Below are 144,179 nucleotides of genomic sequence, written 5' to 3'. Positions count from 1 at the left end.
CCCAAGTATTTATGAAGCTCAGTTGGCCCATAGGTCTTTATTTCCTTCTGTCTCCTCCATTCTAGAAACTTTTCGACAGCACTTTCATCACCGTCATCAAATCTCTTTCGTTTTGGGATTCGATCAGAAGTGGGTTTTTCTTTTTCTGCAAATTTGGATTCATAACCTTTGTAGAGGTCATGTAACCTAGCTTCAATAGCTTTTGTATCCATATTCAACAATAGCATGCTCAAGTATTCAGAAATGTCTTTAACTAAGAAATCTAGACCCTGTCCGTTGAATCTAGGGTCCATTGCTGCAGCTAAACAGTAACTGGGTAACATGGACTCGCAGTAACTTTTGAATTTCGACTCCATTATTTCATAAACTGCTGTAAATTCTGGAATTGAATGACCTCTGTGTTTATCAAAACACTTGCTAATATATCTCAAAATAAAAAGACCACCAGAAGATGTGGGCAAATAAACCTTCGAATTTGAGAGTGCCACGGAGCGAAATACTTTCAGAAAGTTCATAAAAAGAAAACATTCCAATCACTTTCACATAAAAGATTGCTACCATCATGTTTGCCATTGTAAAATTCACTAATTGCAGCATTGTAGTTGACACAAGATGCTAACATGAGAAAAGTAGAGTTCCAATGATCCTTGAAATCAGGTTTCAGCTCTCTATATTTCAGACCTCGAGACTCACATAAAGCAGAAAATTCTTGTTGCCTAGCAGAAGAGGAAGCAATGTAAAGAATAGCACCCCTAATTTTCTCTATATGAGCTTCCATCAATTTCAAGCCTTCTTGCACCATTGAATTGACCATATGGCATAAACATCTCATATAAGAAAATTGACCTCCACAAGGAGGTTGCAAAGTGTTTTTAAACATGTCAATGATGGCTTCACTCCCAGTAACATCATCAAAAGTAATGTTGAAGACCTTATCATCAATCATATATTCCCTAAATATATCCATTATGCTCTGAAATATAACAGTATCACTATGAGGATATTCGAGCATACGAAAAGCAATGATTCTCCTTTGCAACATCCAAGCAGAGTCAATATAATGTGCAGTAACACAAATGAAACCAAGTTGTTCATCGGCACTACTCCAGAAATTAGTACTGAAAGAAAACGTACCATTGAAACCAGAAAGCTCGGATACCAGTGCTCTTTTCATATCATTGAAGTAGTTCAGAGAATCACTTTTGATAGTGCGCAGGCAAAGACTAGAATACTCAGACTGAACATATTCTTGAATAAACTTTTCAAATCTAGCATGTTGAGCAGAAGAATAAACTTGCCCACTTGAAGAAATGTACTTGGCCAAACCTTGTCTCATTTTCTGCTGAGAGTATTGAAAAGTTGGCATATAAGAACTTCCAATACGACTCTCTTGGCCAACACTTTCATTATCAGACTCATTCATTTCAACATCATCCACGCTGTTTCTGATTTCAGTATCATCCATATTCTCAAGCAAAAATGAAACCTCACAAAGCTTCGAAGAGAGAGCGATAAACTTGTAGTTAATGAACATAGGGAAAATCCCAGTTTTTGGGATTATGATCAAGTCGTTTGGGCATGGGACTATGGGTTCCTCTTTCAAGTTTCTACCAGAAAAAGAAGACATTACGAATTAAAAATCTTTTTTTTTTTCAGAGTTTACTTGGATGGTGGTTGAATTTGCCCAAGTGATAGAGGGTTCCCCATTTTTTAGCTTATATTCGACGAGTAGCCTTTCATTTGACGCCATGTTTAGCAACCTGAGTTGTCTTGCTAAAGTACTTCGTGGGTACTAAACCTTCAAAGTAATTATGTTATCTAAATGGAGCTATGGATGCTAAACCATAGCATCCATAGCTCCAAAAGTACGCTAAATAATCGACAGCACAAATTTAAGAACGAAACAGTATAGGAGCAACCAGACACGACGGAACCGTTATATCCATTTACATTTGGAGCCTTAAAGGCTTAAACTAACAGCAGAGAAGAAAAGCAAACACTCTCCAGTCTCCATCATCTGAAAATAACAAGATGTAAGAGCAATGTACCCTAAACCCGAATTCTGCGATTCCCCTCCAGACACAAGGCAAAGCAAAGATTTAAGCAACTCAAAAACCTTCATTGCCCGAAGGAACCTTGATTTTGTAAGAAGCATTATATCAGAGAGTTCCCCTGCAAGGATATTTGAAAAACGCCTTAGACCTTCTTGAAGAATGAAAGAATATTTCCTTGCTTAGGATCCTTGTTTACTGCTTTCTTGCCTCCTGCTTTGGCAGTTTGATTTTTCGGCCCAGTGTTCGCCACTGACTTCTGAGCTGCGGCAGGCCTGGATTAATAAAACCAACATTTAGAGTTCAGTCACCAGGCAAAAGCTCCAACTTCAGCTAGAAAAATTTAATCAAATGAAGCTTTTGGGAATAAAAAAAAAATAACGAACAACACATCAAATAAACCAAACAAATGCCTTGGTTACTATTTACACTACTAGAAGTACACAAAAGCTAGACTCATATTGATTAGCTTCTGAACTACATGTTTGTCTAAGTCTGTCGTGGGTAACATAAAATTTCAATATTCTATCAGTTTAAGGCCTCTCTCAATTGTGCCAACGATCTTGACTACATTTGTTTCAACCCATAAATGCAGAATTGGTATAGTTAAATATGATGTGACATCTTTTGGCTTAATGTTTCACTTAAATCCTATGGACTCATATTTGTATGACATTAAGAGGAATAGAAAGTAAAAACGAAAAAACACAAATGATCTTTTGCTACAATCATCTTAGATCAAGAACTGAATGGATAAAATAATAGCAAAGATATAAATTAACCTGTTCGTAACACTGGTAACTGTATTATCAGCTTTCTTTGTTGTACTGCTGTCAGCTTTCATTGTTGCACTGCTGTCAGCTTTCTTTGCTTCTGTCTCCTTGCCCTCCCATATTACCTCAGTTACTGTATAAATTACGTTGGAACAACAAATGAAAAATAAAATTTAGATGGACATGTGATTTCTTCTACAACAAAAAAAAAAATTATTAGCTCACCTTGCTACAACATATTTATTCAGGATAAATTTCAGAAATATAAATCACATATGATATATTGACATTAAACAGTTGCAGTAAGAAAAGAAACTAGAACCAGCCGTATCAGAGATATGACTGGGAATGTTTATAGAACAGATTGCTTGTAAGCAGTTACTAATGAGTCCATCTTAATTTATTATATTTTGTTGAATAACCGCAAGCCATTTGCAGCAGAGAATATATGCTAAGATGCAAACTGACATTCTACAAGCAGGACTCTATGAAAACTGACGCATAGAAAGCAGAGAATACCTTCTCTTCCACGTTCATCAATCCGTGTCTTCAAAATTTTTCTTCTTTGAGGAGATCTTGATGCACCGTTGGTCAGTTTATCCATTTTGTTCACACCTTTTTCAGGCACAGAGTTACGTTTTTTCTCAGTTAGGATAATCCCAGCATCTATCTGTGTTTTAGCAGCAGTGGCCAGCTTATCCATTTTGTTCACATCTTTTTCAGGAACAGATCTGTCTGTTTTCTCTGTCAGGATAATCCCAGAATTACTTTCCTTGCTGACAACAGTAGAATCTTCTCTGCAAGGTGGGTCAGATTTTCCGTCAACTGATATCTCTTCCTTGACCTCTGGTTTATCTTCTACCTGCTCGTCAAAGTTCAAATTGGTTTTAAGTGCAACCAAAGTTTTGCTACTTTCTTTGAGCTCTTGACATGATTTTCCTTTTGGATACTCTGGGGATGCTAAATTGACTGCATCTTCACATTCGTCTTCATCGGAGAAATCAAAGACAACCCTCCGTTTCCTAGTGACTTCAGAACCGGAAGCTCTCTTAAAATTAACATCTTGATCATCATCGTCGCTGATGACACCAGCTTCTGCTTCTCTAGCACAAATTTGAGCCTCTGCACTTGCTCCTGAAGAAGGAAGGATATAAAGAAGTAACTTAGCTAGTGCTACAAATCGTGAGCATCTTACAAAAGAATAATAGAGAGAGAGAGAGAGAGAGAGAGAGAGAGAGAGAGAAGCTTCTATCAATGTTAAAGAAGATAAAAGAATGAAATATTAAAACTTGGTAAACTAGTGAAACCTACCAGTATGCGTAGGAATCAAATTACTATTTTCGGCTGTAGAATTTGACTTGGATTTCACAGATGCACGACCCCACAAATTTGCCAATGAACCTCCAGAAGCAGAAGAGCTTTTATCACTCTGGACCTTCTTTTTGTTAGCAGGAAGAGGAGCAACTTTCTCTTTGTCTGCAGGATGTTTGTTAGGCTGATGAGTAACTCCTATGCCATTGCTTTCACTTTTGACATCTTTTACCACATTGGGAGCCGGCAAACCAACTTTCGGACTAGATTGTTCTCCTTTATTCTGTTGCTGTTTTAAAATCACACTATCTTGATGAGCTAAATTAATTTTTGATGGCTCTGAAGCTAATTTGGTCTTCAGTTGTGGACCTGCAGTGCTCAATGGTGTTCCCTCTACATTACGCAAAACAAAGGAATTGAGAATGCCGCAGAACCTGGAGAAGCATAGCAAATAGTTATCACATGTATAATTGCATAGGTGCATAATTTTTATATACTATACTAAATTTAAGCAAGAGTATATATTACTACAAATTAGCATAACAGAGGGACTGAGTCATCCAGCAAAATATAAAATCTTTAAAGTTTTGTAGAATATATAAACCAAAGCACCTATAAACCTAAAATGATTATATGGGAATATTCTTAATAAACCTAAAATCAATAAAATAACTTTAAAAACTTACTGTGAAAAATCAAATCATTAAATTAATAAATTCTCTTCTTCTTGCTTTGCTTTAAGGGAAAAAAGGTTCCTTTGAATAAAATGTCAAACTATCAAGTCATCTGATACTTCTGAGCAGAAAAGGCATCCATTAATTAATATTCACCAAAATGAAAGCACAATAAAGGTTACATGGTAAGAATATAAATTTTCTCAAGCAAAGCGGAACCAAAAAGATAGTCGCTGCTGTACTGTATTCTGAATGAGATTGCCTGTTTATTTATGTAGAAGCTATACAACTTCCCAAACTTTCAATTTTCAGAAAGACAAGCATACCATGTATCTACAGGAGTATTCTTTCTTATTTTCAGGAGACTTTATATGGGAGTAAATAAAAAAGGTACCTGTTATCTCTCAAGCAATTTTCAACTGTTGGAGCCTGCGTATGGAGCTCCTCTGCTTGTACAAATTCTGCATTCCAAATTGTAGCTGGATCCTTTGGAATGCAAGGTTGCACACTGTAAACCCCAACGGAGCAGTTGCCATCAAATTCTTCTTTTGCTTCTGCAAAAGGAAAAACAAGATCCATTATATCTGTTCTTTCCTGATGTTTAAAGATGACAAAGACCAACAAAAAGGCTCGAACTATCACTCAGGTTTCAGTAAATCAATCGTTCAGAAAAAGTGAAATATCATTGGTACATACCCGTGAAAAATTTCAAGATATAAGAGCAACAACAATGAAGCAAAGAATTTCCAAAAGAGCTCTAGTCAAAACTTATAAATGTATATGTGCCTAAGTCTGTGTGCACCTACAGAGTTCACAGAAATCTACAAACCATCCTACTTTGAAACGTAATTCACAAAATCATTGGTCCCTCCCACAACATATTCAATCGCAACTCAAGAAGAGCGGAGTTGATTCAAAAGATAAACGCTACCTGCAAGTTCAGGCCCCGAAACGAGCCTTACATGGTAGCTCACAGGATTGTTCTTCAACTGGCCAGACAAAGTATATACCACTTCCAAACTGTTTCCATGGTTTTCCACAAACTCCTGGAGCAACCTGCATATAACAGCTTTCAATCACTTGTAAGTTGTAAAAATACAAAACGAAATCCAGAAGCCCTTGGAGACAGTTCCTACCTCTTTGCATCATTGGACGACACCAAGTAATTCCGACTCAGCCATTTGTACGAAACCTATAACACACCAACATCCAAAGTAGCTACCTTTAGACAATACCATAAATTTGTTTATAGTTAAGAACATCTTAGCTCAAATTCCAATGCCAAATTTTCTTTTTCATTGACTAATTTGAGCATTTACCCAACTGACAATCAGCAACACTAGTTCATACCACACCAAAAAAAAATAAAAACATAAAAAAAATCTTTGAAATTGCTAAGGGGAAGTTCATACAATCTAGCAAACACAACACAAATATAGCAACTTTATAACAAGAAATCAGAGTATGTAATCCAAATACGGAGAAATTGACCAAAACCCTAGTAATTAATACAAAATCAAAGACAGCGAAGCTTAATTCAAACTGCAAATTTGATGGGTCATGCCAAAATTACAGTAAATTAAGAGAAGAATCACAGAACTGCGAAAAAAAATAAGAAGAAAATTAAGAGATTGAGGGAGGGAGGACGGGTACCACTTGAAGCTGATCGGAGACGAGGGTTTCGATGTCCTGGAGTATGCCCTGGGTTTCGATTTGGGCCATTTTTTACAAATTGGGTTTCTGATTCTCTTCTCGGGGAAAATAAATAAAATAAAATACAGGGTCTTCTTCACTCACTTTTCCCTCCCAAAGCCCGCTTCTTTTCCCGCCATATATTCTCTGCCGAAGTGCCAAGGGCCTTTGATGGAGGCACTGCTTTTATACGGTTCTCATTTGGCACGTGCTTGAATAGATAGGCACGTGCCGGTTGTGGGACCCTTGCTAAAGGATTCAAATGAATTCTCGTGCCTATTGTGATGACGATTTTTATACCAGATTCTATCACTCGTATTCACTAGTCGAGGGGCAGAGATGACTGGTTCGCATTTTTCCTTCCTGAGTCTGAGCCATGACCCAGTTGGTATGTCCACGTTAGTTTTAACCAATTTATGGCCTAGTGCTAGCCTTATTGGTATACTAATGAGTTTAGCTCCGTTTTTTGTTATTAAACTAAAGAATGTATGTTTAGGCCTGATGATTTAACTTTGAGTTAGAAGTAGGTATTCACGACTTTTTCCTTCTACTGGAATGAAATTGCTAATTGTGATAAAAAAGAAAATGATGAGGTGATACTTAGGTTGTCAAAGTCGTTGATGTTAACAAACGTAATGTTCTAGTCGAGGACAGCCAATCCATTTTCTAATGCAAAGGCATAAACTTGCATCTGTTTTGAGATTGACTTAGTATGTTCATGGCGTAAAATGTTCAACCATCTCTGAAGATGCTCCGGCATACTCAAATTGTGCTACGCAAATTTGTGATTTTCCGTAAGATCATGAGATAATGGGTGGCTTATGACTTCTAAGCATTGCGCTACTTGAACCATTACAAGCCATTTGACCATGCACATAAGAATTTTGTGAAGAGCAAGCCGCTGATAGGTAAGAGTCGCTGGACCCAATTGAGCTTCAAGTGTAATAATGTTCGAGTGTACAATAATCAGAGCAAATGACTAATGAGAGGTCTACTGCCTTATAAATACAAATGTTTGGAGTTGAAATGCTCATTACATATTTTCACTTTCATCGTCCATTATTACAAATTTGCACGTACACTTCGATTTACAAATGTGCGAGTGAAGGTTGTTTAAAGATGTAAACTTCATCGTATCCCTTCCTACAATCAGAAAGCATATGAAAAATTAGAAGTTAGTAAACTCAAATAAAGAAAATAGTAATGCAGTTTCAAGGGCACTTTTGGCTTACCCTGCCTTCCCACAAAATGTTGGACTGTAATTGTAGATGAGATTGTCGAGGACATCCTGAATAGGTGGCCTGTTTAATGACTTCCTTGCCTCGCTGCATCAAAAATTCAATTGCAATGAGTTTTGGCTTTTCTATCATTCTGGTTGGATAAACCAGGTAACTGTTGTTTCGGTAAGATACTGAATCTAACTTATGTTTGGAATCCCACGAGTTTTTCAGCTCTACGTGTATTCTGAAATTTGATACCTTGAAAAATGAAAAAACTAATAATGCATTTGTACAGTTCTAAACCTAAATTTCAACATCGTCCGATAATTGTTGCATGGCCTCTTCCTTCCTAAAGAGAGTTGTACACTACATATTGAGGTTTAACATAGAAATTTAATCAAAGGAGAACATAAGAAGGATACAGCATAAGCCCTGACCTGATAAAAAAGTTTGCTATGTGCTGAGTCACGTGAATGGCATCTTCTGAGTGTGGAATCATCGGTAACCCCCATTCAAAAGCATTTTTCTGCATCATATATGAAATTAACAGATGTATTGGAAACGCTCCAATATGTAAATAACCAAAATATATGAGACAAGAACAGAGGGAGAAGAATACAAAGACTAGTCAGTAGTCTATTCATTTTCTTAATCTACTATTCTTCACTTAATCTGCAGGGTTCATCCAATTATTTATGTTACAATGCAAAGCTTTACTGGCTTTATGGAAATAGTTATTTGAACAAATTCTAAGAATACAAATGTAGCCATATTGCAATTGTTTGAAGTGGGAAAGAAAAATGTTATTTTGTGTTAAATTCCACAATAACACATGTTAGATATCCGTGAAGACACTAATAGATATAAGAACCTCAACATGTTTCCACTTGTAAACAGTGTTTTGTTGTGCTATTGCTGCTATGGCAGACTTAAATAAATTAATAGTCACATACAATCAAAAGACATAACAACATTATAATAATACCTCCGGATGCCATTGGAAGGCAGTCACAGGATAGTGGTATGCATGTACTGTGGAGACATAGACCTGGTATTAATGCTACAAGAATTAGAATTCTTCACGGGAAAAAGGAAATTTTGGAATTGATTTTGGAAAACATGTAACAAGATCCACTACCTTATCATCTTTATCAGTACTGGTTGTCAAGATCTTAAAAAAACTTGATAGATCTTGGCTCTCTTCCAACGTCTCTGGTGAGATACCATACTGTTGCATTGAATCATTGTAAACTCGGGTTACTTTAGAAAACCAATAGTTTGCTTTGTAATCATAATCATATAGATTAAAGCAGGACCAAAACCAAAATGCATAGTTCAGAGAAGCAGAAGCGACAAAAATCCTTGTCTCAAGTCTCAACAACATTCAGCAATGTCATGATATAAGAATCAAATTATTCTCATCAAGCTTTGTCAGATGATAGGCCACAGCTCATCATCATAATGAAACAATCTAAACTTTCTCAGACTATTAATAATTCATTATTTAGAAGAACAAATGAACAAAAAAGCCAATGATATATGTTTTAAAGTGGGTTACCCATCTGAACCCAAAAAAAAAAGTGGGTTACGCGTGAAAAAAGAGATAAACAATGCTAAGATTTAACCAGATAATTTATTTTCAGGTGATTATTCAGGACTGTGCTTATAGGCATAGATAATAAAGTTCATTATAACTCACATGGTGGTTTTGCATGACAATACAATCTGTGCTCAACTTTCTAAGCAAATCAGGCGGAAATCTGCAAAACAATCATTCGGAGGTCACAAAAATTAAATCAGCCGGGGTATTCGGTAACCACAGAAGTTTCTACATCAAAATAAGTTTATAAAAATAAGACCATACAACTCTAGATATCAACCATCCTCCCAGTCATGATGAGAATAAATGTCATAACCACTAAACAGAGATAACAAATGGAAATTCACTTGTTCCACCACGAATTCAAGGTAGCTTTTAGAGGCCCAGCAAACAATTAACATGCTGCTTGTACAGCTGTAAAAATCAAAACTATAGTGTTTCGTTTACGCACATGCTCATAGATTTCACAGTTTGTTTCGATAATGGATCATGGATCATGTTAAGGGTGATCAATGCACACTGTTTGAAGAAAAACGTGAAAGACTGACTTAAATATTATTAATAAAAATTTTGTTTAATGAGAGGTAGAGGCCTTGTAAAGCGCAAGTACATACAGCATGAATGGCAAAACCATATTACGAGGTATATACCTTTGAAACACAGTTCCCTCAATATTTGTCTCGGTAAATTGTAAAGTTGATGCCATATCTGCAGCACTGAATGACTCCAGAATTTTCTTGTTCTGTTATGAAGAAAGAAAGAAAGAAAATGGTCATGCATGAAACTGAGACAATTCTATAAAAGGCATTGTTGAGACATATATATAGATAAGAAATACAAAAGTTAAAATTAACACTACATCTAACTGAACTAAGGTGATTCAGATTGACAACGAACAATTGTTCCACAATTTCAACTGTGAATGCAAAGTAGTACATTCAACTTCTTCTAACTCGTGAAAAGGGTGTTTTGTTTTTTGAAGTCTCAAGTTGTATCAACCTAAGAAACCAAAGAAGGCCTTTCACTAGGGTGGGAATAGCACACATGCAGTAAATAGTTGAGATTGTTTCATCATGCATAAGGTGTTACCCAAGAACCAGAAATCCTAGTTTACTTCTCTCAACAATTGAATCATTTAAAGCATCATTGGAAATAATAAAATTGACTGCATTGAATCTGATCATCGAAAGTGATTAGTAGGCATATATTGTACTAAAAAAGGCCAAAAACAAAATGCAATTTGAACTGCAAGAGACTGAATAGTTACAGTGAATTATGAACTGGATGATTTACCTTGCTGATGATCATTGTTAGAAGTTCGAAACCCAAGCAGATGGCATATAATGGAAAATGGTCACCAGCATCATTCTTCTTTAAAATCATCTGCAGACAACAATAAGAGAATAGCTGATATAAGTACTTAAGTTGATACACTGCTTTTGAATAGTGGACATAGATAAATCACTAAGAAAAGCAGTGGAACTATCCTACAGGAAATTTTGTGAAGGGAAGCCTTGAAACTTTTGATGCTAGCTGACCATGACAACAATGCCACGGTTGCAATACATACTCAAACTATCAACATCCCATGTCTCTTCTACCATTCACTTCCAAGCCCCATTTAGCTCTTCGGTCTAACCTGCATAATCAGAATTTTCTTTTGCCTAGTGTAGGCTGTGGTACATAGAAATTATGTTTGATGCTGATGATTTTGGACAGTTACATGATACTAAGCTTAATATCATGTCCATGCATTATGAGCATCACGATATTTATGCTGTGATGACTCATATTAGTCCATTTTGCTACTGGCACCTTGAATGGAAATGGCAGCAGGGTTTAATGCTGGGACCAGCGTGAGCTACTACAAGTGCATTGGGATATTCAAAATGTTTTGCATTGACCAGCATTTCATGCAGAAAGTATGGAATTCTTTGCAAAGAATGTACAGTACCTTAAATATTTTCTCAGCAACTCCATAGTACCGCCCACTTTTAGCCCAGCCTCCAGTGAAAAGCACGCCATTGACCAGATTGAGCTTCTGCAGTGCAGCTGGATATAGTAAGCACATGACCAAACTACCACAGTTCACATTATTCCTCATCCTAAGCAAACGATAGCAAAACTAACATATATACAAATCGAAACAGAGTACATAAAGCACACCATTTGCTGGGCACAAAAGAAAGAGACACAAAACTGAAGTCCACAATGATCAACTTAACTTTTGGTTGAAAGGTAAATCTTTCTTTAGTAGTTCTGTTTTCCATAAAGTGAAAAGTAATAAATAAACAAATAAAAGTGGAATTCTTTAACTAGATAAGAGCATGAACAACTGAACAAAGCAGATTTTGATCTAATAACCAAAAAGCTGAGCTAAAAAACAGAGAATCAACTTCTTCTTCTTCATATAGCTCAAACCGATCACAATCATAGCCACACACTATTCAATTATGAACTTTGATCAAAGCAAAGGAACTATAATCACAAACCAAATTGCAGAAGTGATTGATTACCTGGAAGAGAACATCAGAAGGCTCGTTGTAGATGAGCGGAATAACGCGAGCACCGGCGGATTCAACGAACTTGACGTAGGAGGCGGCGATGTAGGAAGTACCGGTAGCATTACTGAGCCGACCGGAGGCGCCGTCGCCGGGATGGCTGAGAATACCGATCACCGGGCGGTAATTGAGCTTGGGGTCGAGCGCCGTACACCTCTGCGACGAGTCGGAGCCAGCGAGTTGACTCGGGAGCAGAATCGTCGGCGTGGACTGCGCCTTGGCGGAGGTGAGCTCCTTGGAGAGGGAAATCAGGAAGGGGATCCAGAGATAGTTCCACATTTCCGAGCAGCGCGAGGAGGAGGAGGAGGAGGCGGGAACGGCGTCGTTTGGGGCGTCGGAGGAGGTGGACTCGGCGGAGTTGGGAGGAGGGATAGAGGTGGGATTAGCGAGAAAGGGGGAGGGCATTTTGGGGAAGAGGGAAGCGAGTTTGGGTTGGCATGGAGGGAGATGAATTCGATGAAAGAAAGAGAGAAATGGGGGAGATTGTTTATAAGCGAAGGTGTGACTTGTGAGAGCTCAAAGCCTGGAGGAGTGGAGCAGTCTCTCAGTACGGCAATTTGAACGTGGAGTCAAAATTAGTCGGATTAGTATAATTTTAATTTTATTACTCGTGGGATAAATGGCTCTCGCCGTAAACGTGCGACAAAATAGTAGAGAGGTTTTTTTTTTTTTTGTCTGGCCAATAATTGAGAGTTTGAGAGACCCGGGACTAAAATAAAGTATGGAAAGATAAAAGGAAAAACGTAATCTTGAGAAACTTTAGCTTTCAACAAAAGATGAGGTGAAATAACTAATTTCTCTCGGACTTTAATAATTTGTACTACTTAGGGGGAGTTATGTTGTTTTGAGATTAAGGCTTTGTTTGGTTCACGGAAGGTAAATCAATTCTCATGTCTTTTTTATGAGGATGGGAAATTAAAATTCTTATCAGGTTTCCTCTCCTATGTTTAGTAAAATAGGAAAAGTATTCAAGAAAGACCATTTGATTTTCCCTCTAGTGTTTGGTTGGTACACGAAAGGAAAGCAAAAACATGTCATTTAAGATTGCAAGGAGGTCGAGAATAACTTATTTGATATTATTTACCAAAAATTAAAATATCATATTTAATATAAATGATTAAATACCAAAATGATGCATTGGCAATTGGTAGCTTAAATCAAAATGTACATTCCAACAATCGTAAGCATGGTCTACGAAATTCATAATATGATGTCCTGGAAGTTCATTTCTTATACATTTTTAAAAATCCAGTGAACTACATAGTAACTTCCCATTTTGGTGTTTGGTTCACAAAAAATAAAATAAAATTCATTTCTCTTTCTCATGAGATGTGAAATTAAATTTTTTTATGAGTTTTCGTTACTGGGCAAGTAAGAAAATTCAAAACACAGAATAGGAATAGGAAAGTACAGTCTCTTTTCTTGTCCTAATTTGATTAGTAATTACTTTACCCTTATTTTTTAAGAGCATAACATATGTATATATACTAAAAACCTAATCCCACAATTTACAAACCCAACTTCTGTACTCTCTTGCTCTCTTTCACGCACAGAAAACCGTCTATTTGGAAGCTTTATGTACAACCTCGTGCACCCTGTGATTTCCGGTATGATTACGATTTTTACATCAGGATTCCGGAGGAAGATGATCTGGAATTTTGTTGGTCTTTTCGGCTTCTTTCGAGGAAAAGAAGGTTAGTTTTTTGAGTGTTTAGTATTCTCTCATCTCATGTTAACGCTCCAAGCCCTAAGCGATAACCTAACTCCCCAATTTTGTTTTAGGGGAAAGATTATCAGCAATTTCTGTGAGCCTACTTTTGTGAATATAAGGTTTTGGGAGTTCGTCATTACAATCACAGTTTTTTTTTTTTTTTTTTTAACAGTGGAACCGCAAACAGGCAGCGACGATGTAAAACCAAAACTTGTGTTTTGTTTGATCTGTAAAGGGAATGGCGACCACGAAACTATAAATTGTCCGGACAAATCAGAGGGATATGTAACCCTTTGTAGGATTTGTGATGACGGTCCATGTGAAAATGAGGATGATCCAGACCACATGGAAGAACATTATGAATATCTCATGCGTTGTAACTGTTGTGGAGCTATCGGTAAACACTGGGAAGATACCTGCTCTATGAATTCCAGCGACAACGATTGCGACTTTGATCCTCCTTCTTGTCTCCAATAAGGCCAATACCACCTTAGCTAGCTCCTCTTGGATTATTTATTTAGTTTAGATCTACCAAATTCGTAAATCAATTGTACGACGTTGGCTTCAATTTCAAATCTGCTATTAGCTTGTGGTTTATTTGTTTGTTTGATAAAGATCGACAGTCATGATGAAATTCAAACACTATCTAGATGTGTAGCTCGATAGATATTCAGTGTTTGTGTGTGTGTCATTTTAATCTTCATTACAATAGGGAAGAAAACAGTTACATGATCGATAGAAGCTAGTTGTACCGTTATAAATGTTAATATAGAATCATACCCGTCCACCAAAATCACATGGCCATTATATACAAAAACATAAACAGGCAGTGCCAATAATTCATTATCTTAGTCTGTTATCTGTACAAGTGTATTATCATATGTTTATTGTTTTATACATCAAACCGTACAACAGACACTGATACCTGGATCAAAGCTGTGGTAGATATGAAAATTTTGTTCTCTGTCATGGTCAGGTTCCAATCGATCCGTAGGTAAAAGCCAAGAAGATGGCAGAAGATATCATACTGGATTTTTCCAAGAACTCAAACATGGCAGTCATGAGCTTACAGTATAGTTGAATCGTGGGTTTTTATACCTCAGCTTTAAATGGTTTGTTATGTTCAGCTGCTTAATCGGAAGCAGTATAGAGCATGCTGAGAATTCAACTGAGAATTTAATGTCCTGATAGTTCATTCAGGAAAAAGGTCATGTCCAGAGTAGTACCTTTAATATATAATACCCTTATAGCAAGTGATTTTCCAAGCCAAAATCAGTAGCAAAGACAAGTAAATCTTTGGGCATAGGTTGGGGGTGGGTGGGGGTGGGTGTGTTGAGAGAATGGGATAGAAGGCGAAGAGGAAGACAGAGAACCGTGGTGAGGGTTTTCGATTTGGGCATCATGGTGGGGTGATCTGGCCTAGGTTTTCGAAGTAAAAGAGCATAGAGAAAAGAGGCAGCAAGATCAGGTTCTCCATATCCGAAGCGATGCATGTTAATCTCCAATCTAAAAGAAACCCTAAAAAGTGAAATCCGATACCCAATTTGGTATGCAGATGAGGGAGAGATAACAGAGAAATTTACCCACTGCAATTGCGGGAGGATAGGCTTTTTATTCGACATCAACTGGTGTTTTGGCCATGTGGGTAAGGATGAAGAGGGAGATTTCGCGAGGGAGACAGCTCGCCGTTTGTGTTGGGCGTCTAAGAGGAGAGAGTTTTGTTTTCAATGGGAACTTTTATTTCCTTTCACACAAAAAAAGTGGGAAGTTTAAGTTTTGGCAAAAAATTTGAGTGGGCAGAGGTGTAAATGCCTCATCCCATTTACGGCGCGCAACTAATGCACGCAGTAAATACATTATCCTCATTTACGACGCTCAACTAATGCACGCCGTAAATATCTCTACATAATACTACATTAACGGCATGCTATCAATGCAAGCCATAAATAACTCAAGATAGCATCTCATTTACGGCGCACTTTTAAAGCACACCGTAAATAGATTTATGTTACACTACATTTACGGCATGCTTTAAATGCACGCCGTAAATGACTAATTTTTACGGCACACATATATGCACGCCGTAAATTTTAGGCAGTAAAAGCTCATATTTCTTGTAGTGGCATATATGTTCCCACCATCACTAACATATAGGATCAGATCCTAAGGGAAGATTAAGAGAGGCTGCTCATCCTAAGCTACACGAGCGGGGCAGAATATCGATCTGGAGCTTGTTTTGATGCAGCTCGAGGAATTATTTCTGGACTGAAGGTACTCTCCTAGTCTTTATATTGTAGAAGTGAATTCCTTTATTCAAGTTTTCTAGGTCAGAGGAATAGCTTATGCGACACCTGATGGCACTTGCGTGAGGGACTATATTGATGTCACTGACCTGGTTGATGCTCATGTAAAAGCTCTTGCCAACGCACAACCAAGTAAAGTTGGCATCTACAACGTGGGAACTGGAAAAGGTTGGGAAATCCACCTTCTTTCTTAAATTTCATTTTTCTCCTTTCCTTGAATTTTCCCTTCCGCCTCTCACTAATCATAATTTTTTAAATCACTTTGATAACAGGTAATTCAGTGAAGGAGTTTGTGGAAGCATGTAAGAAGGCGCAGGGGCTGATATAAAGGTTGAATATCTAGGTCGAAGGCCAGGGGATTATGCTTAAGTTTATAGTGATCCTTCCAATATAAGGGAAGAGTTAACCTGGACAGCTCAGCACACAGATCTTCAACAGAGCCTACAGATTGCATGGATATGGCAACAACAAAAAAAAAAAAAAAAAAAAATTTGAACGCGCGGTTATGGTTCTTTAAATATTATGGCTTGAGAAAATGTCAAAGATATTGAAGTGGAAAGAAATATGGGTTAGTGATATTGCTCCATTGAGTTGAACATGCACATCTTTTACTTGGAGTCTTGTAGAAGTGCAATGGGGACAACTAGAAAATCTCTCTCTTTGTTCATATCTGACACGATTAGGCCTGTGTGTATTTCTATTTCTCTACTTTGTTCATGCCCAAAAAGAAAGTGAGAGGCTAGGCGGCGCTAGGGTTCCTAGTGCTTTGCACAAACAGCGACTTTGCTTCGCGCTCGACCTTGCACTCATGTTGCACGGCAACGTTCTAGTCTGGAATTGCAGGGGTGTTGTGTGCAACGAGACTCAACGCGCCCTTATCGATCTTGTTCAGTTGAAAAAGCCAAATTTGATCTTTTTGGCTGAAACCCTAGCCCAGCCATCACATATTGCATCTCTTGCAAACAAGCTTGGGTTCGTGGGGCACATATGCGTCCCTCATGAGGAGGGATCACAGGGACTTGCGCTGCTTTGTGACGCGCTGTAAAGCAGCACGCAATTTAACCCTTTAAAATGTCATCGTTAGTATATGGTAAATAGGGATCGTTCTATCCGGGGATTGAGGGTACACATGTAATTGTGTAAACAAATAAAGAAATTAAACAATAAGAAGTATTATTTACAAAAATAAAACAAAGAAAATAAATATATACAAGTAAACACAAATAAGGGGGTTTTATGATTGTAAGATTGAAAATTAAAATAAATAAAATAAAGAAAATGTAAAAACACATATACAAGGGTGGAACGTAAGGAACAAAGATCAAAACTACATCCATATGCAAGAAATCCGGTCACAATTCTAATAGTTGGTTATCTATGAGACGAGAATATATCAACCAAGAAACAAAGATCAAAGCAACCAATGTCCCTTATTTTACTTCCCTTTACACAATTGATCAAGCAAAGCACCTAACCAATATATTTTGAAAACAGGTTTCACACAATCAAAGCAACCATGCAAACTCAAGTTTCAAATCATTAAGAGCAAGTGAAAGTTTAGTCAATAATTGTATTAATCCTAGTACACAAAGCATGTCTATTCAATAACACAAATCAATTGATTTCAACTTTTGTCCAAAGCCTTTACTACTTATTCAAATTAGGGTCACAAAGCATGAACCTAATCACTAGCTCCAATTATATGCAATCATTCTAAGTTGCGCACCAAAGAACAAAAACATATAAAAGTTTTCCATAAAACAAAATCAATTTATCAATCTCATATAAGTAACATATAAATCAACATATATATAGAAATCACAACTTTATTTCAAAACATATAAACGGGCTTTAAACTTTGCCCTTATCATTATTTGTTAACTAGAATTCATAGTTCTACAAATCGAAGCAAAGAAAACCAAATGAGGTTACAAGGAAAAAGATTGAAATACACCGTGAATGGAGTGGATGATGGAGAGCTTGAGACATTGATCTTGAATCTTGAAAGCAAGGCTTCATTATCACGGCACAAGGTGGAACGATGGCTGCTAGGATTACTCACGGCTTCTTCTTCTTCTCCTCTTTGCTTGAAAATGCAGAACTAGAAGACTAGAGAATGAAAAGGAAAATGGAGAGAAGATGGAGAGACAAAGAAGATGAAATGGGTGAAGGAAGAGATGTGTCTATTTATTCTCACAAAAGAGGGTATTTATAGGAATACATTGTAGTGTGAATGTAATGGTAAGAAGTCCATTATAGTGGCTTCAATGATCATAGCTGCAGCTCCTCATGGTTGCTGAAATTATGAGAGCTGCCATGCTTGTTGCTTCCCCATATACTTTATGCCACACAAGTCTTCATACCTATATTTACACACTCAAGTACTTATCTATACACTCAAGTACCTATTACAAGATATAGATATTTATACTATAATATATTTATACTATAACAGTCTAAATGTTCTTTCCAAATGGTACTCAAGTTTGAAAACAAACTAAGATAGATGATGAAGAAACAAAATTGAGTTAGAACTCCTTTGACACAAAACAGATTTCCGGCAGACTTGACCTCAGTGCACTAAAACGGTCATAAGTTCTTCTATAAAATAGATATCGACGAGCTGTAAAAATTTCTGGAAACTAGACATCCGTAGCTTTCCAACCATATAAAGATCATAATTTTCTGAGCTCTGAACAATTTTTGACACTCCGTTGAAATTGACTGATCTGCACTGGCAGTTTTCCGAATCTGTAATGGATTTGATTTTTAAAGCACAATTTGTGTTCAATTCGGTAATGATCTTCTTGAGACTTCTTAGATGCTTCCACATGTCTTCCACAGGTCTCCTAGTATGAGTAGATTTCCATTTTACCTGTAAAAACACTAACTAAGTTAAATTGATCAAGATAAAGGAAATAACTTAGCAAAATATAGGGTTTAAACATTATAAACGTCATATTTTATGCTCCTATCACTTTGGAACAGTGAAATTCATGCTGATCTTAGAACAAAATCTCCTCATCATATTGATGTGGAGATTAAAGACCTCGGTAACCCGGAAAAGTATCGTTTCACAGGCGTGTATGGCTTTGCAGCCAGAGGTGAATGTGGCAGGACTTGGGATTTACTTCGTGCCCTAGCTGCAGAAGATTGTCACCTGCCTTGGCTCATGGCAGGTGACTTCAATGAAATCATGTGCCAAGAAGACAAATCCGGGGGAACCCCTCTTGCAGCTGCTCCAATGGCTGCGTTCCGGCAAGCGATGATAGATTGTGGCCTTGTGGACGTGGGTTTCCTGGGCAGTAGGTTTACTTGGTCCAACAAGTTTACTAAGGAAAGGCTTGACAGAAGCTTTCAGTCAGTTTCCCTCCGAACCATGTTTCCTTATAGCAGAACGGTGATACTTCCACCTAATGACTCAGACCATTGCCCCATTGTGGTGGAACTGAGAACTGATAAGAACAGGTTCAGAAAGCCTTGTCGACGATTCCGATTTGAAGAGATGTGGCACCGGAATGAACAATGTTCTGTCATTATTCAAAAGAATTGGGCAATCCCTACAATAGGTAATATGCTACAACAAGTGGGTCGTAAGATTTTGGCCACTGGAAAACAACTTATGCAATGGCACTGTACTGATTTTGAGCAGAAAAAGGTGGAATTGAGGGAAATCCAAGAGAAATTGGCAGATATCATGCGGTAGCCTTTTGCACTGGAACAATATGAGGAGCAACGTCTCCTCCATGTAAGACATAGTCAATTGCTTTCCCAGCAAGAAAAGTATTGGCGACAACGATCTAGGGCTGTATGGTTGAAGGATGGTGAAAGAAATTCAGCCTTCTTTCATCGAAAAGCTACCAACAAAAGAAGTAGAAATTGCATCACGGGACTTGTAAATGAGGCTGGAGTTTGGCTGAATGAACCTACTGTAGTTCAGGGCATGTTGGTTGATCATTACAAAACTATTTTTACAACTGAGGGGACAGATGATAGCGCCCTCTCTACCATTTTTCATGCAACTCCAATGAAGGTGTTACCTCACATGAATGATGACTTGCTCCTGCCCTATACAGATGAAGAAATCAAATATACTTTATTTCAAATGCATCCCTCTAAAAGCCCGGGGCCTGATGGTATGTCTCCTTTCTTCTATCAAAAATATTGGCATATAGTTGGATTTGATGTTTGTGTTGCAATTCACAACTTTCTAGAAAAGGGAGAGATATGGGCAGCCTCCAACTTCACTCATCTCTACCTTATTCTGAAAGTCAAAAACCCTACAGTTGCCTCTCATTTTAGACCTATTGCGCTCTATAATGTTCTTTACAAAATAAGCTCCAAAGTCATTGCCAACAGGTTAAAGAAGTGGTTACCTGAGATTATTTCTCCCTTACAAAGTGCTTATGTCCCAGTACGATTGATATCAGACAATACATTGGTAGCAACTGAGGCTGCACACTTTATGTATAAACTTCGGACTCAAAAGGAGGGCTTCTTTTCTCTCAAGTTAGACATTTCAAAAGCATATGACCGCCTAGAATGGTCCTTCTTGCGAATTATGCTAACCAAGTTAGGTTTTGATGTGAGGTGGATCAATACAATTATGAAATGTGTGGAGTCTATTACCTATGCTATCCTTGTCAATGGTAAGCAAACTGAGATCATTACACCGACTCGGGGGATTAGGCCAGGTGATCCACTCTCACCATACTTATTCATCCTATGCGCTGAAGGGCTTTCGGCTCTTCTTTCTCAGGCAGTAGAAGTAGGTGCTATTCAAGGTTTGAAGATGGGTCCTGAAGCTCCTACGCTGCATCAATTGTTCTTTGCCGATGATAGTTTCCTTTTTGGAGCTGCAAATATTCACGAATGTCAGACTATTCGAGGAATTCTCAATGTTTATGAAAAAGCCTCAGGACAAAAGATTAATTTTCAGAAAAGTAGTGTGGTTTTTAGCAGAAATGTGCCTGTTGATATGCAATTTATTTTGGCATCTATTCTTGAAGTGCAGAGAGTTGAAGAGCATGATAGATACCTGGGTCTACCCTTGCGTGTAGGCAAATACAAGGTCGAAAAGTTTCAGTACATCAAAGAGAAGTTGACCAAGAAGCTGGTGAACTGGAAGTCAAAGATTCTAAGCAGTGCAGGTAAGGAAATACTTATAAAAGTTGTTGCCCAAACCATGCCTCAATATGCTATGAATTGTTACTTATTACCTAAAGGTCTATGTGATGACATTCACAAACTTTGTGCCTCATTCTTCTGGGGTGACACTAATGACAAGAAAAAGATTCACTGGAGGAGTTGGGAAAGGCTATGCCTAACCAAAAAAGGAGGAATGGGCTTCAAAAATTTATATGCCTACAATCTTGCCATGTTAGCAAAACAGGGCTGGAGGATTATTTCAAATCCCGAATCTCTTATTGCTAGACTGTATAAGGCAAAATATTTTCCAAATTGTTCGTTTTGGGATGCAGAATTGGGAGATGCTCCTTCTTTCTCTTGGAGGAGTATCCTTGAAGGGAGACCGGTACTCAACGCAGGGGTTAAATGGAGAGTTGGGGATGGAATGAATATAAATGTGTGGCAGGACGATTGGATTCCTAACTATCCTCAATATCAAGTTCGAAGACCTACAAACTGCCATGTTGAAAAAGTAGCAGATTTAATTAACTCCAATGAGAGGTCTTGGATCACTGCCTCGGTGAGTACCCTCTTTCCTCCTGAGATTGTTGAACACATTTTATCTATCCCTCTTGGTAGACGTCCTGTAAGGGACAGATTGTATTGGAAACCAGAACGGAGGGGTCTTTTCACAGTTAAGACAGCCTATTGGGTGGCCAGGGAGCATGTATTGGGGGATGTGTTGGCATCTACATCAACTGGGGATCCGTTTTTTGAGCTATGGAAAAGACTTTGGAAAACCAAGGTTCCTGGAAAAGTCCAAATATGTGTTTGGAGGGCATGTCACAACTTGTTACCTACCAGAGACCGACTTCTCACAAAGGGCTATGAAGGAGACTCAAGATGCTTGTTATGTATGCATTCAGTTGAAGACACTGCTCATCTTTTTTGTAAGTGTCCAGTTGCTGTTAAATTCTTTTCTACTCCTCCATTTCATCTGCAGAATTCCTTTCTACCTAATGTTGTCTTCAAGGAATGGATGTTAGAAAGAGCATTAAACCTACAAACTGAGGTGTTTGAGAGGCTTTTGATGGGTATATGGTCGCTCTGGCAGAACAGGAATGGTATGTTATGGGAGAATCAGTCAAAACCAGCTGCTGATCTTTTTCTAAGTTCTATGACTTGGCTGGATGAATTTAGGAAAGCTCATGCATCTTCTAAGGTCAAACGGTCACAGGTCATAGAAAGATGGCAACCTGCACATGGTTCGACAGTTAAGATTAATGTGGATGGAGCTTTTCTGCCATCATTTAATCATGGGGGCCTTAGAGGCATAGTTTGTGACTCAAAGGGCCAATTTATTGCTGCCTTAGCTCACTCTGTGCCGCATGTTTCTTCAGCTAAACATACAGAGCTGCTAGCTATAAGAGAAGGCTTGGATCTTCTTCGACAATTGAATATTGATAAAGCCATAGTTGAGACGGATTGTCTAGCTGCAGTACAAGATATCTCATGCACTGAAGCTGCACTCACAGACTTAGGTAGCATTATAGATGATATTCTGATGATATTACATAGCATGCCAGATGTGCAAATCAAGTATGCTCCTCGAAGCTGTAACAAGGTGGCTCATCGTCTTGCTAGCATTGGATTTGAGTCACCTCAAAATGAGACTTGGCTCTCCCATACTCCTAGTTGTATTGCTGATGTACTACTCCATGAGAGTAACCATTTGAACCATTAATAAAATGCTTACAGTTTCTTTCAAAAAAAGAAAGTGAGAGGTTGCACTACTAGAATTCTGTTCATTTACATCAGTCCAGAACCGATGTAAAACTAAATTCTAACCGATCTCTTTGTGGCTGATGTAAAAGATATAGACATCAGTATAAGCGAGTTTTTAACCGATGTCCCAGACAACATCCAACATCGATTCTGAAACACAAATCGATGTATAATCGTTATAATCATCATAATCTTATATGTTAACTATATTTAATTCTTCATATTTTCACATTTTATGCTTAATAAAGTATATCTCAAACAATACCTAAGTGAACATTTAAATCGATTACAATTTCAGAAATGATGTCTAATACTCTTGTAGACATCAGTCTCCAAAAACATTTGTTTGTTCGTGTCCATTTTTACGTGCATCTTGCAGCCTTATTCTCCTGAGAATGATGTATGTGCCTTTAGGCAACATCGGTTAATCTATTAAGAATGATGTTTTATGTTACTAGGAAAATCGCTTTTTGTTGGTTGAAACGATGTCTAGTAGTTTTGTAGACATCATTTCTATTTTTCAAAACCGATGTCCTGTATTTCATGGAAAATCAGTTTACTTTATAATAGCTGATTTGTACGTTGACAGTAGATAACGGTTTGGTGTTTAGATATCGATGTGCATTGGTTTTGTGTACATCGATTTTGGGGTCACATTTCGATATGTTGATAATCATGAGACATTGATTTTTATTTTGATACTGATTACTAATGACAAGAAACTTTTTACTGAGATCATGAAGCTGCAAGTTTAAAGTTTTAGCTACTTGGTTGTGCACACTAACACATCCAGAAAACAAATTAAGTTTTCATAAAATTGCTCCTTTGCACAAAAACATCACAATTCTCACTTTTTGCAGAATTTTTATCGTCATGAGAAGATGAAATGAGATGTTCTCCCAGGCTTTCATCGTCTTCCCCACCTTGATGCAATTGGTCAGCAGCTAAGTACGTCTTCACTCCTACGAGTGGATTTCCATTTGTGTGGAAAACGCTGCATGTTGAAGTCCCTTTTGCCATCATGGTTAAAATCCCTGTCGTCCCGTCTTTCTTTGCCCTCTCTCCTCTCCTTTTCTTTTTCACCATGCCTCCTTTGCCCTTCTATTTTTATGCACAACTAAGCTTTGAATAACTGAAACGATGAATTTCAATGTTACTTACAAAGCAAAGATGAATTTTACGTACAAAGCAGTCCATTTTAATCTTGCAGAGTGGACAAAACTCAATTTTAAACAAAAGCATCATAAAATATAAATCCTACAGCTTCTTATCAATTAGTTATGGCTTCTCTCTTTATTGCAAAAACAAGCAGTTTACCTGCTTTTCTTTTAAGAGAACATATCTTCCAATCCTGAGAAAAGAGAAGACGAAACAAAGTTACAACAAATCAAAGAAAAAAATCAGAGAGAGAGAGAGAGAGAGAGAGAGAGAGAGAGAGATATCACAAAGAATATCAAATACTCAGATGGAAGAGATACCTTCTTGGATCTAATTCTGCTAATTGCTTTCTCAAGTTTGGTCTCCACACCCTTGATCTCCTTGATAGACATATTGCTAAACCCTCAGCCATATAACCCCTGGATATTAACAGTATGTCAATATATATCTACCAAGGTGAAATTATTTTGTTATATATATAGGGTTGACCTAGTCTCTCTGAGGTTACTTGTTACTGTTTTGCAAAGTGGTTATCTGGGCAAGCAGTTTGGCAGCTTCTTGCTGATAGTACTGAGATTTATGAACATACACAAACTAATGGGTTTAGAAACATCTCACTGAGAGCCAAAATGAAGATTCATTCAATTTTGGCATACCAAAGAATGCACACCTTATATGTTCTGTATACTCTTCTTGTTTTCTCTTCTTGACAGCTCTTGCCTCCTGTAGTCGAATGAACATACAAAATTAGAAACAAAATGACATGCAATTATAAGATCGGGCAACATGTTACAAATTATTCTGTTTTCTTTCTAAGGGAGGGTCGTAGAAAGAAATGTGTAACTATTGCCACTCTAAGAAAACCAAACACATGCTTTTATAATGTAAGATAGTTGAAGTTCATCATTGGACATGAACCAAAATACTCACCGTGAAAAGGTAGAGGCATCAGAATGTTTCAGTGCAGGCCTCTTCTCAGTCACCTCCTTGTGTGAACCATCCGAACTTCTTAAAGATAGTTCCAATCCAAAGTGCTTCATACCATCATCTTTTCTGTTAGAACTTCCAACGTTGCAGTTGGGCCAATTGTCAAAGGTGCAAAGCAAGTCCTTGGCCCCAACTGACTGTTCAACCTCATATGGAAGCTGTGAGTTCCACTAGCAGTTTTAGCTTTTTCTTCACAAATTTCTGCTTGGATACCTTCATCTTGAACCATTGTTTTAGCAGAAACATTTTCCTCTCTCAGTCTTGAGGCAACTAAGTTAAGGGCTTCATCCAAAGGTATAATATCTGACCCAAATGTACTTGAATTCTCTGTAACCAGTAACTGTTAGATAGGCCTTGCTAAAATTACTAGGGTAAAAACAAAAACTCCAAAGAAATAATCAAGGGGGAAGCAAGACATATCGCATACCTTTAGTTTCACTCTCATGCACAACAGATTCATTGTCCAATCTATCACAATCTTCAAGCATTTCAATATCTGTATTGCTCAAATTAGAAGCACTGCCATACTTTAGCTGCGATATATCCTGCATATTTTGAATGCATGCACTTTCAGCTTCCAAGTAAGGAGTTATACAGGAGTTCTGCACAAGAGGTAGCAAAACATGCAATCTGCATATGAGACTCCACAAAGCTAATCTATTCTAGAAGGAGGAATATATCTCGAGCTATAAGCAACCTCATGAACATGTGCTGGCTTCATATATCTAACAACCTATTTTTTCTTTCTTTCTTAACTGTTATGAAATAAAATTGATAACTTAAAATGGGGAATGACCTTTGATACTGGTGATTCAGAATTGACTTTAAATCATTGATTGTTTTTTCTTGATGTAGCATATCGAATCTCAGAAACTAGCCGAAGTTAACAATATACTGCATCATTCTCAATATACACCTATAACATCCTTCATGTCAGAAGTACAACTAATACCCTTGACTAAAAGCAAGATCACTCTATCATAAATAGACTTACTTGGGCATCACTTGTCAAGACAGAACACAAGAAACACTAATTAGTTAAAGACTATACAACCATCAAAGTCAAACAAATACAGAGAATGAATCAAAAAGTTACTTAAAGAGCAGAGCGAAAAAATCTAACTTATAGTGTGCCTTCTCCACACATGTTGCCACAATTAGAAACAAAACTCCAGCCATACAATCATTAACAGTGCAAAACTCCAGCCTACTTCAGTTAAATGAAATGTTTATCATCTGCACTATTTTGCAATTCTTTTGTTCTGAACCAATTTTGTTTTATTTAAACTATAGATTGACAGTAGCTACTACTTATATGTTGTTCACATACATATACACCAGCTTAACATCAGTTTCAGATAGCAACACTGTCGCCTGAAGGCATTTGCTCTCTCAGCTATGGCGGCCTGTTTCAACACACAAAATCAACAGCGTCAGCTACTATATTCTATGACAAATAAAGATTAAACCTTTTGTGGACAATAAATACAGATTCCGAGAAGGCCAAAATGGGTTGGAGTGGGGGTGAATTATACAATTAATCCATATCGTGAATTGAACATTCCCACATGTATAAAACTATCAAAATTATAACTATAAATCTAATGTTATATACAATGGTAGCAAGTCAAAGACATACTCACCTTAATAGATTGAACAACCCGAACATAATCTTTCGGGGGTTGACATCGATGGCTGGAGAAAGATTTGAGAGGTTTTACTGTTGAATGATGCGGGAGAAACTCAAACTAAGAGAAGAGGAAGCGGTGGGTTCCAAGTCTTGGTGCAAACTAACCTGTATAGGTGAAACAGAACATCTAGTCTTGGTGCAAACAGAACTTCACCATGGTCACTTACTTCTTTTCGCTTTTCGTTTTGCCTCTCTTCACTCTAGATCTGGGCATCAAATGGCATCTCGGTTGTGCCCCATCTTCGATTTCGAGTTCAGTAGTCAGAAATTATAGTTGGAGAAACCGCAATCAGGGTCGGGGTCAAACCGATTCAACCTCTTTCAATCACAGATTATAGTTGTCATCAGAAGATGGGGTAGGAGACGGAGAAAGCAGGAGGAAGTTGGGGTCAAGGTTGGAGGAGGTAGATGAAGGAGGCGAGGAGGTAGATTAAGGTAACAAGAGCGGCGAGTTCGAGTGAGGAGAGAGGTGCTCGAGTTTGGGAGGAGCTCGAGACTAAGCTTAGGGTTTCTGTTTCAGTTTTTGGGGCTCTATTTTTTTCTAAGTGTGAAAATTTTAAGTTTTAGTCCCCACGTCCTTGAATTCATTAAAACACTTAGCGTGTCCACGAAAATGAGGTTCCCACAAATTTTCAAACAAAACTTTTAACACCGGTCATTTTAAGAACCGATGTTAATGGTATACATTTAAATCGGTATTTTTCTAAAACGATGTTAACTTACTTTTTTACATCATGTGCAAGTCTGACCGATTTAAATGACGTGATGTAAATGAATAGATTTCTAGTAGTGTTGTGTAGACGATTTGAACAGAGAGTAATTTTTATTATAAAAAAGATATAATTAATGAGTATGTAATAACATGTGTAAAGTATAAACATAAATGGCCATGAGGTAGTGATGTCGTCCAATTTCAATGTATTTTACATTTCATTCACCAATCATGTTAATTTTATAAAATTTGGCTAGAAGTAGACTCTTCTTTTATTCTGGATTTTATTAAGTCTCCTTTGTTGGTCCCCTGGCAACTTCGTATTATTAGATGGCTCAATTGCTTGTACTAGATTTTTCAAATGATTTTTCGTGTATCACATATTTTTCGCAAATGTAATAAGGTAGCTAATGTTTTGGCAAATTTATGGTACGACTTCTCCTAACATGGTATGGTGGGATGCTCCTCCATTTTTTTTTATCGCATTGTCAGAGTGACCAATTGGGTATTCCTCAATTTCGGTTATGATTGCTTATTTCTTTTTGTTACTTTTGTAGGAAGGTTTAGTTTTGTTCTCCTCCTAAGTTGCTACTTTTCTTCTTATTTTTTAATAAATTCAAATAAGGGGAAGGCCCCTTATTTGCTTCAGCTAAATTTTTTTTTAAAGTTATTTATTTATGTATTTTTTGTTCCATTATTTTCATGGAAAGAAATGTTGCAAGGAGGTTATTTTCATATAGGCCTCCGAATTGTCAATGCACTACAACCAAATTAAAGTTGCATAAAATAAATTAAAAAAAAAAAAAACAACTAAATTGCAGTAGTAAACTGACGAAACTTGGTCAACACACCACACAATAATAAAAATGAAACAGAAAAATACATTTTTGGACCCAAGTATGGAGGGTGCAATTTTTTATAAGATCAAACTTTTGGTACGAGATTTTGAAGCAATTACATGGAGGAAGATCTAGATGAAATGAAACCAAACTGCTCACACAATAGCGAGGATGACACTCTTTTGTTTGGGACGAGTTATTGGAAGGAGACTAAACCCACATTAGCTATGTCGGTGATACTCTTTTTTGCCACATCATAAAAAAAGCTTGAGACTGTAATTGAACATTATTAATGAAGTTCTTTCATTCAATAAAAAATAAAAATAAACAAACGAGTTGAAATCATTCAACATTTTGTAAGGCAGTTCTGACTGGAATTGGCCAAGACCAATGAGTTGAAGTAATTCCACAGTTCAAATGAGATCTCGATCATTACGTTTGTTAAGGAGCTAAGTAAGCCATGCACTTTCTCCCAAAACCTGAGTTGCAATTCATTGCTCTCACCCAACAGTCTTTAACATTCATTGCTTTTTCAACCAACACCGTAATTCATTGCTCTTCACCAAACTCTATGATTTCACTTTCTGTTCCTTATTATGATAGTGGAGAACAGAACACACTCTCACTAGCTAGCTAGATTAATTTGGGTACTGTGGTTTTCACACTCATTGCTGTTGTTCTTGCTGATTTGGGTACGTACTGTGGTAGGGATTATAAATAAACCAGCAAATAAAGGTGATCATCTCCAACTCCAGGAGGTAGCTAGAGAGAAAAAAGAGCTAGCTCTAAGTCAGTGAAGACCATATTAGCAACAAGAAAATGAAAGTTGTAGTAGTAACAAGTCCAGGTGGTCCGGATGTTCTCAAAGAAATCGAGGTGCCTGAACCAGAACTAAAGGACGATGGAGTCCTGATAAAGGTGGCTGCCACTGCCCTGAATGAGCCTGACCTTACTGCGAGGACGAGGTCTTTGCCGCCGATGCAAAGGGAGTACCTAGGTCTGGAATGTGCAGGAACGATCGTGAAAGTCGGGAAAGACGTCCAGCGATGGAAAGTCGGCCAAGAGGTGATTTTCAATTCAGATATTGTTTGTCTTGAGGTTTGTTTGCTTGCAGAGCCACAGAGGAAATGGTGTAAGAAAAACAGTTCTAGTCGTAAATAAGAAAAAATATTTTATTATTATTATTTTTTTTCCCTGTTGTGGTAATTGTAAGACAAATTTTGATTAGCTAACCATGAGTTCATTTAACCTCCCAGGAGGTGGTAATGGGCTTTAGTAAAACGCTACATATTAGGAATTAATATATGCTCTAGTTCATCAGACATTTAATTTGCTTAAGCTCTCTGCTTATCAATGCTGTGTGATTAGTGTACAATCTGATCTATCAAGTTAAACATGTTATTGGGACTACTACTACGTCATAAATTGCTCATTACACAATTTCGCAATTTTTAACACCTACATTTAAGTATCAACTTTATCCTGATATTACACCAATACACCTTTGATTTTCTGTTGGCTGGGATTGTTTATACATGTGTCTGCATTGTTGCTACTATCTGCTAGCTATCCCCTCTATACCCAATGTCCAGTTTTTAAATCATTCGCGTTCTTTAGGCTGTGAAAATCAGGGCAATTTTTATTAATTTATTTCTTTTGTTCAAATGAATTTCCTCAAATGGATACGTATAGGGAAGTAGATGATCAATTTAATGAGAACATTGATCGAGTTTATAAGCAAAAGAAAGGCGAAAGAGTTATTAAAATGGATAGTGTAAGAAAGGTCTTCGACATGATGCCAGATCGAGATATTGTGTCCTGGAATACGGTGATTGCCGGGATGTATGAACAGGCTTTAGCAAGGGTGAGAGATGGGGAATGCCAACTTGAAGCCTGATTCTTTTACTTTGTCTAGTGTTCTTCTGGTTTTTGCAGAATATGTAGATGTTATTAAAGGGAAAGGAGATTCATGTGTATGCCGTAAGACATGGATTTGATGCAGATGTGCTGATTGGCAGTAGCTTGATTGACATGTATGCAAACTCTACCCATACGGACGACTCTCTGAAAGTGTTCAACCTGCTACGTCGGCGTGATTCCATTTCATGGAACTTGATTATTGGAGGGTATGTGCAGAATGGTATGTTTGATGGCTAAAACTAAGCCAACAGATGTCTCCTTTTCAAGTATCATTCCAGCTTTTGCCCACTTGACCACTCTACATCTGGGGAAGCAGCTCCATGGATACATAATTTGGCGCGGATTTGAGGATAATATCTATGTAGCAAGCTCACTAGTGAACATGTATGCCAAATGTGGTAACATTACGATGGCAAGGTAGATTTTTGACAAATTGGAGCAACATGATATGGTGTCATGGACAGCCATGACTGTGGGATATGCATTGCAGGGTCATGCCCGTGAAACCATTTCCTTATTTGAGCTGACGAAAGGAGAGGCACTTGTTTGAGCCCAAAAGCAATTTTGGCAAAATCGTTTAGTGGGTTCGAGCCAGCGGGCCGATACCTGCGGCCCAAAAATAAGGCTATGCGGGTTTGGTTTATAGTTTCGCTCATCCCTTGTTTCGTAAGGAGACGAAATCTTATTGGAATCGAGTAGTAGAGACTAAACAGGAAACTTCAATTAAGAATCCTTCCAGGGTAAGGAGCAGTCGAAAACCCTAGGATATAAATACAGGGTTAAGCGGCGAGATAAAGGACCTCTCTCGAATCAATCAATCCCAGCGATTACAAAGCCTCCCCGGAGCAAACCTTCAACCTTGTTGAAACCCGGTGATCACCCGCCAGTCCTAGTCTCCTCGCGAGCCGACTGTCAGCCACACCAGATCAACCCGGCGACCGTACTTTCAGTTCCAGTCTCCTCGCGAGCCGACTGCTAGCACAACCGCCACTGTTACTTCCAGCGAAGCAAGGGTAACGCACTCGCAACCCAGCAAAGCTAAAGTCACGCTTTAGCAAACCCGTGCTTCTCTCAACTTCCTAGTGATTGCTCTGCTTAGTCTACAACACTAAGTATCGATTCGGTGAACGCGAAGAAACCACAACCAAAGTCCTTATCCGTAAGGCGAAAGTCCTTTCCCGAAAGGCAAGAAAAGAACCCTGTGACGAGGTTGGTGCTCTCCTCGTCCACAGCGCTTGAAGAAGAAGTCAGGTCACGGGACTACCCCAACGACTGCACCCGGCGGTGCTGGCACGCCTGCGCAACCACTCGCTCAAAAGAGACTGTTTGCAGCCAACTGGTTTTGGAGCCAAACATTTTGGCACGCCCAGTGGGACAACAATAGTGTTTCTTTGTGAACGCAACCATTGGGAAGTCTAGCGATAACCCCTACCAAAAGGGCTACGCTAACTGCTCAAAGCATAAGACCTCCAGTTACAGACCGCATTCTCGTGCGGACTGTCTGTTGTGAATTTGGCTCGTTGATATGCCTAAATTGATTAGGATTCAAGGCAAAACCAGATGGGTAAGTGAAGATTAGTGCGCACAGGAATTCTTCTAGTATCCTAATGGGTTTTGGAATAGGAAGAGTTATTCCTATTGATTTAGACCTGGAAAGTAAGTTCTATTCTAGTTAGGAATAGGAAAACTAGCTATCTTTCCTTGTTCTAATAGTTTTAGGAATCCTAATGTGATATGTTTGTAACCAGCACCTATAATCTATAAATAGGGCTGCAGGGAGCTCATATAATGTGTCCTCAGATCAGATCAGAGAAGAGATCAAAGAGAGATCTCAGAGAGTTCTCAGTTAACATACAAACACAGGGGCAGGGAGAGCCAAGGGTGATAGAGAGATCTATCAAAGAGGTTGGGGATTAGCATAGGGATTTCAATAAGTACTTGTAATCAAGTTGTTATTCTCCATAGTGCTAGTGATTCTCAAGAGAGATCACACAGAGGACGTAGGCAAAGTTTTTTGTTGAACCTCTATAAAATTCTGTGTTCGTGTGCTGTGGTTTTCTGCTGTGATATTTTGCATCATCATCCTATTATTGTTTGCACAGTCATAAGCCTATAAAGAGAAACAAGGTTCTGGGTAAAAGGTGCATATTTACTACAAAGTGGTATCAGAGCTTAGGCTCAAGGTGTTTCTAAGATGGCAGATGACAAGGCAGATGCAGGCAGCAATGTGATGCCCATTATGTTGAATGGGAATGATAACTTCACATTATGGCAGAGGAAGATGAAAAGTGTCTTGATTCTACAAGGTCTGTACGAGGCTATTCTCGGGATAGAGAATAAGGCAGCTAATATGGCAGACAAGGTTTGGCAGAAGATGGACAAGAAGGCAAGGAGCTTTATAGAGCTACATCTTGCTGATCATGTATTGGTTCATGTATTGGCTAGTGCCGGTGGGAATATGAACAGCAAGGAGACCTGGGATTATCTCGAGAAGGTTTATGCGGGTAAGGTTCATATTGGTGAGAATATGGACAGCAGGAAGACATTGGACAATGTCAAAGAGGTTGACGCGGATAAACTCTTCTTGAAAGACGAACTCTATAGTCTTCGGATGGAAGAAGGTGGGGATCTCCAGGATCATCTGAATAAATTTCAGATTTGTGTTGCCAATTTATCAAAGGTGGATGTGAGGTATAAAGATAAGGAGAAAGCACTTATGCTGCTAAGATCTTTACCAGCTTCATTTGAGCACTTCATCACCAGACTTGTTTCCGGTAAGGATTCTCTCAAATACGATGAGATTACCGAAGCTATTCAATCTTATTTTAAGATGAGTAGGGAGACCAAAAGCTCTCAAGGAGGCCTTCATGTCAAGGGCAAGGAGACAGGTCAGTTGACGAGTAAGAAGGATAAATCTGGTAACAAGGGTACATCAAAATCCAAGGAAAAATACAAGAAAGGCTACTTCAAATGTGGTGCTGCCGACCACTTGAAAAGAAACTGCAAAGAAGGGAAGGTGAAAGCAGAGGTGATGGCAAGGAGTTCAAACACAGCCAATGTAGTCATCAAACAAGATAAAGATGACGGTGAGCTCCTTGTGGTAGCAGCCAGCTCCAATGCTTTCAGAAATTGGATTTTGGATACCGGTTGTACATTCCACATGTGTGCAATTCGAGAATGGTTCGACACATATGAGGAGAGTAGCAGCGGAGAGGTTTTTAGGGGAGATGACTCACCGTGTAGGATCCTAGGTATTGGATCAGTGAAAATCAGAATGCATGATGGAGTTGTTAGAACGCTGGAGAATGTCAGATATATTCCTAAGTTAAGGAAGAACTTGATATCTTTGGGTACTTTGGACAAGGCCGGATATAGGTATCGCTCTGAAGAGGGAAGACTCAAAGTTCTCAAGGGATCACTTGTTGTGATGAAGGGCGACATTCAACCTAACAACTTATACAAGCTTCAAAGGACTGCAATAATAGGTGGAGTTGTAATCTCTGCTGAGGTAAAAGACAAGACTGAGCTATGGCATCATTGCCTTGGGCACATGAGTCAAAGAGGAATGCAGGAACTCCACAAGAAACGTAAGCTAGAAGGTATCAGTGTTTGCAAACTGAACTTCTGCAAGGATTGTATTCTTGGGAAGCAGAAGGTGGCATTCAAGTTAGCAAATTGTGAGAACAAAAGCAAATGATTGCTGGATTATATTCACTTAGATGTATGGGGCCCGGCACCAGTAAGGTCTATGGGAGGCTTCCAGTACTTTGTTACTTTTCTAGATGATTTTTCGAGGAAGATTTGGGTCTACTTTATGAGGGAGAAATCCGAGGTTTTCACCAAGTTTAAGGAGTGGAAAACAGAAGTAGAAAATCTAACAGGCAGAAAAATCAAGTATTTGAGAAGTAACGGTGGCAGTGACTATAGAGTGAAAAGATTCTTACAATTTTGCAAGGATGAAGGAATCACAAGACACTTCACCGTGAAGGAGAATCTCCAACAAAATGGAGCTGCTAGAAGGATGAATAAAACTCTCTTGGAGAGAGAAAGAAGCATGCGGTTGCATGCAGGATTACCGGACACGTTTTGGGCAGATGCAGTTAACCATGCGTGTTACTTGGTTAATCGGTCACCATCAAAAGTCTTGGACTTCAAGTGTGCAGAGGAGGTATGGTCTGGAGAACCAGTTGACTATTCTAACTTAAGGGTGTTTGGTTGCAGCGCTTATGCTCATATTTCCAACAATGAGCAAACCAAACTCAGGCCAAAGTCACGCAAGTGCATATTTCTCGGTGTTGAGAAAGGAGTAAAAGGCTACAAGTTATGGGATATTGTAAGCAAGAAAAGGGTTCTAAGCAGACATGTCATTTTTGATGAGGAGACAATGCCGTTCAATGAAGTCAAGACAAGTGAGGTGAAAAAGAAGACTGATGTTGTAGAGAAAGCAACCGAAGTTCCTCTAACCAAAGGGATCATGGAAGAAACTCCAGCTCAGGTGGAGCAAATTGAGCAAGTGGAGCATGATAAAGGGGTTATCGAGGAAGAAGTCTTAGAGCAACAACAACAGTCATTAATACAAGCTCAGGTGGAGCAATTAGCACTGCGAACCTACGACTCAGTTCGTCAGTCACTTGGGCAGGAGTTCCAGAGAAGCATAGCATTGGACAAGTATGCTCTAAGTTTGAGTCCAGGAGATCCAACCATGTATCAGGAAGCTATAGCAAATGATGTATGGGAAAGTTGGATAGGAGCTATGTTAGAACAGATGAAGAAGTCCATGCAGAAGGACTTGGTTCAGGAGTCGGTTCCTAAGCCCAAAGAAAGAAATCAGGTTGGCTGTAAGTGGGTTTATAGGAAAAAGGAAGGAATGCATGATGAGGAAGCCATGAGATTCAAAGCTCGGGTATTGGCCAAGGAGTATTCGCAGAAAGTAAAGGTCGATTATGACCAAATCTCACCAGTGGATAGCTGCGTTTATCATCATGTGTTCAAGGATAGTATGGTTTTACTATTGCTACTTTATTTAGGTGACGTGTTGACTACATGTCAGGATATGTCTAGAATTCCAAAGTTAAAGACACAACTAGGGAAGGAATTTGACATAAAGGATCTAGAAGCTGCACGGCAGATCCTAGGAGTGAAGATAAGGAGGGACAGAGAAGCGGGAAAAATATGGCTGTTTTATGAACCCGTGTCTACTCCACCAGTAGCACACTTCCAGTTGAGTGTGCAGAGATCATCTACGAAGGAGTTAGATGAGATGATGAATGTGTCTTATGCAAGAGTAGTGGAATGTCTTATTTACGCTAGAATCTGCACAAGACCAGGTTTAGCTCAAGCATTGAGCATTGTGTCAAAGTATATGGTGAATCCGGGCAGACGGCACTGGCAAGCAGTGAAGTGGATTTTGTTTTACTTGAGAGACACGAAGGAGCATGAATCTGTGTTTGAAAGACAACAAGAACAAGCATGCATTGCTGGTCCTAAGGGTTCAGATTTGGCAGGAGACATAGACAAGACAAGACTTGCAACAAGTTATGTTTTTACTTGTGGTGAAGGTTTAGTGAGTTGTAGAGCAACCAAAGAATCAGCTACGACGTTGTCTACCACTGAAGTAGATTGCATGGCACTAACAGAAGCTTCCGCAAAGGCATTATGGCTTAATGGATTAATGAGTGAGTTTGGAATTCAACAAGAAGCTGTGATGAAGAATGGGGTCATCAATTTGACAAGGAATCAAGTGTTTCAAGCAGAGACGAAACACGATGATGTTCGTGGTTATCACAACGAAGGTTGGGTCAACTCAAGGAAGATAACAAATGAGAAAGTTCATTCAAGGGAGAATGTCTCAGATTGTTTGACTAGGACCATTGCCATGGAGGAGTTCAAGTGTTACTTGAACTTGCTCATTCTTACAGCATGTTGAGATTGAGGTGGAGCACCTCCTCACTTGAGGTGTGTTGAGGCAAGAAGAGTCTTGCCAAGGTGAAGGTTCTTGAAGGTTTCAGGATTACTTCAAGAAGTACAAGATATCCTGGAGGTTGCAGCAATCAGATTTTGGTATCAACTCACCAAGGTGGAGATTGTTGTGAATTTGGCTCGTTGATATGCCTAAATTGATTAGGATTCAAGGCAAAACCAGATGGGTAAGTGAAGATTAGTGCGCACAGGAATTCTTCTAGTATCCTAATGGGTTTTGGAATAGGAAGAGTTATTCCTATTGATTTAGACCTGAAAAGTAAGTTCTATTCTAGTTAGGAATAGGAAAACTAGCTCTCTTTCCTTGTTCTAATAGTTTTAGGAATCCTAATGTGATATGTTTGTAACCAGCACCTATAATCTATAAATAGGGCTGCAGGGAGCTCATATAATGTGTCCTCAGATCAGATCAGAGAAGAGATCAAAGAGAGATCTCAGAGAGTTCTCAGTTAACATACAAACACAGGGGCAGGGAGAGCCAAGGGTGATAGAGAGATCTAGCAAAGAGGTTGGGGATTAGCATAGGGATTTCAATAAGTACTTGTAATCAAGTTGTTATTCTCCATAGTGCTAGTGATTCTCAAGAGAGATCACATAGAGGACGTAGGCAAAGTTTTTTGTCGAACCTCTATAAAATTCTGTGTTCGTGTGATGTGGTTTTCTGCTGTGATATTTTGCATCATCATCCTATTATTGTTTGCACAGTCATAAGCCTATAAAGAGAAACAAGGTTATGGGTAAAAGGTGCATATTTACTACACTGTCGTGGTCTCTCTGAAGAACAAGTGACGCAACGGTTCTCTCTTCAGCCCCAATCACCCGTTATGTCAACTGCACAAGAGGAGAATCGCTCGACCGCGACTGAAGGTCAGAGCGTCAATGTTAATCAGGCCAGTGAGCCTGTTATTCCCGCCACTGTCAACACTGCAGTGGAAGGTGAAGAAGAAGAGGCTTTTGTTTCGAAGCCTATCCCGGAAGGAGCGATCATTGAGGAAACACTTGCGATCCTCATGGAGAATGTCGACAATCATCGCAAGAAGATGGACGCTGATTTTGCCAGAGAAACCGCAAAATCAGAAAAGCTCCTCCGCGAAATTGAGCAGCGTATGACTCTACACACGGAGAATACCCGGCAGCAGATTACACAAACAGAGAGTGCCTTGAAGGCGCAAGCTGTAACCATCGCTGCCGAACAGGATCAGCGTCATAGGACAATTTTGAACGCTATAGCGGAGCATACCAAGCAAACCGCGTCGAATATGGCAGATCTTCGCAAGGATGGGGCCAACTTGGCAACGGAGGTGGCTATGCAGAGAGCCGAATTAAACCAGGCGAAAGATGTAATGAACAAGGCCTTAGGGGATCCTAACGCTATCCTTGGCTCTCTTGGCTAGCCATCCGGTTCAGGCAAGTACGTGCCACCAAATCAGCGCGAGAAGGCCAACCAAAATGCTGGTTCTTCCTCAGCTACTGTTGCTACTGCTCCATCGAGGAACAAAGAACAAGCCTTGGTTATTAATGGCAGCAAAGAAAAGACTGCTTCATCAAGCGGACAGGCCACCAAGAAACACCAAGTCTCGAAGGGTGCAGGAACTGCGTCAGAACCTGTGACTTTCGTCCAGTACGATAGCGACGGAGCAGAAATGGTATATCAAGAATTGCCGGGAAGTTATTATGCGCTCGACCAGACTGGCGCCCCGATCAAAATAACCGCTCTGTCGAAGGAAGAGGTTACCCCTGCAGTAACTCTCCAGCAACAAGCTACTACCCGCATTGTGCATGTCGGGGAAGGATCAACAATGGTAAACCAGGCAACCCATGGACAAACTGCTCACCGAGCTGCGGTGATGCCTCCTCCGCCTCCAGGCCCAGAGTATGTGAGACGTGATGAGGTAGAGGAGATGATCAGATTGGCAAACCCTAGAGCCCAACCGGATGGGGTTTATGAGGGACCTTTCCCGCTACACATCATGCTCGCACCTTTCCCTCGAGGTTACAAGAATATCATCTTTTCTACTTTTTCAGGGGAGGACACGGAAGATGCGGCAACACACCTGGCCAGATTTAGGGTGCAATGTGGCCAATACCAGAATGATGATGTCCTCAAATGTAGGATCTTTGGCACTTCGCTGTCCGGCGCTGCCTTCAGATGGTTTTCCAAACTCAGACCAGGGACAGTGGCGGATTGGCAGGCAATGAAGCTACTTTTCCGTGAGACATTTGGAAATATTGAACCTGAAGTAGACCTGGCCTCTCTCACTCAGATGGCCCAACAGCCTACAGAATCGGCGGTCGCTTATCTTCAGCGCTTTCAAATCCAGAAGGCCAAACTAAATGTCATCCTGCCCGAGAAGGAGTTGGTCAAGTTGGCGGTCAAAGGTTTGGAGCCCCGACAGAGAAAGAAGCAGCATGGCAGCATGATTCAGTCGATGGGAGAACTCATCACGGAGGTGGGTAGTTTTGAGCATCTCCTCAGAGAAACAGATGCAAGGAAGAATGCTTCCAGAGGGACGTACGTGCCCGGTAAACACCGTACTGTAGCATCCCTGAGCTACCAGCCAACCACTTACGACCCTTATTACCATCACAACACTGGAGAAGTGGTCCAGGATGATGAAGAGGACGAGGATCATGATATAGCAGCTTATGAACTGACCGGGAAGAAGAACCCGTCTTTGAAGCAGTTGAAGATTTCAAAGGAACCTGTCAAGCTCAAAACAATGGCCTTCACCAAACCGGAGTTCGCGGCATATACCTATGATGCCAACAAAGCTCACGAGATCCTCGACGAGATGATTGCTGCGAAGATGGTGAAGACTAATTTTGGGCCTTTTCCACGGCCAGAGCAGCTGAAGGGAAAGAAATACTGCAAGTTCCATAATCTGTGGAACCACAACACCGCGGACTGTGTAAAGCTCAAAGACCAAATTCAGGTATGGCTTAATAACGGTAGTTTGCAGGTAGAAGCTCCGGTCACCGCGGCGGCACTAGTTGACGTGGATCCCTTCCCCGACACTGGGGTCAATATGGTCAATGTGGAATGGAACAGACAGCAGCGACGGAAGACAACTCTGAATTTGGTTCCGAGTGAACAGGGTCACAGGTCCATCGCGGATGAAGCGTCAGTTAAGGGTAGGATCGAGGCAACCAACCAGGCCTCACCCGTGATCCTGTGCTCGCAATGTAAAGAGGAATGTGGTATCCAAATACCGCACGAGGAAGTCGAGCAGACATTTCACTTTGGTTCCCTACCACCAGTCAAGTGGGCCTCATCATCGAGGAACTATCAGCCTACCAGCCCAAGAGAACGGGAGGAGATGGCATCACCATCATCCCCCAGAAACTCCAATTTATTCTTGAAATTAAAAGCAGCCGCCAGCGATCCGAAACAAGAAAAGGCCAGAAGCGGTTGCAAAGATATTATGACCAAGCCCTATATACCACCTGCTTCAGCTAATCCTATCAAAGAGGGCAGATGGTACACCAGGGAAAAGGGCAAGGCAGTGGAGATTAGCCCGTCCCGGAAGAGGAAGTTACAGCGCAGGTTCGACGAAGCTAAGCGCGCTCTAGAGGCTTTAGACCAGGTCCTGATCAAACCTTCCCAACTGGTCAAGTCGCCCGAACAATACCAGAAAGAAATGGAAGCGCTGGTCGCTAAACCATTGAGACCTCCCCGTGGTCTTAACAGACAAACAGATTCACTAACAGGGGCTTCAAAGCCCAGTGTGTTTTGCAGGATTACTAAAGAGCGCTCACCACCTCTTACCCGAATGGAAAACTCGCCAACTCGGCGTCCGCATGTCAGGCGCAGGCTCTCCCATGAAGCATCAGTGGTCAAGGCTTCGGTCTTTGACAGGCTGGGGGGTAAGGACAGAGTTAGTAACACTTTGCAATGGCGACCCAAGAAAATCCAAAGTGTGGTCATCTCTGCCTCAGAAGAACACAGGGAACCGGAGAACCCTAAGCTGGTTGTTGTGGAGCAAGAACTCAAGCCACAAGGGCTTGAACATTGCCAGGTAAAAGGCCTCACGGAAGGGTCGTTAGTAGATTACTTGGCTAGGCAGCTCCAAACTGATATCCCGGTGGAAGAACCCAAGCTCGATTTGGATGACGACATGGAGGGGACTGAGACAGCTGACGTCTCTTGCAACATGGTTTATGTACTTCCCGCGAAATATGCATTGCCAGTCGCCGCACAGGATTGCGTGGGGACAGAGGAAGAGGGTGTGCAACCATTGCAGGTCACTTCAGCAGCCGCGACACCTGTAGAAGACAGGACCTCGCCGGAACCTGAAGAGGTTCTGAACAAGGGATCATTTATGAACTTCTCCAAGCCAACGCCAGCCATGGTCCAACACATGCGACCGCTATACATTACGGCAGACATCGGCGGTATCAAAGTCAGCAAAATCATGATTGACACTGGAGCGGCCGTTAATGTTGTCACCACTAGGACCATGCACTTGCTTGGGATCAAGCGGGAGAAAATCCAGTCCACGTCTCTTGCACTCAAAAATTTCGCGGGCACTGTAACAAAAACCTTAGGGTTATTGTTCTTGCGTATTAAGGTCGGACCAGCAGAGGGGGTTTATGCCTTCTTTGTGACGGATTGTTATGCGGCCTACAGCGCCATTTTGGGCAGAGACTGGATCCACCGGAGTTACTGTGTGCCCTCGACACTTCATCAAGAGCTGGTTATGTGGAATAAGGAAACAGACACGGCTGAGGTGGTCCAAGCTGATCCCAGTCCATTCCCAGTCTCCGCAAATTATGTAAATGCCAGATACTATTTGGAGCCTATCACTCCATTGCAGGTTAGTGGCATCGATGATAAGGGCCGCCCTACAGGGGTGATGGCCTCTGAACTGGCACAGTGGGGGCTCACGCTCGCCAAAGAAGGCTTGGAAAGGCCTGGCCACGCTGTGCCCAAACCTTTAACAGATTAATGGATTACGACCTCGCGGAGGAGGGGATAGAGGCCTTCCACTCGATACATGAACGGCTGTCATCATACATGGTGGAAAAAGAGGCTTATGATCGCATCGCGACCTTAGAGGTTGTTAATGAAGAACTTTCTGACCTGGAGGATGACGATGAAGTCAATATTCAACTCGCCCCGGCGGCGCTGGACGACACACCTCCCAAAGTTAAAGACCCTACTGAGAAAGTTAATCTGGGCACAGTGGACGAGCCTATAGAGGTATCTATCAGCGCTTATCTAGAGCCTAGCGAGAAACAAAGGCTCACCGACTTACTATTAGAGTTTAAAGACTACTTCGCAGAGAAATATGAAGACATGCCCGGCCTGTCACCAGATTTGGTTTGTCATCAACTACCAACTCTTCCTGACAAGAGGCCCGTCAAGCAGGAACCTCGACGAATGAATTCGGAGACCCAGATTCTTGTAAAGGAAGAGGTAGAGAAAATGCACAAGTCAGGTATTATAAGGGTTGCCAAGTATAATCAGTGGCTATCTAATATAGTGCCTGTCCAGAAAAAGAATGGCAAGATGAGAGTCTGCGTTGATTATAGACTTGAATCTCGCTACACCTAAAGACGTTTACCCCATGCCGGTCGCGGATATGTTGGTAGATGCGGTGGCAGGCCATGAGTTGTTGTCCTTCATGGACGGTACTGCAGGATATCACCAGATTCCGGTCGCTGAAGAAGACAGACACAAGACCGCTTTCCGTTGCCCTGGCTTCGCAGGAGTTTTTGAATATGTGGTCATGCCATTTGGCCTGAAGAACGCCGGTGCGACGTATCAGAGAGCCATGAATTTGATCTTCCATGACATACTAGGAAAGGTTTTAGAGGTGTACATTGATGACGTAGTCGTCAAGTCTCAGAAGAGAGGGGATCACATCGCAGATCTCAGGAAAGTATTTGAGCGCATGCACAGACATAGGCTCAAGATGAACCCGGCCAAGTGTGTGTTTGGGGTTCAGGCAGGAGACTTTCTGGGGTTTATAGTTCATCAGCGAGGAATTGAGGTCCCCGAGGACAAGGCAAGTGCAGTCATTAATGCATCTCCCCCGCGGACGAAAAAGGAATTACAGCGTCTGTTGGGTAAGATTAATTTTCTAAGGCGTTTCATTTCTAACTCTGCAGGAAAAATTCAACCATTCTCACCTTTGTTGAGATTACAAGGGCGGAATGAGTTTGTGTGGGAACCCAAACACCAAGAGGCTTTCGACAGTATCAAGGCCTATTTGGCAAACCCACCAGTCTTGGTTCCACCTAGGACCGGGATCCCATTAAAGCTGTACATTTCAGCAGCCGAGGCTTCCATTGGCAGTCTGCTCGCTCAGGACGATGAGGGAGGTGTCGGCTCACATCATTTCTCTATGCTTATTCGGCCTTCTCTCTGTGGCCTATTGTTTTTGTATCTGCTCCCCGCTGAACATTGGGGGGCAACTCTATATCTAGTTGGGCCTTTTCGAGGCTCTATTTTGTAACAGCCGATACAAGAGGCTTTGTTTATACTCATAATCCAAGTTATCTCAGTTACTTTGTTTTTATTCACTATCTTGACAAAGCGTGTGAAGAATAGATGCGAGAGCCTATACAAGAGGCTTGGTTTTAGACTAACAAATTTTTGCAGATTTCTGGTTAAAGCAAGATGTTTACTCATAAAGTGGCTTTGCAGCCAGAAGCATACAACAGAATAGAGTAATACAATTTCTCATACAATTACAAAGGCGGCTTTGACAGGAGCCTAAAGGTTTAAAAGTACTGTTTGTGGTTACGGGGAGAAGGATCTAGGCGCGGCAAACCTTAGAGCATTCTTCCTCTCTTCTCTTCACTCAGATCCTCCTCGGATATGAGTCGCCACTACTGTCATCGGTACTGGAGGAAAAGGGAAGGGACTAGCCCTTCATACCACTTCCTTGGGCCTTTCCTCCAGGCAGGAGTTGGGGACCAGAGCGAGCGCGACTCACAACCACATCTACCTCCTGGGGTAAAACAGAAAGTGCGTACCCAGGCCCCAGAGGTAGACCGCGGAGGCAGAACAGTAGACCTCAGAGTGGTCTTCCGCCCTTCCTCCGCTTGCTCCTCGCGGACAGTCTGAAAAGTTGGACTCCTCAGAATGTTGTTCTGCCGCGTTAGGAGCGTGGCATGTTCTTCGGTTTAAATGAGACTGGCAAGCTCATCCAGATTTTCATAAACCAAAGACATGCCACTGGACCTGAGATTAGGCCATGAGGCCTACCCAGGTCCTGAGATTAAGCCATGAAGCCTAAAATTTGTGGCTGAGAATGAAATCATGGTGGGAAGATCTCAGAAACTGCAGAATGAGCAACAGGTCTTGCGAGGTTATCTTTGGGAGAGACATGGTGGTTTGGTTATCGCTTTGCCCTGGATACTAGTATTTATAGGACCAATTGTGTACCACGCGATAAGCAGTTGAGGCATTTTCAACGCCATCAATGAAAGAATCAATGCAGTTAAATGCTATGATCTCGGAAATGGAAGATATTGAAAACGCGTGGGAAGCAGGACAGTCTCCGAGGAAGTAACCGCCCAGATTGGAATTATCTTTCCAACGGTTTTGCTTTTCATTAATTGTCAGAGTCTAAAGTGATATTTGGGCCGAACAAAGCGGGCTAAGTCTTAAATATTAATTTTCTCCATACAAAGCAAAATGGGCCTGAATTAAGAGGCCTAAAAGTTTACGACCCGCATGGGTCAGGCGAAGCAAATGTTCATCTAAACGAAAGCTAGCGTCAGCAGCAACTCGCTCTTCTTGTCGGACTGCTTCACGTGCCTGAGCTAAGTTCTGAGACATTGCTTCGAAGGCTGCTAAGGGCTGCTCTATTTGAGGTTCTTCTTGCTCAAGTTGGGCCGTCACCGCAACTAACTGGGCCTGTGCTTCAATCAGTTGGGCTTGGAGATCCTGAATGTGGGTTCGAAGGTGGTTCTGCGAGATCCGTAGGTCCCTGAAGCGAATAGCTCGATCGCCTAAGGAGTCGCGAGATGCTTCCATTTGGTGTACAAGGCCGCGATAGTGAGCCTGGACCTGCCTGACCTGCGCGGTCGCGGTTGTTCTCTCGTTAATCCGCGCAGGGAGGTTTTGCAAGAGCTCATATATCTCAACGAATTCAGCTTCAGTTATAGTTCATTCGCGGCGAAGCACCATCAGATATTCTTGAGCTTTGGCAGGTGCGCCCGGCAGTAAAATGTCAAGACCCAGAAGTCGCTGCAGACTGTCCCTCGCTTCATCTGTGACTCCTAGGGGAGCCACTTAGAGTACACGAACGAGCCTTTCCAGCCTATTAGGAGGCTCGGGAGGAGGAACGTTGGCAATAACATCAGCATCATCAGCAGCAGCGGCAGGGACTTCCTGAGGTTCGACAATGCGGGCCGCGGTCGGTTCCGGTGCTGCATTCATATCAGCGCCTACTTCTGGAACCTGGGGGGCAGGTTCTTCAGCCACCATGCCCTCACCAGCGGGTTCGGCAGGGTTAGCGACATCGACCTCATCAGCAGGGACGTTACTCTGTAATGGAGAAGGATTGTCAGATATACAAAGATGAACAAGAGCTGAGGCATTAATTTTGGACTTAGAGTACCTCTGTGATAGGAGCTTCGTCTGAGATACTTACAGGTGCGGGCTCTTGAACTGCCTCACCAGGATTGGGATTAGGCGATACATGCGTTGACGGTTGTGCAGCGATCGGATCCTCAGGTGGTGCATCCGGAAAGGGTGCATTTTCTTCCGGTTCAGGTGAACTGTCCTCTATGATCTGCATAGGAATAGAGGCTGAATCGCCAACGGTGCTGATGGAAGGGGGAAGATTTTCAGGGCCCACGGGTGCTGGTGCTTGTGAAGCAGTTGTTCCTTGACTAGCAGCTGAAGAGCCTTCCCCAGCATGTTCAGATGGCCTGCGACGAACCTGTGAAGGAAAAGATTATGAAGTATGGACAGAGGTATAGATAATCTCTAGTATGAGCTCCTTGCTTCTTACCAATCGGTCAGCCAGTGGTTCGTCTCCTTCCCAGGGGTCAGCGTGAGTGTCCGAGCGACTGCGCTTGCGAGCTATAGCGGCCGCGACCTGTCAAAAACAAGAGGTTAGAATTTAACTCATAGAGTATGATCCTAAAGATAGAGGGTTCTTACGGTTTGTGGATCGTCGTCATCAGAAAAAGAAGAGTCTTCGGCTGCAGATTCAGCGAGTACTGCCTTCTGTTTTCCAGATTGGCCGGCGGCCGGGGAAGCACTGGTTGTGCGGTGGCCAGGGCGCGACGCACTCCCCTAGCACAAACAAGTATTATTAAAAGGGGTAAACAATGAGGGAATTAGCAGAGGTTAAAATTACGGTACTCACTTCTGGAGGAGGTTCACGAATTATGATGCCAGCCTGGGCCGGGTGAGGAGCTCGCACAGGTCAGACCACTTGAAGGAGCCGGGGCCTGGTAGTGTCTTCAGAGAAACAATCGAGCATTTCAATATCGACAGGATATGGATTCCTAAGCTCACCAAAGAGGGTAGCGAAGAGTTCGTCATCTGGTTGGGTCCAACAATTGACGGAAACTTCTTTCCACCAAATCTCATATCCTTCTTCAGTTCCGTCCACAGCGTCGATGGTCTGGGCCCAATCAGGGAGCTCGACTAGCGCGAGCATGCTCTGTGCCGGCGGGGATCCTGAGGGGGGCCCGAATCTTCGCCAGGAAGTGTTGTAGTTCCAGGCATCGTACAGAGGGACTGGTACCAATTGGACAAGGCCGAATTGGCGGGCAAAATGATTGGGAGCATAGAGCTCATAGCTGAGTTCTTCGGCAGCGATCCAGATGTCCGAACAGGAGACTGCGCGGCGAAAAGCCAGGCAAGCGAGGTTGGGATAGCGAGGATCGCCAGGAAGAAAACCATATTCGAGCACAGAGGGGAATCTTCTACCCAGAATTATATCACAGTACGGCATCTCATCTAACAAATACAGATAAGAGAAACACTCGGAATAAGGGGGAGATGAGTACTTGTCCTCGCGGCAAAACCATCGACCTAACAGTTGATCGGCCGGTGGAAGTAGCGGGATATCTTCGCGGCGGAAGAATTGAAAGTATGTCTGGATCCAGAAATCCAAAATCCAGAAAGGGCCGGAAATGTTGGTCTCAAAGGGATGCATCGTCGCTTGGTACAGCATGCGATAGAGGGCCCCCAATACCGGTTGTTCGAGCCCGATGTTGCGGCCGTTGTAGAGGGCCGTTGCTAAGGAGGTCCAAGTGCCAGTGGGCTTACAGGAGGAGGTGCAGAATATGAACTTGCAAAGCCAATACTCAAGGAAAGCGATTCCTCCGGTCGCATTGTGTTCCCGGCTGTAATATGCCAACCATCTCGGGTAAGAACCACTATGGGCGCTGCGACCTTGCTAGGCCATGGTCAAAGTAAAGTTGGCAGAGTCAAATTGACCATGCACATAAGGTTCGCCATCAATGGGCAGGCCAGTGATGGCGAGGATATCCAATAGAGTGATGCTCATTTGACCAAGTCTAAAGTCAAATGTGTTGGTGGCGGTATTCCAGAAACAGAGGAAGGCAGCGAGTGGCGAGCGATTACCACCGCGAGGAAGATGGAAACACAAATCAATAGTGTGGGTGATGCCTGCTGCATTCCAGCGACCTAGATCTCGTGCCCGCGTCTCGCGATACCAAGAATTCTCATGTGCACTAATGGAGGATGGCCAATTCCCTATCTTGGCCCGGTGGTTTTGGGCACCCCAACCGCTGAAGTCTCCAGGAGTCCTTCGGAGGACTGGAATGGGCCGGCGAATAGGAAGACCGTATAAGGCGATGGCGTCGTCCGGGATAACGCCTCGCGGTGCTGGGCCCAACCCGGTGTGATGGTCGGAGAAACGAAGGAGTAGGGGTCGGTGAATAGAGGTTTCTAGATGAATGCGAGCACCGATGCTAGTGCCCCAAGTCTGAGCAGCCGTTTCATTTAATTCTTCTTCCTGATCAATGATGATTTTCTTAGGGGGAGCCATTTCTGGAACGTTTGCAAAGAAGATGCGGGCAGAAATGGGTTTTTCTGGGTTTAAGAGATTGGAGGGGCTTCTGATGTGACAAGGTTGCGGCTGTGAGTTTAAATAAAGGATTTTGTGAGGGAAACGATGCGACAGAAAGCGTTTCACAAACGGAAGGACGCGACCTTCATTAATGGCATCGTTTCAAGCGACCGGCACGTCTTTCTAAGTCCCCTTCAATCAGTTGCGTCCCAATGGGCCTGATTTCGCGGCCTGGGGGGCAATGTTTGAGCCCAAAAGCAATTTTGGCAAAATCCTTTAGTGGGTTCGAGCCAGCGGGCCGATACCTGCGGCCTAAAAATAAGGCTATGCGGGTTTGGTTTATATTTTCGCTCATCCCGTGTTTCGTAAGGAGACGAAATCTTATTGGAATCGAGTAGTAGAGACTAAACAGGAAACTTCAATTAAGAATCCTTCCAGGGCAAGGAGCAGTCGAAAACACTAGGATATAAATACAGGGTTAAGCGGTGAGATAAAGGACCTCTCTCGAATCAATCAATCCCAGCGATTACAAAGCCTCCCCGGAGCAAACCTTCAACCTTGTTGAAACCCGGTGATCGCCCGCCAGTCCTAGTCTCCTCGCGAGCCGACTGCTAGCACAACCGCCACTGTTACTTCCAGCGAAGCAAGGGTAACGCCCTCGCAACCCAGCGAAGCTAAAGTCACGCTTTAGCAAACCCGTGCTTCTCTCAACTTCCTAGTGATTGCTCTGCTTAGTCTACAACACTAAGTATCGATTCGGTGAACGCGAAGAAACCACAACCAAAGTCCTTATCCGTAAGGCGAAAGTCCTTTCCCGAAAGGCAAGAAAAGAACCCTGTGACGAGGTTGGTGCTCTCCTCGTCCACAGCGCTTGAAGAAGAAGTCAGGTTACGGGACTACCCCAACGACTGCACCCGGCGGTGCTGGCACGCCTGCGCAACCACTCGCTCAAAAGAGACTGTTTGTAGCCAACTGGTTTTGGAGCCAAACAGCACTAAAGCCTACTTATGTTGCTTTCATGGCTTTTGTGCTTTTGTCAAACATATATTCTGCTGCTAAGAAATGAAGAGAAGTAGCAGAAATGAGAATCTCGATAGGAGATAAGGGCATGAAGCCAGCCTGCAGCTGGATTGAAGTTAAAAACAATGTTCATGCTTTTGTAGCGGGAGATGAACCCCACCCATATTATATTGAGATAATCAAGGCTCTGGAAGTTCTCTTGGAGCAGAAGGAGCGAGAAGGGTATGTGCCAAACACAAATGAGGTGCTCCAAGATGTTGAAGAGGAGCAAAAGAAGTACCTGTTGTGTCACCACAGTGAGAGGCTTGCCATAGCATTTGGCATCATTACCACTCCTGCTGGGACCGAGTAACAAAAAACCTTCGGGTATGTATGGATTGTCATACAGCAACAAAACTTATATCCAAGATTGTCGGAAGAGAGATAACTGTCAGAGATAATAGCCGGTTTCACCATTTCAAGGGTGGAGAGTGTTCATGTGGAGACTATTGGTGAGAGAACATGATGAGATGATCATACCAACCCACTTAAGCCCAGCATCATAATTCATAGCAGCACAGGACATTTAGTCAGGTGTATCGGAATCTGGTGCTGTCATTGACACAAGGTGCTGTTTAACACTATAACACCAATTGGAGCTTCGAGCAAGGAGTGACTATGTTCTCATATGACTTGAAACTTCTGACCGTACTTTATAGACCTGACCTGCTTTTAGCTTTCTACTTCTCTCCTAAAATATATATATATATTTCTTTTGTTCGGAAAATCACGGGAATTTAGAGTGATATTTTAGGTCTTCAGCAGTTTAGATTTCGTTAACTTGTTAGTTTATGCTTGTTGCATCCAGATGTTTTGGTTAGGCCCCCCTCCTTTGTCATTCAACTCATTTTGGATTAATAATTGGAGTGTTAGGGAGGTTATTGTTCCTATTCTAGCACTCATTTCATCCAAAAAACAAAAAAAACTTTCTTGCTTCTTGTGGCTGCACTTGGCTGAGCTCATATTTATTAGAATCGAACTTCTTGTTTGATGGTCTCATATATTTATATATATCATTATAATTTTATATGCTAATGCTATAGAACTTCATGAATGAGCCCCATGACAAAAATGAAAATTGATTTATGGGTGTGGTGAGCATTCTGTAGGGTGTTAGTGCCAGCTCTCTTTGAGCTCTCTTCCCACCAAGGATTGCCAAGAATTGGAGCATTTATAATGCATGTCAAATACTTTAACTGTACCAATTTTGTTATCTAGGTGTGTGCTGTTCTGAGTGGAGGAGGATACGCTGAGATGGTAGCTGTTCAAGAAGGATTGGTATTTCCTATCCCCAAAAGTATTTCTATGGAGGAGGCTGCTAGTTTCCCTCAAGTGGCTTGTAGTGTTTGGGCCGCACTTTTTATGGAAAACAAGCTATGTTTTGAATATTGGTTACCCGCTGGTAGGAACAGTCGGCTAATTGCCGGTGAAACTATATTGGTAACTTCCCCCAAGTCCACCAATCTGAAGTGATTTGGAATATTTATACTTTTGCTAATTAAGTTATGACAAATTAAAGCATCATTCACCCAAAAAGGGATTAAATAAATATATCTCTCTGACTGTTTACGATGGTAAATCTTCTCCATAGTACGACTCTTCTTATTTATGATAAGCTTTCATATATCCCTGAACTACTGTCAAATTTCAGGTTCATGGGGGATCCGGGGGAATTGGTTCATTTGCAGTACAGTTAGCAAAAGCCCGGGGTGTAAAGGTGATTGTCACAGCAGGTAATTCTAAGTTTTTCATTTACGAATCAGCTAGCTCAAAATTATTTTTCATCACAGCAGGTAATTCTAAGTTTTTCATTTACGAATCAGCTAGCTCAAAATTATTTTTCATACACATACTCAAGGATATGAATCATGACAATCAGGTAGTGACAAGTTAGAGTTCTGTAAGACACTTGGAGCTGATGCATGCATCAGTTTCAATTACAAGGACAAGGAAGATGACTTTATTGAAAGGGTAAATAGAGAAACAGATGCCAACAAAGGTTTGTTTTCTTTTATCAACATCTCAGTAATAACCTCAATAAGAACGATACTATGCCTTCTATTGTTGGTTTTATTTACTGTTGTGGATGAGAAATCATATTGATGTATGCCTAATGGCAGGTGTTGATGTCGTCTTGAGTAGCCTCCCGATTGAATATATGCCATGGAACCATGCCTGTGTTAAGCAAGGTGGGACAGTTATTAAGATCAATGGTTGTTGGATGCTACCAAAAGATACTCGTGCTAGCACTCCACAGCCAAAAAAAGTGAATTCTGAGCTTCAGGCGAACTTGAACATAGGAGGTACTGGACTAGAATATACTTGGTTAGAGTTTTTTTTTTTTCCTGTAAATTTAGTGAACTCTGCTAGTTTATCATGAAATCGGACATCTAGTTTTGCAATTATTTGTTGAGTTACCTTCTTCATTAATAATACCAAAACCGAAATTGAACCTACTATTCTTTTTCCAAAAAAAAAAAAAAAACATTCATTACATTTACTTGTCAAAAGGGTAGTGCTAAAATTCCCCCAAATCAGAAAAACACTTTCTGATTTCTCTCAGTATTAGTTAAAATTTATCTCATATGGTGGCTATGCATGCAGTGGCTGGCTTTCGGTTTAGAAAGCTAGAAGAGAGAGCAAAAGTTGTCGAGGAGGTACAGAAGCATGTGTGGCCGTTAATAGAAGTTGGTAAGGTAAAACCTGTTGTGCATCATCGTTTTCCATTCGCTAAAGCAGCAGAGGCTCACCGGCTCATGGAGAGTGGCAAGCATTTTGGAAAGATCCTGCTTATTCCTAATGACAGATTTGAGAATTCAAGGATAGAACAGAGTTAAAGAGGAGAAGTTGGAAAAACTTGGGGATGATTTAAATGGGCGACTTCAATTGCAGGAATCTAATTGCAGTTAGTAAATTGCAAAGACTTTCATGAGCAAGATTTAGACCAAGTACATTAGCAAATTTTATGTTTGAACAAATTAGCTGCGTATACTGAGCAAGACTTCTTTTATCCCTTTCCTGACTGTTGAGAATTAGGAATCTTTATTGTATGCATTGATGTATTGGTTTATCATCATCATCATGAAATTTGCTGCGTATTCCTTGGTTTATGTGGCTGGTACCACGAAACTTGCTGCCTGCCATCATCATCGTCCAGTTGTGATATGGATTATACCCCCGCTAAGCCTGACACATTAGTTCAGTTCAACCACTAGCCTTCCTGGCTTAGCAGTACTGCTGAATCATGCATCCTGGAGCTGCCAAGTGATTGAAGTGAAGCCGTTTTCTGTTGCTCCACATGCATTTATCACCACTCTTTTTTCTTGTACGATATTGATATTGAGATGACTAATCTCGTTGTCTCCACTGTAGGCATTGGGTGAGACTAGGCTCTCTACATAAAAGGCATATTCAGGGGTCCGATATAAATAATCATCATTTTTAGTTGAAAGATACCTAACTGAGTTTCTGTTTGCATTGTAGGAAGCCACATTCCCACCTATACTCAATATAATTTCCCCGTTCTCGATAAACCATGTCAGCGGTTTTTTTTTTTTTTTTTGAAAGGGGTTTGGAACCCAGCCTAGCTGGGAGACTCAGCCCCACGCCCGGTTCCATTTATTGAAATAATACTTTGCAACGGGGGGGACATAAAACCTGAACCCCGTGCAACATTAGAAATATTACAAACATCCTCATAGAGAACATCCCGAATAATAACAGGAGTTTCATCTAACCACACATCAGAAATGTAATTAAAACTAGCAAGGTGCGCTAACCTGTTGGCTACACCGTTTGCTTCACGGAAGATGTGACTAACCTGAATTGAGTGAAAAGATGTCAAATATGACTTACAATCATCGATAATACGCCCAATTTCAGATCTATCTTGCACATCACGCTGCAGAGCAGTAACAACAAGGGAGCAATCGCTCTCAACATCAATAACGGTCATGTCCTGATGAATCGCCAATAAGAGCCCAGCCCTGCATGCTTCAGCCTCCATATGTAAAGCAGATGACGCATGTGGGAAATGCCGAGCCAGAGCTGCCAAACACATACCATGTCAGCGGTTTTAAGCAGCCAAGAAATTCCCACATAAATGGGATTTTGATCGATTTGGTCCAAGACTCTCGCACCCCATATTCATTCATCACCCAAATATCATAATATTCATCATTGTCGTAAGCAAGCAAGCATAAGCATCCTCTTGAAGCCCCCACTTCAGCAAGTTCAGAAGAATACTCATAATCAGGTTGTGGCACTTCTATGTATGTCTCACTTGTTAAATCAAGAGAAATAATTACCCTAGTAAGACTTGGTTCTTGATCCGCCATCCAGTGTAGAGCTCCACTAACAAAAGTAGCAGACTTGTCGACAAACACACAACCAAGTGGTGAATCCCGAATCCTCCTCCAAGAGTCTGTTCCTAATGTGTACATCATGGATTTATAACTAAAGTACTCCATCTTATGAAGAGTATTTTCTTCAGGACTCAATGTTAGCACCTTGTAGTCGTCACTATTGCAGTCGTGACCGAATCCATACTTCCATCCAAGTTCATACACTTTCCCATGTACTTCGGAAGTACAAGGTAATATTTTGGCGCATCTTGTTCTTGGATTCCAGAGGAAGATCATACCATGGTGACATTCTTTTACACATACTAAACCGTCACAAGAACCCATGACACAGTACTCAGATTCTTCGATCCGGAAATCGATTGAACTTTCACAGACTACTATGGAATCATGAAGATGGTAGAAAGTCAAGTCGTTAACCAAGCCAAAAGGATTCATGCTTAGTCTTGAAGGACTGGTGGTGACTTGTGACAAATACTTTTTGACAAATTGATGACTTGAGATTAAGGAGCACCATGACTTGCACACAACTCTAAATTGCAACAAGGATTTGACAGAAAGTTTTGCAAGTATTTCGGCGATTACATCGAGTGGAAGGTAAGGCACGATTGCTGATCCATGCATTGGCTTCTCCATTTGTGCTCCTCTCCGACAACCCATGCGTTTAGATTGAGTGCTGCATCAATAAGCACAGTATATCTTAACTAGAATTTTCTTCTAATCCTAATTGAAGGTAGGATCTATATCTAAACATATTAGGATTAGGATTAGAAATTTTTTTAAGGGTAGGCCTATCACCACCACTCCATCATCATGACCGTACCATCTTTGATTGTACATATATTCTAAATGTCAATTGTATCCTTATATTTAACAGAAAAAATTAATAGAAGTACCAAAATATCAAACGTAGCCTAGTTTAGGTATCAAATTGTCCTCTTTTGAAGACTAAATATCAAAGTGTTCAATTGACTATACCTCAGATCGATACCATAGAAGAAATTTATCCTTAAATTAAACTTGAACAATGTAATGATTGAATGTACGCTCCAACCAACTGAAGCTAGCTCTTAAAATTAGAACTATACAAATTCTCTCTTAAAATAACGAAAGGAAAAAAGTAGTATCAAAATTTTAAATGGCAAGGCTAAGCGCATTTTATCTTCGATAAGTTCATAACTGTCCCGCATGCAAGTTGATTCTCTATGAGATCCCTCTAGTTATACTTTCAACTCTGACGACATTCCGAGCAACAATTCCTTTGAGCTCCGACTCACATAAACTGGCACCTTTACCTCTCGAGCATCGACTTTAGTATTCAACTCCACTCGGTAGTCGAACATCTTATATATCTGGGGAATAGATAAGTCACAAGGACGTGATTTATGACCATTTTCCGCCATAATTTTGTTATATACTTCTGAAGCTTCACACTCTCCGAACACAAGACGATGGAAGAAGAGGGCGACGCCTTCCTTCAATTTCTTTGATACATAATGGCCTACACGATGGCCTGACATCGCCATTATTCCATATTTTCTGTCAAAATTGTAACCGATAATTACTGTGAAGTAAATTAATCATATATTAATATATGCAAAGAGGAAAATGTTTTTTTTTTCCTCGATTACATTAAAGAGGGAAAATGTTAATTTATATGTACCTGAAGAAGGAAGTCATGAGATCATCGGCAGTAAAAGGCTGATGCGTCGAAGAACAAACCAAAAAAAGTGTATCTTTCTCATTGCAAAGGTCGTAAAATTTACAATACGCTTCCAAAGAACTATGACTAGATTTCTTATGATAATCCTTTTTGTCCAAGTGATAAACTGGATTGAAACATAAAAGATAAGTGAGAATTATATAGAAAGTTTTTATTTTATTTTATTTTATATTTTTTTATTATGGACGACAATGTAACTCCCCACCCACCCCATCCCTGATATCAGTGAGATTTGAACCCGTGATCTCCACAGTGTTAGTGAGGATTAAATAGAAAGTTTTACATGGGAACAAATAATTGATATCTTTAATTTCTTAACAGCTAAAATGAGAAGATAGATTTAGAGGTTGAAATGTTACCATTTAAAGTTCCGCCAGTGTACTTATCGTACAAGGTTGCAAAAAATAAAGACTTTAGGACCAACTCAGCTGCATCTTCAACGGTCATGTTATAGGAATACCTAGCAGATCATGCATGTTAATCGAGTATGTGAAACTCAAATTATGCAGTTGTTATACTTATGTAAAATAAATTAATTAATTAATTAATAACGAGTGCACAAGGGTGTGAAGAAGCACATACCAAGGTGCCATAACATCATTAGCATATTGTTGACCAGATCCGAGTGACGCATAGCGACAATTTCTGTTTTTCACAATTTGGTTGTCAGATATGAAAATACGACAAACTTGAAAACCCTGCAACCAAAGTACCAAACAAAGTTACAGAAGCTTAGCTAAGTGATCTATTTCATGAATATGAATAAATGAGAAGTTCTAAGTGAGACGATATTCATTACCTCTGTTTCATCCCATCCAGCAATGATGGTCCCAAATTCTTTATTCTCGTCATCGAGATCTTCTAAATATTTAATCATCTCTTTGTATACAAATGAAACTGAAAGCACGCCGTTGGATTTTAAAAATCGTGAGCATTTACGTTTCACCGAGTTGCACATCTCTCTGCCAGCTCGAGCTTCTCCTGCCATTACGGCAACTATGTTGGAAGACATACGAAACACTTTATCCGTATCGTCTCTGACTGAAAATATGAAATATTAAATAAAAGAATTGATAGGTAAACTCATTGTTAATATCCAAAACATGCATGCATGGAAGAGTTATTGTTTACTTTTAGGCTTATATTCTTTATTACGTTCCCTGATCCCTTGAGACCCTTCATTTGAGGACCTGGAATCAACGGCAAACACGATGCCTTCCTCAATAAAACATGCAACAATGGTTGTCCCCTTTCTCTTTGAGTCCATTGCATTATCTTGCTCTGAAGAGTACTTCGAACTGTTACAACCCATATTCCTGTCAAAAGGCAAACCTCCTGTAAGACGTGGAAAGATAAAACATAGCAAGCAAAACTCATAATTTTTTTTTATATATATTTATTAAATTTCAGCAAGACTTGATGCAAGAAATTAAAAAGTTGTGTGTGTCGTGTTTTTTTTTCGGCTTTACGTACCAATATCAAATCAAAACAAAAAGATATTGTGTGTGTGTGTGTATATATATATATATGTATATATATATATATATATTTTTTGAGAGAGAATCACAAATTCAGCTAAGAAAACGAGCTAACGGAATTTATTTATTTATTTACTAGATAAATTAAGGAATTATATATCATAAAGAAAATTCTTATTTAGCATGTCTTTGATATTTGAAACCCCATCCACAGACACACACACACACCGTGCATACGATATATAAACCCTAAGCGAGAATATACTGATCGAAATACCAACATATAAACCCTAAGAAGAATATACTGATCAAAATATATATGCACCAAAACATTCAAAACCTTAATATTTCTTTTGATGGAAACAGATTTCTGAAAAATAACTCTGTCATGTAATGGATTATAGGATCGTACCTGACTTGACCACGTATAGTAAACTACAAAAAGATCTTCCTTTACACCAATGTTTTTCTTAATAAAAAAAGTCAATGTGAATTGAATATAGAAGTGGAGGGCTGTTAGTATTTATAAAGCACTATACGGCTATATATACCTTAATCTAATAGTATATCACTGGAAACTTAAATTAGGAAAGAATATATTTATTTCTTGTAAATTAAGACATGGAAGATTTTTATGTAAATTTTTACCCTTTTCAACTATTCGGAGTTTAGTTAGGATTGCGGAGGTGGTACAAAACTGCAGAGTTAATTGAGCATGTTATTTTTGTACGTTCGAGTTCAATTGATGAAGAATTTATTGTCGATGGATGCTTAGGGTGAGTTTCTTCTTCTTCTTTTTTTTTTTTTTTTTTTTTTATGCTTAGGGTGAGTTATATATATGTGAAACCTATTTTGTGCAGTGGAAAGTGCAGTGATAAAGGAAGCAAGCAACTTATTTTACTTCTTCTCTATAGTTATGCATACATATTGCCTTTGGAAAATGTATTCAAGCAGCAGACATTGTAGTTAGGATCGCGCTTTTGTTTCCTTTCAAGTTAGAGTAGAGGAAGAACCACGTACAGTGATTGTTCCAATGTATTTATATCTGTTTACAACAAAAATTCTTAGTGTTATGCAATTTTTTTTCTAAAAAAAAAAACTATTTAGGTATTATTCCAAAAATGTGGATATTAATATAATGGTATCACTAGAAACTAAACTACGGGAGGAGCTGCGCTGGAAGTTTGGTGGTCTGGAGGTGATGGCTGGAGCTGCGCGCGCTAAGCCAAGCTTGATAGGCCTTGGGTGCGCCTTCTTCTTGGGCTACTTGGACTGTAGTATTTTGGGCTAGAGTTTTTGCCCTAAGCCCATCTTTTTGTTTTTAGTTAGTCTAATTACAATAATTCCTTGTTTTAGGAAGTTAAACATTTACGCGCACTCTATGTTTCTCTAGCACCTCTGGAGTAGTACCAAAAGAGGATATCCGCTATATCTACGTTCATGAATGTCTAATGGGTAAGTCTATTTCTATGTACCACTGTGGGTACTACCACTACTTTCTTGTCTGTCTGTAGATGGCAGCGGAAGGGTATGTAACTGCCTATTCTGGCTTTAGATGAATATATTGTCACCCGCCCTTTGGGTTCGGGTTTGATTAAAAAAAAAAACTAGGAAAGAATATATTTAGGGGAGTGAAATCTATACTTCTTATTTTACAATTCACATTCCATGTTTCTTTTTTGAGTAATCTAAATTTTGTCCTTAGTGACTTGAATTTTGTCTCCTTATACGGGAAAAAAAGGGAATATGAATTGTAAAATGGGAAGTGTGGATTTCACTCCACTTTATTTATTTATTGTAAATTAAGATAAGGAAATATTAGGTGCAACTTTTTACCTTTTTTCAACTATTTGGAGTTTACTCTTGTACTTGGGCTTCAATTAGATTTTAGGGTCTTTCTGACGGTCTTGTATTAATTATTGTACTATTTGCTAAACTTTAAATTCTTTAATGAAGACAGACTTCTTTTCAATAAAAAAAATGTAACTCTTTTTTGAATTTTAGAGACAAAGGACAGATAAAGAATCTTTTTTAAAAATAAAAATAAAAAATTGGGCTAGTGCGGCCACTCTCAAGCCTTGATTAATGAAACTGCAGAGTACAGGGGGGGAACGTAAAGCCGGAACCCCAGATTACAATAAGCATCAAAAGAACGTCTTGAAATAATAACAGGAGTTGTGACCCGTTGGTAAGTTATAATTCCAACATTATAAAGGTCATGGGTACGAATCTCACTGACATATATAAGGGTGGGATGAGCTTCGAGTCTTTACTAAATCTATGTATTCTAACAAGCACCAGTTAGCAAAGAATGCACAATTAACTACTCTATTTGCTTTAACAAAGCTGTGACATAACAAAAAAGTTACTCTATCATAAAAAAATATCATTACACATAACACAACTTTCCGTAGAAAAATCATCTTTTTTAATTTATACAAACTTTAAAATTATAAAGAATCATTTTTTGAATTTTCTACACTCATCTCTCTTCTCTCTTCAAATTCTTTCTTTATTTTTAAATTTAATCTTAGTTATTAAATTATAAAGAGGATGCATATTTGTTTAGAGAAATGTGACTTTATTACAAATTCAGTAAATAGCATAATAGTACAAATTCAATAAATGTCAGAAAGAGCTGCTAAATGGAATTGAATATATATATATATATATATATATATATATATCCTATTCATAGTGGAGCTCCGCTTTGAAATTAAAGTGCGCATTTAGAGTTTTGGTCACTTTTCAGTCATATATCCACATTACGACCGTTCAGTTTTTAGGTACTAATGTATAGATCATCTCTGCAAATTTTCAGCCAAATTGATGATTGTTAAGGTATCTAACTCACTTAAACTAATGGACGAACTGAATCTGTCCAACCTGAACCGTACTAGCTTTAAGGCAGTTATCAATGCCTTAATGATCATCAATTTGGCTGAAAATTTGCAGAGATAATCTATATATTAGTACCTAAAAAGTGAATGGTCGAGATGTGGATATGCGACCAAAAAGTGACCATAAAATCTAAATGCGCACTTTAATTTCAAAGCGGAGCTCTGGATATGTATATAATATAGGGCAATACAATTGCCCACATTGGAGTGGGTATGCCCCTCTAGATATTAGAAGCTTTATTGCTTCCCTTTTTTTATTTTTTTTCAAAGTGAATTCATTGAAACTTTTAACGATTACAATCGTTTAGAATGACATCCCAATTGGGAGCAGACACAAGCCACAAACGGCTTGAAGCTAGAGCAAAGCTAGAACAAACCAGAAGGTGTACTATACCAACATGTAGTTCATGTACAATAAAATACTGCTCTGGATCACTTATAGAGAAACTAACAGAAAACTGAAGATAAATTCTCAGCCTCCTCAAAAAAATTACCAACAATGAGACCATTGCCATGACCTTGAGGTTTGGAGACCAAATCATCATAATCTGTAACTCGGGCATGCAAGAGATCGGTGGATGACTCAAGACTATGTTTGTCCCAACACAATTAACACTGCTCGCCAGACACGCAATTGTGGTACTCATAGCATGATTATACCGAGATCTTTTGTAGAATATAGCAATGAGGAATCTGCCTGTACGTAAGCACAACACACCCGAAATTATAAGAACACATTTGAGCAAGCAAGTACCCAAACCATTGCCTGGGTCCCAAATCCAAATATGTGGAGAAATCAAGCCCAACCACTGGGCTCTGTCGCGGGCCCAAAGCCAGCCCAACTCCCAAGCCTATAACCTTATACTGGGCACCCAGAAATCTGATATGGGCACCCAATTAAGGTAGGACCAAGCGCCGAAGCAGAGAACCGGTACCGCCGCTGCTTCTTGTTGCACCTCCGATGGTCTCACACCTGGAATCAGCACGCCCTCCATTGCCTCCATCTTAGATCTCTCCATCCCCGACAAAAGATCCAGGTGATGACATCCTCGACCACATAATTTGACCATCCCCGTCACCGTGCCGACATCCGATGGTCTACCCCATCGCCATAATAGGCGGTCAGCCAAACAAAACATCAGTTCCCGTCTCGAAAGTGGAATTAAGGCAATGACTTAATGAGCAAGTCTGCCACACTATCTTCAGATTGAACCTAGTTCACTTTGATCTTGAGGAGAGTTTGTTGTTGCTGATTATCCTTGGTGATGTCGCTTTTGATGTAGCCTTACTTCATTTGTTCAAAACAAGCAACATTATCCTATATGCTCCTAGGCTCATATGTGGTAGACTTCAAACCACAATTGTTCGAACATGCGTAATTATGGATCCAATCCATATACATTCACGAACCACTTTGTGAAGAGTAATAATCTCTGCATTGTTCGAAGATATAGCGACTAGGGTCTATTTCTGTAGACCTCCAAGATATCACGGTCTTTACCCATCGTGAACACTTAACCAGTTTGGGAAGACTTTTGTGTGGGTCAGAGAGATACCCAACATCAGCAAAACCTTTCAAAACACATGTTGTTTTGGGATGAGGATAGAGGACGTAGGCCAGTGTTGGCGGCGTTCCTGGTGTGTGATGGGTCCGAATCCATCATCTCTCTATAGGGATAAAACAAGCCCATATCAGTCATACATCTCTAGTATCGAAAGATATCTTTTACACCAATCCAATGGCGTCGCGTTGGCGCAGAGGTATACCTTAGCTAACAAGTTCATGGCAAATGAGATGTCCGGTCTTGTGCATTGAGCTAAGTACAATAAAGCGCCTATTGTACTCAAGTAAGGCACTCTTGCCTTTAGCACATCTTCGTCATCATCCTTTGAACGAAGAAAACCTTTTCAAGATCAAGACTACGGACGATCATAGGGGTGCTTGAAGGCTTGACCTTGTTAAAATGCCTAAGCATCTATCAACACGATGCTCAAGTTCCAAACCGAGACATAATCATGTTCTCCTAAAATCCTTCATCTCAAACTCAAATTTCAAGTATTCAGCGGTTTCCCTTAACTCTTTACGGGCTTCTAATGAAGACCATATCCAACATGAACCGTGATAGAATCTGAAACTTGTTATGAAAACGCGCGGGCATATCCCTTCCCAATCAAGTAGTCACTTTAGTGAGCGTTTCAACCTTATTGCAAATGCGCTCCAAGGTCAAGAACCACTTGATTTGGGTAAATGAAGTCCACCATGAACCTTCATGTATATTCCGTATCTAGATCCCCATAAAGGTACGTGCTGACCACATTTGTAAGCTGCATGTTTAGTTATTTGGAAACTATCAAACTGACAAGGTAGTGGAGTGCAATGACATCCATTACGAGAGAATATGTTTCATCGTAGTCGATTTCAGGGCGTTTTGTGAGAAACCTTGCCCCATAAGGAGAGATTGCCATCTTTTTTTCTCATCACGCTTTTTAACGAAGACCCATTAGTTAATAGGTTTTATGTTAGGAGGTGTTGGCATCACTGGCTCAAAAACCTTCTTCTTCGTTAGAGAATCCAACTTAATATGGATCGCATCTTTCCATTTAGGTCAAATTTCTCTATGTTGGTGTAAGTTTGATCTTCCACTTATGCCATTCACTTTGATCTTCTTAGTTTGCTGTAAGTTTCTTTGGTTAGCTGGACATGATTGCAACAGTTTGGGTTTATCACCATCTCACCGATTCCTACTCTCCTACTACTAAAAAGAAGGTTATGTCACTGTCTTATGGTCTTTCTATTCGAAGTTTGTTTCTTTTACTGCTTGAAATTGGCCAAAGTTGTAATCAATAAAGAGCTCGTAGAGTTACTATATAGAGAAGAGAAGTACATGCAAGATAGTGGTACAATACAATGTCTGCTTCTTTTACTGCTTCAAATTGGTACAACTAGTTCTGATTACAAATAGCCCCTAGATTTACTATATAGAAAAGAGAAGTACAGGCAAGTAGTAAAATACCATGTTTATGATAACAAAATAGAGATATTGATTACTTTGTGATCTTCAGAAAGCTGATCGGTGGCCATTAACTTTCATGTCTCTGCTTCTTCATTGCATCAGTCCGAGGATATTGCTTTGGCATAACACATTGCTCATATCTTATAAATTAAAATTGGCTGATGCTTATCAATGCTTCTATCTGAATCTGCAAACTAGTCTGACCATATCATCATTGGTCCAGTTCTGAGCTCAGTCTCATGTGTCTTCCCAATCCTTCATCCATTAATCAACACTGCTCTGGATCTGCATCGTACTTGACCATGTCATCATCCGTCCAGTTCTGAGCTCGAAGTCATGCATCTTCTCGATCCTGCTTGCAGAAAAGGCGGTCCAACATTTCTGAAGGTTCCATGCTCCTCTTATAGTCCAGGACCTGGTTACCTGAAGTACTACTGAACACAAACTCCGGTGCTATTGCAGACACCGCAACAGTTAGTAGATCACATGCCATTTTTGAAAGCACAGGAAATGACAGTGCATTGTCTTTCCACCAAGCTAAAACATCAAAATTCTGAAACTCTTCATTGGTCATATAGGCTGTATAGTTAACTCCCAAGTATTTATGAAGCTCAGTTGGCCCATAGGTCTTTATTTCCTTCTGTCTCCTCCATTCTAGAAACTTTTCGACAGCACTTTCATCGCCGTCATTAAATCTCTTTCGTTTTGGGATTCGATCAGAGGTGGGTTTTTCTTTTTCTGCAAATTTGGATTCATAACCTTTGTAGAGGTCATGTAACCTAGCTTCAATAGCTTTTGTATCCATATTCAACAATGGCATGCTCAAGTATTCAGAAATGTCTTTAACTAAGAAATCTAGACCTTGTCCGTTAAATCTAGGGTCCATTGCTGCAGCTAAACAGTAACTCGGTAACATGCACTCGCAATAACTTTTGAATTTCGACTCCATTTTTTCATAAATTGCTGTAAATTTTGGAATTGAATGACCTCTGTGTTTGTCAAAACACTTGCTAATATATCTCAAAATAAAAAGACCACCAGAAGATGTGGGCAAATAAACCTTCGAATTTGAGAGTGCCACGGAGCAAAATACTTTGAGAAAGTTCATAAAAAGAAAACTAATTTCCCAATCACTTTCACATAAAAGATTGCTACCATCATGTTTGCCATTGTAAAGTTCACTGATTGCAGCATTGTAGTTGACACAAGATGCTAACATGAGAAAAGTAGAGTTCCAATGATCCTTGAAATCAGGTTTCAGCTCTCTATATTTCAGACCTCGAGACTCACATAAAGCAGAAAATTCTTGTTGCCTAGCAGAAGAGGAAGCAATGTTAAGAATAGCACCCCTAATTTTCTCTATATGAGCTTCCATCAATTTCAAGCCTTCTTGCACCATTGAATTGACCATATGGCATAAACATCTCATATAAGAAAATTGACCTCCACAAGGAGGTTGCAAAGTGTTTTTAAACATGTCAATGATGGCATCACTCCCAGTAACATCATCAAAAATAATGTTGAAGACCTTATCATCAATCATATATTCCCTAAATATATCCATTATGCTCTGAAATATAACAGTATCACTATGAGGATATTCGAGCATACGAAAAGCAATGATTCTCCTTTGCAACATCCAAGCAGAGTCAATATAATGTGCAGTAACACAAGTTGTTCATCGGCACTACTCCAGAAATTAGTACTGAAAGAAAACGTACCATTGAAACCAGAAAGCTCGGATACCAGTGCTCTTTTCATATCATTGAAGTAGTTCAGGGAATCACTTTTGATAGTGTGCAGGCAAAGACTAGAATACTCAGACTGAACATATTCTTGAATAAACTTTTCAAATCTAGCATGTTGAGCAGAAGAATAAACTTGCCCACTTGAAGAAATGTACTTGGTCAAACCTTGTCTCATTTTCTGCTGAGAGTATTGAAAAGTTGGCATATAAGAACTTCCAATACGACTTTCTTGGCCAACACATTCATTATCAGACTCATTCATTTCAACATCATCCACGCTGTTTCTGATTTCAGTATCATCCATATTCTCAAGCAAAAATGAAGAAAATTCCTCACAAAGCTTCGAAGAGAGAGCGATAAACTTGTAGTTACTTGAAAGAGTTGCAAAGGAAGGGAGAGAGTTGTGTGAGAAAGGAGACGAGAGGAAAATTCAAGGAATGGGTAGAGTATTTGTACAGAAAGTTTTGGGGTCAAATGACATTGTTAACCCTCGAACTAACCGTTATAAAGCTTGGGAGGAGAGGAAATCATGTAATTTGACCTCACTATATAAGCAACGGCTAGTTTACAAAAGTGGCTTCCCTAGTCTCAGGGATTACGCAGTTCTGGTATTAATGAACATAGGGAAAATCCCAGTTTTTGGGATTATGATCAAGTCGTTTGGGCATGGGACTATGGGTTCCTCTTTCAAGTTTCTACCAGAAAAAGAAGACATTGTTGTAAATATTTGTGGATAATCATGTAAATAGATGTTGAGTAATAGGTGCCTATCCCTATAGATTGGTGATTGATAGGTTGTAATTGTAGGAGTGATTGGATTGTAATTAAGCATTACCCTTTTGTGTACACCATGTAGTCCTATATAAGCCTTCTCATGGTGAGATGAATAATACACACATTCTATTCTCTGTGTCCAAACTCTCTCTCTCTCTCTCTCTCAAATTTTTTTTCTGTTTTACAACACGTTATCAGCACGAAGCTCTAACCCAAGTCCTAGCCAGAAAAAAAAAAACCCCTGCTGCAGCCTGTTTGTACTCCCCAAAACCTCTTGATCGGGACCTCAGATCAAAATATTTCCCTCATCAAAGTTGTTCGTCTCTGCCTCTTCTATCTAACCTCCAAATTTCAGCCCTATTGGAGTCGTTTTGAGACCTGTACATCATTCGAAGTGGGAGCTGTCCAGAAGAGGCGAATAGCTCTTGGATTGGCTGAGAAGACAACCTTCTCAGTTCTGCACACATAAACTGAAGATTTATCCGTCCTTCATCAAGTAATGTTTTCCAAAACTAATTTCATATTCATGTTTATTGAGCCTAATGATTGAATATGAACAATCACCATGATGCATGAACCCTAATATTTGGTATATACATATTTATATATATTCATTTATTTGGCTTTGGATTGTTTGGTTGGAAAAGAAAAAAAAAAGGTTAGGATTCTTGCATTTGGTCTAGTAGTACCATATAGTGCATACCAATTAAAAAACAAGCAAAAAGAAAAGGGATTCTGCTGCTCCTGGGATTCGAACCCAGCCACATCATGCATTAGCCTAGCACGTTGTCCGCTGTACCACTATGGCAAGTTAGTATGTGTTAACACTATTTAGTATTAATTCTGCCAGAAGCAGATTTGAGGCCAATTAATTGGTGATTGATCAACCCGTGATTTGATTTTGATTGATTTTATCCAAAGCAATTACCATAGTAATTTATGCTCATTACCACATCACTTCATTATCACATTGAGACAATTCTGAATTATTACGTGAATTATGATAGAAGAATTATGGGCTTAATTTTTGGTTACACGAATTTGAATTATGCCATTATAATTCCTTATGCTAGAAGCATTATTGGCTAAATTATTACGTGATTATTACATAAACATTATGCCAGAAGCATTTGCCAAATTTATTACCTGTACGTAATGTCAGAAGCATTAATGGGATTTGAACCCATTTCCTTAGGTATATAACCGCTGCATTAATATATTTATGTTACGATTTAATAACATATATTGAATTTGGTTATGTTATAATTGTGAATATTAATAGAGGCTTAGTCAGAAGCTCAAATCAAGCCCAAAGTCATAACAACAAATTCGAGCCAGAAGCTCAGACCCAAGTTGTAAGGCCAGAATAGAAGCTCGCTACATGTTACCATGACAAAAGTTATGAATCTTCTCAAACTAGGCTCATCTAGTTGGATGCGATGTCTAGGAAAGGTTCAGATGAGGCCATGTACTTAAGCGAGCCTCGCTCCACCTAAACCTCATCTTTCCTTACCTGGTCGTATTCAATTGGAGTTACCGAAAGGGTTGAGTAATAACTTTTCATTCCTTGGCAGACTAGCCTGAGCCCAGCAGGCCCACTCTCCCTCTGTAGGACCTAGCAGCCCAGCAGGCCTCACATACTCTTTGACTAGCGCATGAAAGCCTAGGTCACGAGCCCGCAGACTAAGCCCGATAGGCTTCACTATCAAGCCCACTCCTTTGGTCCGTCAGAATCAAATAAAAGGAAAAATGATTTGATATTGTAAATAGATTCACCATATTTAATATGTGTAATTAATTGCCAGAAGCATTTATTCGCATAATTGTGTGATAATTAATCTGTTATATTACTAGCATGCAATTAATATCTCAATTGATTTGTGATTTCCATTTAGCCAATTTGTGAGATATTATTACAATTTGCTCTATTCAATATCATTTTGTTACTTGCCAAATTTTCGCATTAGAATATATGTGTAGAAAATGCAGGTATCTGATGAACCAGTAGTTCATACATAAATCGAACTTGTAGTTTCGATAATGCCATTTAAGAAACTTGAAGTTTCCTTCATAAATTCACCACACATGATAAAACCAGTAGATTTTACATGTTTGATTCGATTTTTCATACCATGTTATAGAACCTGAAGTTCTCATTACTTGCTTATGGATGATATTACCCAAAGCACTAATATTATTTGTTCCTTTCCTGTAAGAAATGTCAAATCTCAACATGTTTGACTTTGTTGCTTTGGATCTTCGGAAGAAACTATCTAAAGTGAACTCAAGATGTGAAAATTCATCTGACTGCAAAGAAGATGAGATCAACAATCGATATTGACAATGTCATCACTGAGGCTTTTGAGGCGAGTGCCATAATGTTCATAAAGAAACATATGGAGAGAGCACTCCAAGTTGAGTATCCGATGAAGAGGATACACAAACTCTTTGGGTCGCTCTAGAAGAGCACTTTCACCATCAGATGACCATTTTCTTGCTTGAAGAAAGACATGATTGGCAGAACAAAATAACCCATATGACCATCAGCCACGTGGCCAAGTCCCAAAAGGCCAAGGTGCATGTAATCCAGCTCCACGTGGCCAAGGTCCACGTGGTAGGAACCATGATGCCATAACTCAGCAAGCCCAAGTTGAAAGGAACACTGGTCCGGCCTGTCACCACCAGAATCAGCTTGATCTTTGTTATCGATGTGGAGGAATTGACTGCTGGTCCCGCACCTGTTGTGTGATAGCCGAAGCAGTAGATGAGTATTACGCCGGTCGCGGAACTCGAAATACCAACTTTATTAAAGGGTCATTTTCTATCAATTCCACACTAGATATCATGGATTTTCAGGCAGTTATTGAACATACCGAATACCGTGGATTAGAACTCGAAGACATGGGTATAATTGATCCCTTGTGTCATATCTATTTCATCTTAATGAATGAAACATCTTCAGATTTTTGTGATTTATGTTTTCAATTATTTTGGATTATAGAAATGTGGTTATGTTTGAATATATTTAATTCAATAAACTTATTCATATATGTGATCCATTGAATTAAATAAATGAATAGGCATATTCTGTGGGGAAGTTTGTTGTCTGGTTAAAAGTGCTATTATGCACACCATACTCCCAGATCGGAGATATTTTTCAAACTTATTGTCTATTCATACCTCTGTGACAACCGTATCAGGCCAATCCAACCTAATAGAGGGTTATGGCAAAACCCACTATATGTTGTCCAATGGTACTGAACTTACCATTAATGAGGCCTTATATTCTCCACGTTCCAGAAGAACGTTATTGAGTATTAAGGATATTCGAACCAACGGTTATCACGCTGAAACCACTGAGAAAAATGCGTGGAATATCTTTGTATAACCTCCGAGTGTGCGGCCAGAAGTGTACATTGGAGAAATTGAAATCTATTAGCTAGAAACTAACTAATTCAAGCAACTGCTTGCTATGGCATGACCGTTTGGTCCACCCCAAGTCAAAGTATGATGCACCGTATCCTCAATTCATCGCAGGTGCACCCCCTTCTGAATAAGGGTCTTCTATATAATGACACGCTATGCCATACTAGACCATCATATGCAAAGACTAGTACATACACCACCATTTTTCTGCACAGAATGCAAGGGAAATTTGTGGACATATCCAACCACCATGTGGACCAGTTAAATATTAATGGTTTTGGTTGATGTATCGACAAAGTGATCACATGTTACACTACTGTCCATAAGAAAATACTGCTTTTGCTAAACTCTCGCCCAAATCATGAGATTGAGGGCTCACCACTTGGATTATCCCATAAAGTCCATAAGACTTGATAATACTGGAGAGTTTACATCAAAATCTTTCGATGATTATTGCCTATCCCTTGGGATTGATGCTGAACATATAGTTTCCTATGTTCACACCCAAGATGGTCTCGCAAATAGAATCTTGGTAATGCGCACCAAGCTCCTAGTTTTTGTGTGGGGCTATGCAATCTTGCATGCAGCTATGTTGGTCCCGTTGAGGCCCACTGCTACCCAACCTTACTCCGCGTTACAGTTGGTGACCGGGTACGAATATGATGTTTCGCACTTACACGCATTTGGGTATGCTGTCCTCGTGCCAATTGTGCCGTCACAACGTACAAAATTGGGTCCTCAACAAAGGATGGGCATACATGTCGATTATGAATCCCATCCATTATGTGCTCTTTAGAGCCCTTGACAGGCGATCTCTTTACCGCTAGATTTGTGGATTGTCACTTTGATGAGACAGTCTTCCCGCCGTTAGGGGGAGATAAGAACGTCACCGTTCCTGATGAACAGCGTGAATTAACATGGAATGTCCTCACAATGTCTCATCTTGATCCCCAAACCGCACGAAAATAGTGAAGTGCAGACAATTCTAGATCTATAGAGTATAGAATACAATATGCCAGACACTTTCTCTAATCTAGCAAAAGTGACGAGATCATATATACCTGCTACAAATGTGCCTGCAAGGATAGACGTCCCTGTAGGATGTGTCGTCCCAGATGGACGAGGTACGACCATGGAGGCTAACCAGTCATATGTCCCTGCCCTGAAGTGAGGTAGACCATTAGGTTCGAAGGATTCTTATCCCTAGAAGAGGGTAAACTTGGCACAAACGAATCCTTTTGACATCGCAATCTCAAACCGATTCATCTCATGAGATAAATCCGGATTATGGGTTTGTCCTAGAAGAGACGATGTTGGGGGACGCTCCAACATTTGAACCCACTCCCGAGAATAGAGAAATCTCGGTAAATTTAGTGAGATTTGGAATCGGATTGAGATTATCATCGATGATATATTAGTATTTACGGTGGCCACCGAATCTATAATATGCGATGACCTCGAACCTTGCTTTGTTGATCAATATCAATGAAAAGACAACTGGCTAACAAGGAAATAAGCAATCCAGGTCAAAATAGATTCCTTGACAAAGAGAAAGGTGTTTGGACCTGTTGTTCCTACACCTCCCCATGTTAAACCTGTAGAATTTAAATGGGTATTTGTAAGGAAGCGTAATGAGAAAAACGAGATTGTGATACACAAGGTTCGTCTAGTGGCGCAAGAATTTTCTCAACGCCCTGTGATTGATTATGAGGAGGCGTATTCTCCTGTAATAGACGTCATAACGTTCCACTACCTTATCAGTTTGGTAGTTTTCGAAAAACTGAATATGCAGCTTATGAATGTGGTTGTAACTTATCTCTATGGGGATCACGATACAGAGATATACATGAAAGTCCCTGAAGGACTTATGATACCCGATGCAAATAGTTCTAGACCACGGAACATGCTCTCCATTAGTTTTGAGGCGTTCACTTTATAGATTGAAAAAATCTTGACGGAGGTGGTATAACCGTCTAAGTGAATATTTGATCGGGATGGGATATGTGAATAATAAACTATGCCCATGCGTGTTTATTAAGGAAACAAGTTCCTAGTTTGGTATTGTGTTGGTCTATGTTAATGACATGAATTTGATCGATACTCCTAAAGAGATCAGGGAAACCACAAAGCACCTGAAGTTGGAATTTGAGATGAAAGGTCTTGGGAGAACAGATTATTGTCTCGACCTGGAGCTCGAGCACAGTGCAGATGAAAAATTTGGTCTATCAACCAAATTACATCTAGAAGATGTTAAGATGCTTTAATGAGGATAAACGCAAGCATACCCATGGTCGTCTGAAGTCTAGAGAAAACCGTATCGTCCTACAGATGATAACGAAGAGATATTGGTGCCAGAAGTCTCATATCTAAGTGCAATAGGCGCAGTATTGTACTTGGCTTAATGCCCTAGACAGGACATCATCTCATTTGATGTGAACTTATTAGCTAGATATAGGTCTGCGCCAACACGCTGCCACTGGAATGGCATAAAAGACATTTTTTCGCTACCTTAGAGGTACAACGGATATGGGCTTATTCTATTCCTATGCATCAAGGAATGGATCAAACCCCCTTGATCCTCAGAATGATGCTCGCCTTGTTGGATATGCTGATATAGACTATCTATCAGACCCGCACAAGGCATGTTCCCAGATTGGTTATGTCTTTACCATTGAGAATACTGCAATTTCTTGGAGATCTACGAAATAGACACTTGTTGCTACCTCTTTGAATCATGCTGAGATACTAGCTCTTCACGAAGCAGTATGTGAATGTACATGGCTAAAAGCCGTTACAAAGTATGTTCGAGGCACATGTGGACTGCATTCCACCACTGATGAACCAACCATTATCTATGAGGATAATACTGCTTACATAGAGCAGATAAAGATAAGTTTCATCAAAGGAGACAACACCAAACATATTGTATCGAAGTTCTCCTTCAATTAGCAACAACAGGAGCATCATAAGATTGAAGTTAAGCATATTTGATTTGAAGACAATCGTGCAGACCTCTTTACCAAGTCACTACCAAAGTCTACATTCTAGAAGCATGTTCAAGGTATTTTGGTCTACGTAAACTATCTAAATTACCTAACATGTAATTTTCAGGGGGAGTCGAAATCAGGGGGAGTATCCTGAAGCATACCCACTTGACCATTGTGTACTCTTTTTGTCCTTCGTCCAGGGTTATTTTGTCCCACTGGGTTTTGTTACCTGGCAAGGTTTTAACGAGGCACATCTTTAGCATGGTCACCCCAATTATAGTACGTCCTGAAGATGCTTTGATTTGACATATATGCATTTGCTCATCTTTTCCCTTCGACCACGGGTTTCTCCCACTGGGTTTACCGGGCAAGGTTTTGGTGTAGCAACTCTAATGCATCCCTCTCGTAGACATACTACCTACTTATGGTGTTGATAAGAAGACTTCACCTATCTCTAAAGCTGTGATACTGCTACTCCACACTCAAGCGCATTGTGCTCTTTTTCTCATTCGACCAAGATTGTTTTTTTCCCACAGGGTTTTTATTACTTGGCAAGGTTTTTGACGAGGCAACTTAGAAGCGCTCAGCCTATGCAACACTATTGACATGGAATATCCAAGGGGGAGTGTTGTAAATGTTTGTGGATAATCATGTAAATAGATGTTGAGTAATAGGTGCCTATCCCTATAGATTGGTGATTGATAGGTTGTAATTGTAGGAGTGATTGGATTGTAATTAAGCATTACCCTTTTGTGTACACCATGTAGTCCTATATAAGGCTCCTCATGGTGAGATGAATAATACACACATTCTATTCTCTGTGTCCAAACTCTCTCTCTCTCTCTCTCAAAATTTTTTCAGTTTTAGACATTACGAATTAAAAATCTTTTTTTTTTTTTTCAGAGTTTACTTGGATGGTGGTTGAATTTGCCCAAGTGATAGAGGGTTCCCCATTTTTTAGCTTATGTTCGACGAGTAGCCTTTCATTTGACGCCATGTTTAGCAACCTGAGTTGTCTTGCTAAAGTACTTCGTGGGTACTAAACCTTCAAGTAATTATGTTATCTAAATGGAGCTATGGATGCTAAACCATAGCATCCATAGCTCCAAAAGTACGCTAAATAATCGACAGCACAAATTTAAGAATGAAACAGTATAGGAGCAACCAGACACGACGGAACCGTTATATCCATTTACATTTGGAGCCTTAAAGGCTTAAACTAACAGCAGAGAAGAAAAGCAAACACTCTCCAGTCTCCATCATCTGAAAATAACAAGATGTAAGAGCAATGTACCCTAAACCCGAATTCTGCGACTCCCCTCCAGACACAAGGCAAAGCAAAGATTTTAGCAACTCAAAAACCTTCATTGCCCGAAGGAACCTTGATTTTGTAAGAAGCATTATATCAGAGAGTTCCCCTGCAAGGATATTTGAAAAACGCCTTAGACCTTCTTGAAGAATGAAAGAATATTTCCTTGCTTAGAATCCTTGTTTACTGCTTTCTTGCCTCCTGCTTTGGCAGTTTGATTTTTCGGCCCAGTGTTCGCCACTGACTTCTGAGCTGCAGCAGGCCTGGATTAATAAAACCAACATTTAGAGTTCAGTCACCAGGGAAAAGCTCCAACTTCAGCTAGAAAAATTTAATCAAATGAAGCTTTTGGGAATAAAAAAAATAACGAACACATCAAATAAACCAAACAAATGCCTTGGTTACTATTTACACTACTAGAAGTACACAAAGGCTAGACTCATATTGATTAGCTTCTGAACTACATGTTTGTCTAAGTCTGTCGTGGGTAACATAAAATTTCAATATTCTATCAGTTTAAGGCCTCTCTCAATTGTGCCAACGATCTTGACTACATTTGTTTCAACCCATAAATGCAGAATTGGTATAGTTAAATATGATGTGACATCTTTTGGCTTAATGTTTCACTTAAATCCTATGGACTCATATTTGTATGACATTAAGAGGAATAGAAAGTAAAAACGAAAAAACACAAATGATCTTTTGCAACAATCATCTTAGATCAAGAACTGAATGGATAAAATAATAGCAAGATATAAATTAACCTGTTCGTAACACTGGTAACTGTATTATCAGCTTTCTTTGTTGTACTGCTGTCAGCTTTCATTGTTGCACTGCTGTCAGCTTTCTTTGCTTCTGTCTCCTTGCCCTCCCATATTACCTCAGTTACTGTATAAATTACGTTGGAACAACAAATGAAAAATAAAATTTAGATGGACATGTGATTTCTTCTACAACAAAAAAAAAAAATTATTAGCTCACCTTGCTACAACATATTTATTCAGGATAAATTTCAGAAATATAAATCACATATGATATATTTGAGAGCTTAGAACAAGCTTGAAGAAACTGAGAGAAAAGAGAGAGAGAAATAGAAACTCTCTTTATATATGAGACGTAATTGACTAGCTTGGTTACAATGAGAATAGGTCAAGGTATATATATAGGAAGCCTAATTAACCAACTAAGTAACAGAGACCACTATCTTCTAGCCACATGACAAGATGAGCTGCAGCACATGCATACACTGTGTGTAACAGCCTAATAACCGTGTAATAAAGTGTAACACTCTAATAACCTAAAGGTAAAAAGGAAATCCCTGATTTGACTTTTGCAATATATTCTAACACCCCTCCTCAGCTTGATGGGGAGGCGGGTCATCAAGCTGGACTAGTTGAACTGATGAAGAACAGAGAGATGACAGATGGAGAGGACCCAACATGAGGTGATGGCAGAGGTAGACATGCTGAGGGGAGCATAGGCCTTTGGTAAACAAATCAGCAAGTTGATCATGAGTGGAGACAAACTGCAACCGGATAGAACCATCTCCACAAACTGCAACCGGATAGAACCATCTTTAACCTTGTCTCTAGTGACAAGTAGGTTGTAATACCCCTCCTTAGCACCATCATATCTGTAAAAGAAACAAATGAGAAAAACTAGAGAATGGCAGCAAGTAATGTTTGTTTCAACCAGGATGAAGAAGAGGAAGTGATGGCCATAACTCCATTGATTGACAAGCTCTCCTACAATTCATCATAATTTTGACTTTCTGGAGCTCCATTGCCTGAGATACCAAGTTGCCAGTGTTGGCCAAATCCATTTGGCTTTCTATTAACTGTTTCTCTTCTTGCTTGACTCTAACCATTGGTCTCATACTTCCAGACAGTGAAGAAAAGTGCTTCATTTGATCACTACTGGAAACAATATGAAAATCATCACCTTTGCTGATATTTCCTTTCCTCGAATTAATCACACTATCGATAGTAGCATGACCATTTGTAGTGTTAAGAATAGAGGAAGCTTCAAGTTCTTCAGATTGTTTCATTGTACCTTCATTTCCTGTCTTCTCAAAATCTGTTCCTACCAAAAACTCTCCTGGTGTAGTAGCAGTAGCACCCATAATAGAACTACTTGGCTCACTTTTATCATTTTGTTGTGGAATACTCACATGTGCAACAGGTTTTTCAGGGGGAACAAGAATTGGTAGAATATGCATATAAAATCCATCACCTGAGTTAGAGTTTCTTGACTTATGATAAGAACTCACATTGTGTTGAGACACACCACCTTTTGATTTTGAGCAGCCTTTACTAAACTTGACATCATGTTGAGCTTGACCTTGAGATTTAGATCCACTGTATGATAGGTTACCAATAGATTGAAGGGCATTGTTTTGCTGAAAACCACCACTACTTTGCTGTTGTGAAAAACCTCCATTGTGCTGAAAATAACCATCACCATATGCAGCATTGAGTACTTGTGATTGTAGTTGTCGAGTACCATTGAATGCCCCATTAAATGCACCATTACTGATAGACAATGAGGGCATCAAACCAATAATAGGTGCAGTAGTATGTGAAGTAGATGACACAAAACAATTACCAACATATGGAGATGGAAAGAATGCATTGGGTGGTGTTCCTGCATTTGATATCCCATATTGCATTTTCTGAGATGAGTTGACAGGATTATTTTGTGCAGCCATAGCAGCCTGAGGTGACAAAGGAATACTTGCATTCAATGGTGACAAAGGAAGACTTGCAGGAGCATAGATAGACTTCACAGTTTGTTCAATCTCATCTTCAGCAATGAGCAAAAGAGATCTTAATTCTCTCATTGAAACAGGGGAGCTTAGTGTTTTGATTCTTATTACAGCTTTTATGGTAGCAAACTCTGAGGGCAAACCATGGAGAACCGAGACTACCATGTCCTCATCATCCATATAAACTCCCATTGTAGCAAGCTGATCACAGATTGACTTGACTCGAAGTAAGTACCTATCAATAGAGTCTGAGCCTTTTTGGATGTTGTATAAGGAGTTTTTGAGATTCATGATGTTATACCGTGAATCATCAACATATTTCTCCTTAAGTCGACACCAAATTTCCTTAGAAGACTTACTTCCAATAATGAAGCAGAGAGCATCACTGGATAGAGTAGAAGCAAGTATCGACATAATGGCAGAATCAATTTGCACCCAATTCATGTACTCTTTTTCTATATCAGATGCAACCCCATTTTCTTCCATAATCACACGTTCTGAAGGACAAGGGACTGATCCATCGACATATCTCATTAGGCCACAGCCTTTTAACAATGTCTCTACCAGAAATTTCCATGTTACATAGTTAGAGTTATCTAACTGAACTGTAATGAGATTGTAGAAATTGGATAGTAGACAATTTTGTAACATTGTATTGGTATCCATGATGCAAGGCAACCTGAAAGAGACTCAGAAATCTTCACAGCTCATTTCTTCTTGACGATGTACATCAAAGTATACTTCGTTCTTTCACCAATTTTTCATCGATCAACAACCAGATTCTAAAAGAAACCATAAACCATAACAAAGAGAACATTTGAACTACAATCCCCAAAATTCTAGGGTTTCAAAGTATCAAATGCTCAGAATTTCTTACTAATCAACTACTGTATCTTGTGCCAAATCGAAATCGAACAAAATGTATATGATAACAAAGCTTCAAAGCTAATCAATTTCTGTAAATTTCTCAGTAATTTTCAAGAACATGAAGTTAGAGTCTTGAGAGAGGGATGCACTTATCTCTGTAGCAAATCCAAAGATCGAACACAGAGAGTGAAATTGAACACGAAGCTAAGCTAAAGGAGCACGATGGAGCTTGAGGAACAAACCCGAGGTCGCAACCTGGGACCTGATACCATGAGAGCTTAGAACAAGCTTGAAGAAACTGAGAGAAAAGAGAGAGAGAAATAGAAACTCTCTTTATATATGAGACGTAATTGACTAGCTTGGTTACAATGAGAATAGGTCAAGGTATATATATAGGAAGCCTAATTAACCAACTAAGTAACAGAGACCACTATCTTCTAGCCACATGACAAGATGAGCTGCAGCACATGCATACACTGTGTGTAACAGCCTAATAACCGTGTAATAAAGTGTAACACTCTAATAACCTAAAGGTAAAAAGGAAATCCCTGATTTGACTTTTGCAATATATTCTAACAATATTGACATTAAACAGTTGCAGTAAGAAAAGAAACTAGAACCAGCCGTATCAGAGATATGACTGGGAATGTTTATAGAACAGATTGCTTGTAAGCAGTTACTAATGAGTCCATCTTAATTTATTATATTTTGTTGAATAACCGCAAGCCATTTGCAGCAGAGAATATATGCTAAGATGCAAACTGACATTCTACAAGCAGGACTCTATGAAAACTGACGCATAGAAAGCAGAGAATACCTTCTCTTCCACGTTCATCAATCCGTGTCTTCAAAATTTTTCTTCTTTGAGGAGATCTTGATGCACCGTTGGTCAGTTTATCCATTTTGTTCACACCTTTTTCAGGCACAGAGTTACGTTTTTTCTCAGTTAGGATAATCCCAGCATCTATCTGTGTTTTAGCAGCAGTGGCCAGCTTATCCATTTTGTTCACATCTTTTTCAGGAACAGATCTGTCTGTTTTCTCTGTCAGGATAATCCCAGAATTACTTTCCTTGCTGACAACAGTAGAATCTTCTCTGCAAGGTGGGTCAGATTTTCCGTCAACTGATATCTCTTCCTTGACCTCTGGTTTATCTTCTACCTGCTCGTCAAAGTTCAAATTGGTTTTAAGTGGAACCAAAGTTTTGCTACTTTCTTTGAGCTCTTGACATGATTTTCCTTTTGGATACTCTGGTGATGCTAAATTGACTGCATCTTCACATTCGTCTTCATCGGAGAAATCAAAGACAACCCTCCGTTTCCTAGTGACTTCAGAACCGGAAGCTCTCTTAAAATTAACATCTTGATCATCATCGTCGCTGATGACACCAGCTTCTGCTTCTCTAGCACAAATTTGAGCCTCTGCACTTGCTCCTGAAGAAGGAAGGATATAAAGAAGTAACTTAGCTAGTGCTACAAATCGTGAGCATCTTACAAAAGAATAATAGAGAGAGAGAGAGAGAGAGAGAGAGAGAGAAGCTTCTATCAATGTTAAAGAAGATAAAAGAATGAAATATTAAAACTTGGTAAACTAGTGAAACCTACCAGTATGCGTAGGAATCAAATTACTATTTTCGGCTGTAGAATTTGACTTGGATTTCACAGATGCACGACCCCACAAATTTGCCAATGAACCTCCAGAAGCAGAAGAGCTTTTATCACTCTGGACCTTCTTTTTGTTAGCAGGAAGAGGAGCAACTTTCTCTTTGTCTGCAGGATGTTTGTTAGGCTGATGAGTAACTCCTATGCCATTGCTTTCACTTTTGACATCTTTTACCACATTGGGAGCCGGCAAACCAACTTTCGGACTAGATTGTTCTCCTTTATTCTGTTGCTGTTTTAAAATCACACTATCTTGATGAGCTAAATTAATTTTTGATGGCTCTGAAGCTAATTTGGTCTTCAGTTGTGGACCTGCAGTGCTCAATGGTGTTCCCTCTACATTACGCAAAACAAAGGAATTGAGAATGCCGCAGAACCTGGAGAAGCATAGCGAATAGTTATCACATGTATAATTGCATAGGTGCATAATTTTTATATACTATACTAAAATTAAGCAAGAGTATATATTACTACAAATTAGCATAACAGAGGGACTGAGTCATCCAGCAAAATATAAAATCTTTAAAGTTTTGTAGAATATATAAACCAAAGCACCTATAAACCTAAATGTTCAACCATCGAAGATGCTCCGGCATACTCAAATTGTGCCACGCAAATTTGTGATTTTCCATAAGATCATAAGATAATGGGTGGCTTATGACTTCGAAGCATTGCGCTACTTGAACCATTACAAGCCATTTGACCATGCACATAAGAATTTTGTGAAGAGCAAGCCGCTAATAGGTAAGAGTCGCTGGGCCCAATTGAGCTTCAAGTGTAATAATGTTCGAGTGTACAATAATCAAAGCAAATGACTAATGAGAGGTCTACTGCCTTATAAATACAAATGTTTGGAGTTGAAATGCTCATTACATATTTTCACTTGTCCATTATTACAAATTTGCACGTACACTTCGATTTACAAATGTGCGAGTGAAGGTTGTTTAAAGATGTAAACTTCATCGTATCCCTTCCTACAATCAGAAAGCATATGAAAAATTAGAAGTTAATAAACTCAAATAAAGAAAATAGTAATGCAGTTTCAAGGGCACTTTTGGCTTACCCTGCCTTCCCACAAAATGTTGGACTGTAATTGTAGATGAGATTGTCGAGGACATCCTGAATAGGTGGCCTGTTTAATGACTTCCTTGCCTCGCTGCATCAAAAATTCAATTGCCATTAGTTTTGGCTTTTCTATCATTCTGGTTGGATAAACCTGGTAACTGTTGTTTCGGTAAGATACTGAATCTAACTTATGTTCGGAATCCCATGAGTTTTTCAGCTCTACGTGTATTCTGAAATTTGACACCTTGAATAATGAAAAAACTAATAATGCATTTGTACAGTTCTAAACCTAAATTTCAACATTGTCCGATAATTGTTGCATGGCCTCTTCCTTCCTGAAGAGAGTTGTACACAACATATCGAGGTTTAACATAGTAATTCACTCAAAGGAGAACATAAGGAGGATACAGCATAAGCCCTAACCTGATCAAAAAGTTTGCGATGTGCTGAGTCACGTGAATGGCATCTTCTGAGTGTGGAATCATCGGTAACCCCCATTCAAAAGCAGTTTTCTGCATCATATATGAAATTAACAGATGTATTGGAAACAGTCCAATATGTAAATAACCAAAATATATGAGACAAGAACAGAGGGGGAAGAATACAATGACTATTCAGTAGTCTATTCATTTTCTTAATCTACTATTCTTCACTTAATCTGCAGGGTTCATCCAATTATTTATGTTACAATGCAAAACTTTACTGGCTTTACGGAAATAGTTATTTGAACAAATTCTAAGAATACAAATGTAGCCATATTGCAATTGTTTGAAGGGGGAAAGAAAAATGTTATTTTGTGTTAAATTCCACAATAACACATGTTAGATATCCATGAAGACACTAAGAGAAATAAGAACCTCAACATGTTTCCACTTGTAAACAGTGTTTTGTTGTGCTATTGCTGCTATGGCAGACTTAAATAAATTAATAGTCACATACAATCAAAAGACTTAACAACATTATAATAATACCTCCGGATGCCATTGGAAGGCAGTCACAGGATAGTGGTATGCATGTACTGTGGAGACATAGACCTGGTATTAATGCTACAAGAATTAGAATTCTTCACGGGAAAAAGGAAATTTTGGAATTGATTTTGGAAAACATGTAACAAGATCCACTACCTTATCATTTTTATCAGTACTGGTTGTCAAGATCTTAAAAAAACTTGATAGATCTTGGCTCTCTTCCAACGTCTCTGGTGAGATACCATACTGTTGCATTGAATCATTGTAAACTCGGGTTACTTTAGAAAACCAATAGTTTGCTTTGTAATCATAATCATTTAGATTAAAGTGGGACCAAAACCAAAGTGGCAGCCACCGCCCTGAATGAGCCTGACCTTACTGCGAGGACGAGGTCTTTGCCGCCGATGCAAAGGGAGTACCTAGGTCTGGAATGTGCCGGAACGATCGTGAAAGTCGGGAAAGACGTCCAACGATGGAAAGTCGGCCAAGAGGTAATTTTCAATTCAGAAATTGTTTGTCTTGAGGTTTGTTTGCTTGCAGAGCCGCAAAGGAAATGGTACGGTGTAAGAAAATTAGTTCTAGTCGTAAATAAGAAAAAGGATTTTTTTTATTTTTTTCTGTTGTGGTAATTGTAAGACAGATTTTGATTAGCTAACCATGAGTTCATTTAACCTCCCAGGAGGTACGTAGTAACCCATAGGCTACATATTAGGAATTATTTTATATGCTCCAGTTCGTCAGACATTTAATTTGCTTAAGCTCGCTGCTTAATTATCAATGCTGTGTGATTAGTGTACAATCTGATCTCTCAAGTAAAACATGTTATTGGGACTACTACTACCTCATAAATTGCTCATTACACAATATTCGCAATTTTTGACACTTACATTTAAGTATCAATTTTATCCTGATATTACACCAATACACCTTTGATTTTCTGTTGGCTGGGATTGTTTACACGTGTCGGCATTGTTGCTACTATTTGCTAGTTATCCCCTATATACCCAATATCCAGTTTTCAAAATATTCGCGTTCTTTAATTAGGCTGTGAAAATCAGGTTCAAATGAATTTCCTCAAATGGATACGTATAGGATAGGGAAGTAGACGATCAATTTAATGGGTCCATTGATAGATTTTATAAGCAAAAGGAAGGCGAAAGAGTTATTAAAATGGATAGTGTAGGAAAGGTCTTCGACATGATGCCTTGTCCTGGCATACGTGATTGCAGGGGATGTATGAACAAGCTTTAGCAAGGTTGAAAGAGATGGGGAATGCCAACTTGAAGCCTGATTCTTTTACTTTGTCTAGTGTTCTTCCGGTTTTTGCAGAGTATGTAGATATTAAGGGAAAGGAGATTCATTTGTATGCCGTAAGACATGTCAGTAGCTTGATTGACATGTGTGGAAACTCTACCCATACAGAGGACTCTCTGAAAGTGTTCAGCCTGCTATGTCGGCGTGATTCCATTTCGTGGAACTCGATTTTTGGAGGATGTGTGAAGAATGGTATGTTTGATGGCTAAAACTAAGCCAACAGATGTCTCCTTTTCAAGCTTGTGCCCACTTGACCACTCTACATCTGGGGAAGCAGCTCCATGGATACGTAATTCGGCGAGGATTTGAGGATAATATCTACGTAGTAAGCTCACTAGTGAACATGTATGCCAAATGTGGTAACATTAAGATGGCGATGTAGATTTTTGACAAAAGGGAGCAACGTGATATATATGGTGTCATGGACAGCCATGACTATGGGATGTGCATTGCAGGGTCATGCATATGATGCCATTTCCTTATTTGAGCAGACGAAGGGAGAGGCAATAAAGCCTACTTATGTTGCTTTCATGGCTGCATTGACTGCGTGTAGCCATGCTGGATTGGTAGACGAAGCTTGGAAGTATTATAATAGTATGACCAAAAAATATAGGATTGCTCTAGGTATAGAGCACTATGCCTATGATGCCATTTCCTTATTTGAGCAAACGAAGGGAGATAAAGAGATTTGTGATTATGAATATTTCTGTATATCTCAAGAACGAGGTTACAAGCCATATATGTACAACTACTGTCCTCACATCTAGGAGCTGATGTAGGAGCTATTCTAGGTAAACAAAACAAGAATAATAATTAACTACAGAAGATTACATGAGGATATATACTCAATGCAAGATAATTACGTATCAGTTAGAATCCTTTCCTTTAATACTCCCCCGGAGTGAAGATGTTGATCACTCCTAATCAGTTAGGATCCTTTCCTTTAATACTCGATCCCCCTCAAGTTAGGAGTGTAGATGTTGATCACTCCTAACTTGCGCATCAACGCAGTGAATTGATTCAAGCTGAGAGGCTTGGTGAAGATATCTGCCGGTTGCTCCTTCGTCTTGACATGTATTGTTCGAACCAATCCTCTTTGTACCTTCTCTCGTACAACATGACAGTCGATCTCGATGTGTTTGGTCCTTTCATGAAACACAGGGTTAGATGTTATGTGTATGGCTGCCTTGTTATCGCAAAACAGCTTGACCGGTTGCACCTGTTTGACATTCAGATCATTCAGGAGATATAACAACCAAGTAATCTCACAACAAGTGGTGGCCATAGACCGGTACTCGGCTTCCGCACTTGAACGCGAAACCGTTGTTTGCTTCTTTGTCTTCCACGAAATAGGAGCATCTCCAAGAAAAATGCAATAGCCTGTTGTCGACCTCCTTGTGTCCTTGCAACGCGCCCAATCCGCATCGCAATATGCCTTTAATTCCAAAGTTCCTTTAGAAGGTAGAAAAATTCCCTGACCCGGGGTTTGCTTGAGATATCTCAACACCTTGTATGCTGCGTCCAAATGAGGTTGTCTTGGCTTGTCCATGAATTGACTGAGAATATGGACTGCGTACACAAGATCTGGCCGTGTGATGCTAAGATAGATAAGGCGTCCAACAAGCCTCCTATACTGAGATGCATCTTCTATCAACTTCCCTTCTGCCTTCGTGAGAACATTATTCTGATCAATCGGAAACTTTGATGGTTTTGAGCCAAGAAAGCCTGTGTCTTCAAGTATCTCCAGTGCATATTTTCTTTGACTTAACACAATGCCTTGTTTAGACCTCGCTACTTCCAATCCGAGGAAGTACTTCAGTTGCCCCATATCTTTTAATTTAAAATGACTTGATAGAAAATCCTTGGTTCTTGTAATGTCATCTAGACTATTGCCTGCTAGAATCACATCATCTACATAAACCAACAGAGCTGTAAAGATACCTTGATGGTTTCGGATGAACAAGGAATAGTCAGACCACGATTGTCGAAATCTAGCGGACTGGAGAGCTGAGGAGAGTTTCAAAAACCATTGTCTAGAGGCTTACTTCAATTCGTATAACGACTTGTGTAACTTACAAACTTTGTACTCCCCCTTTCGTTCGAAACCAGGAGGAAGTTGCATATACACATCCTCATGAAGATCCCCATTAAGGAACGCATTGTTCACGTCTAATTGGTGGAGATGCCAATTCTGTTGAGCTGCAAGACTGAGTAATAGCAGAACTATGGTGAGTTTGGCAACCGGGGAAAACGTTTCTCGGTAATCAAGACCTTTGACTTGACTATATCCTTTTGCAACTAACCGCGCTTTATATCGTTCAATGGTGCCATCAGAGTGATACTTGATCTTGTACACCCATTTACAACCTATTGGTTGTTTGTGAGCTGGAGGGGAAACTAGACTCCACGTATGATTGGCTTGTAGCGCTTGAATCTCAAGTGGCATGGCCTCTCTCCATTTAGGATCTTTAACTGCCTGAGAAAACGAAGTGGGTTCTCTTTGCAGAGAAAGGTTAATAGCAAAGGCTCTGTGAGAATAAGAAAGGTGGGCATAAGAAAGAACCTGGGATATACTATGAGCCGTGCTAGGAGAATGAACCTCATCCAAAGAAGATGACTGAGAGGGAGGTGAGGGAAGAGCCGCCTCAACATGGAAGTCCTGCAATGCAGTGGGGATTTTGGTGGCACGAGTTGACCTGCGAAGAGGTGGTGCAGCCAAGGTTATAGGTGATGGACTGTTGTCCGAGAGAGAAGGAGCAGAAGAGACATGATCGGTGATGTTTGTGGGAAGAGAAGAGAGAAAAATATTGTCAGCGGAAGGTGTGGGATTTGGAGAGAGAGGAGCATGTGCGGCAGAACTTGGAGAACGTGGAGGACTTGGAGGAGCAGCATCATCCAAAATCTCGTGTGGAGGATTCGAAGGAGAGATTATAGGAGTTGGATTATAAAAGACGTCATAATGGGGAGAAGGAGTCAAAGAAGGAAACAAGGTGTGACGAGGTGAAGAAGGGGAAACAGAATTTATTTGGAAAGGAAATTCTTGTTCAACGAAAAACACATCCCTTGAAACTAGGGATTTCTTGGTTGTCAAATCATACACCTTGTACCCCTTTTTCCCATTTGGATAGCCAACAAAAACACATTCAGTCGACCTTGGATCAAATTTGGAAGGACGTGTAGGATGGGTGGACACAAAGCATTTACAGCCAAAGACCTTTAAATGTGAATAAGGAGGCTCTTGGTTAAAAAGCTTTTCAAATGGTGTTTTCCCTTGAAGATTTGGGGTAGGTGTCCGATTGATCAAGTAAGTTGCAGTGAGTATCGCATCCCCCCAAAAAGATTTTGGCAAATGTGCTTGAAAAAGAAGAGCCCTAGCAACATTTAATAGATGTCGGTGTTTGCGTTCAGCCACACCATTTTGTTGGGGTGTGTTGACGCAACTAGTTTGGTGGATGATACTTTGAGAAGAATAAAAAAATCAGGAATGGTGAATTCTGGACCATTATCACTTCTAACAACCTTAACAACTTTACCAAATTGGGTTTTGGCTAAATGAATGAAATGGATGAGCAAGGTGCGTGCTTCCGATTTTTGTGCCATCAAATACACCCAAGTGCTACGAGAATGGTCATCAACAATTGTCAAAAAATACTTTGCACCTGAATAAGTTGGAACACGATAACCACCTCAAATATCAACATGAATTAAATCAAAGCAAGAGGCTCTACGAGTAACACTCCATGGAAAGGGTTGTCGAGTAAGTTTGGCTAAAGGGCAAATAGAACAAGAGTTTGAATCACAAGCTTTATTTGTAAGAAAAGGAAATAATGAAAAAACTTTAGTCGAAGGGTGGCCTAGCCGTTGATGCCACAGGGTGTCCGAGCTCGCATGAACCACATTGCATGTTCCTTCCCATTGCAGATTGAGGAGGTAAAGTCCCTCCTGCTCAGTTCCCATCCCAATCATCCTCCCCGATCATAGGTCCTGTATGAAACAGACTTGTATGAGAAAAATGGTAATATAGAAAGAGTCGAATGCTAGCTTGCCTAATGAAATCAGATTAAGATAAAAGAGGGGAACACAAAGGACATTATGAAGGACAAAATGAGGAGAGAAAACAACGGTGCCAATATGAGTAACATGCATTATGGTTCCATCAGGGAGTTTAACTCTTCGATTAGACACTGATTGAAATGAGGTGAGCAAACTAGGGCTGCAAACAATGTGATCACTAGCCCCACTATCAAGGATCCAAATTGGCTCTTTATTGTGTTGTTCAAGATGTTGGACGTTACCTGAGAGTTCCTCATAGTTTGGGATGTTACCAACCAAATTGGCAGATGCAGGTTTTGTTTGAGTTATGAGTTGGTTGAGAAGATGTTGACACTCTTCTCTTATGAATGGAAAATTGACAGAGGCAGCTTCCTTGTCATCCTTCTGTGTCTCGACATGATTTGCCTTGGACCGGATTTGTCCACCCGCAGCCAGAGCATTATCATTCTTCTTCTTGCGGCAATATGCATAGGTGTGCCCTTTGCCCTCACAATATGTGCATTTCAGATGTGCCCTGCAATACTGCGCAGTGTGATTATTCATTCCACACTTCTCACAGAATTTTGACGGTCCCGCACTAGGATTGAAGGTACGGTTCTCTCCTTCTTTAGGACTGTAGCCTTTGTTCACTCGCTTGACCACAAAGGCAGAGGACTCTGACGAAATCGTGGACTTGTTAGCGATGGTTTCCGCTTGCTTCTCTTGACGTAACACCATTGCATAAGCTTTGTTGAGGTTTGGGAGAGGATCCATTCCTATGATGGTGCTGCGGGTTTGTGCAAAAGTATCATTTAGCCCCATAAGGAACTTCATGGTCTTTTGGGTTTCAATGAAAGTCTTGACCTCTGTTGCAGCCTCACAGGAACAAGGAGGAAAGGAACAAAGGACATCCTTTTCATCCCATAGACCTTTAAGTTTCGTGTAGAAGGAATTGACAGAGCTTGATCCTTGTTCACATCCATGTATAGCATTCTCTATATTGAACAACAAAACTGTATTAGTTTGAGAGAATCTCTCTTGCAATTCTAGCCACATACCTTGAGCTTCCTTGCAGTGAACCACACTGCTTTGATTCTCCTTTGACATGGTTGCCAGAAGCCAAGTCTTGACAAGAGTGTTACATCGATCCCATTGGTTCTGTTCATCGGCGTTGTGCACCTGACTTTTCAAGGTTCCGTCAATGAACCCTTTCTTGTTCTTGATGGTGAGCGCCATGTTCATTGATTGTGCCAACGTTGTGTAGTTATCTTCCATCAACGGTTGTGAGACAAGAACTGCCCCTGGTTGATCCGAATGATGGAGAAAGAGCGGGTGATTGGAATTCTCCCATGGTTCTGCGGTCCAGGAAGTGTTCGAACCCTTGTCTTGTTTGATGATCGAGCGTTCTTCGTCACCGGCCATGGGGTAATGGTGTATTATCTGTTAGAAACAGTATGCTTAAGCAATCACAAACATATAATTTAGAACCTATACTAGATCAAATCATGTATGTTCAAAAACTGAATTATGTTCCAACAGTGTTTGGAAACCTCCTTGAGTTAAATCCAAGTGAGAAGAAATCTCCTTGAGGAAGATTCAAGTGAGGTGAAATCTCCTCTAGACAGATCTTGGAGAGGTAATATCCCCTTAAGATGGATCCAAGTGAGGAAGAAAATCCTTAACGGATCCCTTTGAGACAGATCTAATCCTCTTCAATGGAAACTGATTTCCATTCAAACTCTAACACTGAACGTGTAAGTTTGAAATAGGGATTGAAAAGAAGATATCAATCCTGAACCTGCAAAAACAAGAACACAAGATTATGAACCCAGAAAACTTACTCGATGCACTCCCACTGTCCATGATAGCCTTCTCCTGATTTCACTCTTATGTTCTTTTAGTATATGGGACTAACAACAAGAACAACTCGTGCATCAGAAGGGACCAATCTGACATATACATATAGCAATGCAGCAAATCAGTTTCATCCATAAAGAAACTGATTTCATTGCTTAACTGCCTATTTAACTGCTCTGCAACTGTATTTCTATTTTGAATTCAAAATAATATATATAAGCTTATCCATAAGTCAAGATTAATTGACAGCTTATACACCTATTGTTTAAACTCTGATCAAATTCCATATTTATATGAATATATGTACACTTGCATATCAGTGTATGAACTAAGCAATGTCCAGTTCCATATGTAAGCCATGTCATAGCTTACATTATCTTCTTAAGGTCTCAAGAGCGATGCTCTGATACCATAAAGAGATTTGTGATTATGAATATTTCTGTATATCTCAAGAACAAGGTTACAAGCCATATATGTACAACTACTGTCCTCACATCTAGGAGCTGATGTAGGAGCTATTCTAGGTAAACAAAACAAGAATAATAACTACAGAAGATTACATGAGGATATCTACTCAATGCAAGATAATTACGTATCAGTTAGAATCCTTTCCTTTAATACTCCCCCTCAAGTTAGGAGTGAAGATGTTGATCACTCCTAATCAGTTAGGATCCTTTCCTTTAATAGGAGAGGCAATAAAGCCTACTTATGTTGCTTTCATGGCTGCATTGACTGCGTGTAGCCATGCTGGATTGGTAGACGAAGCTTGGAAGTATTATAATAGTATGACCAAAAAATATAGGATTGCTCTAGGTATAGAGCACTATGCTGCTGTTGCAGACCTTCTTGGTAGAGCTGGAAGGTTGGACAAAGCTTATCGCTTTATCTCTAGCATGCATATAGAACCAACAGGAAGTGTATGGTCAACATTGTTGGCTGCTTGTGGAGTTCACAAGAATGTTGAATTGGCAGAAAAGGTTGCTGAAAAAATATTTGTTGTTGATCCTGAGAACAGTGGATCTTATGTGCTTTTGTCAAATATATATTCTGCTGCTAAGAAATGAAGAGAAGTAGCAGAAATGAGAATCTTGATGAGAAATAAGGGCATGAAAAAAAGGCCACCCTGCAGCTGGATTGAAGTTAAAAACAAGGTTCATGCTTTTGTAGTGGGAGATGAATCCCAACCATATTGTATTGAGATAATCAAGGCTCTGGAAGTTCTCTTGGAGCAGATGGAGCGAGAAGGGTATGTGCCAAACACAAATGAGGTGCTCCAAGATGTTGAAGAGGAGCAAAAGAAGTACCTGTTGTGTCACCACAGTGAGAGGCTTGCCATGGCATTTGGCATCATCAGCACTCCTGCTGGGACCGAGTAACAAGAAACCTTTGGGTATGTATGGATTGCCACACAGCAACGAAACTTATATCCAAGATTGTCGGAAGACTGTCAGAGATAATATCTGGTTTCACCATTTCAAGGGTGGAGTGTTCATGTGGAGACTAATGGTGAGAGATTGTCTCTTGTGGCTGCAGTACTTGGCTGATCGAGCTCATAGTTATTAGAATCGAACTTCTTGTTTGATGGTCTCATATATTTATATATATCATTATAATTTTATATGCTAATGTTATAGAACTTCATGAATGAGCCCCATGACAAAAGAAAATTGATTTTTGGGTGTGGTGAGCATTCTCTAGGGTGTTAGTGCCAGCTCTCTTTGAGCTCTCTTCCCATGAAGGATTGCCAAGAACTGGAGCATTTGTAATGCATGTCAAATACTTTTAACTGTACTAATTTTTGTTATCTAGGTGTGTGCTGTTCTTAGTGGAGGAGGATACGCTGAGATGGCAGCTGTTCAAGAAGGATTAGTATTTCCTATCCCCAAAAGCATTTCTGTGGAGGAGGCTGCTAGTTTCCCTCAGGTGGCTTGTAGTGTTTGGGCCGCACTTTTTACTGAAGACATGCCATCTTCTGAATATTGGTTACCTGCTGGTAGGAACAGTCGGCTAATTGCCGGTGAAACTATATTGGTAACTTCCCCAAGTCCACCAATCTGAAGTGATTTGGAATATTTACACTTTTGCTAATTAAGTTATAACAAATTAAAGATTATTTACCCAAAAGGGGATTAAATAAATATATCTCTGAGACTGTTTACGACGGTAAATCTTCTCCATGGTACGACTCCTCTTATTTATGCTAAGCTTTCATATATCCCTGAACTAGTGTCAAATTTCAGGTTCATGGGGGATCCGGGGGAATTGGTTCATTTGCAATACAGTTAGCAAAAGCCCGGGGTGTAAAGGTGATTGTCACAGCAGGTAATTCTAAGTTTTTCATTTACGAATCAGCTAGCTCAAAATTATTTTTCATCACAGCAGGTAATTCTAAGTTTTTAATTTACGAATTAGCTAGCTCAAAATTATTTTTCATATACGTACTTAAGGATATAAATCATGACAATAAGGTAGTGACAAGTTAGAGTATTGTAAGACAATTGGAGCTGATGCATGCATCAGTTTCAATTACAAGGACAAGGAAGATGACTTTATTGAACGGGTAAATAGAGAAACAGTTGCCAACAAAGGTTTGCTTTCTCTTACCAACACCTCAGTAATAACCTCAATAAGAACGATACTATATATGCCTTCTATTGTTGGTTTTATTTACTGTTGTGGATGAGAAATCATATTGATGTATGCCTAATGGCAGGTGTTGATGTCGTCTTGAGTAGCCTCCCGATTGAATATATGCCGCGGAACCATGCCTGTGTTAAGCAAGGTGGGATGGTTATTAAGATGAATGGTTGTTGGATGCTACCAAAAGATACTCGTGCTAGCACTCCACAGGCAAAAAATGTTAATTCTGAGCTTCAGGCGAACTTCAACATAGGAGGTACTGGACTAGAATATACTTGGTTAGAGTTTTCTCTTCTTCTTTTTTCCTGTAAATTTAGTGATCTCTGCCAGTTTATCATGAAATCGGACATCTAGTTTTGCAATTATTTGTTGAGTTACCTTCTGCATTAATAATACCAAAACCGAAATTGAACCCCATTCTTTTTCCAAAAAAAAAACATTCATTACATTAAATTGTCAAAAGGGTAGTGCTAAAATTCCCCCCAAATCAGAAAAACACTTTCTGATTTTTCTCAGTATTAGTTAAAATTTATCTCATATGGTGTCTCTGCCTGCAGTGGCTGGCTTTCGGTTTAGAAAGCTAGAAGAGAGAGCAAAAGTTGTCGAGGAGGTACAGAAGCATGTGTGGCCATTAATAGAAGTTGGTAAGGTAAAACCTGTTGTGCATCATCGTTTTCCATTCGCTAAAGCAGCAGAGGCTCACCGGCTCATGGAGAGTGGCAAGCATTTCGGAAAGATCCTGCTTATTCCTAATGACAGATTTGAGAATTCAAGGATAGAACAGAGTTAGAGAGGAGAAGTTGGAAAAACTTGGGGATGATTTAAATGGGCGACTTCAATTGCAGGAATCTAATTGCAGTTAGTAAATTGCATAGACTTTCATGAGCGAGATTCAGACCAAGTACATTAGCAAATTGTGTTTGAACTAATTAGCTGCATATACTGAGCAAGACTTCTTTTATCCCTTTCCTGACTGTTGAGAATTAGGAATCTTTATTGTATTCATTGATTAGTACGTATTGGTTTATCATCATCATCATGAAATTTGCTGCGTATTCCTTGGTTTATGTGGCTGGTACCACGAAATCTGCTGCCTGCCATCATCATCGTCCAGTTGTGATAATGGATTATACCCCCGCTAAGCCTGACACATTAGTTCAGTTCAACCACTAACCTTCCTGGCTTCCTGGCTTAGCAGTACTGCTGAATGCATGATGGTGAAGCAGTTTTCTGTTGCTCCGCATGCATTTATCACCACTCTTTTTTCTTGTACGATATTGATATTGAGATGACTAATCTCGTTGTCTCCACTGTAAGCATTGGGTGAGACTAGGCTCTCTACATAAAAGGCATATTCAGGGGTGCGATATAAATAATCATCATTTTTTGTTGAAAGATACCTAATTTAGTTTCTGTTTGCATTGTAGGAAGCCACATTCCCACTATAGATTTCCCCGTTCTCGATAAACCATGTCAGCGGTTTTAAGCAGCCAAGAAAATATTTATTTTCCCACATAAATGGGATTTTGATCGATTTGGTCCAAGACTCTTGAAGCCCCCACTTCAGCAAGTTCAGAAGAATACTCATAATCAGGTTGTGGCACTTCTATGAGACTTGTTAAATCAACAGAAATAATTACCCTAGTCTCACTTGTTAAATCAAGAGAAATAATTACCCTAGTAAAACTTGGTTCTTGATCCGCCATCCAATGTAGAGCTCCACTTACAAAAGTAGCAGACTTGTCGATAAACACACAACCAAGTGCTGAATCCCGAATCCTCCTGCAAGAGTCTGTTCCTAATGTGTACATCATGGATTTATAACTAAAGTACTCCATCTTATCAAGAGTATTTTCTTCAGGACTCAATGTTAGCACCTTGTAGTCGTCACTATTGCAGTCGTGACCGAATCCATACTTCCATCCAAGTTCATACACTTTCCCTTGTACTTCGGAAGTACAAGGTAATATTTTGGCGCATCTTGTACTTGGATTCCAGAGGAAGATCATACCATGGTGACATTCTTTTACACATACTAAACCGTCACAAGAACCCATGACACAGTACTCAGATTCTTCGATCCGGAAATCGATTGAACTTTCACAGACTACTATGGAATCATGAAGATGGTAGAAAGTCAAGTCGTTAACCAAGCCAAAAGGATTCATGATTAGTCTTGAAGGACTGGTGGTGACTTGTGACAAATACTTTTTGACAAATTGATGACTTGAGATTAAGGAGCACCATGACTTGCACACAACTCTAAATTGCAACAAGGATTTGACAGAAAGTTTTGCAAGTATTTCGGTGATTACATCGAGTGGAAGGTAAGGCACGATTGCTGATCCATGCATTGGCTTCTCCATTTGTGCTCCTCTCCGACAACCCATGCGTTTAGATTGAGTGCTGCATCAATAAGCACAGTATATCTTAACTAGAATTTTCTTCTAATCCTAATTGAAGGTAGGATCTATATCTAAACATATTAGGATTAGGATTAGAAATTTTTTTAAGGGTAGGCCTATCACCACCACTCCATCATCATGACCGTACCATCTTTGATTGTACATATATTCTAAATGTCAATTGTATCCTTATATTTAACAGAAAAAATTAATAGAAGTACCAAAATATCAAACGTAGCCTAGTTTAGGTATCAAATTGTCCTCTTTTGAAGACTAAATATCAAAGTGTTCAATTGACTATACCTCAGATCGATACCATAGAAGAAATTTATCCTTAAATTAAACTTGAACAATGTAATGATTGAATGTACGCTCCAACCAACTGAAGCTAGCTCTTAAAATTAGAACTATAAAAATTCTCTCTTAAAATAACGAAAGGAAAAAAGTAGTATCAAAATTTTAAATGGCAAGGCTAAGCGCATTTTATCTTCGATAAGTTCATAACTGTCCCGCATGCAAGTTGATTCTCTATGAGATCCCTCTAGTTATACTTTCAACTCTGACGACATTCCGAGCAACAATTCCTTTGAGCTCCGACTCACATAAACTGGCACCTTTACCTCTCGAGCATCGACTTTAGTATTCAACTCCACTCGGTAGTCGAACATCTTATATATCTGGGGAATAGATAAGTCACAAGGACGTGATTTATGACCATTTTCCGCCATAATTTTGTTATATACTTCTGAAGCTTCACACTCTCCGAACACAAGACGATGGAAGAAGAGGGCGACGCCTTCCTTCAATTTCTTTGATACATAATGGCCTACACGATGGCCTGACATCGCCATTATTCCATATTTTCTGTCAAAATTGTAACCGATAATTACTGTGAAGTAAATTAATCATATATTAATATATGCAAAGAGGAAAATGTTTTTTTTTTTTCCTCGATTACATTAAAGAGGGAAAATGTTAATTTATATGTACCTGAAGAAGGAAGTCATGAGATCATCGGCAGTAAAAGGCTGATGCGTCGAAGAACAAACCAAAAAAAGTGTATCTTTCTCATTGCAAAGGTCGTAAAATTTACAATACGCTTCCAAAGAACTATGACTAGATTTCTTATGATAATCCTTTTTGTCCAAGTGATAAACTGGATTGAAACATAAAAGATAAGTGAGAATTATATAGAAAGTTTTTATTTTATTTTATTTTATATTTTTTTATTATGGACGACAATGTAACTCCCCACCCACCCCATCCCTGATATCAGTGAGATTTGAACCCGTGATCTCCACAGTGTTAGTGAGGATTAAATAGAAAGTTTTACATGGGAACAAATAATTGATATCTTTAATTTCTTAACAGCTAAAATGAGAAGATAGATTTAGAGATTGAAATGTTACCATTTAAAGTTCCGCCAGTGTACTTATCGTACAAGGTTGCAAAAAATAAAGACTTTAGGACCAACTCAGCTGCATCTTCAACGGTCATGTTATAGGAATACCTAGCAGATCATGCATGTTAATCGAGTATGTGAAACTCAAATTATGCAGTTGTTATACTTATGTAAAATAAATTAATTAATTAATTAATAACGAGTGCACAAGGGTGTGAAGAAGCACATACCAAGGTGCCATAACATCATTAGCATATTGTTGACCAGATCCGAGTGACGCATAGCGACAATTTCTGTTTTTCACAATTTGGTTGTCAGATATGAAAATACGACAAACTTGAAAACCCTGCAACCAAAGTACCAAACAAAGTTACAGAAGCTTAGCTAAGTGATCTATTTCATGAATATGAATAAATGAGAAGTTCTAAGTGAGACGATATTCATTACCTCTGTTTCATCCCATCCAGCAATGATGGTCCCAAATTCTTTATTCTCGTCATCGAGATCTTCTAAATATTTAATCATCTCTTTGTATACAAATGAAACTGAAAGCACGCCGTTGGATTTTAAAAATCGTGAGCATTTACGTTTCACCGAGTTGCACATCTCTCTGCCAGCTCGAGCTTCTCCTGCCATTACGGCAACTATGTTGGAAGACATACGAAACACTTTATCCGTATCGTCTCTGACTGAAAATATGAAATATTAAATAAAAGAATTGATAGGTAAACTCATTGTTAATATCCAAAACATGCATGCATGGAAGAGTTATTGTTTACTTTTAGGCTTATATTCTTTATTACGTTCCCTGATCCCTTGAGACCCTTCATTTGAGGACCTGGAATCAACGGCAAACACGATGCCTTCCTCAATAAAACATGCAACAATGGTTGTCCCCTTTCTCTCTGAGTCCATTGCATTATCTTGCTCTGAAGAGTACTTCGAACTGTTACAACCCATATTCCTGTCAAAAGGCAAACCTCCTGTAAGACGTGGAAAGATAAAACATAGCAAGCAAAACTCATAATTTTTTTTATATATATTTATTAAATTTCAGCAAGACTTGATGCAAGAAATTAAAAAGTTGTGTGTGTCGTGTTTTTTTTTCGGCTTTACGTACCAATATCAAATCAAAACAAAAAGATATTGTGTGTGTGTGTGTATATATATATATATGTGTATATATATATATATATATATATATATTTTTTTTTTGAGAGAGAAACACAAATTCAGCTAAGAAAACGAGCTAACGGAATTTATTTATTTATTTACTAGATAAATTAAGGAATTATATATCATAAAGAAAATTCTTATTTAGCATGTCTTTGATATTTGAAACCCCATCCACAAACACACACACACACACACCGTGCATACGATATATAAACCCTAAGCGAGAATATACTGATCGAAATACCAACATATAAACCCTAAGAAGAATATACTGATCAAAATATATATGCACCAAAACATTCAAAACCTTAATATTTCTTTTGATGGAAACAGATTTCTGAAAAATAACTCTGTCATGTAATGGATTATAGGATCGTACCTGACTTGACCACGTATAGTAAACTACAAAAAGATCTTCCTTTACACCAATGTTTTTCTTAATAAACAAAGTCAATGTGAATTGAATATAGAAGTGGAGGGCTGTTAGTATTTATAAAGCACTATACGGCTATATATACCTTAATCTAATAGTATATCACTGGAAACTTAAATTAGGAAAGAATATATTTATTTCTTGTAAATTAAGACATGGAAGATTTTTATGTAAATTTTTACCCTTTTCAACTATTCGGAGTTTAGTTAGGATTGCGGAGGTGGTACAAAACTGCAGAGTTAATTGAGCATGTTATTTTTGTACGTTCGAGTTCAATTGATGAAGAATTTATTGTCGATGGATGCTTAGGGTGAGTTTCTTCTTCTTTTTTTTTTTTTTTTTTTTTTATGCTTAGGGTGAGTTATATATATGTGAAACCTATCATAAAAAATATCATTACACATAACACAACTTTCCGTAGAAAAATCATCTTTTTTAATTTATACAAACTTTAAAATTATAAAGAATCATTTTTTGAATTTTCTACACTCATCTCTCTTCTCTCTTCAAATTCTTTCTTGTTATAAAGTAGAGAGAATATGGAGAGAGAATAGTAGGGAGGAAGTAGAAGTTTTTTCATTCAGTCTCATTAGCCTCCTTTATATAGAGGTAGGGTTTGCATCAAAGTACATAACTAATTAGTATTTAAGTGGACAGCCATATAAATAATAACATTTACAACACTTCCCCTTGGATGTCCACTAATGAATGATGATATTGGACGCGCTTATTGTTGCCTCGTTAAAAACCTTGCCAGGTAACAAAAACCCAGTGTGACAAAAATAACCCTGGTCGAAGGACAAAAAGAGCACAACGCGCATATGTCCTAGGTAGCATGCTTCTGGATGCTCCCCCTGATGAGAATCTTCCCCTGATTGTTGCAAGCCTTAATTATGTATGCAATAAGCTACATGTACCATGTATAGTGGTTTGATGTGTCTATCACTGAAGTGAGACCATGTGTGCTTTGCATATAGGGGCTCATCACAAATTTTCATACCTGCAAAGTTTAAGCAATACCAACAAAGCTAGACGATTTTCAATAAGTCTTACCTCATATAATAAGGTTAGAAACAATCTCATATGCTCAAATTCATTCACTGAGTAATAGCTAAACAATATAAAGAAATTGACACATTTAACTTTGTATAGCTTAAAACATTGAAAATCATTATGGCATGCCTAGCCATACACATCAATATCTTTGTGTATTGATATGTCTCATATATGCTCTTCAAGAGCTCTAAATAATTCATAACTTAGTGAAAGTTAGAATATGTTGCAACATTATAATCATAATTTAAATTTGATAGTAGTCTCGTCATAGTACTCATTAAGGCAATTTAGATCTCGTTGACTAGAACGAAATGAGTACATATGAGCTAGCTTTAGACTCTTTGATTCCATAAGTGAGCTTCAGGCTCTTTCAACCTTTCATGGACTTGCATTTGAATCATTCATGTATTTGAATCCCTTGAGGATTTGATAAGAAATACACTTATTATGACACTTTGCTTTTAAAATTTTGCTTTTAGCAATGTGTCTTCACAATATACGATGACAAAGTGCCATAAATCTCTCGTCAATATAACAGCTATATGTAACACTGTACTTATAGAAAATTGTCATTCATATAAGGGAAGATATTCATAATCTCATGTCTCTATAAATAGACATTGTGTCGTAGTGATTTATCTTCACTTTTGATAAATACCCTTTTGTAACTTGTAGGGTTAGAGGTCCAAGTATTTCATCACGTTTCAAATATTGAATTTCATTGGAATTGCCTCTTTCCAATTTGGCCAATAATATACTTTGTCGACATTTATGGTGAAACGTGGTATAGCGTCCATACAGCCCTTAAAGATTTTTGGTAGCTACCAAATGTAAATTATCATCGATGATCAACAATCATAGATCCCACACATTCTTATATGCATGCATTAGCTATAATAAGCTTATTGATATTGGGTACCCATGCCACTTCTGGGGCATACATTGTCGCTTCTAGGACAATCATCTCTCATAGATGAATTATGTAGCGAATGTGGATCTTTTTACTTATAATCTCATATAGAGCATTATAGGGCTTGTATAATCTTCCCTGTTTTGGGAATTTAAAACTTTAGACCTGGTGGATACAATCCACGCAAATTCACGCCGTTATTCAAATGATAGTAGTCTTTCCTCCCCCTAACAGCGGGAAGACTGTCTTATTATGACCATGCTCAAAAGATGCATTCAAAAATCTATCACTTTCTTTGGAGTGAAGGTGTTCATTGGCTGGTGGCGAACCCAAACCAAGTTTTAGGTCAAAAATGTTTTGTCCATTAGCATCAACCATATTGATTTATTATTGTATCACTAAGACATCATTTCCGAATGGCGTACTTACACCCTCTGTATGTGTAGCCATATTAGGAGCTGTGATATTGTTTAATGACATTCTCTTCAGGAGAACCATGTCAATTGGATACATTTGCATCCTACAAATCAAATGGAGTCTACATTGTTTGTATTAATATGGCTGGTCTCAAGGACTTTAACCCAAGCAGATGCCTTTGCATTTAGCATATAATTTTGTCACTTTCTTTTATCAATTCACTAGTTTTGATATTTCTCAAAGTCAAAATGAGACGGTGGATAAATATCTCACACCAATTCATATCGTTCTTCAGGAACAATATTTCTCCCCCTCATTGCAGGAGGATTGTCTCATTAAAGTGACAACTCGCAAATATGTAAATAAACAATTTGCTTGTGAGTAAGATTAGCAATCATCAAACTTGTAAGTGATTCCATGCAACATGGTAGACAAAAGATGAAGTAACCGATCATGTCAAAATAGTGTATTTGGTTCAAGGAACTTCAGGTTCATGACATCATATGCCTTAATTTACTGCAGAAAATTCGATACAGTATATATCCGATGGCATAAAGTCTTCTCCAACCATATAATAAGCAAATAATGCAACAATATTTCAAATTTGGTAACATGATAGTAGCTCATTTGGAGCCATAGATCAAGATCTACAACTCTTGATATAGTTGTTACCTTAGCTTCAGTAAACATTAATTGTGAAATACTGATAATTGGAATGGACCAACTTCATTTTGAACTACTGGCCAAAATGATATACTCGAAAATTTCGAGTTAAAGACTACAATCCATAATAAAAGAGTAACTTTATTACGTGGAGAACCTCAAGTTCACTGTCACGTATATATTTGTGTAGTCATAAAGAGGAGGGACTTCAAGCCCTCATATAATTGGAGATCCAAGAAACTTCAGGTTTCAATTTTTTTTTCAATTTATAACAACCTCTTAAGGAACATTAGGTTCCTAGATAATCGGATTAAGAAACATTGAGTTTCAATGGGAACTCAAAAGGATACAATAAATCTATGGAGTAGCATAATAGTGATTTCAAGTTGCTTATTGTAAGCAAAAGACATCAGGGATGTGTGATGATCTCAATGTTCTTACTAGTCAATGCACTTTAATTTGACCAGTGCCCTTTCGAAAGTGGCTTGATGATCATCCACCATATAGTGTACCATGGGCGACACACACCCAATTTACAATTTCCTCACATGTGTGGATGTTAGGACAATATTTACATTGACTCCTGATTTTTCTTTTGCCATGATCCACTTCTGGTGGCATTTCATGGTATAGCCATGTCAATCGGCTTTCTTACTATACAATGAGATCTATGAGACAGGGAGATTATACATCTCTAGTAATATTGGAGGCACAGAATGCAAAGGGACAATAATGTGTGCTCTTCTGGAGCCATCAATCAGATATGTAAGATCTGAGATGATTGTTATATTAGCCTCATAAGCATAAGCTTTAATAATGTTTTCTGGACACCATGCATAAAATTGCATTGCCTGAAAATCACTCAAAACATAAGTTTGAAGATGACACAAATCAATTTGTAAGAATTGAACAGTGGATCTCATAGGATATACACGAAGCTTCTGGTCCGTGTTATACAGGTAAAACATGACGTTTAATTATTGTGTTGTTGTTTGATGTAGATTAACATCAAATGCATTTTGAACTTCTAGCCAAAATAATATACTCGAAATGTCGAGTTCAAACTTCATGACCTTAACTTATGAGTGAAGGACTTTAGATGGTCATCTAGTTAGTTTGATCATTGAGGAACTTCAAGTCCTCATGTAATTAAGGATCAAGGAACTACAGTTTTTGATCTCTTTTAATTACAAAATCCACCATCACAAATTTGGGGTATACTCGTACTCATTCGTCATAAACGAACAGTAAAATATCTGCTTACTTTTAAATTGGTGTCAATATAATTCCCTCAAAACTTCAGGTTTGAGGTTGACCGAGATTAAAATTCTTCAATAAATTGTCCATATATCCACTCGAAACTTAAGGCTCGAGTCTGCACAATTAGAACTTCAGGTTCTAAGGTGGAATGCTTTAAGCAGACATAAAGAAGAATGTATCAATCGACATATGAAAATTTACTCGAAACTTCTAGTTCGAGTTGACATAAAGTCAAATAAACTATGAATGAATTGTATGTGTAATCGAAGCTTCAGGTTCGAATATTTTTTTTTATGAACTGCAAGTTCTAAAATTTCGTAATTTGAACTTCGGGTTCAAATAAATTTGATGCTCGAAACTTCAGGCTCGAGGTGACTAAAGTGAAGCTTCAAGTTCACTTTTAACTAATTTATATTTTATACTCAAAGCTTCGGGTTTGAGTTTTACTGTTAGAACTTCAGGTTCTACTATGAAATTTTGAACTTCTGGTTCAAAAATATTACACTCAAAATTCATATGTTCGAGGTATAAGACTGCTGGTCCGTATGAGTAACAAAAAAAAAATTAATTTAAAAGATAAGTACTGTAATGAAAGTACATAACAAAATAGAAAAATTGCAGGGAAGAAAAATAAATAGATAAACTATGCAATAAAATTAATTGTGGAAACTTCTGGTTCCATTAATGAAGAGATCGAATACGCAGAACTTCTGGTCTGGTTCATGAAAATCTTCTATCTCTCTTCAAATTGCACAAGAAGTCTTCTGGACAAATTCTCTTTAAAAAAATGTATAGTCAAGAGGCTTCTGGCATTGACTTAGTGTCCATCCTCGAACTACAACTTCTGGAGGTGGTTTGAACCCCATTATTGAAAAAAAAAACATTAGAGGAACTTCAGGCCCTCTTATAATTGGGGATTAATATGAGTTTATATATTCGATTGTATAGCTCTGAGGATCTTCTGGCCCTCGTAATTGTATAAACTCTGAAGAGCTTCATGTCACAATTTTCCAATTTACATATCATGACCCTAGAGGAACTTCAGGTCCCCATATGATCAGTGATCAAGCAACATGCGATTTTGATCATTGTATAATTCTGAGGAACTTCTGGCCCTCGTTAAGCTTTGAGAAATTTCATGTTGCAATTTTATCATTATGCAACTCTCGAGGAACTTCAGGCCCTCAGTAATTAGAGTAAGAGACTTCAGGTCTCAATCACTTTGTATTACAAAATTCACAGTTCCATATGTGACTTTATTCATCGCTGGAATTAATAGTAAAGAGAGTAAATTAAGATTGAAACTATACCAACATACCAGAGTTTCTTTCAATTATGTGTAGTTCCAATGATGTGATTCAACTCGCACTGTACCGCACTATATTTCAATTCGGGTATTGCATATATATATGATATGATGAATATCAATTTTAAAACATAAGACACAGTAGTACCATTAGCTAGCACTGATTATACAATAAAATATGCTATACTATAAAAGATCCACTATGCTAGCTCTAATATCAAAAACAAAATGTCATGGTCTAAATAAAAGGAACAGGAGCTGCAATTGAAATTAAACAAAACATAGATTGTACATATATAACACAGTAGTGATTCGTCAAAAGCAACAAGTTGGAAAAGTTAAGCAATTATATAATATATAGAGAATCAAGCCAGTTCGTCATCTAGGAGTTAAGAAACAAATCATATATCAGTTTTTGCATAATTGGAAAAATTAAGCAGTCCTGCAATATGTAGATATCAAGGTGTATATGGTCTCGGGCTTTGTATCTATGCATATAACCGACTTGCAATATATATGTATCGCAAACAATGTTAAAAAAAATCATCACATGAATATGAATCGCATAAGTCAATCAAAAAGGATAAACCCATAGATCATGAGTTAGGTCAAAAAGCAAGCAGCTTACACCAAAAACTCTTAGATCATCATAGAGTTTTCAGAAAAAATAAAAATAAGAGCAAAGCGTGCTGATAACGTGTTATAAAGTAGAGAGAATATGGAGAGAGAATAGTAGGGAGGAAGTAGAAGTTTTTTCATTCAGTCTCATTAGCCTCCTTTATATAGAGGTAGGGTTTGCATCAAAGCACATAACTAATTAGTATTTACGTGGACAGCCATATAAATAATAATATTTACAACATTTCTTTATTTTTATATTTAATCTTAGTTATTAAATTATAAAGAGGATGCATATTTCTTTAGAGAAATGTTAGACTTTATTACAAATTCAGTAAATAGCATAATAGTACAAATTCAATAAATGTCAGAAAGAGCTGCTAAATGGAATTGAATATATATATATATATATATATATATATATATATATATATATCCTATTCATAGTGGAGCTCCGCTTTGAAATTAAAGTGCGCATTTAGAGTTTTGGTCACTTTTCAGTCATATATCCACATTACGACCGTTCAGTTTTTAGGTACTAATGTATAGATCATCTCTGCAAATTTTCAACCAAATTGATGATTGTTAAGGTATCTAACTCACTTAAACTAATGGACGAACTGAATCTGTCCAACCTGAACCGTACTAGCTTTAAGGCAGTTATCAATGCCTTAATGATCATCAATTTGGCTGAAAATTTGCAGAGATAATCTATATATTAGTACCTAAAAAGTGAATGGTCGAGATGTGGATATGCGACCAAAAAGTGACTATAAAATCTAAATGCGCACTTTAATTTCAAAGCAGAGCTCTGGATATGTATATAATATAGGGCAATACAATTGCCCACATTGGAGTGGGTATGCCCCTCTAGATATTAGAAGCTTTATTGCTTCCCTTTTTTTTATTTTTTTTCAAAGTGAATTCATTGAAACTTTTAACGATTACAATCGTTTAGAATGACATCCCAATTGAGAGCAGACACAAGCCACAAACGGCTTGAAGCTAGAGCAAAGCTAGAACAAACCAGAAGGTGTAGTATACCAACAGGTAGTTCATGTACAATAAAATACTGCTCTGCATCACTTATAGAGAAACTAACAGAAAACTGAAGATAAATTCTCAGCCTCCTCAAAATAATTACCAACAATGAGACCATTGCCATGACCTTGAGGTTTGGAGACCAAATCATCATAGTCTGTAACTTGGGCATGCAAGAGATCGGTGGATGACTCAAGACTATGTTTGTCCCAACACAATTAATACTGCTCGCCAGACAAGAAATTGTGGTACTCATAGCGTGATTATACCTAGATCTTTTGTAGAATATAGCAATGAGGAATCTGCCTGTACGTAAGCACAACACACCTGAAATTATAAGAACACATTTGAGCAAGCAAGTACCCAAACCATTGCCTGGGTCCCAAATCCAAATATGTGGAGAAATCAAGCCCAACCACTGGGCTCTGTCGCGGGCCCAAAGCCAGCCCAACTCCCAAGCCTATAACCTTATACTGGGCACCCAGAAATCTGATATGGGCACCCAATCAAGGCAGGACCAAGCGCCGAAGCAGAGAACCGGTACCGCCGCTGCTCCTTGTTGCACCTCCGATGGTCTCACGCCTGGAATCAGCACGCCCTCCATTGCCTCCATCTTAGATCTCTCCATCCCCAACAAACAATCCAGATAATGACATCCTCGGCCACATAATTTGACCATCCCCGTCACCGTGCCGACATCCGATGGTCTACCCCATCGCCATAATAGGCGGTCAGCCAAACAAAACATCAGTTCTCGTCTGTTAGCACAGATGCAGCACCGATCTAACGTGGAAAAAGACCATCGACTAAGATCTTCTCTACATCAGCCAACGATGACGAGAAACACGAGCAAAGGGACTGCCAGTGCCCTCATCACCACATTCCCACGACGAATAGCCTCGCCACTGCTAGTCAATTGGAGGATCCTCCGAAGAATCACCGCTGTAACTTCCTCAACTAGCAACTTCTCCTTCCTTTAGTCTTTGGACTAGGCTTAGAAGCAGTCCCTTTGGTCTAAGAACCCCTTCTCATAATCCTCGAGGGTTTTTTTTTGGAAAATGTCTCTTTACACCTATTCTAGGGAAGTTTTTCCCCCTTACACCACTCACTTATTATTTTTTTTTAGTTTTTCTATTGGAACCTTCAAATATACTCACTTGACCTCCTATGCTTTTTACACCTCCTATCAAATTTCCAAATACTAAATTTACTCACTAAACCTCACTAAAGTTCCTCAAATAACCTCACTCATATAATTTGCAAACATACTATTGTCTTTAAAATAAAAAACTTAGTCATTTCAATGATTTAATTACTCTATAAATCTTAAGTACATATCCATTCCTTAATCAGACAACATAAATATCTTTTTCATTTTAAAAAAATCAAATACAAGGTATTGAGTTTCAAAAATTAATTTCTAATTAACAAGAAAATAACATGAACTATTCTGTGGTTTTTTTTTTTTTTTTTTAACTTTTGTTTAAGGAAAACTGAAATTAGGAGAGAATTCAGTCGTACTTTCATTGATAATAGGGGACCTCTTTATATAGAGGATTACAAACATAGAGATAGAGTTGTACATAGAAACATAATCGTACATTGATTGAATATCTCCTAAGATTCTCCGAGAATATCTGAAATATAAACCATATTTCAACTAGAGCAAGTAACCTCGAGTTTGGGCCAGACACATGTTATGGATTTACTTGAACACTCCCCCTTGTGTCTCCCAAACGTGGTGTTTCTCTCGTTGCTTCGCTAAAAATCTTGCCAAGTAACAAAAACCCAGTGAGACAAAAATAACCTCGGTCGAAGGGGGAAAAGAGCACAACACACCCTTCACGTTTCGAGACCATACATGTAGACATCTCCCCCTGATGACAACGGTCATGGGAGTTTAGATAACTTCCACAAACGATGCTACCAACATGTTTCTCGAAAGTGGAATTAAGGCAATGATTTAATGAGCAAGTCTGTTACACTGTGTTCAGATTGAACCTAGTTCACTTTGATCTTGAGGAGAGTTTGTTGTTGCTGATTATCCTTGGTGATGTCGCTTTTGATGTAGCCTTACTTCATTTGTTCAAAACAAGCAGCATTATCCTATATGCTCGTAGGCTCATCTGTGGTAGACTTCAAGCCACAATTGTTCAAACATGTGTAATTATGGATCCAATCCATATACATTCACGAACCACTTTGTGAAGAGCAAAAATCTCTGCATTGTTCGAAGATATAGCGACTAGGGTCTATTTCTGTAGACCTCCAAGATATTACGGTCTTTACCCATCGTGAACACTTAACCATTTTGGGAAGACTTTTGTGTGGGTCAGAGAGATACCCAACATCAGCAAAACCTTTCAAAACACATGTTGTTTTGGGATGAGGATAGAGGACCCAGGCCAGTGTTGGCCTCATTCCTGGTGTGTGATGGGTCCGAATCCATCATCTCTCTATAGGGATAAAACAAGCCCATATCAGTCATACATCTCTAGTATCGAAAGATATCTTTTACACCAATCCAATGGCGTCGCGTTGGCGTAGAGGTATACCTTAGCTAACAAGTTCATGGCAAATGAGATGTCCAGTCTTGTGCATTGAGCTAAGTACAATAATGCGCCTATTGTACTCAAGTAAGGCACTCTTGCCTTTAGCACATCTTCGTCATCATCCTTTGAACGAAGAAAATCCTTTTCAAGATCAAGACTACGGACGATCATGGGGGTGCTTGAAGGCTTGACCTTGTCAAAATGCCTAAGCATCTATCAACACGATGCTCAAGTTCCAAACCGAGACATAATCATGTTCTCCTAAAATCCTTCATCTCAAACTCGAATTTCAAGTATTCAGCAGTTTCCCATAACTCTTTATGGGCTTCTAATGAAGATCATGTCCAACATGAACTGCCATAGAATCTGAAATTTGTTATGAAAACGCGCGGGCATATCCCTTCCCAATCAAGTAGTCACTTTAGTGAGCGTTTCAACCTTATTGCAAACGCGCTCCGAGGTCAAGACCCACTTGACTTGGGTAAATGAAGTCCACCATGAACCTTCATGTATATTCCGTATCTAGATCCCCATAAAGGTACGTGCTGACCACATTTGTAAGCTGCATGTTCAGTTATTTGGAAACTATTAAATTGACAAGGTAGTGGAGTCCAATGACATCCATTACGAGAGAATATGTCTCATCGTAGTCGATTTCAGGGCATTTTGTGAGAAACCTTGCCCCATAAGGCGAGATTGCCATCTTTTTTTCTCATCACGCTTTTTAACGAAGACCCATTAGTCAATAGGTTTTATGTTAGGAGGTGTTGGCATCACTGGCTCAAAAACCTTCTTCTTCGTTAGAGAATCCAACTTAATATGGATCGCATCTTTCCATTTAGGTCAAATTTCTCTATGTTGGTGTAAGTTTGATCTTCCACTTATGCCATTCACTTTGATCTTCTTAGTTTGCTGTAAGTTTCTTTGGTTAGCTGGACATTATTGCAACAGTTTGGGTTTATCACCATCTCACTGATTCCTACTCTCCTACTACTAAAAAGAAGGTTATGTCACTGTCTTATGGTCTTTCTATTCGAAGTTTGTTTCTTTTACTGCTTGAAATTGGCCAAACTTGTAATCAATAAAGAGCTCGTAGAGTTACTATATAGAGAAGAGAAGTACAGGCAAGATAGTGGTACAATACAATGTCTGCTTCTTTTACTGCTTCAAATTGGTACAACTAGTTCTGATTACAAATAGCCCCTAGATTTACTATATAGAAAAGAGAAGTACAGGCAAGTAGTAAAATACCATGTTTATGAGAATAAAATAGAGATATTGATTACTTTGTGATCTTCAGAAAGCTGATCGGTGGCCATTAACTGATTCTGCTTCTTCATTGCATCAGTCCGAGGATATTGCTTTGGCATAACACATTGCTCATATCTTATAAATTAAAATTGGCTGATGCTTATCAATGCTTCTATCTGAATCTGCAAACTAGTCTGACCATATCATCATTGGTCCAGTTCTGAGCTCAGTCTCATGTATCTTCCCAATCCTTCATCCATTAATCAACACTGCTCTGAATCTGCATAGTACTTGACCATGTCATCATCCGTCCAGTTCTGAGCTCGAAGTCGTGCATCTTCCCGATCCTTCATGCAGAAAAGGCGGTCCAACATTTCTGAAGGTTCCATGCTCCTCTTATAGTCCAGGACCTGGTTACCTGAAGTACTACTGAACACAAACTCCGGTGCTATTGCAGACACCGCAACCGTTAGTAGATCACATGCCATTTTTGAAAGCACAGGAAATGACAGTGCATTGTCTTTCCACCAAGCTAAAACATCAAAATTCTGAAACTCTTCATTGGTCATATAGGCTGTATAGTTAACTCCCAAGTATTTATGAAGCTCAGTTGGCCCATAGGTCTTTATTTCCTTCTGTCTCCTCCATTCTAGAAACTTTTCGACAGCACTTTCATCACCATCATCAAATCTCTTTCGTTTTGGGATTCGATCAGAGGTGGGTTTTTCTTTTTCTGCAAATTTGGATTCATAACCTTTGTAGAGGTCATGTAACCTAGCTTCAATAGCTTTTGTATCCATATTCAACAATGGCATGCTCAAGTATTCAGAAATGTCTTTAACTAAGAAATCTAGACCCTGTCCGTTGAATCTAGGGTCCATTGCTGCAGCTAAACAGTAACTGGGTAACATGCACTCGCAATAACTTTTGAATTTCGACTCCATTTTTTCATAAACTGCTGTAAATTCTGGAATTGAATGACCTCTGTGTTTGTCAAAACACTTGCTAATATATCTCAAAATAAAAAGACCACCAGAAGATGTGGGCAAATAAACCTTCGAATTTGAGAGTGCCACGGAGCAAAATACTTTGAGAAAGTTCATAAAAAGAAAACTAATTTCCCAATCACTTTCACATAAAAGATTGCTACCATCATGTTTGCCATTGTAAAGTTCACTGATTGCAGCATTGTAGTTGACACAAGATGCTAACATGAGAAAAGTAGAGTTCAAATGATCCTTGAAATCAGGTTTCAGCTCTCTATATTTCAGACCTCGAGACTCACATAAAGCAGAAAATTCTTGTTGCCTAGCAGAAGAGGAAGCAATGTTAAGAATAGCACCCCTAATTTTCTCTATATGAGCTTCCATCAATTTCAAGCCTTCTTGCACCATTGAATTGACCATATGGCATAAACATCTCATATAAGAAAATTGACCTCCACAAGGAGGTTGCAAAGTGTTTTTAAACATGTCAATGATGGCATCACTCCCAGTAACATCATCAAAAGTAATGTTGAAGACCTTATCATCAATCATATATTCCCTAAATATATCCATTATGCTCTGAAATATAACAGTATCACTATGAGGATATTCGAGCATACGAAAAGCAATGATTCTCCTTTGCAACATCCAAGCAGAGTCAATATAATGTGCAGTAACACAAGTTGTTCATCGGCACTACTCCAGAAATTAGTACTGAAAGAAAACGTACCATTGAAACCAGAAAGCTCGGATACCAGTGCTCTTTTCATATCATTGAAGTAGTTCAGAGAATCACTTTTGATAGTGTGCAGGCAAAGACTAGAATACTCAGACTGAACATATTCTTGAATAAACTTTTCAAATCTAGCATGTTGAGCAGAAGAATAAACTTGCCCACTTGAAGAAATGTACTTGGTCAAACCTTGTCTCATTTTCTGCTGAGAGTATTGAAAAGTTGGCATATAAGAACTTCCAATACGACTTTCTTGGCCAACACATTCATTATCAGACTCATTCATTTCAACATCATCCACGCTGTTTCTGATTTCAGTATCATCCATATTCTCAAGCAAAAATGAAGAAAATACCTCACAAAGCTTCGAAGAGAGAGCGATAAACTTGTAGTTACTTGAAAGAGTTGCAAAGGAAGGGAGAGAGTTGTGTGAGAAAGGAGACGAGAGGAAAATTCAAGGAATGGGTAGAGTATTTGTACAGAAAGTTTTGGGGTCAAATGACACTGTTAACCCTCGAACTAACCGTTATAGAGCTTGGGAGGAGAGGAAATCATGTAATTTGACCTCACTATATAAGCAACGGCTAGTTTACAAAAGTGGCTTCCCTAGTCTCGGGGATTACGCAGTTCTGGTATTAATGAACATAGGGAAAATCCCAGTTTTTGGGATTATGATCAAGTCGTTTGGGCATGGGACTGTGGGTTCCTCTTTCAAGTTTCTACCAGAAAAAGAAGACATTACGAATTAAAAATCTTTTTTTTTTTTTTTCAGAGTTTACTTGGATGGTGGTTGAATTTGCCCAAGTGATAGAGGGTTCCCCATTTTTTGGCTTATGTTCGACGAGTAGCCTTTCGATCATTTGACGCCATGTTTAGCAACCTGAGTTGTCTTGCTAAAGTACTTCGTGGGTACTAAACCTTCAAGTAATTATGTTATCTAAATGGAGCTATGGATGCTAAACCATAGCATCCATAGCTCCAAAAGTACGCTAAATAATCGACAGCACAAATTTAAGAATGAAACAGTATTGGAGCAACCAGACACGACTGAACCGTTATATCCATTTACATTTGGAGCCTTAAAGGCTTAAACTAACAGCAGAGAAGAAAAGCAAACACTCTCCAGTCTCCATCATCTGAAAATAACAAAATGTAAGAGCAATGTACCCTAAACCCGAATTCTGCGACTCCCCTCCAGACACAAGGCAAAGCAAAGATTTAAGCAACTCAAAAACCTTCATTGCCCGAAGGAACCTTGATTTTGTAAGAAGCATTATATCAGAGAGTTCCCCTGCAAGGATATTTGAAAAACGCCTTAGACCTTCTTGAAGAATGAAAGAATATTTCCTTGCTTAGGATCCTTGTTTACTGCTTTCTTGCCTCCTGCTTTGGCAGTTTGATTTTTCGGCCCAGTGTTCGCCACTGACTTCTGAGCTGCGGCAGGCCTGGATTAATAAAACCAACATTTAGAGTTCAGTCACCAGGGAAAAGCTCCAACTTCAGCTAGAAAAATTTAATCAAATGAAGCTTTTGGGAATAAAAAAATAACGAACACATCAAATAAACCAAACAAATGCCTTGGTTACTATTTACACTACTAGAAGTACACAAAGGCTAGACTCATATTGATTAGCTTCTGAACTACATGTTTGTCTAAGTCTGTCGTGGGTAACATAAAATTTCAATATTCTATCAGTTTAAGGCCTCTCTCAATTGTGCCAACGATCTTGACTACATTTGTTTCAACCCATAAATGCAGAATTGGTATAGTTAAATATGATGTGACATCTTTTGGCTTAATGTTTCACTTAAATCCTATGGACTCATATTTGTATGACATTAAGAGGAATAGAAAGTAAAAACGAAAAAACACAAATGATCTTTTGCTACGGAGAATTCTTGGGTACCTTAGTGTTTGCCATACCCTCATTCTGCTAAATATTTTGGACCATTGGATTAGTAATATATCCAGTGGTTCAAAATATTTAACAAATTGGTAACTTGTTTAGCTCTTAGCCTTTCTAGTTTAATTTTTTTTCCTTTAGGATTAAGTTGGAACAAGAAGAAGCAAATTCTTTTTTTATCTCCAGCAATATTGCATGCAGCCACATATCAAATTTCAAAAGAATCAATAGCAAAACTTTTCAAAGTCTATTAACTATTGTCTTAACAGCTCCACATAAGGAATCATGGAGATATTGAGGGGTGCCAAGGCGACTAGCTCTGCCACATTAATGCCAACAATCTTGTACCAACTTCATTCCACAAAGTATTACCTAAGCATACAGCTTAAATATATGATACAACTCCAATCCAAATTCAGTCGGTCCATTTAAATCTTCCATATACACTTTATTCTTTGTCTTGCTGAAACCATACACAACAAGTAACACTTTTGCTAATTAAACTCCATAAACCACAAAGCCTACAATCATAGTATAAGTACCTCAGAGGGAGTATTCCAAAGTACCTCATACACAAATAAAACAAAAACTCATTTCTAAGAAGGATAGTGAAAACAATATAAGTTAACAAATTACTAATTGTTTAAGATATCAAGAACTAGCAATGACTACTTAACATAATTTAACCCCAGGCACTAATTATGCTACTCATTTCCAATAAGCAAAAATGTTAACACAAACTACTAATTGAATTGAAAACAATAAAGATAGTGAAAACAATAAAGCCAATTAATGTTTGATTATCAATTGACAATTGACAATTATGATTTTTCCTTTTTCAAAAAAAATTAAAAGAACCTTCTATCCTAGGTTCACCGAATTACTTTTAGTTAAATAGTCTATATTACTAATTAATTTTATTATTAGTGAATTAATGCTTTGTTAGTAATGGACAATTACACAATTGAAAATTATGTTTTTTTAATATTAAAAATAAAAACCTTCTAACCTAAGTTCGCAAAAGTAGTATTAGTTAAGTAGTCTTTATTACCAATTAATTATATCATTAGTAGTTTCCTTAACCAAATATAATTCTTTTTACATGCATTTTACAATGACAACAATTAGTGTAAAAATAAATAATATTTGTTTTAAATGTAGTCAAATGAGAACCTATTTTAGGACTTATTTATTCAAATGAGAATCTACTTTACTCGAATGAGAACATATTACAATTACCACTTTTAGGACTTAATTACTCAAATGAGAACCTATTTTACTCTAACGAAGACCTTATTTACTTTAATGAGGTTTTTTTTTTCTAATTATCACATGTGTTCTCAAAGTGGTTACATGAGTCTTCTGAGTGGTAAATATTATATAAAATAGAATATGTATGAGAAATGTTAATGTCCATAACTTTACCCGTCCTCATTTGTGTAATAAAGTTCTCCCTTGCGTAATTAAAGTAATATATTGTGTAATGTCCATCGATCGTCGAATTAGTAATTACTTTTAATTGACATAATTTACCACAAATTCCAACAATTGATGAAAAAATAAAAAGTTTTGTTCTAATTTTAGTAATTACTCCACCTACAACCTATGTACTAGTTTATGGATAATTTCACAAGTGTGACAATAAATTTTTATCAAAGTGGTAAATCTTTATGTTTTTATCATTAGTGAAATTATTACTACAATGACTACACATTTTATCACAACCCACAACACTTGATGTAAAAGCGGTAACTTTTGTTCTATTTGTAGTAATTACTCCACCTAAACTAATGTAATAATTTATAGAAAATTTAACAAGTATGACAACAAATTTGTTGTTAGAGTGGTAAATCTTTATGTTTTTATCATTAATGAAATGATTACTACAATGACTACACATTTCACCACAATCACAACAATTGATGTAAAAGCGGTAACTTTTGTCCTATTTATAGTAATTACTCAACCTAAACTAATGTACTAATTTATGGACAATTTAACAAATGCCACAACAAATTTGTTGTCAAAGTGGTAAATCTTTATATTTCTATCATTAATGGAATAATTACTCAATGACTACATATTTTACCATAACTCGCAACTATTGGTGTAAAAGTGGTAACTTTTGTTCTGATTATAGTAATTACTTCAAAAACTATACCATTTACAAGATTACCAACCATTTTACAATCCCGATAACATTTGTGTTGTGAACATGGTAAAATTAAAATTAGACCAAAAGATATGTAACAACTCAGTATTGTAAGGAGCTTCTCCACTTGATAATCAAGGTTCTAAATTTGATAAAAGTTGTCCAAATATGATATTTACATCTTTGACCACTCAATTACAATAATCACAACAACTGTTGTCATAAGTCGTAATTGTAGTTCAACTATGTGTAATTTATTATTTTGACAATACTTGTTACATGAGTTTTAACAATGCTACATATCAAGAAAGAGTGTGTTGTTAATATAGTAAAAAAAAAAAAATTTAAATGACACATGTCGATATTTAATTGGGTAATATGTTGACCAGTTTAGTAGGTTTCCACTATATTAATTTACTAAAAGTAAAAAAACTAAAAAAAATAAGGGTATGACATACATCAAGGTACCCAAGACGACCCCCTTTTGCTACAATCATCTTAGATCAAGAACTGAATGGATAAAATAATAGCAAGATATAAATTAACCTGTTCGTAACACTGGTAACCGTATTATCAGCTTTCTTTGTTGCACTGCTGTCAGCTTTCATTGTTGCACTGCTGTCAGCTTTCTTTGCTTCTGTCTCCTTGCCCTCCCATATTACCTCAGTTACTGTATAAATTACATTGGAACAACAAATGAAAAATAAAATTTAGATGGACATGTGATTTCTTCTACAACAAATAAAAAAATTTATTAGCTCACCTTGCTACAACATATTTATTCAGGATAGATTTCAGATATATAAATCACATATGATATATTGACATTAAACAGTTGCAGTAAGAAAAGAAACTAGAACCAGCTGTATCAGAGATATGACTGGGAATGTTTATAGAACAGATTGCTTGTAAGCAGTTACTAATGAGTCCATCTTAATTTATTACATTTTGTTGAATAACCGCAAGCCATTTGCAGCAGAGAATATATGCTAAGATGCAAACTGACATTCTACAAGCAGGACTCTATGAAAACTGAGGCATAGAAAGCAGGGAATACCTTCTCTTCCACGTTCATCAATCCGCGTCTTCAAAATTTTTCTTCTTTGAGGAGATCTTGATGCACCGTTGGTCGGTTTATCCATTTTGTTCACATCTTTTTCAGGCACAGAGTTACGTTTTTTCTCAGTTAGGATAATCCCAGCATCTATCTGTGTTTTAGCAGCAGTGGCCAGCTTATCCATTTTGTTCACATCTTTTTCAGGAACAGATCTGTCTGTTTTCTCTGTCAGGATAATCCCAGAATTACTTTCCTTGCTGACAACAGTAGAATCTTCTCTGCAAGGTGGGTCAGATTTTCCGTCAACTGATATCTCTTCCTTGACCTCTGGTTTATCTTCTATCTGCTCGTCAAAGTTCAAATTGGTTTTAAGTGGAACCAAAGTTTTGCTACTTTCTTTGAGCTCTTGACATGATTTTCCTTTTGGATACTCTGGTGATGCTAAATTGACTGCATCTTCACATTCGTCTTCATCAGAGAAATCAAAGACAACCCTCCGTTTCCTAGTGACTTCAGAACTGGAAGCTCTCTTAAAATTAACATCTTGATCATCATCGTCGCTGATGACACCAGGTTCTGCTTCTCTAGCACAAATGGAAGCTCTCTTAGGTTGTGAAAGCTGTTGATGTTAACAAACGTAATGTTCTAGTCGAGGATTGATTAAGGTTTACAACCAATCCATATTATAATGCAAAGGCATAAACTTGCATCTGTTTTGAGATTGACTTGGTATGTTCATGGCGTAAAATGTTCAACCATCGAAGATGCTCCGGCACACTCAAATTGTGCTACGCAAATTTGTGATTTTCCGTAAGATCATAAGATAATGGGTGGCTTATGACTTCTAAGCATTGCGCTACTTGAACCATTACAAGCCATTTGACCATGCACATAAGAATTTTGTGAAGAGCAAGCCGCTGATAGGTAAGAGTCGCTGGACCCAATTGAGCTTCAAGTGTAATAATGTTGGAGTGTACAATAATCAGAGCAAATGACTAATGAGAGGTCTACTGCCTTATAAATACAAATGTTTGGAGTTGAAATGCTCATTACATATTTTCACTTTCATCGTCCATTATTACAAATTTGCACGTACACTTCGATTTACAAATGTGCGAGTGAAGGTTGTTTAAAGATGTAAACTTCATCGTATCCCTTCCTACAATCAGAAAGCATATGAAAAATTAGAAGTTAGTAAACTCAAATAAAGAAAATAGTAATTGATGCAGAACAGATGGCAGTCCAGTTTGAAGAACAATTGGATCGTGCCAAAGGTGGAAAACGAAAAGTGACTAGTAGACGTGAAATGGGCTTCCGGAGTCCGATTGGGACGCACCTTACCTTTCCGGAAAGGGAATCGCGCCAGAAATCAAACTCGTCGCTATGCCACGACCTGTGACCTTTTTCGGGCTTTCGGGGTCGTTTAGGGCCTCAAAATTGCATTTTTCTATTTTCCGACGTTTTGGTTTTTCTAGTTGTTTTCGGATTGTTTTCGTTTTTACCCATGGCCTTTAGGGTTTCAATGTTAGTCGCCCTAGGGTTTATTTTCTTATAAATAAGCCGCCTAAAGGCTGCAGGAGGATCTTTTATCATCTTTTATCAATAAAATTGAGATTATTCTCTTTTATCTCTGGTGGACTCCAGAATCTTTTGCTTAGGTTTATTGCTGGTAAACCTAGTTATCAATCCGTCTGCGTCAGTAATGCAGTTTCAAGGGCACTTTTGGCTTACCCTGCCTTCCCACAAAATGTTGGACTGTAATTGTAGATGAGATTGTCGAGGACATCCTGAATAGGTGGCCTGTTTAATGACCTCCTTGCCTCGCTGCATCAAAAATTCAATTGCAATGAGTTTTGGCTTTTCTATCATTCTGGTTGGATAAACCAGGTAACTGTTGTTTCGGTAAGATACTGAATCTAACTTATGTTTGGAATCCCATGAGTTTTTCAGCTCTACGTGTATTCTGAAATTTGATACCTTGAATAATGAAAAAACTAATAATGCATTTGTACAGTTCTAAACCTAAATTTCAACATCGTCCGATAATTGTTGCATGGCCTCTTCCTTCCTAAAGAGAGTTGTACACTACATATTGAGGTTTAACATAGTAATTCAATCAAAGGAGAACATAAGAAGGATACAGCATAAGCCCTGACCTGATAAAAAAGTTTGCGATGTGCTGAGTCACGTGAATGGCATCTTCTGAGTGTGGAATCATCGGTAACCCCCATTCAAAAGCATTTTTCTGCATCATATATGAAATTAACAGATGTATTGGAAACGCTCCAATATGTAAATAACCAAAATATATGAGGCAAGAACAGAGGGAGAAGAATACAAAGACTAGTCAGTAGTCTATTCATTTTCTTAATATACTATTCTTCACTTAATCTGCAGGGTTCATCCAATTATTTCTGTTGCAATGCAAAACTTTACTGGCTTTACGGAAATAGTTATTTGAACAAATTCTAAGAATACAAATGTAGCCATATTGCAATTGTTTGAAGTGGGAAAGAAAAATGTTATTTTGTCTTAAATTCCACAATAACACATGTTAGATATCCATGAAGACACTAATAGAAATAAGAACCTCAACGTGTTTCCACTTGTAAACAGTGTTTTGTTGTGCTATTGCTGCTATGGCAGACTTAAATAAATTAATAGTCACATACAATCAAAAGACTTAACAACATTATAATAATACCTCCAGATGCCATTGGGAGGCAGTCACAGGATAGTGGTATGCATGTACTGTGGAGACATAGACCTGGTATTAATGCTACAAGAATTAGAATTCTTCACGGGAAAAAGGAAATTTTGGAATTGATTTTGGAAAACATGTAACAAGATCCACTACCTTATCATCTTTATCAGTACTGGTTGTCAAGATCTTAAAAAAACTTGATAGATCTTGGCTCTCTTCCAACGTCTCTGGTGAGATACCATACTGTTGCATTGAATCATTGTAAACTCGGGTTACTTTAGAAAACCAATAGTTTGCTTTGTAATCATAATCATATAGATTAAAGCAGGACCAAAACCAAAATGCATGGTTCAGAGAAGCAGAAGCGAAAAAAATCCTTGTCTCAAGTCTCAACAACATTCAGCAATGTCATGATATAAGAATCAAATTATTCTCATCAAGCTTTGTCAGATGATAGGCCACAGCTCATCATCATAATGAAACAATCTAAACTTTCTCAGACTATTAATAATTCATTATTTAGAAGAACAAATGAACAAAAAAGCCAATGATATATGTTTTAAAAGTGGGTTACCCATCTGAACCCAAAAAAAAAAAGTGGGTTACGCATGAAAAAAGAGATAAACAATGCTAAGATTTAACCAGATAATGTTGTAAATATTTGTGGATAATCATGTAAATAGATGATGAGTAATAGGTGCCTATCCCTATAGATTGGTGATTGATAGGTTGTAATTGTAGGAGTGATTGGATTGTAATTAAGCATTACCCTTTTGTGCACACCATGTAGTCCTATATAAGGCTCCTCATGGTGAGATGAATAAGACACACAATCTGATTCTCTGTGTCCAAACTCTCTCTCTCTCTCAAAAATTTTTCTGTTTTACAACACGTTATCAGCACGAAGCTCTAACCAAAGCTCTAGCCAAGAAAAAAAACCCCCCTGCTGCAGCCTGTTTGCACGCCCAGAAACCTCTTGATCGGGACGTCAGATCAAAAACTTTCCTTCATCAAAGTTGTTCGTCTCTGTCTCTTCTATTTGCCCTCCAAATTTCATCCATATTGGAGTCGTTTTGAGACCTGTACACCATTCGAAGTGGGAGCTGTCCAGAATAGGCGAATAGCTCTTGGATTGGCTGAGAAGACAACCTTCTCAGTTCTGCACATATAAGCTGAAGATTCATCCGTTCTTCATCAAGTAATATTTTCCAAAATCTAATTTCATACTCATGTTTATTGAGCCTAATGATTGAATATGAACAATCACCATGATGCATGAACCCTAATATTTGGTATATACATATTTATATATATTCGTTTATGTGTCTTGGTTTATTTGGCTTTGGATTGTTTGGTTGGAAAAGAAAAAAAAAGGTTAGGATTCTTGGATTTAAAGCATTTGGTCCAGTAGTACCATATAGTGCATACCAATTAAAAAACAAGCAAAAAGAAAAGGGATTTTGCTGCTCCTGGGATTCGAACCCAGCCACATCATGCATTAGCTTAGCACATTGTCCACTATGCCACTATGGCTAGCTGGAATTTATCAACACTATTTAATATTAATACTGCCATAAGCAGATTCAACTCCATATAATTGGTGATTGATCAACCCGTGATTTGATTTTGATTGATTTTATCCAAAGCAATTACCATTGTAATTTATGCTCATTACCACAATCACTTCATTATCACATTGAGACAATTCTGAATTATTGCCTGAATTATGATAGAAGAATTATGGGCTTAATTTTTGGTTACACAAATTTGAATCTGCCATTATAATTCTTTATGCTAGAAGCATTATGGGCTAAATTATTACGTGATTATTACATAAACATTATGCCAAAAGTATTTGCTAAATTTATTACCTGTACGTAATGCCAGAAGCATTAATGGGATTTGAACCCATTTCCTTAGGTATATAACCGCTGCATTAATTTATTTATGTTACGATTTAATAACATATATTGAATTTGGTTATGTTATAATTGTGAATATTAATAGAGGCTGAGTCAGAAGCTCAAATCAAGCCCAAAGTCATAACAACAAATTCGAGCCAGAAGCTCAGGCCCAAGTTGCAAGGCCAGAATAGCAACTCACTACATGTTACCATGACAAAAGTTATGAATCTTCTCAAAGTAGGCTCATCCAGTTGGATGCGATGTCTAGGTAAGGTTCAAATGAGGCTGTGTACTTAAGTGAGCCTCGCTCCACCTAAACCTCATCCTTCCTTACCTGGTCGTATTCAATTGGAGTTACCGAAAGGGTTGAGTAATAATTTTTCATTCCTTGGCAGACCAGCCTGAGCCCAGCATGCCTCACACACCATTTGACTTACGCATGAAAGCCCGGGTCACAAGCCTGCTGCAGACTAAGCCCGATAGGCTTCACTATCAAGCCCACTCCTTCTTTGGTCCCGCAGAATCAAAATAAAAATGATTTCATATTGTAAATCATATTGTAAATAAATTCACCATATCTAATATGTGTAATTAATTGCCAGAAGCATTTATTCACATAATTGTGTGATAATTAATATGTTATTTTACTAGCATGCAATTAATATCTCAATTGATTTATGATTTCCATTTATCCAATTTGTGAGATATTATTACAATTTACCTTTTTCAATATTATTGTGTTACTTGTCTGAATTTTCGCACTAGAATATATGTGTAGAAAATGCAGGTACCTAGTGAACTAGAAGTTCTAAATGAACCCGTAGTTCATATATAAATCGAACTTGTAGTTTTGATAATGCCGTTTAAGAAACTTGAAGTTTCCTTTCATAAATTCACCACACATGATAAAACCAGTAGATTTTACATGTCTAATCCGATTTTTCATACCATGTTATAGAACCTGAAGTTCTCATTACTTGCTTATGGATGATATTACCCAAAGCACTAATATTATTTGTTCCTTTCCTGTAAGAAATGTCAAATCTCAACATGTTTGACTTTGTTGCTTTGGAGGTCTCCAGAAGAAACTATCTAAAGTGAACTCAAGATGTGAAAATTCATCTAACTGCAAAGAAGATGAGATCAACAATCGATATTGACAATGTCGTCACTGAGGCTTTTAAGGCGAGTGTCATAATGTTCATAAAGAAACATATGGAGAGAGCACTCCAAGTTAAGTACCCGATTAAAAGGATACACAGACTCTTTGGGTTGCTCTGGAAGAGTACTTTCACCATCAGATGACCATTTTCTTGCTTGAAGCAAGACAAGATTGGTAGAACAAAAAAAACCCATATGACCGTCATCCAAGTGGCCAAGGCCCACGTTGTGGGAACCGTGATGCCCTAACTCAACAAGCCTGAGTTGAAAGGAACACTGGTCAGGCCTGTCGCCACCAGAATCAGCATGATCTTTGTTATCGATGTGGAAGAATTGACTGCTGGTCCCGCACCTGTTGTGCGATAGCCGAAGCAATAGATGAGTATTACGCCGATCGCGGAACTCGAAATACCAACTTTATTAAAGGGTCATTTTCTATTGATTCCACACTAGAGATCACGAATTTTCAGGTAGTTACTGAACATACCGAGGATTAGAACTCGAAGACATGGGTATAATTGGCCCCTTGTGCCATATCTATTTCATCTTAATGAATGAAACATCTTCAGATTTTGGTGATTTATGTTTTCAATTATTTTGGATTATAGAAATGTGGTTATGTTCGAATATATTTAATTCAATAAACTTATTCATACATGTGATCCATTGAATTAAATAAATGAATAGGCATATTCTGTGGGGAAATTTGTTGTCTGGTTAAAAGTGCTATTACGCACACCATACTCCCAGATCGGAGATATTTTTCAAACTTATTGTCTATTCATACCTCTGTGACAGCCGTATCAGGGCAATCCAACCTGATAGAGGGCTATGGCAAAGCCTACTTTATGTTGTCCAATGGTACTGAACTTACCATTAATGAGGCCATATATTCTCCACGTTCCAGAAGAACGTTATTGAGTATTAAGGATATTCGAACCAACGGTTATCACGCTGAAACCACTGAGAAAAATGCGTGGAATATCTTTGTATAACCTCCGAGTGTGCAGCCAGAAGCGTACATTGGAGAAATTGAAATTTGTTAGCTAGAAGCTAACTAATTCAAGCAATTACTTGCTATGGCATGACCTTTTGGGACATCCAGGTCAAAGTATGATGCACCGTATCCTCAATTCATTGCAGGTGCATCCCCTTCTGAATAAGGGTCTTGTATATAATAATACGCTATGCCATACTAGACCATCATATGCAAAGACTAGTACATACACCACCATTTTTCTGCACAGAATGCAAGGGAAATTTGTGGACATATCCAACCACCATGTGGACCAGTTAAATATTAATGGTTTTGGTTGATGTATCGACAAAGTGATCACATGTTACACTATTGTCCACAAGAAAACGCTGCTTTTGCTAAACTCTCACCCAGATCATGAAATTGAGGGTTCACCACTCGGATTATTCCATAAAGTCTATAAGACTTGATAATACCGGAGAGTTTACATCGAAGTCTTTTGATGATTATTGCATATCCTTTGGGATTGATGCTGAACATGTATTTCCCTATGTTCACACCCAAGATGGTCTCGCAGATAGAATCTTGGTAATGCGCACCAAGCTTTTAATTTCTGCATAGAGCTATGCAATCTTGCATGCAGCTACGTTGGTCCCGTTGAGGCCCACTGCTACCAACCTTACTCCGCGTTATAGCTGGTGACTGGGTACTAACCTGATGTTTCGCACTTACACTCATTTGGGTATGCAGTTCTAGTGCCAATTGTGCCGTCACAACGTACAAACTTGGGTCCTCAACAAAGGATGGGCATACATGTCGATTATGAATCCTATCCATTATGTGCTCTTTCGAGCCCTTGACAGGCGATCTCTTTACCGCTAGATTTGCGGATTGTCACTTTGATGAGACAGTCTTCCCGCCGTTAGGGGGAGATAAGAACATTACTGTTCCTGATGAACGACGTGAATTGACGTGGAATGTCCCCACTATGTCTCATCTTGATCCCCGAACCGCACAATGTGATAATAAAGTGCGGAGAATTCTAGATCTACAGAGTGTAGCCCAAAATATGCCAGACGCTTTCTTTGATCTAGCAAAAGTGACGAGATCATATATACCTGCTGCAAATGTGCCTGCAAGGATAGATGTCCCTGTACGATGTGTCGTCCCAGATGGACGAGGTACGACCATGGCGGCTAACCAGTCATATGTCACTGCCCAGAAGTGAGGTAGATCATTAGGTTCGAAGGATTCTTATCCCTAGAAGAGGGTAAACTTGGCACAAAAGAATCCTCTTGACATCGCAATCTCAAACCGATTCATCTCATGAGATAAATCTAGATTATAGGTCTGTCCTAGAAGAGACGATGTTGGGGGACGCTCCAACATTTGAACCCACTCCCGAGAATAGAGAAATCTCAGTAAATTTAGTGAGATTTGGAATTGGAATGAGATCATCATCGATGATATATTAGTATTTGCGGTGGCCACCGAAAATATAATAAGCGATGACCTCGAACCCTGCTTTGTTGATCAATATTAACGAAGAGAAGACTGGCCAAAAAGGAAATAAGCAATCCAGGTCGAATTAGATTCCTCGATAAAGAGAAAGGTGTTTGGACCTGTTGTTCCTACACCTCCCCATATTAAACCCGTAGAATTTAAATGGGTATTTGTAAGGAAGCGTAATGAGAAAAACGAGATTGTGATACACAAGACTCGTCTAGTGGCGCAATAATTTTCTCAATGCCCTGTGGTTGATTACGAGGAGACGTATTCTCCCGTAATGGACGTCATAACGTTCCACTACCTTTTCAGTTTGGTAGTTTCCGAAAAACTGAATATGCAGCTTATGAATGTGGTCACAACTTATCTCTATGGGGATCACGACACAGAGATATACATAAAAGTTCCAGAATGACTTAATATACCCGATGCAAATAGTTCTAGACCATGGAACACGCTTTTCATTAGTTTTGAGGCGTTCACTTTATGGATTGAAACAATCCAGACGGAGGTGGTATAACCGTCTAAGTGAATATTTAATCGGGATGAGATATGTGAATAATAAACTATGCCCATGCGTGTTTATTAAGGAAACAAGTTCCTAGTTTGGAATTGTGGCGGTCTATGTCAATGACATGAATTTGATCGATACTCCTGAAGAGATCAAGGAAACCGCAAAGCACCTGAAGTTGGAATTTGAGATGAAAGGCCTTGGGAGAACAAATTATTGTCTCGACCTAGAGCCCGAGCACAGTGTAGATGAAAGTTTGGTCCATCAACCAAATTACATCCAAAAGATGTTAAGATGCTTTAATGAGGATAAAAGCAAGCACACCCATGGTCGTCTAAAGTCTAGAGAGAATCATATCGTCCTGCAGATGATAACGAAGAGATATTGGTGTCAGAAGTCCCATATCTAAGTGCAATAGGCGCATTATTGTACTTGGCTTAATTCCCTAGACAAGACATCTCATTCGATGTGAACTTGTTAGCTAGATATAGCTCTGCGCCGACACGCAGCCACTAAAATGGCATAAAAGACATTTTTCGCTACCTTATAGGTACAGCGGATATGGGCTTATTCTATCCCTATGCATCAAGGAATGGATCAAACCCCCTTGATCCTCAGAATGATGCTTGACTTGTTGGATATGCTGATATAGACTATTTATCAGACCTGCACAAGGCATGTTCCCAGATTGGTTATGTATTTACCATTGGGAATACTGCAATTTCTTGGAGGTCTACGAAATAGACAGTTGTTGCTACCTCTTAGAATCATGCTGAGATACTAGCTCTTCACGAAGCAGTATGTGAATGTACATGGCTAAAAGCCGTTACAAAGCATGTTCGAAGCACATGTGGACTGCATTCCACCACTGATGAACCAACCATTATCTACGAGGATAATGCTGCTTACATAGAGCAGATAAAGATGAGTTTCATCAAAGTAGACAACACCAAACATATTGTATCGAAGTTCTCCTTCAATTAGCAACAACAGGAGCATCAGAAGATTGAAGTTGAGCATATTTGATTTGAAGACAATCGTGCAGACCTTTTTACCAAGTCACTACCAAAGTCTACATTCCAGAAGTATGTTCAAGGTATTGGTCTACGTAAACTATCTGAATTACCTAACATGTAATTTTCAGGGGGAGTCGAAATCAGGGGGAGTATCCTGAAGCATACCCACTTGACCATCGTGTACTCTTTTTGTCCTTCGTCCAGGGTTATTTTGTCCCACTGGGTTTTGTTACCTGGCAAGGTTTTAACGAGGCACATCTTTAGCATGGTCACCCTAATTATAGTACATCCTGAAGATGCTTTGATTTGACATATATGCATTTGCTCATCTTTTCCCTTCGACCACGGGTTTCTCCCACTGGGTTTACCGGGCAAGGTTTTGGTGTAGCAACTCTAATGCATCCCTCTCGTAGACATACTACCTACTTATGGTGCTGATAAGAAGACTTCACCTATCTCTAAAGCTGTGATACTGCCACTCCACACTCAAGCGCGTTGTGCTCTTTTTCTCCTTCGACCAAGATTGTTTTTTTCCCACAGGGTTTTTATTACTTGGCAAGGTTTTTGACGAGGCAACTTAGAAGCGCTCAGCCTATGCAACACTATTGACATGGAATATCCAAGGGGGAGTGTTGTAAATATTTGTGGATAATCATGTAAATAGATGATGAGTAATAGGTGCCTATCCCTATAGATTGGTGATTGATAGGTTGTAATTGTAGGAGTGATTGGATTGTAATTAAGCATTACCCTTTTGTGCACACCATGTAGTCCTATATAAGGCTCCTCATGGTGAGATGAATAAGACACACAATCTGATTCTCTGTGTCCAAACTCTCTCTCTCTCTCAAAAAATTTTCTGTTTTACAACAGATAATTTATTTTCAGGTGATTATTCAGGACTGTGCTTATAGGCATAGATAATAAAGTTCATTATAACTCACATGGTGGTTTTGCATGACAATACAATCTGTACTCAACTTTCTAAGCAAATCAGGCGGAAATCTGCAAAACAATCATTTGGAGGTCACAAAAATTAAATCAGCCGGGGTATTCGGTAACCACAGAAGTTTCTACATCAAAAAAAGTTTATAAAAATAAGACCATACAACTCTAGATATCAACCATCCTCCCTGTCATGATGAGAATAAATGTCATAACCACTAAACAGAGATAACAAATGGAAATTCACTTGTTCCACCACGAATTCAAGGTAGTTTTTAGAGGGCCAGTAAACAATTAACATGCTGCTTGTACAGCTGTAAAAATCAAAACTATAGTGTTTTCGTTTATGCACATACTCATAGATTTCACAGTTTGTTTCGATAATGGATAATGGATCATGTTAAGGGTGATCAATGCACACTGTTTGAAGAAAAACGTGAAAGATTGACTTAAATATTATTAATAAAATTTTTGTTTAATGAGAGGTAGAGGCCTTGTAAAGCTCAAGTACATACAGAATGAATGGCAAAACCATATTACGAGGTATATACCTTTGAAACACAGTTCCCTCAATATTTGTCTCGGTAAATTGTAAAGTTGAAGCCATATCTGCAGCACTGAATGACTCCAGAATTTTCTTGTTCTGTTATGAAGAAAGAAAGAAAGAAAATGGTCATGCATGAAACTGAGACAATTCTATAAAAGGCATTGTTGAGACACATATATAGATAAGAAATTCAAAAGTTAAAATTAACACTACATCTAACTGAACTAAGGTGATTCAGATTGACAACGAACAATTGTTCCACAATTTCAACTGTGAATGCAAAGTAGTACATTCAACTTCTTCTAACTCGTGAAAAGGGTGTTTTGTTTTTTGAAGTCTCAAGTTGTATCAACCTAAGAAACCAAAGAAGGCCTTTCACTAGGGTGGGAATAGCTCACATGCAGTAAATAGTTGAGATTGTTTCATCATGCATAAGGTGTTACCCAAGAACCAGAAATCCTAGTTTGCTTCTCTCAACAATTGAATCATTTAAAGCATCATTGGAAATAATAAAATTGATGGCATTGAATCTGATCATCGAAAGTGATTAGTAGGCATATATTGTACTAAAAAAGGCCAAAAACAAAATGTAATTTGAACTGCAAGAGACTGAATAGTTACAGTGAATTATGAACTGGATGGATTTACCTTGCTGATGATCATTGTTAGAAGTTCGAAACCCAAGCAGATGGCATATAATGGAAAATGGTCACCAGCATCATTCTTCTTTAAAATCATCTGCAGACAACAATAAGAGAATAGCTGATATAAGTACTTAAGTAGATACACTGCTTTTGAATAGTGGACATAGATAAATCACTAAGAAAAGCAGTGGAACTATTCTACAGGAAATTTTGTGAAGGGAAGCCTTGAAACTTTTGATGCTAGCTGACCATGACAACAATGCCACGGTTGCAATACATACTCAAACTATCAACATCCCATGTCTCTTCTACCATTCACTTCCAAGCCCCATTTAGCTCTTCGGTCTAACCTGCATAATCAAAATTTTCTTTTGCCTAGTGTAGGCTGTGGTACATAGAAATTATGTTTGATGCTGATGCTTTTGGACAGTATGATACTAAGCTTAATATCATGTCCATGCATTATGAGCATCACGATATTTATGCTGTGATGACTCATATTAGTCCATTTTGCTACTGGCACCTTCAGAGTGAGCTGCTACAAGTGCATTGGGATATTCAAAATGTTTTGCATTGACCAGCATTTCATGTAGAAAGTATGGAGTTCTTTGTTTAGCTGTGAAAGCGGTCCCAGAATATATAAAAATATGGTTTTACTGGGATGCCCAGAAAACCAGGACAGTATCATGCACTAAAGGCATTGCAAGTACCGTAAAGTACCTTAAATATTTTCGCAGCAACTTCATAGTACCGACCACTTTTAGCCCAGCCTCCGGTGAAAAGCACGCCATTGACCAGATTGAGCTTCTGCAGTGCAGCTGGATATAGTAAGCACATGACCAGACCACTATAGTTTACATTATGCCTCATCCTAAGCAAACAATAGCAATACAACTCGAAACAGAATATACAAATGCAACCCCTTGCTGGGCAGAAATGAAAAATACAGAAAACTGAAGTCCTTGGCGGATAATAGTAGAGAGGTTTTTTTTTTTTTTTTTTTTGTCTGGCCAATAATTGAGAGTTTGAGAAACCCGGGACTAAAATAAAGCATGGAAAGATAAAAGGAAAAACGTAATCTTGAGAAACTTTAGCTTTCAACAAAAGATGAGGTGAAATAACTAATTTCTCTCGGAGACTATGCTTCTCCACCAAATATGACTAATGAAATTGTTACAAAGGATCAACATGCCGCTCCAACTCTGACAGTTCATGATGACTCTCCTAGGGTCCAATCTTCTGAAAGAGAATTGGTAGAAATTGCTCAGTTTGCACAAACCGTTATTGAAGAGGCGGCTTTGGATGAAATGGAGACTATTGCCCAGCGAGTAATAGAGGAGCCATTGGAAGCAAATATTGACGTTGCTAATGCAAGGAAGGATGACTTGAGCTCCTCGAAACGACTGAACAAGTTCTTGAGGAGCATTTTTCTCTGGAAAATGCAGCAGGTGAGTTGACAAAAGGGAAAACTAGTGGCCATGACTTAACTGAGGAAGACCAATGCACAACTGGTATTGATGGAACCCCTCCTAGGGGGCAATTTGAAATGCAAGCAGTGAATTCTATGATGGGGGGTGATACAGGCCTTAAGAATATGACCCTTGTTCTTTCTAAAGGGCAGAAAAAGAGACTCCGCAAACAGCAAAGAGAGGAAAAGCAGCCAGGAAAGGGCACTGTGGAACGTTACCCCGCAAGAAATAGGGGTCCTCCTCATAAGCTTAATTTATGAAGATTATTTTTTGGAATATTCGGGGATTAGCTAATGCTCCTACAAGAACTGCTCTTCGTAGTTTGATTAGAAAGCACTCCCCTGATTTCCTTTGTTTATCGGAACCAATGACATCTTTGACACATATTCCTGATTCTTTTTGCAGATCTATTGGTATGCAATTGATCGGTGTCAATGATAGAGGTCAGTTATTTCCTAATATTTGGGTTTTTCATTCAACAAACATCTCTTCTCCTACTATGATATCTTCTTCTAGTCAACATATGTTTGTGCAGTTTTCTGTTGGTGGTATTGCTCATGGTCTGATATTTGTCTATGCGGCAACAACTAGTGTGGCACGTCGTCCTTTATGGTCTGCAATTGAGCATATAAAGACAAGCTTCTCGGGTCCTTTGCTGTTAGTTGGTGATTTCAATGCGATTTTAGGAGCCCATGAAAAGACGGGTGGTAGACTACCTACTCGTGTTTCTTGTGATGACTTTCAGCATATGGTGGATGTGTGTCATTTGACACAAATTGATCTTAAAGGGTCACCGTTTACATGGACAAATGGTCGAGGAGTTGGCTCACATATTGAAATGTTGTTGGACAGGTGCTTTTGTTCTATTCCATGGTTAGACTATTGGCCGATGACTAGTTGTTCCACTTTGGTTCGGCACTCTTCTGATCATAATCCTCTCTTGATTTCATTCACCAATTACATTGCACAAGGTCCAATTCCATTCCGTTTTCAGAAGCTTTGGTTGGGGCACTCAGATTTTCTTAAAATTGTTCAAGTAGCATGGAAATCTTTTGTGGTATGTGGTTGTGCTATGTTTATTCTACAAATGAAGCTTAAGCTTTTAAAACCTATTCTGAAGGATTGGAATGTTAATGTCTTCGGTAATGTTCATACTGCTGTGGATAGTGCACGCGCTGCCCTTGAAAAAATTCAACTAGCCATATCTCTTGATGGGTTTACTGAAGTGCGTCGTGTTGAGGAGCTTTTAGCCCAGGATGCTTTATCAAATGCTTTATTGGTTCAGGAAAAATTCTGGGCGGAGAAGGCAAGGGTGAGATGGGTAAGGGAAGGTGACAGAAATACTGGCTATTTCCATACTTTGGCAAAAATTCGGAGAACACGCTCCTCTATCACTTCTCTTCGCATTGGGAATGACTTGGTGGATGATGTTAATATTTTGCGTGATCATGTTGTTCAGCATTTTACAAGTGCCTTTTCAGATGATGGAAATATTGCTGATACAGGTTTGGTTGAAAATATTATTCCTTCAATGGTTTCAGATTCAGAAAATGGCTCTTTACTTGCTATTCCTTCTGCTGAAGATGTCAAAAATGTTGTATTTTCCATGAATGCTGATAGTGCCCCAGGTCCGGATGGTTATTCTGGTCACTTTTTTCAGGCTTGTTGGGATGTAGTTGGGTTGGATGTGGTCCGTGCTGTTAGATCTTTCTTTCAGTCAGGTTATATACTGCCTAATCTAAATTCCAGCTTTGTGGCGCTTATTCCAAAGGTTCAAGAAGCTGATGTTATCACTCAATTTCGGCCCATTGCTATGGCTAATTTTTCTTTTAAAATTATTACTCGCATACTGGCAGACCGTCTTGCTCCTATTGCTTCCAGGATTATATTGCCGAATCAATTTGCTTTTTTGAAAGGAAGACAAATCTCTGATTGCATTTTTCTGACTTCTGAGTGTGTTAACTTGTTGGATAATAAATGCCGTGGCGGGAATGTTGCCATTAAGTTTGATGTAGCAAAGGCCTTTGATACTTTGAATTGGGACTTCCTTCGAAGGGTTCTTAATACTTTTGGTTTTCATGCAACTTTTGTGGAATGGATTAGTTCTATATTGGCTTCAGCTCGGCTCTCTATCTTATTTAATGGCTCTCCAGTGGGATTTTTTAGTTGTAGCTGTGGAGTTCGACAAGGTGATCCCCTGTCTCCTCTTCTTTTTTGCCTTGCTGAAGAGGTTCTTAGCCGTGGTATCTTGCGTTTGGTTGATATGGGGCATGTCCAAGCTATATCCTCTCCTTGTACTGTGAAAGTCCCTTCTCATGTTTTATTTGCTGATGATATAATGGTTTTTTGTAAGGGAGATAAAAGAAGCCTACTAAATCTTATGGCTTTCTTTGAGGAGTACGGACTCAACTCGGGTCAATTGGTGAACAAAACCAAGTCTCATGTTTATTTGGGGAAGTCAGCTCTTCATCGTCGTACTCTAATATATTCTTGGTTGGGTGTTTCAGTGGGTAAATTGCCTTTCATGTACCTTGGTGTGCCAATTTTTGTTGGCCGTCCAAAGCGAATTTACTTCCAAGTCTTGGCTGATCGAATTCGTAATGTTATGTCTAATTGGAGAGGGCATTCTCTTTCCATGGCAGGACGGGTAACTCTGGTCAATTCTGTGGTGGTTAGTATGCTTTCCCATAGTTTCACAATTTATGCTTGGCCAAGGACTGTATTGCAACAAGTTCGAAATTGGATGAGGAATTTTATTTGGACCGGCAATGTGTCTTCTAGAGCCTATTATCCAGTCTCTTGGAAAAAGTGTTGTGCTCCATTAAAGGAGGGTGGTCTTGGAGTTCATACTATTATGGCTCTTAATAAGGCTTTCCTCCTAAAAAAAATTTGGGATTTCTTAACTAAGTCTACACCAGCGGCTGTTTTTTTTTCTGCTCGGTTTCTTCAACGTTCAGGTCAGCCATGTTCTTACTATAAAAAATCATCTATTTGGCCTGGCATGCGACCCTTGTTTATGGATATTTTCTACAACTCTAAATGGTTAGTGGGCAATGGTCGATCAATTGATTTTTGGCATGGTAATTGGCTTAATGGTTCTGTTGTTGATAGATTGGGTATTGTGCATCAGCTTGGCAAATTATTATGTGCCAAAGTTTCTGATTTCATCAGAGATGGCTCTTGGTATTGCTCTACAAATTTGATTGCTGATCTTTCTGCACTTTGGTCAGAAATTTCAGCTGTTAGACTTCCTTATTCAGACATGGAGGATAAGCTGGTGTGGTTGGATTCTTCTGATGGGAGTTTATCTTTATCTATAGCCTATGAGTTCAAGAGGAGTAAACAGGCAATTGTTCTTTGGGATAGATGGGTTTGGCGTCAGTGCTTTCATCCTCGAAACTCTGTTACTTTATGGAAATTTCTTCATGGTAAGCTTTTAACAGATGATCTCTTACTTCAGCGAGGCTTTTCTTTTGCTTCTATGTGCTCTCTCTGTCATGCATCTACTGAGACGGCCCACCACCTTTTTTTTAGTGCTCTTTCTCTATGAAGGTATGGTCTGCAGTTTTATCTTGGTTTAAAGTCAGTATTCATTTCCTGGATATATATGATTTCTTCTCTTACCCACTGCAACATGGTTTTGGTACTCAATTGCAATTGCTATGGTGGGGAATGATGGGAGCTGGCTTCTACTCTCTTTGGGAGGCTAGAAATTCTATCCGTTTTGATGAGCGTCGCTTAACTACTGATTATTTGATTCGCTCTATCAAGCAGCAAATTCGAGAGGTTGATTCTTGGGGTTTAGGAATTATGTGTAACTCAGTAGATGAGCTTTGTATTTTCAGTGCTCTTAGAATCAGCGGTAGAGCCTCAAGACCACATCAAATTCGTGAGGTAAATTGGCTTGCTCCTTGTGCTTTTCAATTAAAGGTTAATACAGATGGTGCTGCTCGGGGGACGCCAGGACTCGCGAGCTATGGAGGTATTTTTCGTGATCACTTGGGTAATTGTATGGGTTGTTTTGCTGGTTCCTTGGGTATTGCTACTGCCCTAGAAGCAGAGCTTCAAGCCATTATTCATGCAGTTTCAATAGCATCAGGAAAAGGATGGACTTCTCTCTGGATTGAGTGTGATTCAGCAGTAGCAATTCACTTTCTTGCCAATAAAAATTACTCAGTCCCTTGGCGTCAAAGTGTTGATTGGGTCAATTGTTGTATCATTCTCTCCTCTATGCAGATTCAGTTTTCACATATTTATCGCGAAGGGAATCAAGTGGCTGATTGCTTAGCTAACTATGGGGTGGATCATGAGGGGCATTATTGGTGGGACTCTTGCCCTCCTTGTGCATCAGCTGTCTTTGTTCACAATCTGCAAGGGTTACCGAATTTCCGTATTAGCTAATTCTGAAGTGCTTGATAGATTTCATGCAACGGTGGTTTCTGCTGCATGATTGCTCTATTCATTAGTTTGTAACTATTTTAGCTCAGTGCTCACTTTGAGTACTTTATTTCATTTTGTTTTCAGAGAGGTTTTGGTTCTTGTCCCCCTCTCTCTTCTTGTGTTTTCTTTTCCTTTTTTAATAAAATAAAATAGAGGGATGGGCGGTGGGTTCCCGGTTGCGATGGCCCCCTTTCTTTCGGGATTGTGGGTGGGTGCCAGTCACCCCAAATCGGCTGTCGCAGAGGAACTAATATCGCCTAATCCTCTATTTAATTCAAAATAATAATAATAATAATAATTTGTACTACTTAGGGGGAGTCATGTTGTTTTGAGATTAAGGCTTTGTTTGGTCCACGGAAAGTAAATCAATTCTCATGTCTTTTTTATGAGGATGGGAAATTAAAATTCTTATCAGGTTTTCTCTCCTATGTTTAGTAAAATAGGAAAAGTATTCAAGAAAGACCATTTGATTTTCCCTCTAGTGTTTGGTTGGTACTGGAAAGGAAAGCAAAAACATGTCATTTAAGATTGCAAGGGGGTCGAGAATAACTTATTTGATATTATTTACCAAAAATTAAAATATCATATTTAATATAAATGATTAAATACCAAAATGATGCATTGGCAATTGGTAGCTTAAATCAAAATGTACATTCCAACAATCGTAAGCATGGTCTACGAAATTCATAATATGATGTCTTGGAAGTTCATTTCTTATACATTTTTAAAAATCCAGTGAACTACATAGTAACTTCCCATTTTAGTGTTTGGTTCACAAAAAATAAAATAAAATTCATTTCTCTTTCTCATGAGATGTGAAATTAAATTTTTTATGAGTTTTCGTTACTGGGCAAGTAAGAAAATTCGAAACACAGAATAGGAATAGGAAAGTAGAGTCTCTTTTCTTGTCCTAATTCGATTAGTAATTACTTTACCCTTATTTTTTAAGAGCATAACATATGTATATATACTAAAAACCTAATCCCACAATTTACAAACCCAACTTCTGTACTCTCTTGCTCTCTTTCACGCACAGAAAACCGTCTATTTGGAAGCTTTATGTACAACCTCGTGCACCCTGTGATTTCCGGTATGATTACGATTTTTACATCAGGATTCCGGAGGAAGATGATATGGAATTTTGTTGGTCTTTTCGGTTTCTTTCGAGGAAAAGAAGGTTAGTTTTTTGAGTGTTTAGTATTCTCTCATCTCATGTTAACGCTCCAAGCCCTAAGCGATAACCTAACTCCCCAATTTTGTTTTAGGGGAAAGATTATCAGCAATTTCTGTGAGCCTACTTTTGTGAATATAAGGTTTTGGGAGTTCGTCATTACAATCACAGTTTTTTTTTTTTTTTTTTTAACAGTGGAACCGCAAACAGGCAGCGACGATGTAAAACCAAAACTTGTGTTTTGTTTGATCTGTAAAGGGAATGGCGACCACGAAACTATAAATTGTCCGGACAAATCAGAGGGATATGTAACCCTTTGTAGGATTTGTGATGACGGTCCATGTGAAAATGAGGATGATCCAGACCACATGGAAGAACATTATGAATATCTCATGCGTTGTAACTGTTGTGGAGCTATCGGTAAACACTGGGAAGATACCTGCTCTATGAATTCCAGCGACAACGATTGCGACTTTGATCCTCCTTCTTGTCTCCAATAAGGCCAATACCACCTTAGCTAGCTCCTCTTGGATTATTTATTTAGTTTAGATCTACCAAATTCGTAAATCAATTGTACGACGTTGGCTTCAATTTCAAATCTGCTATTAGCTTGTGGTTTATTTGTTTGTTTGATAAAGATCGACAGTCATGATGAAATTCAAACACTATCTAGATGTGTAGCTCGATAGATATTCAGTGTTTGTGTGTGTGTCATTTTAATCTTCATTACAATAGGGAAGAAAACAGTTACATGATCGATAGAAGCTAGTTGTACCGTTATAAATGTTAATATAGAATCATACCCGTCCACCAAAATCACATGGCCATTATATACAAAAACATAAACAGGCAGTGCCAATAATTCATTATCTTAGTCTGTTATCTGTACAAGTGTATTATCATATGTTTATTGTTTTATACATCAAACCGTACAACAGACACTGATACCTGGATCAAAGCTGTGGTAGATATGAAAATTTTGTTCTCTGTCATGGTCAGGTTCCAATCGATCCGTAGGTAAAAGCCAAGAAGATGGCAGAAGATATCATACTGGATTTTTCCAAGAACTCAAACATGGCAGTCATGAGCTTACAGTATAGTTGAATCGTGGGTTTTTATACCTCAGCTTTAAATGGTTTGTTATGTTCAGCTGCTTAATCGGAAGCAGTATAGAGCATGCTGAGAATTCAACTGAGAATTTAATGTCCTGATAGTTCATTCAGGAAAAAGGTCATGTCCAGAGTAGTACCTTTAATATATAATACCCTTATAGCAAGTGATTTTCCAAGCCAAAATCAGTAGCAAAGACAAGTAAATCTTTTCACACCTGCAAGATCAAGACCAATTAATGAACAAAAGTAACAAAATACCAAAATAACAATAATGTGGTTAGATAAGCTTTAAAAATTGGAATATGAACAAAAGAGTTAGCATTATGCTCTTAAATTCAACAAAAAGATGGGCTCATGTGAACCACTGTATTCATACTGTGCAATTACAACACAGTTTACCAGTATATGATTATATACGAATAATCCACAAACTAAAATTTAAGATAAATAAAAATGACTTCATTTGTGAGCTAGCAAATTACAACCTGCAAATAAATGCACACACAGTAAACCAAGTGTACCAAAATCCAAACTCTTGCAGCCCAAACAAGATTCCAACCACGCAATTTATCACTAGAATACCACATGAGGGACACAATACTAAACAGAGATTCAATATCAAAAGTAAAAGCTCAAGTAATTCCATCACCCACTGCAAATATACACCCAAATTGCAGACAAAACCAAACCTAAAATTAGTTAGAAATCAAACACTAGACAAATGAATATTAGAAAATTACCTTTTCAGAGCAGCAAGAATAAGATGACAGAGTGGTGTTTGGGTATATGGTTTTAGATAAGGGTTTGTTGGGGGTGGGTGGGGGTGGGTGTGTTGAGAGAATGGGATAGAAGGCGAAGAGGAAGACAGAGAACCGTGGTGAGGGTTTTCGATTTGGGCATCATGGTGGGGTGATCTGGCCTAGGTTTTCGAAGTAAAAGAGCATAGAGAAGAGAGGCAGCAAGATCAGGTTCTCCATATCCAAAGCGATGCATGTTAATCTCCAATCTAAAAGAAACCCTAGAAAGTGAAATCCGATACCCAATTTGGTATGCAGATGAGGGAGAGATAACAGAGAAATTTACCCACTGCAATTGCGGGAGGATAGGCTTTTTATTCGACATCAACTGGTGTTTTGGCCATGTGGGTAAGGATGAAGAGGGAGATTTCGCGAGGGAGACAGCTCGCCGTCTGTGTTGGGCGTCTAAGAGGAGAGAGTTTTGTTTTCAATGGGAACTTTTATTTCCTTTCACACAAAAAAAGTGGGAAGTTTAAGTTTTGGCAAAAAATTTGAGCGGGCAGAGGTGTAAATGCCTCATCCCATTTACGGCGCGCAACTAATGCACGCAGTAAGAGTTTTTCTATTGGAACCTCCAAATTTACTCACTTGACCTCTATACTTTTTACACCTCCTATCAAATTTTCAAATACTTAATTTGCTCATTAAACCTCACTAAAGTTCCTCAAATAACCTCACTCATATAATTAATTTACAAACAAACTAAGATCTTTATAATAAAAAACTTAGTCATTTCAATGATTTAATTACTCTATAAATCTTAATTACATCTTCATTCCTTAATTTGACAACATAAATCTCTTATCCAATAAAAAAAATCAAACACAAGGTATTGAGTTTTAAAAATTAATAAAAATAAAATAACTTGAACGATTATGTGATTTTTTTATTTAGTTTTTCTTTTTTAGCTGTTAAAAAAATAAAGATTAGTCATTATTTCTTAATGTTTCTCTATTTTTTGTACCTCATGATTAATTATTTAAATATTTTTTTATTTATTTGCTAGCTCTTTTTTTCTTCTTCTTCTTTTTACAAATATAATGGATAGATTTAGATTTAGGGCATAATACAATTTATTTTATTCTCCCTGACTAATATGCGTTCAATATATATGCATATCATACATTTTTATCTTAATCATAGTTTTATTTCTTAATAAATAAATAAATATATATATATATATATATATATATATATATGAATGCTTTAATGAGTATGTACTGAAATTAGAAAATGAAAATAGATAGGGAAAATAATAAAGAATGTAATCTAATATTATTGAATTGGAATGTCTAGAGAAAATAAATATAACCATTTTTTTGATATAATTATTGTCCCTAATAGTCATTTTATAGTAGGTTATATATGTCATTTAATAATTCATAATAGAGTGAGGTCAAGTGAGCAGATTTGGAGGTCCCAATAGAAACTATCACGCAGTAAATACATCATCCTCATTTACGGCGCTCAACTAATGCACGCCGTAAATATCTCTACATAATACTACATTAACGGTGTGCTATCAATGCAAGCCGTAAATAACTCAAGATAGCATCTCATTTATGGCGCACTTTTAAAGCACACCGTAAATAGATTTATGTTACACTACATTTACGGCATGCTTTAAATGCACGCCGTAAATGACTAATTTTTACGGCACACATATATGCACGCCGTAAATTTTAGGCTGTAAAAGCTCATATTTCTTGTAGTGGTATATATGTTCCCACCATCACTAACATATAGGATCAGATCCTGAGGGAAGATTAAGAGAGGCTGCTCGTCCTAAGCTACACGAGCGGGGCAGAATATCGATCTGGAGTTTGTTTTGATGCAGCTCGAGGAATTATTTCTGGACTGAAGGTACTCTCCTAGTCTTTATATTGTAGAAGTGAATTCCTTTATTCAAGTTTTCTAGGTCAGAGGAATAGCTTATGCGACACCTGATGGCACTTGCGCAAGGGACTATATTGATGTCACTGACCTGGTTGATGCTCATGTAAAAGCTCTTGCCAACGCACAGCCAAGTAAAGTTGGCATCTACAACGTGGGAACTGGAAAAGGTTGGGAAATCCACCTTCTTTCTTAAATTTCATTTTTCTCCTTTCCTTGAATTTTCCCTTCCGCCTCTCACTAATCATAATTTTTTAAATCACTTTGATAACAGGTAATTCAGTGAAGGAGTTTATGGAAGCATGTAAGAAGGCGCAGGGGCTGATATAAAGGTTGAATATCTAGGTCGAAGGCCAGGGGATTATGCTTAAGTTTATAGTGATCCTTCCAATATAAGGGAAGAGTTAACCTGGACAGCTCAGCACACAGATCTTCAACAGAGCCTACAGATTGCATGGATATGGCAACAACAACAAAAAAAAAAAACATTTGAACGCGCGGTTATGGTTCTTTAAATATTATGGCTTGAGAAAATGTCAAAGATATTGAAGTGGAAAGAAATATGGGTTAGTGATATTGCTCCATTGAGTTGAACATGCACATCTTTTACTTGGAGTCTTGTAGAAGTGCAATGGGGACAACTAGAAAATCTCTCTCTTTGTTCATATCTGACACGATTAGGCCTCTGTGTATTTCTATTTCTCTACTTTGTTCATGCCCAAAAAGAAAGTGAGAGGCTAGGCGGAGCTAGGGTACCTAGTGCTTCGCACAAACAGCGACTTTGCTTCGCGCTCGACCTTGCACTCATGTTGCACGGCAACGTTCTAGTCTGGAATTGCAGGGGTGTTGTGTGCAACGAGACTCAACGCGCCCTTATCGATCTTGTTCAGTTGAAAAAGCCAAATTTGATCTTTTTGGCTGAACCCTAGCCCAGCCATCACATATTGCATCTCTTGCAAACAAGCTTGGGTTCGTGAGGCACATATGCGTCCCTCATGAGGAGGGATCACAGGGACTTGCGCTGCTTTGGAACAGTGAAATTCATGCTGATCTTAGAACAAAATCTCCTCATCATATTGATGTGGAGATTAAAGACCTTGGTAACCCAGAAAAGTATCGTTTCACAGGCGTGTATGGCTTTGCAGCCAGAGGTGAATGTGGCAGGACTTGGGATTTACTTCGTGCCCTAGCTGCAGAAGATTGTCACCTGCCTTGGCTCATGGCAGGTGACTTCAATGAAATCATGTGCCAAGAAGACAAATCCGGGGGACCCCCTCGTGCAGCTGCTCCGGGGGACCCCCTCGTGCAGCTGCTCCAATGGCTGCGTTCCGGCAAGCGATGAAAGATTGTGGCCTTGTGGACATGGGTTTCCTGGGCAGTAGGTTTACTTGGTCCAACAAGTTTACTAAGGAAAGGCTTGATAGAAGCTTTCAGTCAGTTTCCCTCTGAACCATGTTTCCTTATAGCAGAACGGTGATACTTCCACCTAATGACTCAGACCATTGCCCCATTGTGGTGGAACTGAGAACTGATAAGAACAGGTTCAGAAAGCCTTGTCGACGATTCCGATTTGAAGAGATGTGGCACGGGAATGAACAATGTTCTGTCATTATTCAAAAGAATTGGGCAATCCCTACAGTAGGTAATATGCTACAACAAGTGGGTCGTAAGATTTTGGCCACTGGAAAACAACTTATGCAATGGCACTGTACTGATTTTGAGCAGAAAAAGGTGGAATTGAGGGAAATCCAAGAGAAATTGGCAGATATCATGCGGTAGCCTTTTGCACCGGAACAATATGAGGAGCAACGTCTCCTCCATGTAAGACATAGTCAATTGTTTTCCCAGCAAGAAAAGTATTGGCGACAACGATCTAGGGCTGTATGGTTGAAGGATGGTGAAAGAAATTCAGCCTTCTTTCATCGAAAGGCTACCAACAAAAGAAGTAGAAATTGCATCAAGGGACTTGTAAATGAGGCTGGAGTTTGGCTAAATGAACCTACTGTAGTTCAGGGCATGTTGGCTGATCATTACAAAACTATTTTTACAACTGAGGGGACAGATGATAGCGCCCTCTCTACCATTTTTCATGCAACTCCAATGAAGGTGTTACCTCACATGAATGATGACTTGCTCCTGCCCTATACAGATGAAGAAATCAAATATGCTTTATTTCAAATGCATCCCTCTAAAAGCCCGGGGCCTGATGGTATGTCTCCTTTCTTCTATCAAAAATATCGGCATATAGTTGGATTTGATGTTTGTGTTGCAATTCGCAACTTTCTAGAAAAGGGAGAGATATGGGCAGCCTCCAACTTCACTCATCTCTGCCTTATTCTGAAAGTCAAAAACCCTACAGTTGCCTCTCATTTTAGACCTATTGCGCTCTGTAATGTTCTTTATAGAATAAGCTCCAAAGTCATTGCCAACAGGTTAAAGAAGTGGTTACCTGAGATTATTTCTCCCCTACAACGTGCTTATGTCCCAGTACGATTGATATCAGACAATACATTGGTAGTAACTGAGGCTGCACACTTTATGTATAAACTTCGGACTCAAAAGGAAGGCTTCTTTTCCCTCAAGTTAGACATTTCAAAAGCATACGACCGCCTAGAATGGTCCTTCTTGCGAATTATGCTAACCAAGTTGGGTTTTGATGTGAGGTGGATCAATACAATTATGAAATGTGTGGAGTCTGTTACCTATGCTATCCTTGTCAATGGTAAGCAAACTGAGATCATTACATCGACTCGGGGGATTAGGCGAGGTGATCCACTCTCACCATACTTATTCATCCTATGCACTGAAGGGCTTTCGGCTCTTCTTTCTCAGGCAGTAGAAGTAGGTGCTATTCAAGGTTTGAAGATGTGTCCTGAAGCTCCTACGCTGCATCACTTGTTCTTTGCCGATGATAGTTTCCTCTTTGGAGCTGCAAATATTCACGAATGTCAGACTATTCGAGGAATTCTCAATGTTTATGAAAAAGCCTCAGGACAAAAGATTAATTTTCAGAAAAGTAGTGTGGTTTTTAGCAGAAATGTGCCTATTGATATGCAATTTATTTTGGCATCTATTCTTGAAGTGCAGAGAGTTGAAGAGCATGATAGATACCTGGGTCTACCCTTGCGTGTAGGCAAATCCAAGGTCGAAAAGTTTCAGTACATCAAAGAGAAGTTGACCAAGAAGCTGGTGAACTGGAAGTCAAAGATTCTAAGCAGTGCAAGTAAGGAAATACTTATAAAAGCTGTTGCCCAAACCATGCCTCAATATGCTATGAATTGTTACTTATTACCTAAAGGTCTATGTGATGACATTCACAAACTTTGTGCCTCATTCTTCTGGGGTGACACTAATGACAAGAAAAAGATTCACTGGAGGAGTTGGGAAAGGCTATGCCTAACCAAAAAAGAAGGAGGAATGGGCTTCAAAAATTTATATGCCTACAATCTTGCCATGTTAGCAAAACAGGGCTGGAGGATTATTTCAAATCCCGCATCTCTTATTGCTAGACTGTATAAGGCAAAATATTTTCTAAATTGTTCGTTTTGGGATGCAGAATTGGGAGATGCTCCTTCTTTCTCTTGGAGGAGTATCCTTGAAGGGAGGCCGGTACTCAACGCAGGGGTTAAATGGAGAGTTGGGGATGGAATGAATAAAAATGTGTGGCAGGACGATTGGATTCCTAACTGTCCTCAATATCAAGTTCGAAGACCTACAAACTGCCATGTCGAAAAAGTAGCAGATTTAATTAACTCCAATGAGAGGTCTTGGATCACTGCCTCGGTGAGTACCCTCTTTCCTCCTGAGATTGTTGAACACATTTTATCTATCCCTCTTGGTAGACGTCCTGTAAGGGACAGATTGTATTGGAAACCAGAGCTGAGGGGTCTTTTCACAGTTAAGACAGCCTATTGGGTGGCCAAGGAGCATGTATTGGGGGATGTGTTGGCTTCTACATCAACTGGGGATCCGTTTTCTGAGCTATGGAAAAGATTTTGGAAAACCAAGGTTCCTGGAAAAGTCCAAATATGTGTTTGGAGGGCATGTCACAACTTGTTACCTACCAGAGACCGACTTCTCACAAAGGGCTATGAAGGAGACTCAAGATGCCTGTTATGTATGCATTCAGTTGAAGACACTGCTCATCTTTTTTGTAAGTGTCCAGTTGCTGTTGAATTCTTTTCTACTCCTCCGTTTCATCTGCAGAATTCCTTTCTACCAAATGTTGTCTTCAAGGAATGAATGTTAGAAAGAGCATTAAACCTACAAACTGAGGTGTTTGAGAGGCTTTTGATGGGTATATGGTCGCTCTGGCAGAACAGGAATGGTATGTTATGGGAGAATCAGTCAAAACCAGCTGCTGATCTTTTTCTAAGTGCTATGACTTGGCTGGATGAATTTAGGAAAGCTCATGCATCTTCTGAGGTCAAACGGTCACAGGTCATAGAAATATGGCAACCTGCACATGGTTCGACAGTTAAGATTAATGTGGATGGAGCTTTTCTGCCATCATTTAATCATGGGGGCCTTGGAGGCATAGTTCGTGACTCAAAGGGCCAATTTATTGCTGCCTTAGCTCACTCTGTGCCGCATGTTTCTTCAGCTAAACATACAGAGCTGCTAGCTATAAGAGAAGGCTTGGATCTTCTTCGACAATTGAATATTGATAAAGCCATAGTTGAGACGGATTGTCTAGCTGCAGTACAAGATATCTCATGCACTGAAGCTGCACTCACAGACTTGAGTAGCATTATAGATGATATTCTGATGATATTACATAGCATGCCAGATGTGCAAATCAAGTATGCTCCTCGAAGCTGTAACAAGGTGGCTCATCGTCTTGCTAGCATTGGATTTGAGTCACCTCAAAATGAGACTTGGCTCTCCCATACTCCTAGTTGTATTGCTGATGTACTACTCCATGAGAGTAACCATTTGAACCATTAATAAAATGCTTACAGTTTCTTTCAAAAAAAGAAAGTGAGAGGTTGCACTACTAGAATTCTGTTCATTTACATCAGTCCAGAACTGATGTAAAACTAAATTCTAACCGATCTCTTTGTGGCTGATGTAAAAGATATAGACATCAGTATAAGCGAGTTTTTAACCGATGTCCCAGACAACAACCAACATCGATTCTGAAACACAAATCGATGTATAATCGTTATAATCATCATAATCTTATATGTTAACTATATTTAATTCTTCATATTTTCACATTTTATGCTTAATAAAGTATATCTCAAACAATACCTAAGTGAACATTTAAATCGATTACAATTTCAGAAATGATGTCTAATACTCTTGTAGACATCAGTCTCCAAAAACTTTTGTTTGTTCGTGTCCATTTTTACTTGCATCTTGCAGCCTTATTCTCCTGAGAATGATGTATGTGCCTTTAGGCAACATCGGTTAATCTATTAAGAATGATGTTTTATGTTACTAGGAAAATCGCTTTTTGTTGGTTGAAACGATGTCTAGTAGTTTTGTAGACATCATTTCTATTTTTCAAAACCGATGTCCTGTATTTCATGGCAAATCAGTTTAGTTTATAATAGCTTATTTGTACGTTGACAGTAGATAACGGTTTGGTGTTTAGATATCGATGTGCATTGGTTTTGTGTACATCGATTTTGGGGTCACATTTCGATATGTTGATAATCATGAGACATTGATTTTTATTTTGATATTGATTTCTAATGACAAGAAACTTTTTACTGAGATCATGAAGCTGCAAGTTTAAAGTTTTAGCTACTTGGTTGTGCACACTAACACATCCAGAAAACAAATTAAGTTTTCATAAAATTGCTCCTTTGCACAAAAACATCACAATTCTCACTTTTTGCAGAATTTTTATCGTCATGAGAAGATGAAATGAGATGTTCTCCCAGGCTTTCATCGTCTTCCCCACCTTGATGCAATTGATCAGCAGCTAAGTACGTCTTCACTCCTACGAGTGGATTTCCATTTGTGTGGAAAACGCTGCATGTTGAAGTCCCTTTTGCCATCATGGTTAAAATCCCAGTCGTCCCGTCTTTCTTTGCCCTCTCTCCTCTCCTTTTCTTTTTCACCATGCCTCCTTTGCCCTTCTATTTTTATGCACAACTAAGTTTTGAATAACTGAAACGATGAATTTCAATGTTACTTACAAAGCAAAGATGAATTTTACGTACAAAGCAGTCCATTTTAATCTTGCAGAGTGGACAAAACTAAATTTTAAACAAAAGCATCATAAAATATAAATCCTACAGCTTCTTATCAATTAGTTATGGCTTCTCTCTTTATTGCAAAAACAAGCAGTTTACCTGCTTTTCTTTTAAGAGAACATATCTTCCAATCCTGAGAAAAGAGAAGACGAAACAAAGTTAAAACAAATCAAAGAAAAAATCAGAGAGAGAGAGAGAGAGAGATACCACAAAGAATATCAAATACTCAGATGGAAGAGATACCTTCTTGGATCTAATTCTGCTAATTGCTTTCTCAAGTTTGGTCTCCACACCCTTGATCTCCTTGATAGACATATTGCTAAACCCTCAGCCATATAACCCCTGGATATCAACAGTATGTCAATATATATCTACCAAGGTGAAATTATTTTGTTATGTATATAGGGTTGACCTAGTCTCTCTGAGGTTACTTGTTACTGTTTTGCAAAGTGGTTATCTGGGCAAGCAGTTTGGCAGCTTCTTGCTGATAGTACTGAGATTTATGAACATACACAAACTAATGCGTTTAGAAGCATCTCACTGAGAGCCAAAATGAAGATTCATTCAATTTTTGCATACCAAATAATGCACACCTTATATGTTCTGTATACTCTTCTTGTTTTCTCTTCTTGACAGCTCTTGCCTCCTGTAGTCGAATGAAGATACAAAATTAGAAACAAAATGACATGCAATTATAAGATCGGGCAACATGTTACAAATTATTCTGTTTTCTTTCTAAGGGAGGGTCGTAGAAAGAAATGTGTAACTATTGCCACTCTAAGAAAACCAAACACATGCTTTTATAATGTAAGATAGTTGAAGTTCATCATTGGACATGAACCAAAATACTCACCGTGAAAAGGTAGAGGCATCAGAATGTTTCAGTGCAGGCCTCTTCTCAGTCACTTCCTTGTGTGAACCATCCGAACTTCTTAAAGATAGTTCCAATCCAAAGTGCTTCATACCATCATCTTTTCTGTTAGAACTTCCAACGTTGCAGTTGGGCCAATTGTCAAAGGTGCAAAGCAAGTCCCTGGCCCCAACTGACTGTTCAACCTCATATGGAAGCTGTGAGTTCCACTAGCAGTTTTAGCTTTTTCTTCACAAATTTCTGCTTGGATACCTTCATCTTGAACCATTGTTTTAGCAGAAACATTTTCCTCTCTCAGTCTTGAGGCAACTAAGTTAAGGGCTTCATCCAAAGGTATAATATCTGACCCAAATGTACTTGAATTCTCTGTAACCAGTGACTGTTAGATAGGCCTTGCTAAAATTACTAGGGTAAAAACAAAAAATCCAAAGAAATAATCAAGGGGGAAGCAAGACATATCGCATACCTTTAGTTTCACTCTCATGCACAACAAATTCATTGTCCAATCTATCACAATCTTCAAGCATTTCAATATCTGTATTGCTCAAATTAGAAGCACTGCCATACTTAGCTGCGATATATCCTGCATATTTTGAATGCATGCACTTTCAGCTTCCAAGTAAGGAGTTATACAGGAGTTCTGCACAAGAGGTAGCAAAACATGCAATCTGCATATGAGACTCCACAAAGCTAATCTATTCTAGAAGGAGGAATATATCTCGAGCTATAAGCAACCTCATGAACATGTGCTGGCTTCATATATCTAACAACCTATTTTTTCTTTCTTTCTTAACTGTTATGAAATAAAATTGATAACTTAAAATGGGGAATGACCTTTGATACTGGTGATTCAGAATTGACTTTAAATCATTGATTGTTTTTTCTTGATGTAGCATATCGAATCTCAGAAACTAGCCGAAGTTAACAATATACTGCATCATTCTCAATATACACCTATAACATCCTTCATGTCAGAAGTACAACTAATACCCTTGACTAAAAGCAAGATCACTCTATCATAAATAGACTTACTTGGGCATCACTTGTCAAGACAGAACACAAGAAACACTAATTAGTTAAAGACTATACAACCATCAAAGTCAAACAAATACAGAGAATGAATCAAAAAGTTACTTAAAGAGCAGAGCGAAAAAATCTAACTTATAGTGTGCCTTCTCCACACATGTTGCCACAATTAGAAACAAAACTCCAGCCATACAATCATTAACAGTGCAAAACTCCAGCCTACTTCAGTTAAATGAAATGTTTATCATCTGCACTATTTTGCAATTCTTTTGTTCTGAACCAATTTTGTTTTATTTAAACTATAGATTGACAGTAGCTACTACTTATATGTTGTTCACATACATATACACCAGCTTAACATCAGTTTCAGATAGCAACACTGTCGCCTGAAGGCATTTGCTCTCTCAGCTATGGCGGCCTGTTTCAACACACAAAATCAACAGCGTCAGCTACTATATTCTATGACAAATAAAGATTAAACCTTTTGTGGACAATAAATACAGATTCCGAGAAGGCCAAAATGGGTTGGAGTGGGGGTGAATTATACAATTAATCCATATCGTGAATCGAACTTTCCCACATGTATAAAACTATCAAAATTATAACTATAAATCTAATGTTATATACAATGGTAGCAAGTTAAAGACATACTCACCTTAATAGATTGAACAACCCGAACATAATCTTTCGGGGGTTGACATCGATGGCTGGAGAAAGATTTGAGAGATTTTGCTGTTGAATGATGTGGGAGAAACTCAAACTAAGAGAAGAGGAAGCGGTGGGTTCCAAGTCTTGGTGCAAACTAACCTGTACAGGTGAAACAGAACATCTAGTCTTGGTGCAAACAGAACTTCACCATGGTCACTTACTTCTTTTCGCTTTTCGTTTTGCCTCTCTTCACTCTAGATCTGGG

The 144,179-nt window shown here is 38.8% G+C and overlaps 7 protein-coding genes, 1 long non-coding RNA gene and 4 pseudogenes across 10 annotated transcripts; 6 read left to right on the top strand and 6 right to left on the bottom strand.

The window, feature by feature from the left end:
- Positions 1-1,866: 1,866 nt before the first annotated feature.
- Positions 1,867-6,747, bottom strand: LOC112168379 (nucleolar protein dao-5). 2 transcript variants are annotated; one of them, XM_024305501.2, is made up of 8 exons: positions 6,463-6,665; positions 5,946-6,001; positions 5,741-5,865; positions 5,204-5,363; positions 4,136-4,569; positions 3,344-3,958; positions 2,834-2,957; positions 1,867-2,326 (listed from the first exon to the last, which is right to left on the bottom strand). In XM_024305501.2, exons 1-8 carry the CDS (start codon positions 6,529-6,531, stop codon positions 2,197-2,199), a joined length of 1,713 nt encoding a protein of 570 aa, XP_024161269.1. In that variant the 5' UTR covers positions 6,532-6,665; the 3' UTR covers positions 1,867-2,196. The 2 variants fall into 2 exon arrangements, with proteins under 2 accessions (XP_024161269.1, XP_024161270.1); XM_024305502.2 differs by lacking the exon at positions 1,867-2,326 and having other exon boundaries at positions 2,882-3,019; positions 6,463-6,747.
- A 656-nt stretch (positions 6,748-7,403) lies between these two features.
- Positions 7,404-12,437, bottom strand: LOC112168382 (gamma-glutamyl hydrolase 2). Its single transcript, XM_024305504.2, has 10 exons — positions 11,838-12,437; positions 11,276-11,362; positions 10,615-10,704; positions 9,972-10,063; positions 9,421-9,481; positions 8,860-8,949; positions 8,707-8,769; positions 8,159-8,247; positions 7,734-7,826; positions 7,404-7,644 (listed from the first exon to the last, which is right to left on the bottom strand). Exons 1-10 carry the CDS (start codon positions 12,285-12,287, stop codon positions 7,590-7,592), a joined length of 1,170 nt encoding a protein of 389 aa, XP_024161272.1. The 5' UTR covers positions 12,288-12,437; the 3' UTR covers positions 7,404-7,589.
- A 1,481-nt stretch (positions 12,438-13,918) lies between these two features.
- On the top strand, positions 13,919-16,391 carry LOC112203490 (annotated as a pseudogene).
- An 8,863-nt stretch (positions 16,392-25,254) lies between these two features.
- On the bottom strand, positions 25,255-25,961 carry LOC112168391. The gene is made up of 3 exons (XR_002924224.2): positions 25,948-25,961; positions 25,381-25,555; positions 25,255-25,280 (listed from the first exon to the last, which is right to left on the bottom strand). It is a non-coding gene; the product is annotated as an uncharacterized LOC112168391 (long non-coding RNA).
- A 3,885-nt stretch (positions 25,962-29,846) lies between these two features.
- Positions 29,847-30,664, top strand: LOC121049174 (annotated as a pseudogene).
- A 15,053-nt stretch (positions 30,665-45,717) lies between these two features.
- Positions 45,718-48,618, top strand: LOC121049173 (annotated as a pseudogene).
- Positions 48,619-49,388: 770 nt separating this feature from the next.
- Positions 49,389-51,143, top strand: LOC112168384 (quinone oxidoreductase PIG3). The gene is made up of 5 exons (XM_024305507.2): positions 49,389-49,598; positions 49,810-49,891; positions 50,038-50,157; positions 50,279-50,461; positions 50,763-51,143. Exons 1-5 carry the CDS (start codon positions 49,413-49,415, stop codon positions 50,993-50,995), a joined length of 804 nt encoding a protein of 267 aa, XP_024161275.1. The 5' UTR covers positions 49,389-49,412; the 3' UTR covers positions 50,996-51,143.
- Positions 51,144-51,400: 257 nt separating this feature from the next.
- On the bottom strand, positions 51,401-53,179 carry LOC112203489 (F-box/kelch-repeat protein At3g23880). The gene is made up of 4 exons (XM_024344458.2): positions 52,221-53,179; positions 52,014-52,144; positions 51,816-51,890; positions 51,401-51,657 (listed from the first exon to the last, which is right to left on the bottom strand). The coding sequence occupies exons 1-4, from the start codon at positions 53,177-53,179 to the stop codon at positions 51,401-51,403; spliced, it is 1,422 nt and encodes a 473-aa protein (XP_024200226.2).
- Positions 53,180-61,968: 8,789 nt separating this feature from the next.
- Positions 61,969-63,686, bottom strand: LOC112203487 (zinc finger BED domain-containing protein RICESLEEPER 2-like). Its single transcript, XM_024344452.1, has 2 exons — positions 63,381-63,686; positions 61,969-63,204 (listed from the first exon to the last, which is right to left on the bottom strand). The coding sequence occupies exons 1-2, from the start codon at positions 63,684-63,686 to the stop codon at positions 61,969-61,971; spliced, it is 1,542 nt and encodes a 513-aa protein (XP_024200220.1).
- A 14,344-nt stretch (positions 63,687-78,030) lies between these two features.
- Positions 78,031-124,636, bottom strand: LOC112168386 (gamma-glutamyl hydrolase 2). Of its 2 annotated transcripts, XM_040519528.1 has the most exons (9): positions 124,484-124,636; positions 124,286-124,375; positions 123,642-123,733; positions 123,090-123,150; positions 115,225-115,314; positions 79,206-79,268; positions 78,658-78,746; positions 78,233-78,325; positions 78,031-78,143 (listed from the first exon to the last, which is right to left on the bottom strand). In XM_040519528.1, exons 2-9 carry the CDS (start codon positions 124,373-124,375, stop codon positions 78,089-78,091), a joined length of 633 nt encoding a protein of 210 aa, XP_040375462.1. In that variant the 5' UTR covers positions 124,484-124,636; the 3' UTR covers positions 78,031-78,088. The 2 variants fall into 2 exon arrangements, with proteins under 2 accessions (XP_040375462.1, XP_024161278.1); XM_024305510.2 differs by lacking the exons at positions 115,225-115,314; positions 123,090-123,150; positions 123,642-123,733; positions 124,286-124,375; positions 124,484-124,636 and adding an exon at positions 79,359-79,457.
- LOC112203484 (putative pentatricopeptide repeat-containing protein At3g23330) lies at positions 80,341-89,835 on the top strand. The gene is given in 10 exon segments (XM_040507157.1): positions 80,341-80,717; positions 80,720-80,913; positions 80,915-81,140; positions 87,219-87,770; positions 87,773-87,885; positions 88,215-88,436; positions 88,646-88,727; positions 88,874-88,993; positions 89,119-89,301; positions 89,603-89,835. Coding segments are annotated over 10 exon segments (2,208 nt in total). The 5' UTR covers positions 80,341-80,434.
- Positions 124,637-131,709: 7,073 nt separating the features above from the next.
- LOC112203480 lies at positions 131,710-136,505 on the top strand (annotated as a pseudogene).
- Positions 136,506-144,179: the final 7,674 nt, after the last annotated feature.

This window comes from Rosa chinensis, chromosome 5 (assembly GCF_002994745.2).
Source record: "Rosa chinensis cultivar Old Blush chromosome 5, RchiOBHm-V2, whole genome shotgun sequence".
NCBI lineage: Eukaryota > Viridiplantae > Streptophyta > Magnoliopsida > Rosales > Rosaceae > Rosa > Rosa chinensis.
This window is presented reverse-complemented; position numbering and strand designations above follow the sequence as displayed.

Bases quoted from the DNA above. Each gene is read 5' to 3' on its own strand.
- LOC112168379 (XM_024305501.2), bottom strand. From the start codon at position 6,531: ATGGCCCAAATCGAAACCCAGGGCATACTCCAGGACATCGAAACCCTC. The intron at 4,570-5,203 runs GTACCTTTTTTA...ATGCTTCTCCAG, and splicing joins AATTGCTTGAGAGATAACAG to GTTCTGCGGCATTCTCAATT. The intron at 3,959-4,135 runs GTAGGTTTCACT...TTCCTTCTTCAG, and splicing joins TTTGATTCCTACGCATACTG to GAGCAAGTGCAGAGGCTCAA.
- LOC112168382 (XM_024305504.2), bottom strand. From the start codon at position 12,287: ATGCCCTCCCCCTTTCTCGCTAATCCCACCTCTATCCCTCCTCCCAAC. The intron at 8,950-9,420 runs GTGAGTTATAAT...TCAATGCAACAG, and splicing joins TTGTCATGCAAAACCACCAT to TATGGTATCTCACCAGAGAC. The intron at 7,645-7,733 runs GTAAGCCAAAAG...TTCTGATTGTAG, and splicing joins ACATTTTGTGGGAAGGCAGG to GAAGGGATACGATGAAGTTT.
- LOC112168384 (XM_024305507.2), top strand. From the start codon at position 49,413: ATGGTAGCTGTTCAAGAAGGATTGGTATTTCCTATCCCCAAAAGTATT. The intron at 49,599-49,809 runs GTAACTTCCCCC...GTCAAATTTCAG, and splicing joins TTGCCGGTGAAACTATATTG to GTTCATGGGGGATCCGGGGG. The intron at 50,462-50,762 runs GTACTGGACTAG...CTATGCATGCAG, and splicing joins GGCGAACTTGAACATAGGAG to TGGCTGGCTTTCGGTTTAGA.
- LOC112203489 (XM_024344458.2), bottom strand. From the start codon at position 53,179: ATGGGTTGTCGGAGAGGAGCACAAATGGAGAAGCCAATGCATGGATCA. The intron at 51,891-52,013 runs GTAAGTCATATT...ATGTGTGGTTAG, and splicing joins TGGGCGTATTATCGATGATT to ATGAAACTCCTGTTATTATT. The intron at 51,658-51,815 runs GTTTTATGTCCC...TATTGAGTATAG, and splicing joins TAATGTTGCACGGGGTTCAG to GTGGGAATGTGGCTTCCTAC.
- LOC112203487 (XM_024344452.1), bottom strand. From the start codon at position 63,686: ATGGATGATACTGAAATCAGAAACAGCGTGGATGATGTTGAAATGAAT. The intron at 63,205-63,380 runs GTATCCGAGCTT...GTTATATTTCAG, and splicing joins ATGATATGAAAAGAGCACTG to AGCATAATGGATATATTTAG.
- LOC112168386 (XM_040519528.1), bottom strand. From the start codon at position 124,375: ATGATTTTAAAGAAGAATGATGCTGGTGACCATTTTCCATTATATGCC. The intron at 123,734-124,285 runs GTAAATCCATCC...TCTTCATAACAG, and splicing joins TAACAATGATCATCAGCAAG to AACAAGAAAATTCTGGAGTC. The intron at 115,315-123,089 runs GTGAGTTATAAT...TCAATGCAACAG, and splicing joins TTGTCATGCAAAACCACCAT to TATGGTATCTCACCAGAGAC.